The sequence below is a fragment of the Pseudophryne corroboree genome, chromosome 1 (assembly GCF_028390025.1).
Source record: "Pseudophryne corroboree isolate aPseCor3 chromosome 1, aPseCor3.hap2, whole genome shotgun sequence".
Taxonomy (NCBI): domain Eukaryota; kingdom Metazoa; phylum Chordata; class Amphibia; order Anura; family Myobatrachidae; genus Pseudophryne; species Pseudophryne corroboree.
Window position 1 is genome coordinate 309,316,099 of NC_086444.1, and position 144,179 is coordinate 309,460,277.

A 144,179-nucleotide genomic window follows, 5' to 3' on the forward strand; every position below is an offset into this window, starting at 1 on the left:
AAACCCCCTTTCACCGTGTGTCAAGCAGGGGAGAGTCCGGGGAGCTTCCTCTCAGCGGTGCTGTGGAGAGAAAATGGCGCTGGTGAGTGCTGAAGGAGAAGCCCTGCCCCCTCGGCGGCGGGCTTCTGTCCCGCTCAAACTTACTAAAAAATGGCGGGGGGTCTTTTATATACATGTACAGTGCCCACCTGTACATGTATATAGACTTTTGCCATAGGAGAGGTGTTTTATTGCTGCCCAGGGCTCCCCCCCTGCGCCCTTACAGTGACCGGAGTGTGTGAGGTGTATGGGAGCAATGACGCACAGCTGCGGTGCTGTGCGTTACCTCAGTGAAGCACCAAAGGCTTCTGCCGCCTGAGACGTCTTCTGTCTTCGTTTCTTCTGGCTCTGTGAGGAGAACGGCGGCGCGGCTCTGGGGTGAACGCCCAGGACGAACCTGTGTTCACTCCCTCTGGAGCTAATGGTGTCCAGTAGCCGAGGAAGCAGAGCCTATCATTTAAGTAGGTATGCTCCTCTCTCCTCAGTCCCTCGATGCAGGGAGCCTGTTGCCAGCAGTGCTCCCTGAAAAAGAGAAAAAAATCCTAACAAAAATGCTTTCTAAGCAGGAAACTCAGGAGAGCTCCCTGCAGTGCACCCATTCTCCTCTGGGCACAGTCTAAAACTGGGGTCTGGAGGAGGGGCATAGAGGGAGGAGCCAGTGCACACCCAGAGTCCAAGGTCTTTCTTAAAGTGCCCATGCCTCCTGCGGAGCCCGTCTATTCCCCATGGTCCTTACGGAGTCCCAGCATCCTCTAGGACGTTAGAGAAATAAATATCTGAAACTTCAGTACAAGATGTGCGATCCCTGAGGCACATAAAAAACGCTGAGGTCTCTATGGGAGTATGGGGGAGGAGGAGGGTTACACATTGAAATATTTAAATGTGCCTATCCCTGCTATTGCACCGTCCATATCCCACAGTGACCCCTAGTGGATGAAAAAGAAATTAAAGTGTTTTATCAAAAATAAAAATCATGTTAATAAGCAAAGCAGCACAGAACTCACTCTTGTTGTAAACACACTGGACCCTGTGCTCCATATGCTGAACTTTCCATGGCAACAGACAGGGTGATAACAGGGGAGAGATCCTCTATTTGCCTGTAAACTTAGATATTGGAACTCCTGCACAGCGGAAGCTTCTCCGCCATGTTGATAAATAGGCTTACCATACTATTCCTAACCGGGACACTTATGATTTACACAGGTTATGTGGCTGCTGACTTCAAGCCTGCATTTCACCTGATTTTAACCTGTGCAATCCTTAAATGTCCAGGTTTAAAAGGGTGGTATGGTAAGCCTATTGATAAGGCAAGGTTTCCTCCGGTATTTTTCTACATTTTAACATTAGTACATTTGAACAGATCGCATTTCCCATTACAAGTATGCGAAATGCGATCTTTTTACTTAAAAAAATACGAAATCCATGGCTTGGAGGAGAATGTTGTGAATTCTCCTCCAAAAGCCCCTTCATACATTTAAGTGCAATTTAAGTGCAACTAAAATAATGGGAAAAGGGCATATAAACCTGTTTTCACATTATTTTTGTTAAAAAAAAATTAATGCTAAATATGTCCCTTAGTCCTTTATTATTCCCACAAGAAAAGCTGGCCTGTGTATTATTACTTCAGTAATCCAACAAGCTTACTTTCGAGTGGCAAACATGTTCCTGAAAATGTGAGGGCAATTTCTAGCAAATCTAAATATATCTATAGAAATGTATATATATTTTTTTTTAAAAGGTACCAAACTCCTGGCCCTAAGGATATAGTTATAACAATGGTAAGTTTTAAACAAACTCATTATTTCTATGTAAACAATAAAAAGAAACACTAGAAAGAATACACGAGGATACTTTAGTTTTCTGTAAGAAAAGTGAGTATATTTATGGTTTGTTTTATAAAAGTTACTATAATACAATGGTACAGAGTATTGAATTCACAAAAATATGAACAAATATATACAGGCAAGACACACCCACAAAAAAAACACTTTCTTCAAAAACAAAAAGTACATATTCAAGGCAGTTTTTATATGCACAAAAAAAATCCCTAAATGTATAAGTCTTTTAAAAAATAATTATATAGGACCCGCAAAATCTCTTTAACAGAGATTCCAAAACAAAATCTAATGGAGCTAATGAAAAAATAAGTTCTTTTATTGCAAAACCTGTAACTTGGCTTCTGTTTGATTTTTGTTTTTTATTTTTTGTTTTATTAGACTTCTGTGAATTAAAAATATCCTTATATACAAAATAATCCCATGAAAGGTTCAGCAGTGTGCCATTAGATTTATGTTTCTAAACAACTCCTTTAAAATGTTCCTTATAGTGTTTTATTTGAACAAATACTACAATGGCAATATTTATTTGACAAATGAAACAAAAATATATATGCAAGTATTGAAAATCCTGCTATTTGCCACAACTGCTGGAAATGATTTGCAAATAGTTTGCATGTGCTCCTTGCAGTTAAGGTGTTAAACCTACCCACACTCTATAGATCTAACAATGAGGCCAATTTGGTAATTGCTTTTGCAGTGAGAAGCAATGTTTTTTGCAATGTTCCTGGCAGCAAAAGGGTTAAATATGTTCTATGGTTATTACTTCACTGATGTAATATCACCATTTCTAATAAATACTAAATGTTTGTATTGCAGGGGAGGCTCCGATTTCTTCTGTTCAATTTGTTAATGCTTTTAAATTACATCTAGCTTGACAAAAACATTTATACAGAATGTACATGTTATATAAAGCTTGACACAAGCTATTATTTGCTACTTTTTCACTCAAATATACAATGCCTTATCGCTTCAGATTTCTTTTCAATATGGTAGAAAGTGGCCTCTAAGTTCAGAAGGATGGGGGTACATCCCAATAGTACAAACTTTCCCACTAAACTTTTCAACATATTGAAAATAAATCATTATGTCTTGAGCTGTAATTTAAAAAGAAAATTCAAAATATTCACTATTTACACACTTTTCATAAACAAAAAAATCAGCAGAAATAAACCAACTTCAACTTGTTTCTACAAGAAACAAATGTTTAGATATTTTAAGTGAGACTTTGTACAGAAGATGCAGTTTCTAGGTAGACTGAAAACCTTTTCTTCATTTATAGATATATATACAGACACACATTTATATTATAGTATTCCTTTTTTTACACAAATGCACTTAAACAATCCCTGGCAGATATTCACAAACTGTTTCAGATGAGATTTTGCAAGTTGATATTTTTTTTTTTGGTCTAAAAACATTTTGCTATTTAGCAGATTAGTAAGAACTCTAAAATGTATACGTGTAAGTGTGTGTGTGTGTGTATATATATATATATATATATATACACACACACACATATATATATATATACACATACACACACACACACACACACACACAAGGAAAAAAACAAATACAAAAAAAGGTAATACAGGGAAGAGTTCTAGATGTTGGTTTTAGTGCATTTGTATAAAAAGATAGGGAGGGGCTGCTAGCTTATGTACACTTGAGACAAACAACAGTTCTTAATTTACAATTTATTATGGTACAAATTGAGCATTCACATTTACCTTTCAAAGCTGAAGGTTTAAAATAAAATGTACTGTATTAAAGTGAAGATAAGACCACCTTTGTCCTCCCCTCCTTAGCATCTGAAAGTGTATCTTTACCTTTCTTACAGCTCTAAATTACAAGGAATTTATGCCATACGAGACAAATCTATCTTGTATGAAGTCATTTTCTTGTACTCTAGAACCTGAATTGAGGGCAAATAAAGCTACTAATGTAGTCTTATATTTGGTTGAATACAGCATATTTAGATATCTCACCTAATAACAAAAATAAAGTAAAAATAAAATAAAAATGATACTATAGCTGTCCGCCCTATGCATGTGCACTGGGTGCTATTAGAGGTGTCAAACTTTTAAGGACATTTTCAATCACATTCCATTATAATACACTTCAAAACACAATGGATTAATAATCAATAGACGTCTGTATGAACTCAGATTTTTCTCGCCTGCTGTATAAGTGCAGAAGCAAAGACTTGTGGGTCTTGTTTCAGTATTCGCAGCTTAGGGGAGTGCTAGTGACAGGTTAGAATGCAAGGTGCCACAGGCCAGACAGCTACACAACAAAGTAACAAGCCACGAGCAGATCAATATTCTGGATGACTATTTTCTTCAGTATGGAAGGACACTGGGATTTTGAGTGCTTTTTGTTACCCTGAATTCCTGCATATATTTTGCTTTACAAATACTGACAAATGCTGTACTGTGGTGTTCACGCAAGCTTTACTGTGCAGCCATTGTGTAACTGCAAAGCTTTGGAAGACATGAATCCCAGCAGTACATGTGACAGATTATGTTAACGCAGATAGTGCTCAGAGCACAGTTCAGCTCTTGATGCTGTTAGTTTGCGTCTTCAGTGGAACCACAATGGTGACAATTATATAATTCAATTATAATACCAAACAGCAATACATTGACCGAAGACAGCACTCACCCTTTCTCCAGCACTGATGTTTACTTGAAATATTGATACAAGCGTGCATTTTAATGATGTCTTTTTTTCTCTCAGTGTACACTGTCTGAAATGGCTAGTATACCAGGTAGGAGATCTACTGATCTTGAAAGAATTTGAAATGAAAAAGCTAAAGCAAGGGGGAATGGGGGGAGCGACTTAAAAGAACAGGAAGCACCGTGACACGCAACAGTCATAGAATGCTCCAGTTGTTTCTCTAGAAAAACACAGGATCCTGAACTTATTAATCATCCTTTAGTGTAACATCACATTGAGTGGGGAATGCCATTTCCCTGTCACACTGCTAACCATGTGCCACAGAGCTAAACCAAAAAATAAAAAAGCATGAATGCACCTGTCACACATCTCAATAGAAGGGTCTCTGAAGGCTGATGCACAGAGTAACTGTACCATGGATACTGACAGCCAACACTTGCAGAGGCCAAAGCTCCAGATCAGAATAAAGAATGTACCATGATGCGTTGCCATAAAATATTAACGTAAAAAATATATGTTCCTCAACTAACTAAACCATTAGCGCCACTTCTGGTGGTAATCAGTAGACTGCATAATTAGTGTATAGAGAGAGACCCATTAGGAGGCATAGGCAGGCCAGTAACACTAACAATCATTCTAGATCACTCAATGAGTGACTGCTTCTTGCTCACATAATGACCAAAGCATTGGTAATAAAAGTTACAAGACCGGGAAAATGCAGTACAGAATCTATAGCTAAACTTTCTGTTTGTGATGGATATCTTTGATTCAAATAGATCTTTCCATACCCAAATATTTCCTTAGCTCATACCGAAACACAAGAAATACACAGATCATGATCAGCTGCTGATGTTACGAGATTGGGTGATTCATACTTTAAAGAACAACATGTTTTACAGACTGCAACTAACGTTTCTACAAGAGACAACAAATTACCATGATTGGAATGAAAACATTTTGACCAACAATCTGACTCCGAACGACAAGTGAGGCGCTGTCTATGCACAACCACAGCAGGAATAAACTTGTCCTCAAAGACCGTGATCATGGAAGTACTGTGCAATGTGACTGGCTTGCAGATGTAAGTAGTAAGCAATGAACTATGTTTGTTGCTCTGCTTTTCTTCACAACAGCATCATTAACACATGCAGACTGGAAGATGGTCCTCCTCAAAACGACTGAAAGTAAGAGCATCGTAGCTGATTAATAACAGAATGTATTTTCCTCTAATGAAACTTATAGCTGTATATTTACTAAAGTGAGGGTTTATAGAAGTGGAGATGTTGCCTGTAGCATCCAATCAGATTCTACTTATCATTTATTTAGCATCTTCTCAAGGAGTAGCTAGAATCTGATTGGTTGCTATGGTCAACAACTCCACTTCTATAACCCCGCACTTTGGTAAATATACCCCCTGGAGTAGACTTAAGCCTTGCAATGTTGCACATATTTCAGTTGTCCAGTGCAAAAAAGACTCGTAATGCCTCTTATAACGTTATGTACCTAAATCGCATTTTACCTTTTGGCAATAACTAATAGGATATTCAACCAAAATGATATATTTTTTTACATTTTGAACCAACTTTTAACTGTATTCAGCTGTCCACTAAAATGCCGCCTCCCAATATGGTCTACGTCAAATGCTTGTGATGTTTAGCTAAAATGATGGGTTACAGTGCACCTAACCTCTACAAGGACGACAGATTTGTGATAATGCAGCCTAAGGACAGAAGCCCTGCATTCCATATTATGAAGCTCAAAGTGATGCAGCTGCATTGTGCCATAAATTGCCATTCTGAATTGTGTGCAGATGATTGATTAGCTTGGCATACCAAATTTGTATTTTAACTGCAGTTGTTTACTTAGCAGGCTACTGTTAATTAAAGTAGTTTTAAAAAATGGTATCACTAGGACTAGGACTCAAAATGGTATCACTGGGACTTTCAATAATGTTGCAGTCAAATTCAAAACACGGCGTTAAAGGATTTCATAAGTGACATTTTTGACAGTGTATCATAATATATTCTGTTTCATCCAAATAGCATTAAACAAGGTCTGCTTTTGTACTAAATCCAAGCTGTGCCTCTGATGGCATAATGATAAATTATTACGCTGTGTCCGAGCCTTTGGTGAAAGTGTATGTTGAAGCATGAAAATACATATCTGGGCTCCACAATGGGCTTCCACTAAAATCTGATTAGGATAGCTTTCCTCAACATACGTTCTGGTCAGCACTCAAATGACTGTGTATATGTAACTAAACTCAGGCAGAGCCATTCCACAGTTATCCCAATGAGGGAATAACTACGGACTACTATGACAGCGGGTAGGTGCAGATGGGAGCTTGGGAACTTCAAAACATCACAAAGGGATCGGATGCTGGTTAGATTTAGCTGAAAACAGGAGGAATAGACCAAGCAAACACCTTTACAGCAAACAGAAGCAATTCATACCAAGCAAAAGCTCTCTACAAAGACCATCAATATATAAAATAGGGAGTCCCTTTTGAAAGCCAAGGGGTAACTACTACTTCCAATGGATACCATTACAGCATTTCCTCTTCATATCTATGATGATCATCTGATGAGGAAACTAGCAGCATTTATGGCATAAAAAGGAGAAGGTACCGGATTACCTCCAACAAGAAATAATGTTGGTGTTACACAGGAGAAAGTTGATTTTTTTTTTTCTTTTCCTTATATAAGTTTTTTGTGCCACTAAGTGGTAATCACCTTTTAAATGTTTAGGTATGGGAGAAAAAAATAAAAATATAAAATAAAAAAAACAAAAAGCACCAGGGTCCTTACAATCAGAAGCAATGTCAATGTACATGTGCTCTTGTTGCTCAGTAGCCCAAGAGAAGTGCCAAACATTATCTTTTTTTTTTTGTTTGTATTTTCCTTTTTTTTTTGGCAAAAGTGCAACTTACACCAATATCTTGCAGTCCACTATGGCTGAAAGGTGCAATGACCAAAGGGGCGTTTAATTCAGCGTCCCTCTGCAGTTCTCCGCTCCACATAGACAAGGGATCTTAACATCCTCAATAGGGAACTTGTAATCGTATGTGATCTCTTCATTCACATTGATGTATTGTTTGGAGTAGATGACAATCTTCTTTTGAGCCTCCACTGTGATGACCTTCGCGTAGCAATTAGGCTGCAAGATGTAAAGTGTGGACAAATCAGCATTTATACTTCATCATGTGGCATAGTATTTGGTTTAAGTATAAAGAATGATTCCCCCAAAATATTTTAACCTTCAGGCCCACCTCCAGTATTATTGTTACCCTCCAACTTAGTGAGATTACTTTCCAATCTGAGCACTAGCAGTCTTGTCTGAGGGGATGGGTTTCTAGAAAGCACTGATGACTGATGACATTCAATATTTCCTATCAATGACCAGCAGCATCAAGATGTGGAATCTGAAAATGTAACTACAAAAGGTGCTGTGACTTTATCAACCAACCAGACATTGGCGGGCCGCGGGTGGGAGGAAAGGAAAGCGCAGGAGGATGGGCGGGCATGAGGGAGCGCGGTGTGACGTCAGCACGTCACACTGCGGCCAGGAACACAGCACAAGGCGGCCAGGAGCGCAGCGCAGACTGGAGGGAGCGCGGTGTTACATCAGCACGTCACATCCCAAGCCTGCCGGTGCTGGACGGGGCTGTGTCTCGGCAGCGCGACCGTCCATTACCCCCAGGAATTTCATTTTTACCCCATTTGGGGTACTTTACCCCTGTTCCCTGACCACTGTCCTAGTTTCTTGTCCAATTGCTTGTTACAGCTTGTAACACTTGTTTAAAATGTATGTTACTATGTTATTACAGGTAGGTATTGTTTTAGCATAGTACGGAGTAATATGAAGACCTTAAGAAAGTTAGAGGGCTACCCATGTAGACCCTGAAGTGTACCAGGTTGCCTATCACTCTTCAAAACCATACTAGAAAAAGGCAGTGACAATGGGTCCGATTCATGGTCGCACGCAGTCTCGACTCGGTTACAAGTAACCAATGGTTTCAGGACTGCACAAGCATCAGGGCCACAGTCCACTTGTGCCCTGATGCTACTGTGACCCCAGTCGCAGTGCCCATGACGCCGCAACATGATTGACATGCTACAGGCGTTTGAGGGAGGAGACGGGAAGCTTTCCTTAAAACTGTGGCGTGGCGTGTCTGTTTTGGGTCTGTGCTGAAGCCAGTGTCTGTGTCTTCAGATATAGATTCAGTGCCTTTGGCAGACAACTTTTGATGGACAGTCTGAGAAACATTAAGGTTTCTAAGAATTTCGATGGTCTGGCTGATGTGCGCGATGGTGATCTAATGCTGCATTTTCGGATGCAGAGTGCAGATCATAGAAGCCGCCAGTTTACACAAAATATGCCTCCGACTGCATTTGTGCGCATATCCTCCTGCGTGCGGAACAATGTTACTGACTGCTACTGGTCACAGCACTTTTATTGCAGTTATCAGCTTTTAGAAACGTAGGCCAATAGGAATAACATGATTTAGTCTATATAATTATGTTATTGGAAAACATGCAAGTAACTCATTCTGTACGCAATTTATAATACCTTACTTCCTTTTCTGGCTGATTAGTCTGTCCTTCATAAACAACCCAGCTGGTATGCCATATAGAAATTAAACACCAACTTAATTAGTAGATGCAAAGCAGATAGGTATAGAGATATACATATGGGCAGTACGGATGGTGTGGGCAGTACGGATGGTGTAATGGTTAGCATTATTGCCTCACAGCGCTGAGGTCCTGTGATCGATTCCCACCATGGCCCTAACTGTGTGGAGTTTGTATATTCTCCCCGTACTTACGTGGGTTTCCTCCGGGAACTCCGGTTTCCTCCCACAATCCAAAAATATACTGGTAGGTTAATTGGCTCCCAACAAAATTAACCCTACTATGAATGTGTGCGCGTGTACATGTGGTAGGGAATATAGACTGCAAGTTCCACTGGGGCAGGGACTGATGTGAATGAGCAAATATTCTCTGGTAAGCGCTGCGGAATATGTGTGCGCTATATAAATAACTGGTAATAAATAATAAAATAATATTGTATTAGGACTCTTTAGAGGCTTAGTCTAAAAATGCCAAATGTAGTAATAGGCAGCTTCCTGTAGTTAATGACACCAATATCTATTTTAGATGTTAGTTTTGACACAGTCAACTATTGTATAAAACAGGTCACTAGGACCATAGCAAGGATTGTTGGGACCGGTATTTTGAGGGGTGTCCTAATGTAAGTGGCATGACCACGCCCCCTTTACAAAAAAAAAAAAAAAAAAACAACACAGGAAAATTTAGTTTGTGGTATTATTGTGCCAGTCAGCCAGGGAAAGATAAAGGGGGAGGTGTTATCAGTTGGATCGCTCCCCCCGCACAGCCAGAGCAGACTGCTGCTGCTTAGTGGCCACACATAGCCCAGCACATGGAAGCACAGGTAGCAGGTAAGGGGGTGGGGCGAGTGGCGGCTTGGTCCCAGGCAATTAGTACCGCCCCCCAACCTTCTCAGCACCACTGTAGGTCACAGCTGAAACTGTAATAGAGACACTGATATTATGAACTACAAGATTCTGTCCATTACTATTTGGCATTACACAGAGCACTGAGGGATACCATATTTTCTTAAGTCTTTAAAAACATCACTAATACATTACCATTTTTAAAGAGTTGTTGGTAAGGTATATCCATGTACCTGTATACTTTGCACCAACTGGGTTCTTTCTGCAGAAAATTCTAGCCTGATCGCATACAAAGGTAGAGGACCATAATTCACATGTAAAATGTTGCCCAATGTGGGATGCAGTCAATTCACCTACAATCAAAATCCCGATGGTCAAAATACCGACAACCATTGACAGACGGTCAAAATCCAGACAAGGTCAAAATACCGACATTTACAATACCGACAAGGTCATAATACTGACATTTAAAATGTCGACAGGGCAAAAAGTCGACATGAGTTTTTCATGATTTTTTTCATTGAAACCGACTTGTTCATACTTTACCATCCCAGTGAACCTGGAGGGGGAATATAATAGTGTGCCGAGCGCAGCGAGGCATCGTGCCCGAAGCATGGTGAGCCATGCGGTACACCTATACGGTGTCCATGTCGACCCCAATGAAAAACTCTTGTCGACTTTTTGACCTGTCAACAGTTTAAATGTCGGTATTTTGACCTTGTCTGTATATTAAATGTCGGTATTTTGACTTTGTCAGGATTTTGATTGTAGGTTTTTCATACGGATCCCCCCAATATACATGCCTTGATTGTGTACCGGACGGTATCATTAGGATGCATAGAGTAACTTACATTACAGCTGTGGTTGATAAACCGTGCAAAATTCCCACACTTTGTAGCATCTATAATGGTGTCATGATCCACTCTGAACATGTAACTGCTTCCAATCCCTTCATCCTCATATCGTTTCTCCCGCATGTCTGCAATAACCTGAAACATAAGATTACATTGCAAGCCTGGTAAAACGCATGTGGATTATTATTTCCCCACTAGAAGTGCGCTTTGTGCAAGCTCATCTTACCTGCCGAATGTTCTGTCCCACATATTCAATGACCATCTCATCCGCTGCAATTGGCTCCATGGCGAATAGGCCCCAGTCGTGAATATGGCTCTTGCAGAAACGTATTTTTTTCTTGCGGAACTGAAAGAAAATGTATGTAAGTAAGTAACACTTTGTGACGACTGAGTGCTTTCCTGTCATTTGTGAGATATACTGTATCATCACTTGTATGAATGTAAAATGTGCTCTCAGAATTTAGCCAAATAAAAAAAAAAAAAACAATTTACAGATAAAAATAAAATTTTACAAATGTATTTCAAAACTAAGCAAATACGTTACTAAGTTGGTTGGTGGTAATACAGGCATCATGGACCATAAGTAAAATAAGGGTGTATACAATAGGAAGGACACCTCATGCAGTGAAATCATTGGGGAAAAAAACACACTAGGATTATGCTTGAATGCTGACAAGGCGGAACCGGTACAGAGAGAAACATCATGCATCCTCGGGAGAAGAATCCAGGATGAGTTGAACAGGTGACATGACAAGAACACCCTACCTTTAGCTGATTAAATTTCAGCAGATCACTATCACAGCTTCCAGTGAAGGAAGAGAGAAGCCTGCGCTGTTCTGATCTTCTCTCCGAGCCCGCTCGGGTGGAGGTATGAGGCTGAGCTGGGATACTCTTCCCCTGGGAAAAGAAACATTTGCCATTTAAATTCTTCATTTTGTTAGATCTCTAAACATGTTCCATGAGATGGGGTGGGGAAGGATACTACATAAATTGCTTTCAAAAGTACATTCCACTAATATGTCTTTAGGCGCTAATGTTATTTTTATATTAATAAAAGGAGAATATTCCACGTTAACTTAATTAATAATCAGCTGCAAAAAGTGATAATATGCCTGTGTACGCATAAAGAAAGGACACCCCCTGTTGCTACAGGAGATAACAATAGAATTAGAGAATTCACTCTGTGCTATTCAGATAATTAACCAGTTAATTATCTGAATAGCGCAGAGTGAATTCTCTAAATAAATTGCTTTCACCCAGCAGCTTGCACTGTCACCTATCAAAAGAAGATGCTGTCTACAAGGAAAAACCGGATACATAAATGGAAGTAACAAAGAGGGCTGGCAATAGGTTCCAAAAAAAAATATTTATATATATATAAATATATATAATATATATATATATATATATATATATTTTCGCAGAGAGTCCTGCACTCGCATCAATACAAAAAATAAGAATTTACTTACCGATAATTCTATTTCTCGTAGTCCGTAGTGGATGCTGGGGACTCCGTCAGGACCATGGGGAATAGCGGGCTCCGCAGGAGACAGGGCACATCTAAAAAAGCTTTTAGGTCACATGGTGTGTACTGGCTCCTCCCCCTATGACCCTCCTCCAAGCCTCAGTTAGGTACTGTGCCCGGACGAGCGTACACAATAAGGAAGGATCTTGAATCCCGGGTAAGACTCATACCAGCCACACCAATCACACCGTACCACTTGTGATCTGAACCCAGTTAACAGTATGATAACAAAACGAAGTAGCCTCTGAAAAAGATGGCTCACAACAAGAATAACCCGATTTTTGTAACAATAACTATGTACAAGCATTGCAGACAAACCGCACTTGGGATGGGCGCCCAGCATCCACTACGGACTACGAGAAATAGAATTATCGGTAAGTAAATTCTTATTTTCTCTAACGTCCTAGTGGATGCTGGGGACTCCGTCAGGACCATGGGGATTATACCAAAGCTCCCAAACGGGCGGGAGAGTGCGGATGACTCTGCAGCACCGAATGAGAGAACTCCAGGTCCTCCTTAGCCAGAGTATCAAATTTGTAAAATTTTACAAACGTGTTCTCCCCTGACCACGTAGCTGCTCGGCAAAGTTGTAATGCCGAGACCCCTTGGGCAGCCGCCCAAGATGCGCCCACTTTCCTAGTGGAGTGGGCCTTTACAGATTTAGGCTGTGGCACGCCTGCCACAGAATGTGCAAGTTGGATTGTGCTACAGATCCAACGTGCAATCGTCTGTTTAGACGCAGGAGCACCCATCTTGTTGGGTGCCATACAATATAAACAGCAAGTCAGACTTTCTGACTCCAGCCGTCCTAAACTATATATATATATATATATATATATATATATATATATATATATATATATATATATATATATATATATATATATATATATATATATATATATATTTTTAGGGTCCTGACAACGTCTAGTAACTTGGAGTCCTCCAAGTCCCTAGAAGCCGCAGGCACCATAATAGGTTGTTTCAGGTGAAAAACCTGACACCCCCTTAGGAAGAAAACTGGAGACGAGTCCCAGTTCTGCCCTGTCCGAATGGAAAATTAAATATGGGCTTTTGCAAGACAAAGCCGCCCATTCTGACAAAGGCCTGGCCGAGGCCAGGACCAACAGCATGGTCACTGTCCATGTGAGATATTGGTCAACAGCATGTTCACTTTCCATGTGATATATTTCAAATCCACAGATTTGAGCGGTTCAAACCAATATGATTTTAAGGAATCCCAACACTATGTTGAGATCCCACGGTGCCACTAGAGGCACAAAAAGGGGTGTATATGCAATACTCCCTTGACAATCTGGACTTCAGGAACTGAAGTCAATTCTTTTCGGAAGAAATTCTACAGGGCCGAAACTTAAAACCTTAAAGAACCCCAATTTTAGGCTCAAAACACTCCTGTTTTCAGGAAGTGTAGAAATCGACCTAGTTGAATTTTCTTCGTGGGGCCTTCCTGGCCTCACCCACGCAACATATTTTCACCACATGTGGTGATGACGTTGTGCGATCACCTCCTTCCTGGCTTTGACCAGGGTAGGTATGACCTCTTATGGAATGCCTTTTTCCTTCAGGATCCGGCATTCAACCGCCATGCCGTCAAACGCAGCCGCGGTAAGTCTTGGAATAGACATGGTACCTGCTGAAGCAAGTCCCTTCTTAGCTCCCCAGGCCCTTAGTCCTCTGTGAGCATCTCTTGAAGTTCCGGGTACCAAGTCCCTCTTGGCCAATCCGGAGTCACGAGTATAGTTCATACTCCTCTATGTCTTATAATTCTCAATACCTTGGTTATGAGAAGCAGAGGAGGGAACACATACACCGACTGTTACACCCACGGTGTTACCAGGACATCCACAGCTATCGCCTGAAGGTCTCATGACCTGGCGCAATACCTGTCCCGTTTTTTGTTCGGGCGGGACGCCATCATTTTCACCTTTGGTCTTTGCCAATGGCTCACAATCATGCGGAAAAACTTCCCTATGAAGTTCCCACTCTCCCAGGTGGAGGTCATGCCTGCTGAGGAAGTCTGCTTCCCAGTCGTCCACTCCCGGAGAGAACACTGCTGACAGTGCTATCACATGATTTTCCGCCTAGCGAAAAATCCTTGCAGTGTTTTCACTGCCCTCCAGCTTCTTGTGTCGCCCTTTCTGTTTACGTGGGCGACTGCCGTGATGTTATCCCACTGGATCAATACCGGCTGACCTTGAAGCAGAGGTCTTGCTAAGTTTAGAGCCTTATAATTTCACTCTTAGCTCCATCTATGTGGAGAGAATTCTCCAGACTTGATCACACTTTCCTGGAAATTTTTTCCCTGTGTGACTGCTCCCCAGCCTCTCAGGCTGGCCTCCGTGGTTACCAGCATCCAATCCTGAATGCTGAATCTGTGGCCCTCTAGAAGATGAGCACTCTGTAATCACCACAGGAGAGACACCCTTGTCCTTGGATATAGGGTTATCCGCTGATGCATCTGAAGATGCGATCCGGACCATTTGTCCAGCAGATCCCACTGAAGAGTTCTTGCGTGAAATCTGCCGAATGGAATTGCTTCGTAATAAGCCACCATTTTTTACCAGGACTCTTGTGCAATGATGCACTGACACTTTTCCTGGTTTTAGGAGGATCCCGATTAGCTCGGATAACTCCCTGGTTTTCTCCTCTGGGAGAAACACCTTTTTCTGGACTGTGTCCAGAATCATCCCTAGGAACAGTAGACGTGTCCTCGGAAAAGCTACGATTTTGGAATATTTAGAATCCACTCGTGCTGTCGTAGAACTATTAAAGATAGTGCTACTCCGACCTCCAACTGTTCTCTGGACCTTGCCCTTATCAGGAAAGCGTCCAAGTTTCTTTTAAGAAGAATCATCATTTCGGCCATTACCTTGGTAAAGACCCGGGGCGCCGTGGACAATCCAAACGGCAGCGTCTGAACTGATAGTGACAGTTCTGTACCACGAACCTGAAGTACCCTTGGTGAGAAGGGCAAATTTGGACATGTAGGTAAATGTCCCTGATATCCAGTGACACCATCTCGTCCCCTTCTTCCTGGTTCGCTATCACTGCTCTGAGTGACCCCATCTTGATTTGAACGCTTGTATGTAAGTGTTCAAATATTCCAGATCTCACCGAGCCGTTTGGCTTCAGTACCACAATATAGTGTGGAATAATACCCCCTCCCTTGTTGTAGGAGGGGTACTTTGATTATCACCTGCTGGGAATACAGCCTGTGAATTGTTTCCAATACTGCCTCCCTGTCGGAGGTAGACGTTGGTAAAACAGACTTCCGGAACTTGTGAGGAGGAGACGTCTCGAATTTCCAATGTACACCTGGGATACTACATGTAGGATCCAGGAGTCCCCTTGCGAGTGAGCCCACTGCGTGCTGAAACTCTTGAGATGACCCCCTACCGCACCTGAGTCCACTTGTACTGCCCCAGCGTCATGCTGCGGACTTGGCAGAAGCTGTGAAGGGCTTCTGTTCCTGGGAGTGGGCTGCTTGCTGCAGTCTTCTTCCCTTTTCTCTACCCCTGGGCAGATATGACTGGCCTTTGCCCGCCTGCCCGTATGGGGACGAAAGGACTGAGACTGAAAAGACTGTGTCCTTTTCTGCTGAGATGTGACTCGGGGAACAAAAGGTGGATTTTTCAGCTGTCGCCATGGCCACCAGGTCCGATGGACCGCCCCTTTATACGGCAATACTTCCATGTGCCGTCTGGAATCTGCCTCACCTGACCACTGTCGTGTCTTCGTCTGGCAGATATGGACATCACATTTACTCTTGATGCCAGAATGCAAATATCCCTCTGCGCATCACGCATATATAGAAATGCATCCTTAAAATGCTCTATAGACAATAAAATCTTGTCCCTGTCAAGGGTATCAAAATTTTCAGTCAGGAAATCCGACCAAGCCCCCTCAGCGCTGCACATCCAGTCTGAGGCGATTGCTGGTCGTAGTATAACACCAGTATGTGTGTATATACTTCTTAGGCTATTTTTCAGCTTCCTATCAGCTGGCTCCTTGAGGGCGGCCGTATCTGGAGACGGTAACGCCACTTGTTTTTATAAGCGTGTGAGCGCCTTATCCACCCTAAGGTGTGTTTCCCAACTCGCCCTTACTTCTGGCGGGAAAGGGTATACCGCCCATAACTTTCTATCGGAGGAACCCCACGTATCATCACACACTTCATTTACTTTATCTGATTTAGGCAAAACTACAAGTAGTTTATTCACACCCTACAAAATACCCTTATTTGTGGTACTTGTAGTATCAGAAATATGTAACACCTCCTTCATGCCCTTAACATGTAACGTGTGGCCCTAAAGGAAAATACGTTTGTTTCTTCACCGTCGACACTGGAGTCAGTGTCCCTGAGGTAAATGGGCGTTTTTACAAGCCCCTGGCGGTGTCTGAGACGCCTGGACAGGTACTAATTTGTTTTCCGGTCGTCTCATGTCGTCAACCGGCTCGCAGCGTGTTGACATGATCACGTACTTCCACAAGTAAGCCATCCATTCCGGTGTCGACTCCCTAGAGAGTGACATCACCATTACAGGCAATTTGCTCCGCCTCCTCACCAACATTTTCCTCATACATGTCGACACACACGTACCGACATACAGCACACACACAGGGAATGCTCTGATAGAGGACAGGACCCACTAGCCCTTTGGGGAGACAGAGGGAGAGTTTGCCAGCACACACCAAAATGCTATAATTATACAGGGACAACCTTTATAAAAGTGTTCCTCCCTTATAGCATTTAATATATATTTATATCGCCAAATCAGTGCCCCCCCTCTCTGTTTTAACCCTGTTTCTGTAGTGCAGTGCAGGGGAGAGCATGGGAGCCTTCCCCTCAGCCTTTCTGTGAGGGAAAATGGCGCTGTGTGCTGAGGAGAATAAGCTCCGCCCCTTTTTCGGCGGGTTTTTTCTCCCGGTTTTTAAGAACTGGCCTGGGTTAAAATACATACATATAGCCTTAATGGCTATATGTGATGTATTTATTTTGCCAATAAGGTACTTATATTGCTGCCCAGGGCGCCCCCAGCAGCGCCCTGCACCCTCCGTGACTAGGTCAGTGAGCCGTGTGACAACAATGGCGCACAGCTGCAGTGCTGTGCGCTACCTTCATGAAGACTGTGAAGTCTTCTGCCGCCTGTTTCCGGACCTCCGTTCTGCCGTCTTCTTCAGCGTCTGTAAGGGGGATCGGCGGCGCGGCTCCGGGACGAACCCCAGGCTGACCTGTGTTCCGACTCCCTCTGGAGCTCAGTGTCCAGTAGCCTAAGATCCCAATCCATCCTGCACGCAGGTGAGTTGGAGATCTCTCCCCTAAGTCCCTCGTTGCAGTGATCCTGTTGCCAGCAGGAATCACTGAATGAAACCTAAAAAAACTTTTCTAAACAGCTCTTTAAGAGAGCCACCTAGATTGCACCCTTCTCGGACGGGCACAAAAACCTAACTGAGGCTTGGAGGAGGGTCATAGGGGGAGGAGCCAGTACACACCATGTGACCTAAAAGCTTTTTTAGATGTGCCCTGTCTCCTGCGGAGCCCGCTATTCCCCATGGTCCTGACGGAGTCCCCAGCATCCACTAGGACGTTAGAGAAAATAGAATAGCGGGTGCTACCAGTGACCTTTGTGGGGTCACACAAATACAACACATCTACCACTTCCGTGGAAGGTGCACTCGCGCCAAAGGATAGTCCATAAGACTTGATTGTAGTTCAACTTCTTTAATGAGAATTAAGGATAATGCCATTTAAGGTCGACGTTTCGGTCCCTCTTGGGGCCTTTCTCAAGACAGGCACACTCAAAGTTTCTACAACATAATAGACTCATGTCATAGAACATACAACAATAGTAAAAAAGTACAATATAGCATAGTACATGTGAGACATAAAACAATGTCTCACATGTACTATGCTATATTGTACCTTTTTACTATTGTTGTATGTTCTATGACATGAGTCTATTATGTTGTAGAAACTTTGAGTGTGCCGGTCTTGAGAAAGGCCCCAAGAGGGACCGAAACGTCGACCTTAAATGGCATTATCCTTAATTCTCATTAAAGAAGTTGAACTACAATCAAGTCTTATGGACTATCCTTTGGCGCGAGTGCACCTTCCACGGAAGTGGTAGATGTGTTATTTTATATATATATATATATATATATATATATATATATATAAAATAAGATTTGTCCAAAAAATGCCTTGATCTCTCTAACAAAAACCTTGTTTATCTAAAGCAATGCCCTCTCTGCATATGGCACAACTTCAAACTGCATGTCTGCCTACAGGATTTTACTTTTCATGCACTGTGCAAAAATGTCCTACCTGGGTATCATTTAAGGGTTCATCCGTCAAAGAGCGATTGTTGATGAGGTATTTCAGTTTGTCCTTCTTGTCAATTTTATAATATCCCTCGCTACGGGCACAGCCAGTGAGGTGCTCCCGTAACCCATCATCCCGCTGCTTCTTCTTCTTGGGAGAAACAACACTGGTTGGTGGGGAAAAGTTAAGGAAATACAAAGTATGCCTTCTAAATATTATACAAAAGCCCTTCCATTCCTAAAACAGTATTCAAATGGATATTATAATTTAATTACATAATACATGTATATGATCCTGCACTCCTACCTCAAGTTTTTCTACAGTAAGAAAATAAAAAAAACAACAACATACTGACATTCGGATATATGGAGATCATGATAATGGGACTTTTGTTAAATTCTTTTCTGTGAATCCGTTGTGGGGACACAAGGGGGTGGAAGTCAATTGTTTTTCGGGCAGCGGCCACTAGGTGACCCCCGACAGCAGCAATTCAATTGTTCTGCTGTTCAGGCGCGATCACCACCGATGCGGACATTTCTGTTCACAGCCTCGGGAGATGGCGAGCAGAAATGTGCTAAGATTTCCCATTTGGGCACCTAAATGGGACTTTTCCGCGTTGTGTGGACTACTTTAGACGGGATTAGCCTCTATTTGTGGTTAAACCCCATCTATTTGGGTGCTTAAAAAGTAATGAGCCCCCAATCAGAGCAACAACTAAATTGCTCTGATGGGCGCTTATTACTTTAGGCACCCAAAAAATACAATTGAATCGCCAGCAAGGGGTCACAGTCAGGAGTTTAGGCACAAGTTCTGACACTCCACCTCTACATCTCTAGCCTGCCAGGAATCAGCTATTTCCTAACCAAGTACCACAGGACCAAGAGAAGGAGGAAGAAAAATAAGTAAAGAGAAAGACTGTCTTACTGTAGCAACCATCTGGAACTAGAGACAAGGTTTTAACCCAAGTACAAAAAAAACTTGTTTTGTCAATCATTCTTCAAAAGCAGCCCTATGGGAGGGTAAGTTATGAAGTTAATGTGCACACCTTTTGTCCTAAATTAGTGTCCTTGATGAAAAAAAAAAAAAATAGGATTTTAATACCTACCGGTAAATCCTTTTTTCTTAGTCCGTAGAGGATGCTGGGGATGCTTCAAGAACCATGGGGTATAGACGGGAACCGCAGGAGACATGGGTACTTTAAGACGTAAAAAGGGGTGTGAACTGGCTCCTCCCTCTATGCCCCTCCTCCAGACTCCAGTTATAGGAACTGTGCCCAGGGAGCTGGACATTTTGAGGAAAAAAATGTATTTAATTTTTAGACTAAGGTGAGATACATACCAGCTCACACCTCAAAACACGCCGTACAACATGGCATTCAACAACAACGCATGCAACGGCATGCATAACATCAGCCACATACTGACTGAACTCAACACAACATGTGTATAACCATAACCAATAACTGCAGATACAGCTCGCACTGGGACGGGCGCCCAGCACCCTCTACGGACTAAGAGAAAAGGATTAACCGGTAGGTATTAAAATCCTATTTTCTCATACGTCCTAGAGGATGCTGGGGATGCTTCAAGAACCATGGGGTTTATACCAAAGCTCTAGAATGGGCGGAGGAGTGCGGATGACTCTGCAGCACCGATTGACCAAACAAGAGGTCCTCCTCAGCCAGGGTATCAAACTTGTAAAACTTTGCAAAGGTGTTTGATCCCAACCAAGTAGCAGCTTCACAAAGCTGTAAGGCCGAGACCCCTCGGGCAGCCGCCCAGGATGAGCCCACCTTTCTGGTAGAATGGGCCTTTACAGATTTCGGTAACGGCAATTCTGCCGTAGAATGAGCTTGCTGAATCATATTACAGATCCAGCGTGCAATAGTCTGCTTAGAAGCAGGAGCCCCAATCTTGTTGGCAGCCCACAGGACAAACAGAGCCTCTGTTTTCCTAATTTGAGCCGATCTGGCGACATAGATTTTCAAAGCTCTGACCACATCGAGAGACTTCGATTCCGCCAAGGCGTCAGTAGCCACTGGCACCACAATAGGCTGGTTTACGTGAAACGATGAAACCACTTTTGGCAGAAATTGCTGACGAGTTCTCAACTCTGCTCTATCAGCATGGAAGATTAAATAGAGGCTTTTGTGAGACAAAGCCGCCAATTCAGATACCCGCCTTGCAGATGCCAAGGCCAACAACATGACTACTTTCGAAGTAAGGCATTTTAACTCAACCTTACGCAAAGGTTCAAACCAAGGAGATTACAGGAACTGCAAGACCACATCAAGATCCCATGGTGCCACTGGGGGCACAAAGGGAGGTTGTATGTGTAGCACGCCTTTCACGAAGGTCTGAACTTCTGGAAGGGAGGCCAACTCTTTCTGAAAGAAAATTGATAAGGCCGAAATTTGTACTTTAATTGAGCCCAACTTTAGGGCCACATCCACACCTGCTTGCAAAAAATGGAGCAAACGTCCCAGCTGAAATTCCTCCGTAGGAGCCTTCTTGGATTCACACCAAGACACATATTTCCTCCAAATACGGTGGTAATGCTTTGCCGTTACTTCCTTTCTAGCCTGAAGTAGTGTGGGAATGACTTCACTGGGAATACCCTTTTAGGCTATGAAATGGCGTTCAACCGCCATGCCGTCAAACGCAGCAAGTCTTGATACACGCACGGTCCTTGCTGTAACAGGTCCTCTCGTAGAGGAAGAGGCCCTCCTTGGCCAGTCTGGAACAATGAGTATCGCCTGAACCCTTGTTCTTCTTATGATCCTTATCACCTTTGGAATGAGGGGAAGAGGAGGGAACACATAGACCGACTAAAACACCCACGGTGTCACTAGGGCGTCCACCGCTGTTGCTTGAGGGTCCTTCGACCTGGAACAATATCTCGGAAGTTTCTTGTTGATGCGAGACACCATCATGTCTATTTGAGGAATTCCCCAACGACTTGTCACTTCTGCAAAGACCTTTTGATGAAGACCCCACTCTCCTGGATGGAGATTGTGTCTGCTGAGGAAGTCTGCTTCCCAGTTGTCCACTCCTGGAATGAAGACTGCTGACAGAGCGCCTGCATGAGTTTCCGCCCAACGAAGAACTTTTGTGGCCTCCGCCATCACCGCTCTTTGTTCCGCCCTGGCGGTTTATGTACGCCACTGCTGTTATGTTGTCTGACTGAATCAAGACAGGCAGACCGCAAAGAAGATGTTCCGCTTGCCGAAGGCCGTTGTAAATGGCCCTTAATTCCAGAATGTTTATGTGCAGACAAGCTTCCTGGCTTGACCATTTTCCCTGGAAATTTTTCCCCTGTGTGACTGCTCCTCAGCCTCGGAAACTTGCATCTGTGGTCACCAGGATCCAATCCTGAATCCCGAACATGCGTCCCTCTAGGAGGTGAGAACTGTGCAGCCACCACAGGAGAGATATTCTGATCCTGGAAGATAGGATTATTCTCCGGTGCATGTGTAGGTTAGACCCGGACCACTTGTCCAACAGGTCACACTGAAACACTCTGGCATGGAACCTGCCAAACTGAATGACCTCGTAGGCCGCCACCATCTTCCCCAGCAACCGAGTGCATTGAAGGATCGACAATCTTGCCGGTTTCAGAATCTGTTTTAACATGTTCTGTATTTCCAGAGCCTTTTCCACTGGAAGAAAAACTCTCTGTAATTCTGTATCCAGAATCATACCCAAGTGTGTTGTCGGAAGCAACTGTGATTTTGGCAAGTTTAGGAGCCAACCATGTTGTTGCAGAATTGTCAGGGAGAGCGTAACGTTTATCAGTAATTGCTCCTTGGATCTCGCCTTTATCAGGAGATCGTCCAAGTACGGGATAATTGTGACTCCTTTCTTGCGCAGGAGAACCATCATTTCCGCCATCACCTTGGTGAAAATCCTCGGAGCCGTGGACAGACCAAACGACAACGTCTGAAATTGGTAATGACAATCCTGAACAGCAAACCTCAGATAAGCTTGATGTGGAGGATATATGGGGACGTGTAAGTACGCATCCTTTATGTCGACCGACACCATAAAATCCCCCTCCTCCAGACTGGAGATCACTGCTCGGAGAGATTCCATCTTGAATTTGAATTTTTTTAGATAGAGAAATTGAGGGATTTTAGGTTCAGAATCGGTCAGACCGAGCCATCCGGCTTCGGGACCACGAGCAGGCTCGAATAAAAGTCTTCCCCCTGTTGTGACGGGGGTACCGTGACAATGACCTGATTTTGACACAGCTTTAGTATTGCAGCGCATACTACCTCTCTTTCTGGAAGAGAAGCTGGCAAGGACGATTCGAAAAATCGGTGAGGGAGCACATCTTGAAACTCCAATTTGTACCCTTGGGCTACTATTTCTAATACCCAAGTATCCACGGACGAGCGAACCCAGACCTGACTAAAGAGTTGGAGACGTGCCCCCACCGGTGCGGACTCCCGCAGAGGAGCCCCAGCTTGATGCGGTGGATTTGGCAGAAGCCGGGGAGGACTTCTGCTCTTGGGAACTTGCCACAGCCTGTGACCTTTTTCCCCTTCCTCTCGTAGCAAGGAAGAAAGACCCTCGTCCTTTCTTGTATTTATTTGGCCGAAAGGACTGCATCTGATAGTGGGGCGTTAGGCTGCAGCGTCCCTGATATCACCCAGTGTCAAAAGCACACTATCCCTGTCCAGGGAATCTATATCAGATGACAAGTTATCTGCCCACTTTTCAATAGCGTTACTCACCCATGCCGATGCCACGGCAGGCCTGAGCAGCGTACCTGTAGTGACAAAAATGGATTTTAATGTATTTTCCTGCTTACGATCTGCAGGATCCTTTAGGGCTGCCGTGTCAGGAGACGGAAGCGCCACCTTGTTGGACAGATGCGATAGCACTTTGTCCACCGTGGGGTTTGACTCCCACTTTTCCCTGTCCCCAGAGGGGAACGGATATGCTACCGGAATTCTCTTGGGAACCTGTAACTTCTTATCAGGATTTTCCCAAGCTTTTTCAAAAAGAGCGTTCAGTTCATGAGAGGGAGGAAATGTTACCTCAGGTTTCTTTCCCTTAAACATGCAGACCCTAGTATCAGGAACAGTAGGGTCCTCCGTGATATGTAATACGTCTTATATCGCCACAATCATGCACTGAATGCTCTTAGCCAGTTTAGGATCAATCTGGCATCACTATAGTCGACAATGGAATCAGAGTCCGTGTCGGTATCTTTATCTGCTATTTGGGTAAATGAACGCTTCTGAGACCCCAAAGGGTTCTGAACCTGCGACAATGCATCCTCCATGGATTTTCTCCATGTCTGGTTCTGAGACTCAGATTTATTTAATCTCTTATTCAACCGAATCACATTCAAAACACTCAACATATTTACCCAATCAGCCGTTGGCGGTGCCGACACAGTCACTCCCTCAGTCTTTTTTGTCCCCACTCCAGCCTCCTCCTGGGAAGAGCACTCAGCCTCAGACATGTTGACACACGCGTACAGACACCCACAACACACTGGGGCTATAGGGGACAGACCCACAGCAAAGCCTGAGAGAGAAACACAGAGGGAGTTCTGCAGCTCACAACCCAGCGCCTATCCCGGTTCTGAAGCGTGTAATATACTGCCCAGACCGGTCAGCGCTTTTGATATCAATAAAATAGCACCAAATAAACTGTGCCCCCCCGTTTCGCACCCGGTTACTTGTACAGCAGTGTGGGAGGCCAGGCTCAGCATCTCTGCAGCTGTGAAGAAAAAATGGCGCTGGTTAGAGCTGTGAGGGCTAAGCCACGTCCCCTTAATGGCGCGCTTCAGTCCTGCTTATTTTTATATATTTATACTGGTGGGGGTCTGTATTTAGTGCCCAGGCACTGTATACTCTCATGCCAGTGCTATTGAGGTTTTTTATGGTGCCCAAGGCGCCCCTCCTGATCCTTGCACCCTGCAGTACCTCTGTGTATGTGCATGGCTGCGCGGTACCTCAAAGCAGTCACTGAAATCTTCTGCCGTCACTGAAGTCTCCTGATCTTCTTCTACTCACCCGGCTTCTGTCTTCTGGCTCTGCAAGGGGGGTGACGGCGCGGCTCCGGGAACGAGCATCTAGGCGTACCTAGCGATCAGACCCTCTGGAGCTAATGGTGTCCAGTAGCCTAAGAAGCAGAGCCTTGAAACTCACAGAAGTAGGTCTGCTTTTCTCCCCTCAGCCCCACGATGCAGGGAGCCTGTTGCCAGCAGGTCTCCCTGAAAATAATAAACCTAACAAAAAGTATTTTTTCTGAGAAACTCTGGAGAGCTCCTCAGTGTGCATCCAGTCTCATTGGGCACAGAAGCTAACTGGAGTCTGGAGGAGGGGCATAGAGGGAGGAGCCAGTTCACACCCCTTTTAAAGTCTTAAAGTGCCCATGTCTCCTGTGGATCCCGTCTATACCCCATGGTTCTTGAAGCATCCCCAGCATCCTCTAGGACGTATGAGAAAAACATTAAAATGTAAATCTTTCAAAATGTATGGACAAAAAAACAGGTGGCTGCTAAAGACAGCTGGTAAGTAGAGACCCAGAAAATAGGGATTTTGTGTTGCTTACCGTAAAATCTCTTTCTCTGAGTCCATCTGGGGGACGCTGCATCTGTACTGATGGGTTAGTGTGTGTGGGAGGGAGCTTTGGCACAGAACCTATCAAAAGAAACTCCTCCCCCCTCTAGCTCCTCCCATCTCCAGCCTGACCAGCCCAACACCTCAGTTAACATTTAGTAAACCCAGAAGATGCTGCGTCTTTACTGATGGGATTTCCCAAAGCCAGCTAAGTAGAGGAGGGAGAACCAGACGGCAGAGCCGTCCGAAAAATCTGACGCCCAACAGAGGCAGTCTCGAAACCAAAAGTATGAAAACGGTAAAACCTGGTAAAGGTATGCACGGAAGACCAAGTTGCTGCTCTGCACAGCTGCTCAACAGACACACCACCGCGAACAGCCCAAGAGGCTCCAACAGCTCTAGTCGAATGAGCCCTTACCGAACCAGGAACAGGCAAATCTGAAGAAACATAGGCTTGTCGAATAGCCGACTTAACCCATCGTGCCACCGTGTTTTTCGAGGCCGGCCAGCCACATTTGGGTGCGTCAATTAAAATCAACAAGGTATCCGTACGACGAATAGCCTCTGTGCGGGACAAATAAATGCGCAAGGCTCGAACAACATCCAACGATGCCAAATGACAATCTCGTCCAGAAGTTTCAGGGACAAACGCCGGTAGTACTATGTACTGATTCATATGGAAGGCTGATACAACCTTTGGTAAAAAGGAAGGTCTTGTACGAAGAACAACTCGATCATCGTGAAACACCAACAAAGGCGGTCTGCACGAAAGAGCGGCTAACTCAGAAACACGCCTGGCCAAAGCAATGGCCAAAAGAAAGACCACCTTCAGAGTAAGAAAACGTAAGTCGACAAGTTCTAATGGCTCAAACGGAGGCTTCTGAAGAGCCCGAAGAACCAAATTTAAATCCCAGGGTGGAACCGGAGGAACAAAAGGAGGTTGAATTCTGAGTACACACTGAAGGAACGTCTGAACCTCCGGAATAATAGCCAAACGTCTTTGAAAAAGAACCGACAATGCCGCAACTTGACCCTTAAGAGAGGATAAACGAAGTCCCTTAGTCAACCCTCCTGAAGGAAGGACAATAGACGCGGCAAACAAATAAGGTGTGGTGACAGTTCATGCTTCTCACACCAAGCTATGTAGATACACCATACCCTATGATAAATACGAGAAGTAACCAGTTTTCTAGCTTGAATCATGGTTTTTACCACTGGCCTAGAGAACCCCTTAGCTTTTAATATCTCGGATTCAAAAACCACGCTGTCAAAGCCAGACGACTTAAATCGTGGTGGTGACAAGGACTTTGTAGAAGTAGATCGGGTCTCAGAGGTAGCCAGAATGGGTCTTTGGCCACCATGCTGCGAAGAAGAGAGTACCACGGCCGACGCGGCCAGTCTGGCGCCACAAGAATGACTGGAAGACCCTCTCTTCGAATGCGTTGAAGCAGTCTCGGTATCAGAGGAAATGGTGGAAATACGTATCCCAGTTGAAACTGCCACGGAGCTGTCAATGCATCGATCAGCGCCGCCTGAGGATCCTGAGTTCGGGACCCGTACCGGGGTAGTTTTCGGTTGAGACGAGACGCCATGAGGTCTATGTCGGGTGTTCCCCAGAGAGACACGAGAATTAGAAAGACTTCTTGATGAAGCTCCCACTCTCCCGGATGTATCGTGTGACAGCTTAAGAAGTCTGCTGCCCAGTTGTCGACGCCTGGAATGTGAATGGCTGAGATAATCGGGATCCACCGTTCCGCCCACTGGAGTATATGTGCAACCTCCTTCATCGCTCTCCAGCTGCGAGTTCCTCCTTGTTTGTTTATGTAAGCCACCGCCGTGGCGTTGTTTGATTGAATTCATACCGGGTAAACCTGAACACTGGTCTGTATCTGAATCAGAGCATAGCGAATTCCTCTCAACTCCAAAATATTGATTGGTAACCGTGATTCCTGACCGCTCCAGAGACCCTGGAAATGTTGGATTTGAAACACTGCCCCCCAACCGGTGAGACTGGCGTCCGTGGTGATCATCATCCAAGACCAGACAGTGAACGGGGCCCCTTTTGTTAAATTTGGACTGTGAAGCCACCAATGAAGAGACTGTCGAGCCTGAGTAGACAGGTGACACAATTGTAAGTCCAGACGTGGGCCCGTCTGACTTCTTGTGTTGAAAAGGAGACCTAGAAAAATCATCTCCTGAGAGGGAGTCAAGGACGACTTCCGGAAATTCACAATCCATCAAAAAACATTGTAAAACAGCCAAACACAGGGCTGCAGAACATACCTCATAGAAGCCTCTTAACAGATAGGAGAGGGGGAGGGGGTCAGTGTCAGGAGTGGTGACTACCCCGTAGGCTGCATAGAGTGGGGAGAACTCACTAACTAGACCCCACACTCAGAGACCTGTCGCCTGTAAACAGGGACTTAGGATCTGTTTCAAGAAAATAAAACAAAACAAATAAAACCTAGCTAAAAACTAATAGACAGGAACTGTGCCTGCACTCTCCAGGCACAAAACTTAAACGGGGGTGTTGGGCTGGTCAGGCATGAGATGGGAGGGGTTAGAGGGGGGAGGAGTTTCTTTTGATAGGTTCTGTGCCAAAGCTCCCTCCCACACACTCTAACCCATCAGTACAGATGCAGCGTCCCCCAGATGGATGACAGAGAAAGAAGGAGCAGGCTCTCACCACAGGTACTCCTATGAGAGTAGATTACACATCATTCTATTTTTCTGAGAGTTTGGATGCTGACTGCTTAGCAGACTTCAGACAGTTCCTTCTTTTCAGCCCTGCACATGGCACAGACATTTTTTTCTCTGGAATTAGGGCCCCTAGAGTTCCCTGATACATTAAAGGACCCAAATCTGGGGTGTTTAGATTCTCCCCACCTGTGGCTTGACTACTAATTGTATCCTGTTCAGAGCTAAATAGAACATTTCCAGCAATGAGTAAAGATTCAAAAGTACTCAAGACTCTATGTCAGCTTCCCAGGTTTTATGCTACATATCGCACTGTAACGGATATCCTAGCCACAATTACTCCATAATAGCCATTAGATGGCTTTGCATTTTCTATCCGTGCCATCCCAGCACTGAGATATTTTAGCATCCTCACCATGGAGAGAATACAATGACTGAAATACGGGTGTAACCTGACTTTAAACACAATTATGGGTATAGAGAATAAGGCTTCCACATCCAATTTACCGGATGACCATTATGAAAAGAAAAAGAAAGCCCCCCCCCAGCATAAATATGTAGTAGTTACAGTACAAAATGTGTGTGATTGGAGTCCTGCTGGATAATGAAAGGAATTCGTTGTGGAAAGGACAATTCTAAAATATTAGAGAACAGGTTTCCCTTTAGACCTTTAATTGGAACCACACACCCAAAGTGTCAAAAAAACAAACTACTATACCATCAGAAAAACAAAAGGTCAATTGTTGATCTGTCAGGGAATCTTCAATTATTTGTCACAGATGTATGAGGGTCTTTACGGTCTTCATGATCTCCATCGGTGGGATGTAATGGAGTCCAAGTCTGCTGGAAGTGCGGGATGCCATCCAGCATCCCGGCAAAGTTAGACTCCATTACATCCCACCGATGGAGATCATGAGGACATTAAAGACCCCCATACATCTGTGAAAACATAGTCGAAGATTCACTGACAGATCAACAATCATCAATGGCTGCCGATCGGTGGATTCGGTTGCATCTGGGAAATAGGCAGGTGTATAGGACCTTAGCTGATTTTATTGATCTTCAAAGGATACATTTACACTATTAGCTAGAGGTATAGCATCCACAGCGGTGACTAGAAAAAGCCCATGGATGCATACATGGACAGCAGATCAGTCAACAAAACACCAACTAACTACACTGCCTGAATGTAGATTTCACTGTGGTTGTAAAGATCCTGAAAATAAATTGCACTTCTTAACGGCCAAAGATCCAGTACAGAACTTATCATCTTAGCAGACAGCATATCAGACAGTATGCAAATAATTCATCCAGTCGTCCTTTTTATAGAAAAGAATGCAGACAACCAAAAAATGCACAATGACTATGGAATAACATACAATGATCCTAGTGGGCATTGTGTGATTTTGAGTTGTGGAGGCTTGGATACTTACTGCACAGAATCTTTGAAAACAGAATATTGTAAAAAAATGGTTACAGTAGAATTCCAGGTGGTACCAAACGCAGGAGAATTTCAGAGTGGCATATCTCTGAAGTCTGAATCCTGTTGTAAAGACAGGGCATTTTCGCATGGATTATCAAAGTTCTTTTCTCAAGGCTAGAGAAGACAACTTTTTGACATCAATAGATTTTCAGTATGCCCACATTCACATCATTGCTTCCCCAAGTTTTTCAGTCTGGGATACCATTTCCTATTTACATGCCTACCATTTGGCCTTTTATAATTTTTCAGGACCTTTACAAAGGTAGTGATTAGGCCTGATGATAGTTCTCCGACCACAGAATTGCAGTTTGGCCTAATCTGTGTAACATTCTAGTAACAGGAAACGCTGGAAAATCCTGAAACTCCCAGCGTTTTGCCATTTAAAGCATTGTCCGTTTAAATTTCGGGCTTAATCACGCAGGGAAGCAGCAGCTGCTTTAGTAAATAAACCCCAACTCATCAGTGTCACAATAGAGAATCCAAAAGATTCAATGTCTTATCATATCCAGTCTCTGCAGAAATCTTCTGTTAGGAAATATCTCAAGCTCTCCCATGGGCAAGTTTACATATGAGGAATTTGCAACTAGAGGTGCTCAATTAATGAGCCAGAATGGACTGTGTTAACAGTGTTAAGCTACAAGTGCTGGGGAGCTCACCTAAATGAAAAAATGCAGTGTATGGAGCCACAAGTAAAAGACTACACGCCAACATTTGGAAGCAAGAGCAGTGTGATGTGCAGAACAATAGTTTGAAAAGATATTTTGTTTCAGCTGACTTACAGACATCCAACTGGAGGCAGCAGTCAAAAACTGAGGCACCAAAAGGAATCACATGATGATAGAAACATCAACAGTCATATTTCAGGCAGAGAACAATCTAAAATCCCTAACATCACTTTGTGTGGCAGGAAAGGACAATAAGGCCAATCACCTCAAACCATAAGGGTGTTGCACAAGGTAGTGTTTCAATAAATAATTCAAAGATTTTGGATCCTCCAGAAAGCTCTGATGATGACGAGTCTAAACACCAAAATGGTAGAGTCCTACACCCATTGCAGAGACTGAAAAGCAGAGGGAATAGATGCCAAACCTTAGAGTAAAAGCAGGGAACAAACACGTCGAAGGTTCAATCTCCAGTTGCATTTACACATAAAAAAAATAAGAATTTACTTACCGATAATTCTATTTCTCGGAGTCCGTAGTGGATGCTGGGGTTCCTGAAAGGACCATGGGGAATAGCGGCTCCGCAGGAGACAGGGCACAAAAAAGTAAAGCTTTACTAGGTCAGGTGGTGTGCACTGGCTCCTCCCCCTATGACCCTCCTCCAGACTCCAGTTAGGTACTGTGCCCGGACGAGCATACACAATAAGGGAGGCATTTTGAATCCCGGGTAAGACTCATACCAGCCACACCAATCACACCGTACAACTTGTGATCTAAACCCAGTTAACAGTATGACAACAGAAAGGGCCTCTTAAAGATGGCTCCTTAACAATAACCCGAATTAGTTAACAATAACTATGTACAAGTATTGCAGATAATCCGCACTTGGGATGGGCGCCCAGCATCCACTACGGACTCCGAGAAATAGAATTATCGGTAAGTAAATTCTTATTTTCTCTATCGTCCTAAGTGGATGCTGGGGTTCCTGAAAGGACCATGGGGATTATACCAAAGCTCCCAAACGGGCGGGAGAGTGCGGATGACTCTGCAGCACCGAATGAGAGAACTCCAGGTCCTCCTTTGCCAGGGTATCAAATTTGTAAAATTTTACAAACGTGTTCTCCCCCGACCACGTAGCTGCTCGGCAGAGTTGTAATGCCGAGACCCCTCGGGCAGCCGCCCAAGATGAGCCCACCTTCCTTGTGGAGTGGGCTTTTACAGTTTTAGGCTGTGGCAGGCCTGCCACAGAATGTGCAAGTTGAATTGTGTTACAAATCCAACGAGCAATCGACTACTTAGAAGCAGGTGCGCCCAACTTGTTGGGTGCATACAATATAAACAGCGAGTCAGATTTTCTGACCCCAGCCGTCCTTGCAATGTATATTTTTAAGGCTCTGACAACGTCCAACAACTTGGAGTCCTCCAAGTCGCTAGTGGCCGCAGGCACCACAATAGGTTGGTTCAGATGAAATGCTGATACCACTTTAGGGAGAAAATGCGGACGAGTCCGCAGTTCTGCCCTATCCGAATGGAAGATTAGATAAGGACTTTTATAAGATAAAGCCGCCAATTCAGATACTCTCCTGGCAGAGGCCAGGGCTAGTAACATAGTCACTTTCAATGTGAGATATTTCAAATCCACCTTTTTCAATGGTTCAAACCAATGGGATTTGAGGAAATCTAAAACTACATTTAGATCCCACGGTGCCACCGGAGGCACCACAGGAGGCTGTATATGCAGTACTCCCTTGACAAAAGTCTGGACCTCAGGGACAGAGGCCAATTCTTTTTGGAAGAATATTGACAGGGCCGAAATTTGAACCTTAATGGATCCCAATTTGAGACCCATAGATAATCCTGATTGTAGGAAATGTAGGAAACGACCCAGTTGGAATTCCTCCGTCGGAACCCTCCGATCCTCGCACCACGCTACATATTTTCGCCAAATGCGGTGATAATGTTTCACGGTGACTTCCTTCCGTGCCTTAATCAAGGTAGGAATGACTTCTTCTGGAATGCCTTTCCCTTTTAGGATCTGGCGTTCAACCGCCATGCCGTCAAACGCAGCCGCGGTAAGTCTTGAAAAAGACAGGGACCCTGCTGTAGCAGGTCCCTTCTCAGAGGTAGAGGCCACGGTTCGTCCGTGAGCATCTCTTGAAGTTCCGGATACCAAGTCCTTCTCGGCCAATCCGGAACCACTAGTATTGTTCTTACTCTTCTTTGCCGTATGATCTTCAATACCTTTGGTATGAGCGGCAGAGGAGGAAACACATACACTGACTGGTACACCCAAGGAGTTACCAGTGCGTCCACAGCTATTGCCTGTGGATCTCTTGACCTGGCGCAATATTTGTCCAGTTTCTTGTTGAGGCGAGACGCCATCATGTCTACAATTGGTCTTTCCCAACGGTCTATTAACATGTTGAAGACTTCTGGATGTAGACCCCACTCTCCCGGATGAAGATCGTGTCTGCTGAGGAAGTCTGCTTCCCAGTTGTCCACGCCCGGGATGAACACTGCTGACAGTGCTATCACGTGATTCTCCGCCCAGCGAAGAATCTTGGCAGCTTCTGCCATTGCACTCCTGCTTCTTGTGCCGCCCTGCCTGTTTACATGGGCGACCGCCGTGATGTTGTCCGACTGAATCAACACCGGCTTTCCTTGCAGGAGAAGTTCCGCCTGGCTTAGAGCATTGTAGATTGCTCTTAGTTCCAGAATGTTTATGTGAAGAGACTTTTCCAGACTCGTCCATACTCCCTGGAAGTTTCTTCCTTGTGTGACTGCTCCCCAGCCTCTCAGGCTGGCGTCCGTGGTCACCAGGATCCAATCCTGAATGCCGAATCTGCGGCCTTCTAATAGGTGAGCCTTCTGCAACCACCACAGAAGTGACACCCTTGTCTTTGGTGACAGGGTTATTCGCAGGTGCATCTGCAGATGCGACCCTGACCATTTGTCCAACAGATCCCTTTGGAATATTCTTGCATGGAATCTGCCGAATGGAATTGCTTCGTAAGAAGCCACCATTTTTCCCAGGACTCTTGTGCATTGATGTACTGACACTTTTCCTGGTTTTAGGAGGTTCCTGACCAGATCGGATAACTCCTTGGCTTTTTCCTCTGGAAGGAAAACCTTTTTCTGAACCGTGTCCAGAATCATTCCTAGGAACAGCAGACGAGTTGTCGGGATTAAATGGGATTTTGGAATATTCAGAATCCACCCGTGTTGTCTTAGCACCTCTTGAGATAGTGCTAAAGCTGTCTCCAGCTGTTCTCTGGACCTTGCCCTTATTAGGAGATCGTCCAAGTATGGGATAACTAATACGCCTTTTCTTCGAAGAAGAATCATCATCTCGGCCATTACCTTGGTAAAGACCCGAGGCGCCGTGGACAATCCGAACGGCAGCGTCTGAAACTGATAGTGACAGTTTTGAACAATGAACCTGAGGTACCCCTGGTGTGCGGGGTAAATCGGAACGTGTAGATACGCATCCTTGATGTCCAAGGATACCATAAAGTCCCCTTCTTCCAGGTTCGCTATCACTGCTCTGAGTGACTCCATCTTGAACTTGAACTTTTTTATGTAGAGGTTCAAGGACTTCAGATTTAGAATAGGCCTTACCGAGCCATCCGGCTTCGGTACCACAAATAGAGTGGAATAATACCCCTTTCCTTGTTGTAATAGGGGTACTTTGACTATCACCTGCTGAGCGTACAGCTTGTGAATGGCTTCCAACACCCTCTCCCTTTCGGAAGAGACGGTTGGTAAGGCAGACTTCAGGAAACGATGAGGAGGATCCGTCTCTAATTCCAACCTGTACCCCTGAGATATTATCTGCAGGATCCAGGGGTCTACCTGCGAGTGAGCCCACTGCGCGCTGTAATTTTTGAGACGGCCCCCCACTGTCCCCGAGTCCGCTTGAGAGGCCCCAGCGTCATGCTGAGGTTTTTGCAGGAGCCGGGGAGGGCTTCTGTTCCTGGGAAGGAGCTGCCTGTTGGTGTCTCTTCCCTCTTCCTCTGCCTCGTGGCAGGTACGACAAGCCCTTTGCTCTCTTATTTTTGTAGGAGCGAAAAGGCTGCGGTTGAAAGGTCGGTGCCTTTCTCTGTTGGGGAGTGACTTGAGGTAAAAAAGTGGATTTCCCGGCAGTAGCCGTGGCCACCAAGTCTGATAGACCAACTCCAAATAACTCCTCCCCTTTATACGGCAAAACCTCCATGTGACGTTTTGAATCCGCATCGCCTGTCCACTGTCGTGTCCATAAGGCTCTTCTGGCTGAAATGGACATAGCACTCATCCGAGATGCCAGTGTGCAAATATCCCTCTGTGCATCACGCATATAGATAAATGCATCCTTTATTTGTTCTAACGACAGTAAAACATTGTCCCTATCTAGGGTATCAATATTTTCAATCAGGGATTCTGACCAAACTACTCCAGCACTGCACATCCAGGCAGTTGCTATAGCTGGTCGTAGTATAACACCTGCATGTGTGTATATATTCTTTTGAATAACTTCCATCTTTCTATCTGATGGATCCTTAAGTGCGGCCGTCTCAGGAGAGGGTAACGCCACTTGTTTGGATAAGCGTGTGAGCGCCTTGTCCACCTTAGGGGGTGTTTCCCAGCGCGCCCTAACCTCTGGCGGGAAAGGGTATAATGCCAATAACTTTTTTGAAATTATCAACTTTTTATCAGGAGCAACCCACGCTTCATCACACACGTCATTTAATTCTTCTGAATCAGGAAAAACTGTTTGTAGTTTTTTCACACCATACATAATACCCTGTTTTACGGTATCTGTAGTATCAGCTAAATGTAACGTCTCCTTCATTGCCAAAATCATATAACGTGTGGCCCTACTGGAAAATACGTTTGAATTTCTACCGTCGTCACTGGAATCAGTGCCCGTGTCTGGGTCTGTGTCGACCGACTGAGGCAAAGGGCGTTTTACAGCCCCTGACGGTGTTTGAGGCGCCTGGACAGGCATTAATTGATTGTCCGGCCGCCTCATGTCCTCAACTGACTGTTTAAGGGAAGATAAACCATCACGTAATTCCACAAATAAAGGCATCCATTCTGGTGTCGACCCCCTGGGGGGTGACATCTGCATATTTGGCAATTGCTCCGCCTCCACACCAATATCGTCCTCATACATGTCGACACCACGTACCGACACACACCGCAAACTCACAGGGAATGCTCTAATGAAGACAGGACCCACTAGCCCTTTTGGGGAGACAGAGGGAGAGTCTGCCAGCACACACCACAAAGCGCTATATATACAAGGGATATCCTTATATTAAGTGCTCCCTTATAGCTGCTTTAATATATATATATATATAGCCATTAATGTGCCCCCCCTCTCTGTTTTACCCTGTTTCTGTAGTGCAGTGCAGGGGAGAGACCTGGGAGCCGTTCTGACCAGCGGAGCTGTGACAGAAAATGGCGCCGTGTGCTGAGGAGATAGGCCCCGCCCCTTTTTCGGCGGGTTCTTCTCCCGCTATTTTTCCAGTCAGGCAGGGGTTAAATATCTCCATATAGCCCCTATGGGCTATATGTGAGGTATTTTTAGCCTTGTATAAGGTTTATATTTGCCTCTCAGAGCGCCCCCCCCCAGCGCTCTGCACCCTCAGTGACTGCCCAGTGAAGTGTGCTGAGAGGAAAATGGCGCACAGCTGCAGTGCTGTGCGCTACCTTATGAAGACTGAGGAGTCTTCAGCCGCCGGTTTCCGGACCTCTTCACGCTTCAGCATCTGCAAGGGGGTCGGCGGCGCGGCTCCGGGACCGGACTCCACGGCTGGGCCTGTGTTCGATCCCTCTGGAGCTAATGGTGTCCAGTAGCCAAGCAGCAAATCCACTCTGCATGCAGGTGAGTTTACTACTTTCCCCCTAAGTCCCACGTTGCAGTGATCCTGTTGCCAGCAGGACTCACTGTAAAGAAAAAAACCTAAACTAAACTTTCTCTAAGCAGCTCTTTAGGAGAGCCACCTAGATTGCACCCTTCTCGTTCGGGCACAAAATCTAACTGGAGTCTGGAGGAGGGTCATAGGGGGAGGAGCCAGTGCACACCACCTGACCTAGTAAAGCTTTACTTTTTTGTGCCCTGTCTCCTGCGGAGCCGCTATTCCCCATGGTCCTTTCAGGAACCCCAGCATCCACTTAGGACGATAGAGAAATAATAATAATAGAGAAGTAGAAGCAAACTGCAGCACTTCTGTTTTGGCCTGTCAGAACATATAAGAGGACAGGAAATGAGGTTGTATCAAAGATACAGATGGCACATTCTACAAGAGCAGTGGTGACCTCTGGGACTCACAGGCTTCAGCAGACATTGCAAAGCAGCAGGCTGTCATCATTCAATACATTTTGCAAACATTATAATCTGGATATAATTACTTTGGAAGATGCTTAGTTAGGAAAGGAAATTCTTCAAGCAGTCATTCAATAAAAATATTTTTTGGGAATGAATTGATGAGGAATGATTGCTTTTAGATCAACTCCATGAATAATTTGGTACATCCCATATGTAAGGTCTGCCAGGGAGTCTGAGAAAGAAATACAAAATTCATATTTACCTGATAATTACATTTCTATCAGGAACTACATGGCAGCTCTAGTCTAGTATTTCCCTCCCATGCTTCTGCTAGTAGATTTCTCAGAGGCAGCTTAGGAAGTCACGTACAAACACACCATAGACCTTCCGTGGATGCCAACTTTTTCTCACCTGAAAATAGGATTAACCCTTATGTAAGGGCAGCCATGGGTTCTTCAAATGAAAAAAACTGAATTTGCTTATATTTGCTTAACTGCCATTATACAGGGAAGTCAGGCAACTTTTTGATTCCTCAAACCCTTATTCATTTCTCAAAATTAGGGACAATAAGGACTGGTGGTGGGAAAACAAAAATTTGGGGTGCAACTTTTTGAGGGGGCTAGGTCAACATTTATTCTGCAGAAAACTCAAGCACCTTGTTATGAATGAACACACTGATAGAAAATGCGTTCAAGTCACTCAAATTGGAGGGGGGGGGGGCAGTCTTACATTTCAGCAAAGACTTATCTACATACAGTATGCACACTCTTTTTCTGATGGTGGGTTCATACCTAGAGCAAGAGTCTATTCAGTTGTAGAATTAGAAAAATGCATGTTGTATTGCAGTTGTTATTATCGTTCATTTACGGCGCCACAAGGGTTCCGCAGCACCTAATGGTTAATTGCCAGATCTTAAAGGCAAGCTTTTTTTTTTTTTTTTTAAACATGTCACTGTTATTGCAACAGGCATTAAGTATTTAGTGACAAAATGTCATAGTTAAGAGGAGAGTTCAACCTCATGAATTATATAAGAGAACTGTATAATAACTGGTTTGACCAGATAACACTGCACCATATGGCACATACTGGTAGTCTCACGTTAAGAATAACAAAACCTGGATCAGACCCCATTAACACTGCTCCTTGGACCTGGGTTATTCCTGGGTCAGTCCCATTTACACTGAACCCGTGTTTGTCCTGCATGTCACTCACAGACGCCCCCTGGAGGTGGATCTCTGCAAATACAGCCAATCAGCAACTTTTAAGTTTGACCAGAGTCCGATAAGGTCATGCTGTTTACATTGCACAGTTACCCAGGTCCTTCCAGGGTTCGACCCTGGTCGGTATTTTTCAAGGTCCCTTTTACATCAAGCTGTGACCGTGGTAGACCTAGCAATAACCCGGTGGAAAAGGGGTATAATAAATATCCCTGTAACACCCTTTGTCATTACTTTAACTGTGGAACCCCATCTTTCCCTATTTTTCTTTCTGGACTTCTTCTCAAAAACAAAATAATAAGGAATTCTATCAAGAATTGGTATAAGAAACTCTGTTACAATTATAAGCAGCATTTTACCTGAATTTAAAGCGAATATATGCAGATTCTTTTTATTTATTTTCTCGATAATCTTCTACTTGGAGTAACTTAATGTTTTCAGACATAAGAGCATGAAATCCCCATTATAAATGCACTGGTGTGAAACAGCCCTGAAGGTGTTGGGGAGTGAGTTATACCCCTTTTGGGTCTATTACGATAGACCGTCGGACGGGATCCCGGTGCCAGGATCCCGACCGCCGGAATGCCGGCGAGTGCAAAAGAGACCCTTGCGGGCTCGCTGCGCTCACCACGCTGCAGGCACGATGGCGCGCTACGCTATTTATTTCCCTCCAGGGGTGTCCTGGACAGCCCAAGAGGGAGAATAGTTGTCGGTATACCGGCAGTCGGGATTACAATGCCGGTATGCAGAGCGCCAAGATCCCAACAGCAGGGATATAAAAGCACCTCCCACCCCTTTCACACAATTCAAAAACCCGGTATTGACCCGGTATAGTGCCGGGTTGACGCGGGTTGCAGTGCAATGTGAAAGGGGTCACTGCCGAATTCCCAGGTTGTCTGACCCGGTAATTTAACCCGGAATAAAGAAGGGTTATTCCCAGTCCAGGTGCAGTGTGAACGGGTTGCCGGGTTGATGCAACCTGGGACCTGTTCATAGTATAGGCAAAGTCGACGTGGAGATGATCTCATCTCCCAGCACCGCCTCTGCTCCTGATGCCGCGGTCTCCGACTCTGATGGCAACTCGACCCGGCATACTGCCGAGTTGGGAAGATAGTGTAAGGGTCCAATGTCCAATATTTACCTTTCCTTAACAGTGTTACACTGGAACTAGATACCAGGGTTCACCATAAACCCCAGACTTCTTAAGCTTGCAATAAATTACTATTACAAGTAGTCTGTTATTGTGGCGATGCAGTTGACATCTAGATTGATCATCCCTTCTTTTCTGAATAATGTATGTATGTAAAGACATCATAATAACACGGTCAGCTTCTCCTAGTATTCCCAAAAACAGCAGATGCAGTTCTGTATTAAGAACATATTGTCCATGTCAAATGCCACGTCATATGGAACATGTGTCTGGGACTAAATTAACGGGTTAAGGTCACACTAGCTGAACCAGCAACGGTCAATGACAATCTGATCACATGAAAAGCAAAGGACATGGATGCATGCATTATTACTGTAAGAGATAAATAAATAAATACCATTTGCCTTGAACAGTTGTCTATAATCTCTGTCTTGTCTCACCAAACTCAAAAAACCTTTGGGTATGTATTGTAGTTTGAGTTAATTCTATTCCCTGCCACAAATTACAGGGCTACACTTTGACACTTCATGTAAAAGCAGCCAACTGCTGCTATTGTTTGTGACTTTACTACCTGGTCCATACAAACCACAATTTAGAGTATCTTTATAAAAGGATATGAGGATGATAGACCCACAGGGTGTCATTGAGCCAATCCATGCCGTTATCTTGTTGTAGCAGCCTATCATAAGTAATGCACATAAACTTGATATCTTCTTCATCTATTCCTCCATTCCATATGTCATACAGTATTGTCATCTCTTCAAACTCTGATCGAGGCTTGAAGACAGATCGAGGTGGGGATAAATCAGGAGATATATCAACAGATTTTTTCTTGGTCCTCCAATTCCTTGTTTTTTTTAGTTTGGTAATGTCCTCCTCTTCCTTTACCGCTTCCCTCCACTGGTTCTCCAGCTCTTTCAATGGGACTTTCTGACTTATGGCTTCAGAGCTTGTAATAGGAGGGTGCTCTTCATTCCGAAAGTCTAACGGAAGTGCCGTAGGTTCTTTAATTCCACAGATTTCAATAGCTTCATTACTGAACACACCCTTACCTAGGGCAACTTCTGTTAATGCAATGATAGGGAGGGTTTCTGTTTTTTTCTCCCCATCATCATCATCACCACCATCCATTGCTAGGGCGGAAGGAGGGGGTCTTTTGGGTCTTCCGGGTTTCCTCCTACCTGTAGGAGGAAGAGAAGGTGAAGAGTCCTCTGTGGAAGGCAAAAGTCCTTTAGGTAGCTCAGACTCACTCTCTTCACTGAATAATTTATCATCATATACTGGCGTTTCAGATGATTCCAGATCATCAACCGTTAAACTGATGTCCTTTTGGAGATCTCTTGGGGGGCTTGCAAATGGGATTGGGGAAGGAACACTATTCATAATTATGGAAGCACTGGCTGGTTCTTTAAATGATTTTTCATCTGGATCATCAACTGACGGTTTCTTGCTTGATGGATGGCAGGGGAAAGTAGCATTAGATTCAGGGAAAGTTGGAGTGAAGTTAAAGTCCCTACCAGGAGTCCTTGGAATACCGCTGTTAATTATGCCAGGTGATTGAGAAAGGTAGGAAAATGGGCTTCCAGGAATGTGGGGAGATACAAGAGTCAAGCTATTACCTGTGAGAGGAGCATCACTACCAGGCGTTGCAGGTACAGTGTCAGTGCTTTGGGACTTCCCAAGGTGCGATGCTTTCACAGAAAATTCTCTGCCAGGTGTTCGTGGAAGTTCCTCTTCAGAGAGCATTTTTGTGACTGGTAAGTGACAATAGTTCTTTTCGTGATGAACTTGTGGCTCCTCTTCCCTACTGTGACTCTGTGTTAAGGGAACAGCAGCAAGAGCTACTTTGGGGACAGCTGGAAAAGGAACCTCTGAATCAGAATGAGCAGTTGCATCTCGTCCAGGGGTCCGAGGACAGAGCACATCATCCTCTGCAATAAATGGGGCCAATTTTACATGTAGTTGTCGAGTATCAGAGGAAATTTCTTCTGGTTTAAGAAGGATGCTTGGGTCGCCAAAAGCTCCAGTAGGCGTTAAAGGTCGAATGACTACAGTCTCCTGGGGCTCTGTATTTGGACTCTCAAGGACAGGCACCAAGTGAAGTTCAACATACACTTCAGATTGGTCTGCTGCAACAAGATAACAAAATGAAATTATTATTAATACTTCTCACTGTTATTGTACATGTCTATAGATGAAAAAAAGCATACAGATGCCTCCTCATACACCTAGTCTCAATAAGCCAAGTGGCACCAGACACCTGGTGTGAGTGAGCCACCAGGTCCCGTGCATCTTTTTAAGTCTTATTCACACAAAAAATGCAACTTAGGCACAAATGGACATGACAAGCCGCTTCATGAGACTGATTCATTTGATATATGACACATAACTGTGTGCGTCTGAGTCTGTATACGAATCCCAACAGAACTTGGCGTGAGAAAACACAAATATGCAAGTGTCATATATCAAATAAATCCGTGCAGTCTCTCAAAGCGGCTTGTCTCATACGTTTGTGACTAAGACACATTTTTCGGGGAATAAAGATATAAAAGAAGCTCAGCGCAAGGTGAAGTCGCATGGGACCTGGCACGCAAAGAATGGCTGTGCGATACAACTGAGCAATAAGTGTATAACAACACATCTGTAGCTGAGGTTGTGTAGGTTTTAACTTCCAACTAATTATAAAACAAGAGATTATCAAACCAATATGCAAGCCCCAAGTAGCTCAGATTTTTCTTATTTTTATTCTGTGCATCATTCTGAAATATGCACTACGGGGTTTAAGCAAGTGATAAATATCATTAGTTAGCACAGGTGAACTTGACTTTACCACCTACAAGACACCAAAGTGATCTTTATGTTTACTCAACCATCTGTTAAATTTACAAACAGATAGCCACGCACATTCATTTATACACAACCACATATGATACCTTCATTTGATGGTGATGGAGCTTTCTCAATATCCTTTCCATCATCCATTTCCAAAGGTTTATCTGATAACTCCTCGGACACTGTTTCCTGCTCAAGTAAATCTTTGGAATAGACTGGTGCATCTAAACCTGTATTATTCAGTGTTGAAACTTCCTCCACCGTTGATGGCGTAAGGTCTTCCACTGCTTCACCTTCTATCTCTCTTAGCTCTTCATCCACTGAAACTTTGGTTGGACTGCTTTGTACAGAAGGAACTCTTGACAGGTCATCATCTCTTTCTACCTCCACATCGTCATCATCATCATCGTGTTCCACATCTACTTCCTCATATTCAGACTCTTCCTCTTCATCTTCCTCCTCATCTTCATCTTCTTCAGATTCAGAACTGGATTCATACTCTGAGGATTCGTCACTTTCATCAGATGAGTCTGCTTCAGCTTTAGAAGAAGTCACACTGGTAGCATCTTCTATATAGAGAGAGACTGATATTAGTATTTGGTAGTCACTAAAACAAAACACCAGACTTGTGCAATAATGCTTTTATATACAATTAAAATAAATTCTATAGATATCAAGAAGAAACAGAAGGCATTGTAATAACTGATTATCAAATGAAAATGATTATCCACAATGAAAACTAATAATATTTAGAACATATGCCTGTAATTGCAGGTTACTTGTAGACTTAAAGGCTAATGCTACTTAAACTTTATCAATTCTTGACTTTTACTTAAATTTACCTGCTGAAATCTCAGAAACAAACCGTTTCTGCCATTTGACAGATTGTTGTGAATATCTGACTGACTTCCCCTAACACCACCTGCAAACGTGGAAACAATCAGAGCAGTCCACCAGTAGAGTAACAGGTTACATATGTTGCAAGAAAGATCACTCATTCTTAATACACCTGTCAAATATAACAAGTTTGTTTCTCGGCTTTAGACTGGCAATATCCAGCACAAGTCTTTGCACCTTTCCCTTTGTCTCTGAATCCCAGATTGGGGCAACGGCAGCAAACTCAGTTCATGTTATGGAATCATTTATTGTCTAGGGATACAATCATCCAAGACCACTGTTCTGTCTGGCTTCACTAAAAACCATGCATCTCGCACCTCCCTCTTTTAGTAGAGACCAGTCGAGGCTGTCTGTCAATAAAATTATCTGTGGCCAGTTAAAATATACATGACAGTTGCCCAACATAATGCATTTTCCTGAGCACTCCTATGGGGTTATGAGGCAAAATGTGTAATGGTGATATGTTTTCTAGCACTGTTATGCTACCATTGTCAGCACACACATGCCGATCATGTAGCACCCAGATCACAAAGAATTGATGTGTGAGAATGCAGAGCCCACCGAAATCATGTCATGAAATACATACACAAAAGCTTAGTAGCACATATTGCTGACAAACAATTTTCACAATTAGTACCATCACCTGAATCTTCCTCTTCTTCCTTCCCACTGGTTTCTGCACCATCATCTTCCTCATCATCATCTTCAATATAATGCTGCTCCTTAAATAAAACAACAACATGAAAGCGCATCAATATAAAAGTAAATTATTACTTGTCAACAAGATAAGATACATTTATAACATTTGTAGGTGTACTAATTATTTCAGAGAAAAATGAAAGGCTCTAGGAAAATAAATTCATATGTAAGTAAAATAAAATTTGTATTGACAAAGTATTTGTGTTTATTGGAACACTACCTAAATAGGGTTCTTAGGAAAGAAACAGGAACTCTATATTCTTCCCAAGGGTTTTTCACGAGGCAACCCACTACAAGTAAGCGCCAAGCATCCTGACTGTAACAGCTGCGGTATTGCAGCCCTGCGATGTGGTTACCAAGACCATGCAGCTGATCAGTTAATGATAAAGAATGTCCCGCAAAAAGGTGCTGCAGCAGTTACACAAGCCACCTAGAAGCAGAAGTGATTTCAGGTCCCATTGAGTAAGTCTGACTATGGCAGAGACATCCTTCTACTCCTGAGTGCACAAGTTAGTTCACATGTAGGTGAGGGGCTGCTTTTGTAAGAGTACTACTACTACTACAGTGGGAGTGGTCAGTGATGGTAGGTTACACAATGTCCTAATTAAAATGGAACTTGGAGACTGAAAAATTATGTTTCTAACAGCAGACCTGGCTATGTACTGGGGACCTTGGTGTGGGCATAGCCAACAGAAGGGCAGTCTTCCATGTAAAGTACATTAACTCAACCTAAATTTTTGTTTTGAAAGGCGGATACTATAAGGATGTCAGCACCAGGTTGGATACCAGTGCTATAAGAATGTCAGCACCAGGCTGGATCCCAAGCAGCAACTGCATCACTCACTGTACTAAGGTCTGCACTTCAGGTAAGACAGACACATTTTCTCTGTTAGAAACCAAGAGACTAGAGACCTGAACATTCAAATATCTATGTTTTAAACCCTTGTCCAAACCAGAATCCCCTTAGATCTTTTAAACCCTGTGGTAATTCTTGGTCAAAACAAGCTTCCAAGCCTTGAGCATGGTCTAAACCCCACTATCAAAAAAGCCTTTATCTCTAAGGCATCAACAGCCAGCCATTAAACACATCAACTCTGGTTAAAGAAGGTGCCCTGACTTGACCTTGTGTTCCTAGAATTAGGCCCTCTGTCATGCTAAGAGCTTCTGTGTACCTGGACCTTCTTGGACAGGACGATACCATCAGAATCACTGGAAAAAGGTATCTTTTACCTTTCTGAGCTAGTGCGGAACTGTCTCTACCATAAGAAACAGGTACATCAGATTGAAGTTCAAAGGAACTCACATAGGGGTCTATTCGTAAAAAAAATAAAAAATAAAAATAAAATGAATTGATACTTAGCACTATACATCGCATCGCTCCGATGCAATATATAATCGTTATAGTAAGTAGCAATTCCTGTATACTTACCCTTCCGGCGAAGCAATGCGGTGTCCCAGGCTCCAAAGATGCTCTCTTCTCCGGCAGTCCCCCTCTGCGGTGCTTGGAGTCAGCAGGCGGTTCCTTCTGCGCATGCTCCTCCGGCAGACATCCCGGAAGGCCGCAGAGGCTGTTGGGAAGCCAAGGGGCGGAGCCAGTGCTGGGTGCGGACAGAGAGCAGGGTAGCATTGAGCTTCCCTGCAGTTACCACACCACAGTTCAGGTTATGCCCTCCTGAGATGGCGAACCTGAACTCCATGGAGAAGTGGAAAGCTGAGCTTTCCGCTCCTACATGAATCACACTCACCATACAAAAGTATGGTGATGCCATTCAGCTGTGGAGCAGGGGGGGCGCTGAAGAAGTCAGTGACTTCTCCACGTTAACTTGCTCCATGAATAACATGAAGCAGAGAAAAGACCTGTTTTCCACAAAACTTTTCTCTGCTTTATGCATAGACCCCATAGCGTGAAACTTCTGCGGATCCCTCATCCTGGATCATAAGCGCAGAAATTTGTGGTCAGCTGAGATGCCATTGTGCCATCAATTAAACAAAGGTAAAGTGAGGCCCCTACCAAAATGAACACAAACTTACTGTAAATGTGGTCTCAATCTTCCATAAAGTAGCAGTTTTCAGAATAGGAATTGTGGTAGGTTTGCATAGGAGAGCTATGGGAATATTCACTTTATCTGTTAATTCCCATTTCACCATATCCTCGCTCTAAAGAAGATAAAGGGAGGGAGGGCAACTTCTGGGAGGACCTATAATTTATGATCAGCCTTTGTAGTGACTCATTCAGCTCTCCTCCAAACCAGCAGGAGAGAGGAAAGAAGCTACATTTGTTTGTTTGTTGAACTGCAAGATGTCGGATTCTCCAACCCCTTGCTTTCCTTGATATTTAGTGTGTCTGATTGCATGCACTGAATCATCCACTCCCTGGCTTCTTATTTGTAATCCTAATTAGGACACAAGAAAACCTCAGGGCCAGAACTTTCCTCCAGTGATTAAAACTCATAGTCAGACTCCTCTAAAGCCTGGTGAACTCCCAGAAGCTGTTACTACAGAGATCTAGACATGATGGAAAATGTCAGAACCCTCTCTAAGGAAGAGGACACATGAAGCAGACTCTGCTCCAACTATGCCACCAAGGCCAAGCCAGTTTATTGGGTGCAGGTGACATGGGGCTAGAGTATCCAATCACTCCCATGGAAGGGGTAGAGGATGGAGATTTCCTGCTTGGCTCAGCTATGTCAGTGGGTGCAACTGCAGACAACACACCGTAATTGCTCATAAGCTTAACATAAATGTAAAAGCAGCAGAGAGAAAAGAGCCCAGCTCTGGCGGGCACTTAAAATTGCGGATAAGGTCCTGGGCAGACTCTGGGATTATAGAGGTGTATTTGCAGGTAACTTTAGTAAGGACAAGGTCCTGCCATTACACACTATAACCCAGTGTGTCCACTGTCCCCCATAGGATGAATGAGAACAACAGAATTAATGACACATCCATCGCTAATAATAGCCATAACTGCAAAGTATCACTTAACAAGCATTAAAATACGGGCAGCAATTTTTTGTAACACTTGAAAAAATAAGTAAAGTACACACTTTACTGGACAGGGCTTCATCGGAGTCATCATCTTGTTCCTCATCTTTCTCAGGTGTTACATCCTCTTTATCTGAGGGCTCTTCCCCCTCACTTTCCACCTCTTCTTCCCCCTCGCTGTCCAGGGGTCTTGCTGGCCTCCTGCAGACATTAACTGAATCGGTGTCCTTCTTAGACAGATCTGATATAGTGTCCAGCACATCTCTCTCTCGTTCACACTCTGAAAAGTGATGCCAGATTAAAACAATTAACGTCACCCACTAATAGCAAAGCAGTATCAGAAGATATAATGTTTAGGAATAAATGAAGCACTAATTTAATAAATGCAATTAAAAGGAAAAGTACACTCAGTGCAAAGTATAAACCTCTGGCAACTTTAAATGCAAACCTTCATCTTCCTCATCTGCAGAAGGTGAGGGACGAATTCTCTTCTGGTCTCCAACCAGTGCAGCTTCAGGTGGTGCCTTCCTCTTAACCTATGTGAGAGAACAAATAGTTACCTAAGGCCCGATTACATCCAAGGATTGGTAAGCATACATCATACTGAGTACGTTTTTGGCCTTACACAGAGTACAATATTTGTTTTCCTGTTTTTTTTTTTGTAAAATAACCCTTGAGATGCGCTGGAGCTAAGATAATGGGGTGTATTTATGTGAACGGCGGCCAGCAGTCCGACGGTCACATGACCTCCCCCAAAATCACGCCCCCTCACTATCCCGACGTGCGGCATGCCGACCAACAGGGACTATTTCCACTTGTGGGTGTCCATGACACCCATAGAGTGGGAATAGAACCCGTGATGACCGCACTCGCCCCTACCCGCCAGGATCCCAGGGTTGGTATGCTGACCGGCGGTTAGGAGACCATCGGTCAGCCATACCACACCCAAGATAACAGGTAGTATACAATGCTGTTAGTGACTATGAGGAGAGTACTAAAGGTTCTTAAAAGGTTACTTTCAAATGGTTGATTCTTGCATTTTTTTAATGTATTTTCTATTAATGATGGATACATGGTATCCAGCAAGTGTTTTTTTAGCACATTAACACCTCGCCATAGTGTTCCACATCATGTAACCCATCACTAAGCTTTTAAGAGAAATTCACCTGAAAACTGACAAGTCTTGATTGATCAAATTACACCATTTAAACCCGGCCAAGCGCATGATAATTCATTGGGAGGGTTATGCAGATGTTCTGCACAGTCACCCAACATTTTTAACTTCAATATTTTCCCTACGTTTTCACTTGCTCAGGAAGACGTGCGCCAAAAAATGCATTCTGGGAAAATGCAATACAAGCTAGGCATTGACACGCAATTTCTCTCCTGCCTGAATGGACACTGACCCCTCAGAGCCCACATGCACAGACACAGAGCTGCACTTTGTCATTCTCGTGTATCCTACACACATTAGAGTGGTACAGTAATGACTGCACAAATTGTGCTAGTCATTTGGTTAGAATAATCATAATATATTGGGTCATTTTGTGCTGACATTATTAGGTATGGTGCCATGTATCTTGCCTAAATACAACATCATATCTTTCAAATATTCTAGTGGCTGGGCACCATATGGTACCAAGTAGTGAGCAACTCAGATGTGTAAGCATACATGGAATGTTAAACCTGCTGGTTTAACATCACTTTTAAGCACTGATATTGAGCTAGCAAGGGCTGAAGTACATATGTTGTAATATAGTTCAATTGCAGAACACGGCAACGTAGCTAACTTAGCAGGGATGAGTACAAAGATGAGCCACACTGGGAGCAGGCAGAAGCTGGTAGTTCAGACAGAGTGTTACACAGCTGAGCAATACTGGGGGAAAATAGAAGAGAGAAGAAACTCTCGTTTTTTTGGGGGGGCACTCATTGAACAATGTAGTCTAATAAAATCTAACTTTTAATTCATCATTAAAATACTATACCACAAAACAAAACAATAACACTAACATACATTTAATAATCTGAATTCATACCCGTATTTCCGTGTGAAATATATTATTTTAGGTACAATTGGTTGAATATCACCTATACCTGATAATATCAGTATCACATAAATAATTAGGTACTACTTTATTAACAATGTGAGGGTGGAATAAAGTAAGTACCACAAACAACTGTTGGTCCAGATTCAGAAATACCGATGATTATGTGTGCCACAACCAAGAACTGACCAAACCACACCTTATGTTTCATATGAATTTTTAGATGATATCACATCCACAAATCTGTGTGGACTATTGGGCAGTGCAATTCTTGGCAATAAAATGGGGTTGGTTGAGTCTCAATTAATCATGTGGTCGTGACAACAATTTCTGGTACAACTCAGTACAATACTGGGAGCAAGCAGACAGAACCGGGAAGTTCAGATAAATCAGACTGGTACACAAATGAGCAGGGGCAGATAAGTTACAGACAGAAGTAAGTAGTCAAATGTGTCAGATCGGTGCACAGTATAACTTCAGTATCAGAGCGGGTTGAGCAAATGATCCAGTCGGACTAGCAATTTTATACTAACACCAGACCAGCATCTCACTATCTCAGCCAGTGGTTGACTCTGGCAAAGAAAGGCAAGCCATAAATCCTTGCCAGTCTCTCAATTGTTTCATTTCAAGAGGGATGCAGCAAATGTGCAAGGGCAAAGGGGCAACACATCCTAATAGGCTCTTAGTGCTTAAACTCTTGCTGGGTTGGGGCTGAAATGTCGGCAGTCGGGATGCCGGCAGTCAGAATACTGACCGCGGCATCCCGATTTTTAGAATCCAGACAGAGGTCAAATAAGTGTACTAACCCTCTCTCCCCTAATCCTCCCTTACCGTGCCTAACCCTTCCCCCCTACAGCTTAGCCCTAACCCTCCCCGGTGTGCCTTAACTTAACCCCCCATTTCCCGCAGCCTAAACCAAACCCTCCCGCACCCGTAGCCTAACCCTTACCCTTCCCATGGGTGCCTAAACTTAAACCCCCCTGTGGCTTACCTCTCCGGTGACCCGGCAGTCACTCGTTTGTGATCCCACCTGTCGGGATGTCGGCACCGGCTTTCCAAGCAGTATAGGGATTCCTGACAAGATCCCACTCTTGCTGGAGTTCCCAGTACACCACAGTATGATAAAACTGCAATGTTCTAGATGCTCAGAGACACAATATTTTAAAAGATTTAATGTTAAGTATTTACCTTAAATGAGGGCAGTCTGATTGCTCCGCGTAAGCCAATGCCCAGTCCTATTCCTTCAAAGCCCAGCCCTTCTCCTTTGTTCCAGCTTTCTAGCAGACTTGAGGTTATTTGGTCCCTCGGCTTTGGTTTTTCTTCATCTTTGTTATCCCCGGACTTTACTGGGGTCAGAGACTGCTAACATCAGTGACAAAGCAGGAGAGTAAAACATGTTAGGATCTATATCCATGTGCTCATGGGAAAGATTGCATTGGAAACACATGTAGCAAGTTACAGAGATTTTTCTTTAAAAAGTAAAAAAAAAAAGCAAATAAAAATACATAAAAAGCAAAACTAAAGAAAAAAAGCTTTCCATGTATACAATGGAAAATTAAAGGGATTGAAATACCCTTACGTGAATCTGTATCATTCATACACATACAGAGTTCTAATTAACTATACATCTCATTTACAATGTTTTCATATAAAACTGTACAGTGTGTTTAAATCAAAATCTCACAACATAAGTGTTATTAAGCAGTATTACTGTAATTGTATATTTATGTGCAGAAGTATACACAATGCTTAAGGAGCTTATAAAGTCACCTTTAGGAACAATAACTGGAAGTAATGTTTTTCTGTATGAATTTCTGACAACATTTGTAAAGCTCTCAAACTCTCACCATAAGGTCAGACCACATCATCTCAATGTAGTTGTGGTCTGGAGTTTGATCTAGCCATTAGAAGTCCTCAAGTCATTTCTTTTACAGACATTGGTGGCAATTCAATTATGCTAGGAATCTACACGAATGGGCGCGCCATGGAGCAATTCAATTATTTCTCTGTTTGGGTGCAAATTAGTATTTAACGCGCCTAAAAGCACCGTGTTTAACTGCACAAAGTAGAGGCTGCAAGAAAAAAATGTGTCTGCTGCAGCTAAATCGCATCTGATCAGAGCAACAACTGAATTACTCAGACAGACACCTATTTGTTTAGAAAGGGGGCGCCCGGCAAAATTGAATCTCCCCCATTGAGTTGAAGATTTGTTGGTGTAATTAGGATCATTGTCCTGTAAGCATAACTCAATTACGGCCTGGAAATGTTATTAGGAATACCAATGAATTTAGTGGCAAAGCAATAAGTGCACAGGATGTATTATTTTACACTGGTCTCTGTTGTTAATTATAACATTTAAATTCTAGGTTTTTTTTTATTTTTTTTTATAATTTATAAACCATATTCAATAAACAATTGGGGGCGATTCAAATGTTCTGGGCGCCCCCAGCTGGATGCCTATATGAATGGGCGTCTATCAGAGCAATTCAACTGTTGCTCCGATCAGATGCCGCAGCAGTCTCTTTTTTGTCGCAGCCTATGAAGTTGCTAAAAAAAAACGTATGAAAAGTCCGTAGTTTGGGCACCCAAACAAGGACTTTAGACGCCCAATCAAGCTCGGTAGACTGGTTTAGCTGCTTTGCGTGGCTAAACCCGGAGCTGTCATGCACAGTAACTACTAATGGGCATCTGATCAGAGCAACAATTGAATTGCTCGGATAGATGCCAATTCGTATAGAAGTCTATTCGCATAGAGGTCCAGAACATTTGTATCACCCCTACTATGTACAATAGACACAAAATTACAGACAAAACATGGAAAGATATTTCAATAGTAATAACACTTACCTTTGCTAAACGCTCCTTTTTATCCCACCACTCATCAAATGCCCTAAATGCAACCACCTCAATCATTTTTCTGTTCAAATCTCTTTTCATTATGGCTTTAAGTTCTTTAACGATGACCTGCAGCACTCCATCCACAGTGGCCTTGTGAGGATCCTCCTTTCTGTGCTCGTAGCCTGGGGGTGGCACAGATGGGTCAAACTTTGGAAAAGGAGGCCAAGGCTGCCCACGCGAGAGAGGTGTGGACATGGTTAAAGGCCGGTAAGTATGTTGTGTGCCAAATGACATGGAATTCCCCATGAAATGGTGGTAGGGGTAAGTATTTTGTCCCTGCATCATACGGCTGAGCATCTGAGTCTGCATTTGAAAAGACATAGGCATTCCGCCCCATTGTGTACCAAGGGCACTCATCATGTCACCCTGTATCATGGGGAACATATTTTGATGGTATGGTGGTGGAGGTGGTAAAATGTGTGGTGGAGGAACCCCAGGTGGAGCTGGTAATGGAGGAGGCGGTACTGTAACTGATGGGTGGGTTGGTGGAGGTGGTGGAGGGAGAGGAGGTGGCATGGGGAACCCAGGCTGTGGTGGAGGTGGAGGTGGTGGTAGTGGAGGAAATCCAGGTGGTAGGATAGGAATGACTGGGGTCATGACGTTGGAAGCGGTGACTGCTGAATTCATGACAATGGATTTGTCACATTCTTCACTGGTGATGGGAGAAGTGTTCATTTCATCATCTGAGATTTCCATGTCCTCTCCCGAAGAAGGATGACCCTATTTAAAGCAGATACATTTCCGTTAGAAAATCATTGCAGCTAGAAGTGATCTAGATTAACTTCAGGATACAAACAGCCATTATTTTCATTACTTTACTTGGGTAAACAGATTTACAGAATTTATTTATCTTTATTTACATTTTTTGCTAAAAACAAGTTTAGTTTACTATTGCTTCAAAAGCCATCCCTGACAGATTCACTATGCTATACCGGCAGCCAGGATGTTGGCCGTCAGTATACCGTCAGCGGCATCCCGGCCACCAAGATGCCGGCAGCGGGGCGAGCACTAGAAAGCCCCTTGCGGGCTCGATGCACCTGCCACAGGTTATATTCTCCCTCTATGGGTGTTGTAGACACCAATAGAGGGAGAATAGCCTGTATCGCCTTAAATGAAAATGTACTGTTAATGGTTGTAGACCAGTCATAGTGCTATACTAGCTACATCTTTTTACATGTTACAAAAATTATTACTTGCATTTTATTATTTTCTGCATTATCACACAAAAAAACGTGCTTTTACTTGTCAGGGAGTATTCACATTTTGTCACAAAAAGCACCAAAACTTAATTCCACAACTATCACATTAAAGTGCACCTGTAATGTTGGGAGCAGTTGCACAGCTAGAATGAGGGAACAGCAATTAATGGCATCACCTGTTATTCATTCTTTGAAATCTAACGTTTCACCAACCCTTCTGTACCAGGGAGAGCAGCTGGTTCTTTTATCCTCTGCTACGACAGTCATACAAAAGCATACAAAAGCATTGCACTACTGCTGTAACTGCACAAAGCAGTGGGGTTGAGACAACCAGTGACTATGAAGCAACTGCACAAACTATTTCACAATGTGTAAAACCTTATTGCCTTATCATGTTGAATACGCTAATCATGACAGCAAGGTATATTCATTTACATCATCACCCAGTCACACACATTTTATGTCTGAGCAACTACAGGTTGAGTATCCCATATCCAAATATTCCGAAATACGGTATTTTCTGATGGCTCAATGTACACATACTGTGTTTAATACACAAAGTTATTAAAAATATTCTATTAAATTACCTTCATGCTGTGTATATAAGAAGTATATGAAACATAAATGAATTGTGTTTATTTACTCAAACTTTGTTTAATGCACAAAGTTATTGAAAATATTTTATTAAAGGACCTTCAGGCTGTGTATATAAGGTGTATATGAAACATAAATGCATTCTGTGCTTAGACTTGGGTCCCATCACCATGATATTTCATTATGGTACGCAATTATTCCAAAATACGGAAACATTTTGGATATGGGATACTCAACCTGTATACCACCTGTGGTAAAAGGTGTCTGTGTAGTAAGAGGTCACAGAGGCCTACACACCCAAGTGTACCACTCCAAAATGGAGCTGTATCAGCTAATGCACTATGGGACTAATTCGTGTTTGTTCGCTCATGCCTACGCAGCTGCATTTTTCTAGGTTACAGACTTACTAATCATCGCAGGTGAAGCTGCCGCCCAGAAAAGAATATAGACGCCCACTGAAGCCACCACAAAGTCCTCAGCAACTTCATACACATATGCAACACTGACGCAATAACAAGGAACATCGACACCTCGAGTGAGTCCATGGTCACACAGGTCACTCCTCGAGTGAGTCCATGGTCACGCAGACAGGCTGCAGCAGTAGTGACGCTGGTGCAGTGTTTCTCTACATACATAATCGCACCTGAAGGCATATGCACACCACGAAAACAGCCATGACATGACTGCGTTTTTGCTGCCAATCCCTGTTACCTCCCCCAATCGGTCTCTTCCCGTCAATCACTCCGCGTTAAAAATGTCACTACGACCACAAAGGTACCTTTGCGTCTGCGCAGTGTGATCGCGGCACATGCACAGCTTGACGATTATTGCTCAGTTGTGTGAATATCGGACACTGCCTACAAACATGAATTAGGCCCTATGACAACAAGTTCCTGAGCTGACCAGGATAGGCTGTCCATAGTGAATTTGGGTACAGAGTAGATGTGCAGGGTAACCCTGTCACAGTAATCATGGTAACCATATTATGTAAAGCTGGTTGCTTTTTTTAATAGAGGTTACTAAAACCCCATACACAATACACATAGAAAGTGGAATTAAGTAGGGTTCTATGTAATGACACAGGGTCAATAGCACACCATGCCCATCAGTGTGCAATAGAAAAGCAGCATAAGACAAAACATTACACTAAATGAACTTCAGCAAGTAAAAAAAAATAAGAATTTACTTACCGATAATTCTATTTCTCGTAGTCCGTAGTGGATGCTGGGGACTCCGTAAGGACCATGGGGAATAGCGGCTCCGCAGGAGACTGGGCACAAAAGTAAAGCTTTAGAACTACCTGGTGTGCACTGGCTCCTCCCCCTATGACCCTCCTCCAAGCCTCAGTTAGGATACTGTGCCCGGACGAGCGTACACAATAAGGAAGGATTTTGAATCCCGGGTAAGACTCATACCAGCCACACCAATCACACCATATAACTTGTGATCTAAACCCAGTTAACAGCATGATAACAGAGGAGCCTCTAGAAAAGATGGCTCACTACAGCAATAACCCAATTTTTTGGTAACAATAACTATGTACCAGTATTGCAGACAATCCGCACTTGGGATAGGCGCCCAGCATCCACTACGGACTACGAGAAATAGAATTATCGGTAAGTAAATTCTTATTTTCTCTGACGTCCTAGTGGATGCTGGGGACTCCGTAAGGACCATGGGGATTATACCAAAGCTCCCAAACGGGCGGGAGAGTGCGGATGACTCTGCAGCACCAAATGAGAGAACTCCAGGTCCTCCTCAGCCAGGGTATCAAATTTGTAGAATTTTACAAACGTATTTACTCCTGACCAAGTAGCTGCTCGGCAAAGTTGTAAAGCCGAGACCCCTCGGGCAGCCGCCCAAGATGAGCCCACCTTCCTTGTGGAATGGGCTTTTACAGATTTTGGCTGTGGCAGGCCTGCCACAGAATGTGCAAGCTGAATTGTACTACAAATCCAACGAGCAATAGTCTGCTTAGAAGCAGGAGCACCCAGCTTGTTGGGTGCATACAGAATAAACAACAAGTCAGATTTTCTGACTCCAGCCGTCCTGGAAACCTATATTTCCAGGGCCCTGACAACGTCTAGCAACTTGGAGTCCTCCAAATCCCTAGTAGCCGCAGGCACCACAATAGGTTGATTCAGGTGAAACGCTGAAAACCACCTTAGGGAGAAACTGAGGACAAGTCCTCAATTCCGCCCTGTCCGAATGGAAAATCAGATGCGGGCTTTTACAGGATAAAGCCGCCAATTCTGACACGCACCTGGCCCAGGCCAGGGCCAACAGCATGACCACTTTCCATGTGAGATATTTTAACTCCACATATTTAAGTGGTTCAAACCAATGTGACTTTTGGAACCCAAAAACTACATTTAGATCCCAAGGTGCCACTGGAGGCACAAAAGGAGGCTGTATATACAGTACCACTTTCACAAACATCTGAACTTCAGGGACTGAAGCTAGTTCTTTTTGGAAGAAAATTGACAGGGACGAAATTTGAACCTTAATGGACCCCCATTTCAGGCCCATAGACACTCCTGTTTGCAGGAAATGTAGGAATCGACCTAGTTGAAAATTCCTCCGTCGGGGCCTTACTGGCCTCGCACCACGCAACATATTTTCGCCAAATGCGGTGATAATGTTTTGCAGTTATATCTTTCCTGGCTTTGATCAGGATAGGAATGACTTCATCCGGAATGCCTTTCTCCTTCAGGATCCGGCGTTCAACCGCCATGCCGTCAAACGCAGCCGCGGTAAGTCTTGGAACAGACAGGGTCCTTGCTGGAGCAGGTCCCTTCTTAGAGGTAGAGGCCACGGATCCTCCGTGAGCATCTCTTGAAGTTCCGGTTACCAAGTCCTTCTTGGTCAATCCGGAGCCACGAATATAGTGCTTACTCCTCTCCATCTTATAATTCTCAGTACCTTGGGTATGAGAGGCAGAGGAGGGAACACATACACTGACTGGTACACCCACTGTGTTACCAGAGCGTCTACAGCTATTGCCTGAGGGTCCCTTGACCTGGCGCAATACTTGTCGAGTTTTATAAACATGTGGAAGACTTCTGGGTGAAGTCCCCACTCTCCCGGGTGGGGGTCGTGTCTGCTGAGGAAGTCTGCTTCCCAGTTGTCCACTCCCGGAATGAATACTGCTGACAGTGCTATCACATGATTTTCCGCCCAGCGAAGAATCCTTGCAGCTTCTGCCTTGCCCTCCTGCTTCTTGTGTCACGCTGTCTGTTTACGTGGGTGACTGCCGTGATGTTGTCCGAATGGATCAACTCCGGGTGACCTTGAAGCAGAGGTCATGCTGAGCTTAGAGCATTGTAAATGGCCCTTAGCTTCAGGATATTTATGTGAAGTGATGTCTCCAGGCTTGACCATAAGCTCTGGAAATTCCTTCCCTGTGTGACTGCTCCCCAGCCTCGCAGGCTGGCATCCGTGGTCACCAGGACCCAGTCCTGAATGTCGAATCTGCGGCCCTCTAGAAGATGAGCACTCTGCAACCACCACAGGAGAGACACCCTTGTGCTTGGTGACAGGGTTATCCGCTGATGCATCTGAAGATGCGACCCGGACCATTTGTCCAGCAGGTCCCACTGGAAAGTTCTTGCGTGGAATCTGCCGAATGGGATTGCTTCGTAGGAAGCCACCATTTTTCCCAGAACCCTTTCATTGATGTACTGAGACTTGGCTCGGTTATAGGAGGTTCCCAACTAGCTCGGATAACTCCCTGACTTTCTCTTCCGGGAGAAACCCCTTTTTCTGGACTGTGTCCAGGATCATCCCTAGGAACAGAAGACGAGTCGTCGGAATCAGCTGCGATTTTGGAATATTGAGAATCCAATCGTGCTGCCGCAACACTACCTGAGATAATGCTACACCGACCTCCAACTGTTCCCTGGATCTTACCCTTATCAGGGAATCGTCCAAGTAAGGGATAACTAAAATTCCCTTCCTTCGAAAGAGTATAATCATTTCGGCCATTACCTTGGTAAAGACCCGGGGTGCCGTGGACCATCCATACGGCAGCGTCTGAAACTGATAGTGACAGTTCTGTACCACAAACCTGAGGTACCCTTGGTGAGAAGGGTAAATTGGGACATGAAGGTAAGCATCCTTGATGTCCCGAGACATCATGTAGTCCCCTTCTTCCAGGTTCGCAATCACTGCTCTGAGTGACTCAATCTTGAATTTGAACCTCCGTATGTAAGTGTTCAAGATTTTAGATTTAGAATCGGTCTCACCGAGCCGTCCGGCTTCGGTACCACAACAGTGTGGAATAATACCCCGTTCCCTGTTGCAGGAGGGGTACCTTGATTATCACCTGCTGGGAATACAGCTTGTGAATGGCTTCCAAAACTGCCTCCCTGTCAGAGGGAGACATCGGTAAAGCCGACTTTAGGAAACGGCGAGGGGGAGACGTCTCGAATTCCAATTTGTACCTCTGAGATATCACCTGAAGGATCCAGGGGTCTAATTGCGAGTGAGCCCACTGCGCGCTGAAATTCTTTGAGACGGGCCCCCACCGTGCCTGATTCTGCTTGTAAAGCCCCAGCGTCATACTGAGGGCTTGGCAGAGGCGGGAGAGGGCTTCTGTTCCTGGGAACTGGCTGATTTCTGCAGCCTTTTTCCTCTCCCTCTGTCACGGGGCAGAAATGAGGAACCTTTTGCCCGCTTGCCCACGAAAGGACTGCGCCTGATAATACGGCGTCTTCTTATGTTGAGAGGCGACCTGGGGTACAAACGTGGATTTCCCAGCTGTTGCCGTGGCCACCAGGTCTGAAAGACCGACCCCAAATAACTCCTCCCCTTAATAAGGCAATACTTCCAAATGCCGTTTGGAATCCGCATCACCTGACCACTGTCGTGTCCATAACCCTCTACTGGCAGAAATGGACAACGCACTTAGACTTGATGCCAGTCGGCAAATATTCCGCTGTGCATCACGCATATATAGAAATGCATCCTTTAAAATGCTCTATAGGCAATAATATACTGTCCCTATCTAGGGTATCAATATTTTCAGTCAGGGAATCCGACCACGCCAACCCAGCACTGCACATCCAGGCTGAGGCGATTGCTGGTCGCAGTATAACACCAGTATGTGTGTAAATACATTTTAGGATACCCTCCTGCTTTCTATCAGCAGGATCCTTAAGGGCGGCCATCTCAGGAGAGGGTAGAGCCCTTGTTCTTACAAGCGTGTGAGCGCTTTATCCACCCTAGGGGGTGTTTCCCAACGCACCCTAACCTCTGGCGGGAAAGGATATAATGCCAATAACATTTTAGAAATTATCAGTTGTTATCGGGGGAAACCCACGCATCATCACACACCTCATTTAATTTCTCAGATTCAGGAAAACTACAGGTAGTTTTTCCTCACCGAACATAATACCCCTTTTTGGTGGTACTCGTATTATCAGAAATGTGTAAAACATTTTTCATTGCCTCAATCATGTAACGTGTGGCCCTACTGGAAGTCACATTTGTCTCTTCACCGTCGACACTGGAGTCAGTATCCGTGTCGGCGTCTATATCTGCCATCTGAGGTAACGGGCGCTTTAGAGCCCCTGACGGCCTATGAGACGTCTGGACAGGCACAAGCTGAGTAGCCGGCTGTCTCATGTCAACCACTGTCTTTTATACAGAGCTGACACTGTCACGTAATTCCTTCCAACAGTTCATCCACTCAGGTGTCGACCCCGTAGGGGGTGACATCACTATTACAGGCAATCTGCTCCGTCTCCACATCATTTTTCTCCTCATACATGTCGACACAAACGTACCGACACACAGCACACACACAGGGAATGCTCTGATAGAGGACAGGACCCCACTAGCCCTTTGGGGAGACAGAGGGAGAGTTTGCCAGCACACACCAGAGCGCTATATATATATACAGGGATAACCTTATATAAGTGTTTTTCCCCTTATAGCTGCTGTATTATTAATACTGCACATAATTAGTGCCCCCCTCTCTTTTTTAACCCTTTCAGTAGTGTAGTGACTGCAGGGGAGAGCCAGGGAGCTTCCCTCCAACGGAGCTGTGAGGGAAAATGGCGCCAGTGTGCTGAGGAGATAAGGCCGCCGAGAAGGGGGCGGAGCCTATCTCCCGTTTTTCTGTGTATTCTGGCAGGGGTTAAATTCATCCATATAGCCCAGGAGCTATATGTGATGCATTTTTTGCCATCCAAGGTGTTTTTATTGCGTCTCAGGGCGCCCCCCCCCCCAGCGCCCTGCACCCTCAGTGACCGGAGTGTGAAGTGTGCTGAGAGCAATGGCGCACAGCTGCAGTGCTGTGCGCTACCTTGTTGAAGACAGGACGTCTTCTGCCGCCGATTTTCCGGACCTCTTCTGTCTTCTGGCTCTGTAAGGGGGCCGGCGGCGCGGCTCTGGGACCTATCCATGGCTGGGCCTGTGATCGGTCCCTCTGGAGCTAATGTCCAGTAGCCTAAGAAGCCCAATCCACTCTGCACGCAGGTGAGTTCGCTTCTTCTCCCCTTAGTCCCTCGATGCAGTGAGCCTGTTGCCAGCAGGTCTCACTGAACATAAAAAACCTAAAACTAAACTTTTCACTAAGCAGCTCAGGAGAGCCACCTAGTGTGCACCCTTCTCGTTCGGGCACAAAAATCTAACTGAGGCTTGGAGGAGGGTCATAGGGGGAGGAGCCAGTGCACACCAGGTAGTTCTAAAGCTTTACTTTTGTGCCCAGTCTCCTGCGGAGCCGCTATTCCCCATGGTCCTTACGGAGTCCCCAGCATCCACTAGGACGTCAGAGAAATGTATTTTGGACTAAAATGTCTACTGCAGAGGTTCCCAAATGCAGTCCTCAAGGCACCCTAACGGTCCAGGTTTTAAGTATATCCATGCTTGGTCACAGGTGAATTAATTAGCACCTCAGTCAATTTGATTTAACCATCTGTGCTAAGCCATGGATATACTTAAGACCTGGACCATTTGGATGTAATCAGCTCCTAACGGTCATCTTTCAAACTCCACCTACAGTATACAGTACAGTATATAGCCTTGTCTGCCATGATGAAGTTATTTTCTACTAATATTCTCAGGAACAGGCTTCCCCACTCAATACACATGTCAAATTACTGAAGTAATCCAACTGCTAAATAATTCATTTAGATGTGGGCTAGTCTCCCTTGTGGGCAATTCTATTAATAAAAGGTCCTCAGAGCACTGACCTCATCCAACAAAAGAAGGGAATCCCTCACTCCACTTCCAAAGACTTGTCATGTCCTAAAGTTGGAATGACTATATACAGAATGTAAAGTGGATTAAACCTAGTGATAAAATCAATTAGATGCAAGTTTGCAAACCACAAAACTCACATACATCTCAGCAATGCTAGCACCAGCGCGATTCAATTACAAATGGCGAGGTCATGCGACTGTACTACAATAACTGACCTAGAAGAATTGCATGAGAGGTGGGGAAATCATCCTGGATCACAAAAAATGTGTCATGTAAGATGACATGACCATATAGAAGGCTAGTAATGACCATAAGGAAAGTACCGGAGACAGGGCTTAAAGTGGTCTAGGAGAGGTGGTGGTACGCATTTCCCCGGCCGCCTACCCCCCTTCCATTAGGTAGCGCCAGGGCCGGTGCTAGCGTTTTTTCAGCACCCCCTGCAAACTATAAATTTGTGCCCTACCTCCTATATTTCACAAAGACAGTGTGCGCTGAAAGCATGAAAAGGAGCGTGGTCTCACCATTAAGGGACGTGGCCACACAATAGTACTCCTAATTCAAATTACGCCACACAATAGAACAAGCTTTTTAAATTACACCACACGTAGTGCCCCCGATTTCATATTACAGCACATAGTAGTACCCCTTATTGACATTAACACACACAGTAGTGCTCCTTATTCACTTTATGCTACACAGTAGTACCTCTTATACACATTACATCACACAGTAATGCCTCTTATACACAATGCCTAAAGTAGGAGTGCCCCTAATACACAATGCCACCAGTAGTAGTGACCCTTAAACACAACGCCCACAGTAGTAGTGCCCCTTACACATAATGCCCACAGTAGTGCTGCTTATACACATAATGCCCACAGTAGTGCTGCTTATACACATAATGCCCACAGTGGTGCTGCTTATACACATAATGCCCACAGTAGTGCTGCTTATACACATAATGCCCACAGTAGTGCTGCTTATAAACACAATGCCCACAGTAGTGCTGCTTATACACATAATGCCCACAGTAGTGCTGCTTATAAACACAATGCCCACAGTAGTGCTGCTTATACACATAATGCCCACAGTGGTGCTGCTTATACACATAATGCCCACAGTAGTGCTGCTTATACACATAATGCCCACAGTAGTGCTGCTTATAAACACAATGCCCACAGTAGTGCTGCTTATACACATAATGCCCACAGTAGTGCCCCTTATACACAACTCTGTCTCTATCACTCCAGCAGTTTCCCGCCTCTCTGTGTCCCTTCAGCCCCCTCTCACCTTGTCTTCAGCATGCTTAGAGCCTGCTCCTCTTTGTGGCTCTTCATCACTTCAGCAATGGTATGACATCAAATACGCTGTGCCACAAAAGGAAGCCGCTGGGACCTAAGGCGGCCCGGATGAATGCAGGCTGACAGAAAAAGGGGCTGATTCGAATGTTTTTTCTGTGGCCACCACTACAGGGTGCCCAGCAGCAGCAATTCAAGTCTTCTGCTGTTTGGGCACCCAGCAGCCGCAGAGCACACAATTTTTCTCACAGAGTCCTGTGAAAAAAATGTGTATGAACTGGGCACTTTTGGCATCCAAACAGGAGTCTGAACGCCTAAATCACGGACTTTAGATGGCCGAAACCGGTCTGTTTGGGTGTGACATGCACGATGTGTATGGGTGCCCAAACACAAATTGAATTGTGACAGTTGTTTTGGAGTCTAAAACATCCCCGTTTAGACAGAATTTTTAGATGCCCAAAACAAATGAATCGGCCCCAAAGCGCGTGAGAGTACCAAGTGGGGCAGGTTGCAAGGGGAGGAGGACCGTGGAGCCGTCAGGACCTGAGGAAGGGGGAAGCTGACACAGCTCATCAGCGACACTAGCGCCGTCCACATCATCTATTGACGTGGGTGGCAGGATGGGCTTTCCTGTTGGAATTACTGTGCAGGGCCATGGCAGAGGTGGAACTAGTTCCACCTACCATTACAGGTGATGGAACTCCGCTGCAACCCGTTCCTGACCACTTTAACCCCTTACTGGAGATTCTTAAAAGGTGTCAAATTATTGATTTTTGCATTTTCTATTAATGGTGGAAATATTATAGGCAACAAGTGTTTTTCAACAAATTAAAATCTTTATAGTAATTGGCGGTTCAGAAATATGTAAAGTGATTTTACATTTTTTTTTATAAAAGTTTAAAAAAGCTGGGTTAAAAAAAAAACACACTTTTAAATCTCAATCCAATCAGTCGCGATTTACTTGCGGGTGCAAGTAAGTGCAGCTATATGACGGAGGTACTGCTGAATTCGCAGTCTTTTGTTCGCAGCCCCATAGGGCTGCGTACAATAAACCAAGACTCTGAGGAGGGCGCATGCTGATACCACTGCTGCCGTTTACACATCGTCGCAACAGCAACTCTTAGTTAATTGGATTGAGCCCATAGAACCCATCTGCAAGCTAAACCTCCTCTCCCATCAATACAATACCTCCACGTACTTGTTCCACATCATTTAACCCATTATTGAGTTTTTTAGAGAAATTCACCTGAAAAAAGAGATGTCTTTATTGGGAAAATGACACTGTATAAACCCAACTAAGTGTATGGCCATTTATTGGGAGGGGTACACCACAGGTTTTGCACTGTCCCCTAACATTTTTACCTTAAAATACAGATTTCCCCCACCTTTTCACCTGCACTGGGTAGTGCAAACAAACACATTTAACTGGGAAAATGCAATGCAAGTTTGGAACTGAATTGCCATTCACGGTGCAAACTCACCATGAATAAAGCTTACAGGACCAAGCTGGCTCCTAACCAAATTGACCCCTTAGGCAAAAAGGAGGCCTTGGTCCTAAGAACAGCCCGGTGATATATGAAAATATTAAAGCTAGATTCCCAAGTTCTGGAAATATTTGGCCTGTACAGCCAGCCAGCCCCCCCCCCCCCCCCCCAAAAAAAAAGAGGTCTGCAGTTTCAACTCTAGGGGAGAAAATTCAATTGTTTTACCCCGTGGAAACCACTAGGTGGCGCAAAACAGAGCAAATCAATTGCAACAGCAGTGAGGATGACCTTTCTTCTCGCAGCCTCCTGAGGTGAGTGGAGAAATATGTGAAAGTTGGCACTTTGGTTGTCCAAACGGGCATTTGGATGCGCAAAGCAGGACTTTAGACAGTTTTACCAGTTTTGCGTGGCTAAACCCTGTCTGTTTGCGACATGCGTGATATGCCTGTGCGCCCAAACAACAACTGAATGGTGACAATAGTTTGGGCGTCTAAAAAGTCCAGTTTAGATGAGATTATTAGACACCCAAAACAACTGAATTCCCCCCCTATGGGTTCAAATGGGGCACCTTGTAAGGTAATTAAGACCTAAGGATCCATAGGAGGAACAAACGGAGAATGCACATGCAGTAATGCTTGCAAAACAAAGCTGTACAACAATTTCTTCTGAAATAAGAACGACAGGGCCAAGATCTGAACATTTACAACCATAAAGCTTCCAGAGAATGTTTGTACAATAACCTTCTTGGCCAGCTCAGTGTTACTGGAATCACATGAACACTTTCACTTTCTATTTTCATTGGGACCCATGGAAGCATTGCTAACAGGAAAGCTAAAAAAATATATAATCCATATGTCCAAAACAGTGTGTACTGAAAACATTTTAAGACTCCTTGTCTGAGTACTAACTTTTGGAAGAGAGAACCAATAACTGCAGTTAGGGCATGAAAGTTGAGAGAATCAGCTTACAAGTTGTTCACATCACGGTCAGCTTACAGACGCTGGGATCCCGACTGCCCAAATGCCGACAGGGTGGCGAGTGCAACGCTCGCCACGCTGCAGGCACAGTTCTATTCCCACTCTACTGGTGTGGTGGACACCCATGAATGGGAATAGATCCTGTATTTTGGGATACAGTGTGTCGCCATTTTAAGCAGTCGGGATTCCGGCGCTTGTATCCTGACCGCTGGGATCACGACTGCCGGTAACATAACCGCATCCCCTCTGATTACAATGTTTAACATTACTAATTTCTAGTATATTGATAAGGAACGGACTTTAATCTTGTGACCACAGACCTGTGTATAGCCCTGTAGAGCAAGAGCCATCCACAGCCCTGAGGACAGTCATCACAATTGTTCACTCTCAAGTGGTGAATCAATGACCTCTACTGAGGTTGTCAATCTTGAGCCACTAGAAGAGTGACTGACTCTCCATTGAAGACAACATGAATGATCTGGCAGTGAAGTGATGGTCTGACTTATTCATTTTCAGTAAAATGTGAACCTGAAAAAGCAATAACCAACTTCTAAAACTGTGACATGAAAATACACCTTCCCCCCCCAGAAAAAAAATCCCCTTCCCCCAACGTGTCCTAGCTGTTAATCTTAACCAGTGTAAAGCCCTGCAGTGCAAAAGGTACGGGCCCAAGAGGCTTTTAAATGCCACATCTGCTTCCCAGCATTAAGCCAAAGCTGCACATAGCGACCACCAAGGCTATATAATCAGTCAAATAGCACCACCACTTCAGACACTGGCTTCGTTTCTTCTTAACCTTCAACAATAGGTCTGATGCAACTGGCTCCTCATTGTCCTGAATGCTAAAGGGCTGCCGTATGGATGCCACCAAGTTGTGTGCCCCTTGCCTACTAGAGGAATCCTTGTCAAAGTATGAGAAAATCTCTAGCCCCATATCATCAGCCACTTCACCTTCCTCCTGAGGAAAAAAAACACCCTCTGATTCATCCTAGGACTGGACCACTGTAAGCCTGTGGAGTTTGTATACTACTTTTAAAGGGAATATTAGAAAAATTAATTCCAACTAAGAGGACACATTCAATTAAGATGGGTTCAATAACCGGGCAGAAAAAAGCCAATGCCTGACAATTCGGCCAGAGTATCCGAGTATGCTGCACCACGGCCCAAAACCAGTGGCAAATAGTCTCAATATGAAGAGTGTTGCATAACATTCATCAGACCAGAAATTATAGGGTTGAAAATGTATTGTGTACTGAATCCAAAAAGTCAGGCACCGATTCCTGTTGATAGTTCATGCTAAAATGTCACCTCTGCGGGTGTCTGTATTTAAATCAGAAATGATTTGCCTCTTCTTGGTCCAATAATTGTTTAGTGTGTATGCTTAAATTAGATGTTCATGGGATCTTATCTTAGCTCCAAAAATGGTCTAGTCCCTAGCATTGTTTGGAAAATCTGCCAAGTGTGTACCCTTCTGCATAATCCAGTCTCGAGGCCACTCTCCTGACCTCCTGCCTTATGCATTGGTCATCTATGCCTCGCTTACTTCCTGCCATCAGGCCGCCTTCAGCTTGCTTGCACCTCATGTTACCTGTCTGTCTCCCCCCACCCCCTAGACCAGAGGTTCTCAAACTGTGTGCCGTGGCTCCCTGGGGTGCCTCGGGACACTTGCAGGGGTGCCCTTGGTTGGTGGTCCAGAACCAATTCAAATTATTCATGGTCAATATAATAGGTAAAACCAGTGCTGGTGGCTGCCAGTCATAAAATATGTGGCCAAACAGAAGCAAATCTTGTCCCTCACCACACAACTGACCCTAAGGATGACCTATAAACGCGATCTACTTAATGTAATATTTCTTTCTAAATTTCTCAATAAGACATTTTTGGCCTAGGGGTGCCATGAAAAAATTCTGATATTCTAGGGCGCCGTGATTCAAAAAAGTTTGGAAACCACTGCCCTAGACTGTGAGCTCCTTGGGAGAGGGCCCTCTTTCCTCCTGTTCTCACAACCCTTTTCTCTCACACTTCAATTACAGCTCTCTCCTAAGTAGCAAATGTCTATACCTGCATCTCCTCTCGCTTGTTACTGTTTCTCTCTTCCAATGACTGTCTGCCCTTAGTAGTATTAGTGCTCTTTTTTAGTTTTTCAGTTACTGTAATGTTAAGTCTGTGTACCCTGTATTGTTCCAATGTCTGCCGTATGTATGGTGCTTAGAAACAAAATGTAATAATAATACCTATCTTAAACCCTGAAAAACTTTGGCCAAGCCTTAAACTCAAGCTCACTCCTTACAGGGAGGACAAGGGACAATAAATCAAACTTTCCCACTTGACCAAGGGCCAAATTCAGACCTGATCGCAAAAGCAAAATCTTTCTCTAATGGGCAAAACCATGTGCCGTGCAGACGGACAGATATAACATGTGCAGAGAGAGTTAGATTTGGGTGGGTTATATTGCTTCTGTGCAGGGTAAATATTGGCTGCTTTAATTTTACACTGCAATTTAGATTTCGGTTTGAACACACCACACCCAAATCTAACTCTTTCTGCACATGTTATATCTGCCCCCCCCCGCAATGCACATGACTTTGGCCATTAGAGAAAGATTTTGCTTTTGCGATCAGGTCTGAATTAGGCCCTTCGTCCGGTGGGGAAGTTTGATTAATTGTCCAGCCAACCAGCTCATAACTCTCATTTTCAAACACAGCCTGTTACATGGTCATTAGGAAGCCGATTGGCTGGTCATTTATCACTCTTTATTTCATCTCCACTTTATCTCTTTTAAAGGCTTTTACATTTGGGCCATCATATCAGCAGTCCTCTGCTAAACTGTTGTGGACTGGATGAAACCTGCCACTCTCTCCCTACAGGTAATTATTAATCGTATGGGTGTGGTATAATAGGTCCACAGTCATTAGGTCGACACAAGAATGTTAACAGGGCCGAACTGCTGACATGGTTTGTCAATAGTGATCATGTCAACATTTATCAGGGCCTAGTCAAATGTTTAAGAGGTGGGGAATACCAATGGGCGTCTATGAAGCTACTGAAGCTATTCAAATGTTGCTCAGGTCAGATGCCCATTAGCTGTCGCTGTCACAATTCAGCTCACAGCCATTGAAGCTGCGAGCAGAAATGTGCAAGGTTGGCTGTTTGGGGGACCCAACAGGACTTTTCCCCATTGCGGACATTAGTTTAGGCGGGTTTTGCCGCTTTACGTTGCTAAACCCTGTCTACCTGGGCACGACAGTGTGGTAATTAAATGACACCCAGAACAATTAAATAGCAACAATAGGCATTAATTATCGCAATAGAACAAACATTTGAATAAACCCTATTATGTCTACATGATGAACTGTCAACAAACCATCCATGGTGGGTCCTTACCTTTTCCCGGCAGCAGATTTGTCCGCTATGACCATGTGACTGTTATGTCTGATGCGGACCTCCTGTGAGTATTTTTCATAGTCCTATGCCTAATCCTAACACTTCCCGTATTACCTAACCCTAACCTCCCCTCCCAATACAGCCTAATGGTAAACCTCCCACCCACAGCCTAACCCTAATAGTCAGTATTCTGAAACAGTAAACATTTCAGATGTCAATCTGGTGCCTCTCAACTTTCTGATGTCGACACTGTGGTGTCAACTTCTGTCGAACATTCGACTGGATACGAATCGTACTTAGTACTTTTGCCAAAAGGAATACATCATTTTCATTCTCCCTGAGTCAGGGGTGAGCAATATGCAGCCACCCAGCTGATGTGGGACTACACAACACAGCATGCCCTGACACAGTTTTGCCATCAGGTCATACTATAACTGTTGCAGAGCGTGCTGGGATGTGCTGCTTATTGCCCACCCCTTAGGGGAATTCAATTGTTTTTCGCTCCCGATCTCCTGTCTAAAGTGACGGGAGATCGTGGGGTTCAATTCATTTGTTTGTTTTCTTTCACGCTGATTGCGCCTAGAGAGGTTGGGTTTAGATGCGTAAAAATAAGAATTTACTTACCGATAATTCTATTTCTCGTAGTCCGTAGTGGATGCTGGGGACTCAGTCAGGACCATGGGGAATAGCGGCTCCGCAGGAGACAGGGCACAAAATTAAAAGTTTGACCACTAGGTGGTGTGCACTGGCTCCTCCCCCTATGACCCTCCTCCAAGCCTCAGTTAGGATACTGTGCCCGGACGAGCGTACACAATAAGGAAGGATTTTGAATCCCGGGTAAGACTCATACCAGCCACACCAGTCACACTGTACAACTTGAGATCTGAACCCAGTTAACAGCATGATAACAGAGGAGCCTCTGAAAAGATGGCTTCCAACAATAATAACCCGATTTTTGTAACAATAACTATGTACAAGTATTGCAGACAATCCGCACTTGGGATGGGCGCCCAGCATCCACTACGGACTACGAGAAATAGAATTATCGGTAAGTAAATTCTTATTTTCTCTGACGTCCTAAGTGGATGCTGGGGACTCCGTCAGGACCATGGGGATTATACCAAAGCTCCTAAACGGGCGGGAGAGTGCGGTTGACTCTGCAGCACCGAATGAGAGAACTCCAGGTCCTCCTTAGCCAGGGTATCAAATTTGTAGAATTTTACAAACGTGTTCTCCCCTGACCACGTAACTGCTCGGCAGCGTTGTAATGCCGAGACCCCTCGGGCAGCCGCCCAAGGTGAGCCCACCTTCCTTGTGGAGTGGGCATTTACAGATTTTGGCTGTGGCAGGCCCTGCCACAGAATGCGCAAGTTGAATTGTGCTACAAATCCAACGAGCAATCGTCTGCTTAGACGCAGCAACACCCAGCTTGTTGGGTGCATACAGTATAAACAGCGAGTCAGACTTTCTGACTCCAGCCGTCCTTGAAAAAAAAAAAAAAAATATATATATATATATATATATATATATATATATATATATTTTTAAGGCTCTGACAACGTCGAACAACTTGGAGTCCTCCAAGTCGCTAGAAGCCGCAGGCACTACAATAGGTTGGTTCAGGTGAAACGCTGATACCACCTTAGGGAGAAACTGAGGACGCGTCCGCAGTTCTGCCCTGTCCCAATGGAAAATCAGATATGGCTTTTGTACGAAAAAGCCGCCAATTCTGACACTCTCCTGGCCGAAGCCAGGGCCAGTAGCATGGTCACTTTCCATGTAAGATATTTCAAATCCACCGATTTGAGTGGCTCAACCAATGGGATTTGAGGAATCCCAAAACTACATTGAGATCCCATGGTGCCACTGGAGGCACAACCGGGGCTGTATATGTAGTACTCCTTTGACAAAAGCTTGGACTTCAGGAACTGAAGCCAATTCTTTCTGGAAGAAAATCGACAGGGACGAAATTTGAACCTTAATGGACCCCAATTTGAGGCCCATAGACAATCCTGTTTGCAGGAAATGTAGGAATCGACCCAGTTGAAATTCCTCCGTCGGAGCCCTCTCCTTCAGGATCCGGCGTTCAACCGCCATGCCGTCAAACGCAGCCGCGGTAAGTCTAGAGGTAGAGTGCACGGATCCTCCGTGCGCATCTCTTGAAGTTCCGGGTACCAAGTCTTTCTTGGCAAATCCGGAACCACGAGTATCGTTCTTACTCCCCTTCGCCTTATAATTCTCAGTACCTTGGGTATGAGAGGCAGAGGGGGGAACACATACATTGACTGGTACACCCATGGTGTTACCAACGCGTCCACAGCTATTGCCTGAGGGTCTCTTGACCTGGCGCAATACCTGTCCAGTTTTTTGTTGAGGCGGGACGCCATCCTGTCCACCTTTGGTTTTTCCCAACGGTTCACAATCATGTGGAAGACTTCTGGATGAAGTCCCCACTCTCCCGGGTGGTGATTGTGTCTGCTGAGGAAGTCTGCTTCCCAGTTGTCCACTCCCGGAATGAACACTGCTGACAGTGCTATCACATGATTTTCTGCCCAGTGAAAAATCCTTGCAGCTTCTGCCATTGCCCTCCTGCTTCTTGTGTCGCCCTGTCTGTTTACGTGGGCGACTGCCGTGGTGTTGCCCTACTGGTTCAACACCGGCTGACCCTGAAGCAGAGGTCTTGCCAGGCTTAGAGCATTGTAAATTGCCCTTAGCTCCAGTATATTTATGTGAAGTGAAGTCTCCAGGCTTGACCACACTCCCTGGAAATTTCTTCCCTGTGTGACTGCTCCCCAGCCTCTCAGGCTGGCATTCGTGGTCACCAGGACCCAGTCCTGAATGCCGAATCTGCGGCCCTCCAAAAAGGTGAGCACTCTGCAACCACCACAGAAGAGACCCCCTTGTCCTTGGAGACGGGGCTATCCGCTGATGCATCTGAAGATGCGATCCGGACCATTCGTCCAGCAGATTCCACTGAAAGGTTCTTGCGTGGAATCTGCCGAATGGAATCGCTTCGTAAGAAGCCATCATTTACCCAGGACTCTTGTGCATTGATGCACTGACACTTTTCCTGGTTTTAGGAGGTTCCTGACTAGCTCGGATAACTCCCTGCATTTCTCCTCCGGGAGAAAAACCTTTTTCTGAACTGTGTCCAGAATCATCCCTAGGAACAGCAGACGTGTCGTCGGGCTCAGCTGGGATTTTGGAAAATTTAGAATCCACCCGTGCTGTTGCAGCACTACTTGGGTTAGTGCTACACCGGCCTCTAACTGTTCTCTGGATCTTGCCCTTATCAGGAGATCGTCCAAGTAAGGGATAATTAATACGCCTTTTCTTCGAAGAAGAATCATCATTTCGGCCATTACCTTGGTAAAGACCCGGGGTGCCGTGGACAATCCAAACGGCAACGTCTGAAACTGATAGTGACAGTTTTGTACCACGAACCTGAGGTACCCTTGTTTGAAGGGCAAATTGGGACATGGAGGTAAGCATCCTTGATGTCCAAGGACACCATAAAGTCCCCTTCTTCCAGATTCGCTATCACTGCTCTGAGTGATTTCATCTTGAACTTGAACCTTTGTATGTAAGTGTTCAAAAGATTTCAGACTTAGAATAGGTCTCACCGAGCCGTCCGGCTTCGGTACCACAAACAGCGTGGAATAATACCCCTTTCCTTGTTGTATTAGGGGTACCTTGACTATTACTTGCTGGGAATACAGCTTGTGAATAGCTTCCAACACCGTCTCCCTGTCGGAGGGAGATGTTGGTAAAGCAGACTTCAGGAATCTGCGAGGAAGAGACGTCTCGAATTCCAATCTGTACCCCTGTGATACTACCTGCAGGATCCAGGGGTCGACTTGCGAGTGAGCCCACTGCGCGATGAAATTCTTGAGACGACCCCCCCACCGGACCTGAGTCCGCTTGTAAGACCCCAGCGACATGCTTAGGACTTTTCAGAAGCGGGGGAGTGCTTCTGCTCCTGGGAAGGAGCTGCTTGCTGCAGTCTCTTACCCTTTCCTCTGCCTCGGGCAGATATGAATGGCCTTTTGCCCGCTTGTTCTTATGAGAACGAAAGGACTGAGGCTGAAAAGACGGTGTCTTTTTCTGTTGGGAGGTGACCTGAGGTAAAAAAGGTGGATTTTCCGGCTGTTGCCGTGGCCACCAAGTCCGATAGACCGACCCCAAATAATTCCTCCCCTTTATACGGCAAACTTCCATATGCCGCTTGGAATCCGCATCACCTGACCACTGTCGCGTCCATAAAACTTCTTCTGGCAGAAATGGACAGCGCACTTACCCTTGATGCCAGAGTGCAAATATCCCTCTGTGCATCTCGCATATAAAGAAAATGCATCCTTTAAATGCTCTATAGTCAATAAAATATTGTCGCTATTCAGGGTATCAATATTTCCAGTCAGAGATTCCGACCAAACCCCCCCAGCACTGCACATCCATGCTGGGGCGATTGCTGGTCGCAGTATAACATCAGTATGTGTGTATATACTTTTTAGAGTATTTTCCAGCCTCCTATCAGCTGGATTTTGAGGGCGGCCGTATCAGGAGACGGTAACGCCACTTGTTTTGATAAGCGTGTGAGCGCCTTATCTACTCTAGAGGGTGTTTCCCAGCGCGCCCTAACCTCTGGCGGGAAAGGGTATAATGCCAATAACTTCTCTGAAATTAGCAACTTCCTATCGGGGGTAACCCACGCTTCATCACACACTTCAATCAATTCATCTGATTTCAGGAAAAACTACAGGTAGTTTTTTCACACCCCACATAATACCCATTTTTGTGGTACTTGTAGTATCAGAAATATGTAACGCCTCCTTCATTGCCGTGATTATGTAACGTGTGGCCCTACTGGAAAATACGTTTGTTTCTTCACCGTCGACACTGGAGTCAGTGTCCGTGTCTGTGTCTGTCGACCGACTGAGGTAATGGGCGTTTTAAAGCCCCCGACGGTGTTTGAGACGCCTGGACAGGTACTAATTGGTTTGCCGGCCGTCTCATATCGTCAACCGACCTTGTAGCGTGTTGACACTATCACGTAATTCCATAAATAAAGCCATCCATTCCGGTGTCGACTCCCTAGGGGGTGACATCCCATTACAGGCAATTGCTCCGCCTCCACACCAACATCGTCCTCATACCTGTCGACACACACGTACCGACACACAGCACACACACAGGGAATGCTCTGATAGAGGACAGGACCCCACTAGCCCTTTGGGGAGACAGAGGGAGAGTTTGCCAGCACACACCAAAGCGCTATAATTATACAGGGACCACCTTATAGTAAGTGTTTTCCCTTATAGCAGCTTAATATATAATAATATCGCCAAAAAATGCCCCCCCTCTCTGTTTTAACCCTGTTTCTGTAGTGCAGTGCAGGGGAGAGCCTGGGAGCCTTCCCACCAGCGGATCTGTGTGGGAAAAATGGCGCGGTGTGCTGAGGAGATAGGCCCCGCCCCCTTCACGGCGGGCTCTTCTCCCGGTTTTTTCTGTAATCCTGGCAGGGGTTAAATACATCCATATAGCCCAGGGGCTATATGTGATGTATTTTTAGCCAGTAAAGGTAATTACATTGCTGCCCAGGGCGCCCCCCCCCCAGCGCCCTGCACCCTCAGTGACCGCGGTGTGAAGTGTGCTGAGAGCAATGGCGCACAGCTGCAGTGCTGTGCGCTACCTTAAGAAGACTGGGAAGTCTTCAGCCGCCGATTTCTGGACCTCTTCTCTCTTCAGCATCTGTAAGGGGGCCGGCGGCGCGGCTCCGGTGACCCATCCAGGCTGTACCTGTGATCGTCCCTCTGGAGCTAGTGTCCAGTAGCCTAAGAAGCCAATCCATCCTGCACGCAGGTGAGTTCGCTTCTTCTCCCCTTAGTCCCGCGTTGCAGTGAGCCTGTTGCCAGCAGGACTCACTGAAAATAAAAAACCTAACAAACTTTTATTCTAAGCAGCTCTTTAGGAGAGCCACCTAGATTGCACCCTTCTCGGCCGGGCACAAAAACCTAACTGAGGCTTGGAGGAGGGTCATAGGGGGAGGAGCCAGTGCACACCACCTAGTGGTCAAACTTTTAATTTTGTGCCCTGTCTCCTGCGGAGCCGCTATTCCCCATGGTCCTGACGGAGTCCCCAGCATCCACTTAGGACGTTAGAGAAATGGCTAAACCCAACCAAACCAATGGGTAAAACACCATTTGAGCGTCAGACAGGGCACTTTTCACGCATTTCAGCTCACCAGTACGAGCTCAAATGCTGATGCCGGCAGCCAATCGCGCCCGAATGGAGCTACAATTTATTAGCTCAGTTAGGCGCCATCTGCTGGCGGAAATATCAATTGAATTCCCGTCTTTATCCAAGTGCTTCCTGAAAGTCTGGGAACCATGGGTCATGCATTTTCACATGCAGACCCCATTTTCTATGTAAAACATTGGTCAAACTAACGCTCTTTCTTGCACAGTAATTGTTTGATTTTCCACTACACTGTTTTGTTGTGATATTTTCTTATACTGCTTTACACTCATTTAGTTGTTGTCTGTGATCTGCCTATCATCTCATAAATAAAACTTTAAAAAAAACAAATGTAAAGGTGTATACACACTTAGCAATATAGTAAATGATATATACGTTATGGTAAGAACTTACCATTAATAACGGTATTTCTCCTAAGTCCACAGGATAACAATGGGATATGATGAAGCGACAGCAGATTTGCACCAATCGGTCAAAGCTTTCTGGCCTCCCAGCATGCAACGGGCCCGTCCATATATCCCTGCCTCCTGGCTCAGGCAAATCAGTTGTATTCCAAAGCTCAAGGCAGGAGCATCATAGATAGCTCTAATCAGACGATAAGAACACACATGAACACCCTTCCGTACAAGAAGGAAGAGGTTTGTGAGTAAAAGGATCCTCAAATCAGGTGCGTCAGGGTGGGATCCTGTGGATTTAGGAGAAATACCGTTGTCGACGGTAAGTTCTTACCATAACGTATATTTCTCCGGCAGGGTCCACAGGTTATCCACAGGATAACAATGGGATTTCCCAAAGCAATTTAGTGGTGGGGACGCTCCTGATTGGACAGGAGAATAATTTGCAGAATTCAGCGTCATGAGAGGCAAAGGTATGCACGGCTTTATGTCTAATGAATAGGTTAATGGAAGACCACGTGGCTGCCTTACATATCTGCTCTGCTGAAGCACCACGTTGTGCTGCCCATGATGGACCTGCCTTACGAGTAGAGTGAGCAGAGACATTAGCCGGAACAGGGAGATCAGCTTGAGAATATGCTTCTGAAATCCATATGGCTACCATCTTGCCAGTGTCTGCTTATCAGCAGGCCATCCTCTCTTGTGAAATCCGTAGAGAATGAAGAGGGAATCTGTCTTTCTGATGGCACTGGTACGATCCACATAGATCCTTAATGCACGCACCACATCCAGCGTTACATCTCCCGCAGAAAGGCCCGGTACCTGGAAAGCCAGGAATACAATTTCTTCATTAAGGTAGAATTTAGGCACCACCTTAGGAGATACCCAGATCTAGTTCTTAGAACTGCTTCATTTGGATAAAAAAAATCAGAAATGGGGCACGACATGATAAAGCCCCTAAATCTGATACTCTTCTAGCTGACGCCAGCAGAAAGAGAACTTTAGCTGTCAACCATTTAAGATCTACTTTATTAAGTGGTTCAAATGGGGCAATTTGAAGGGCTTTCAGGACTAGACTTTAATCCCAAGGCACTGTAGGAGGAACAAAAGGAGTCTGAATGCGCAGCATTCCCTGGAAAAAAGTATGCACATCCTGTAAGTTGGCAATTTTCTTTTGGAACCATACAGTCAATGCGGACACTTGCACTCTCAAGAAAGCCACCTTCAGACCTTTATCCATTCCTGCCTGAAGGAATGATAAGACCCTGGAAACTCTGAAAGACTTAGGGTCCATTTTCCGTTCACTGCACGAATGAAAATAGGTTTGCTATATTCGGTGATAAATGCGAGCTGAAGAAGGTTTCCTTGCTCTGAGCATAGTTTGAATTACCTGTTGTGAGAATCCTCTTGACTTCAGGATAGAGGTTTCAAGAGCCACGCCGTCAAAGACAGTCGATCCAGATGTCTGTGATAACAAGGACCCTGCATCAGTAGCTCTGGAAGTTGGGGGAGCAGAAGTGGAGCATCCATCGACATTCTCTGCAGATCTGTGTACCAATGCCTTCTGGGCCAGGCTGGAGCTATTAGTATCACGGCACCTTTTCCTTGCTTTATCTTTCTCACCACCCGTGGTAATAGGGTGATTGGAGGAAACACATAAGCCAGATGAAAGTCACATCTCACCGATTGGGCATCCATAAAGATCGCTCTGGGATCCTTTGTTCTTGACCCATATGCGAGCACTTTGTTGTTCAGACGGGATGCCATAAGATCTATCTCTGGCAACCCCCACTTGTCTACAAGAGTCTGGAAGACCTCTGGGTGTAGAGCCCATTCGCTTGCCCGAATGGCGTGTCAACTGAGAAAGTCCGCTTCCCAGTTTAGGACTCCCGGAACGAATACTGCAGACAAGGCTGGAAGATGAAGTTCTGCCCGCTTTAGTATGTGACTTACCTCCTTCATCGCTTTTCGGCTGCGAGTTCCTCCCTGATGGTTGAGGTACGCTACTGCCGTCGCATTGTCCGAGTGGATCTGGACCGGATTTCCCCGAAGAACGTCCTCTGCCTGAATCAGTGCCATGTATATGCCCCGAAGTTCCAATATATTTATTGGCAGGAAACCTTCTTCCTTGGTCCATTGGCCCTGGAAACACAACCTTCCTGACACTGCTCCCCAGCCCTGAAGATTGAATACAGTTGTCAGAATTTCCCAATCTGATATCCACAAGTGTCTCCCCTTGTCCAGATGGGATGTCTGTAGCCACCAGGCTAATGACCTTCTTAGTTCTATCGTAAGCACCATAGTCTGTGTTTTTATCGTCTGATGCAGCCCATTCCATTTGGCAAGAATCAGACACTGCAGAGGCCTCGAGTGGAATTGTGCATACTCCACCATGTCGAATGTTGACACCATCAAACCCATCACAGGCATTGCTGCGTGAATGCATACCTGTGTAGTAAGTACTGAATCCTTGACTGAACCTTGGATATCTTGTTCAGAGATAACATTACTCTCTGGAGACTTGAATCCAGTACAGCCCCCAAGTGAGTCATCCGCTGTGATGGAACCAGAGACGATTTTGCCCAATTTATGAGCCACCTGTGTTTCTGCATACCCATTGTCATCTGTTGCATTTGACATAGGAGCAATTCCTGCGACTGTGCCAGGATTAAAAAATGGATTTTAATACCTACCGGTAAATCCTTTTCTCCTAGTCCGTAGAGGATGCTGGGGACTCCAAAAGGACCATGGGGTATAGACGGGATCCGCAGGAGACATGGGCACACTCTAAAGACTTTGACTGGGTGTGAACTGGCTCCTCCCTCTATGCCCCTCCTCCAGACCTCAGTTATAGGAACTGTGCCCAGGGGAGACGGACATTTCGAGGAAAGGATTTTTGTTAAATTAAAGGGCGAGAGACATACCAGCTCACACCACAAACACACCGTACAACTGGATCAGCAGGAAAACCAGATAACAGTATGAACTAACAACAGCAACAAGCTGAATATAACGGATACACAAACCTTGTGTAACCGAAAATAACCAGTATCAATACAACTGCAAGGAACAGTCCGCACTGGGATGGGCACCCAGCATCCTCTACGGACTAGGAGAAAAGGATTTACCGGTAGGTATTAAAATCCTATTTTCTCTTACGTCCTAGAGGATGCTGGGGACTCCAAAAGGACCATGGGGTCTATACCAAAGCTCCAGACCGGGCGGGAGAGTGCGGACGACTCTGCAGCACCGATTGAGCAAACATGAGGTCCTCCTCAGCCAGGGTATCAAACTTATAGAACTTAGCAAGAGCGTTTGAACCCGACCACGTAGCTGCTCGGCAAAGTTGAAGTGCCGAGACCCCTCGGGCAGCCGACCAAGAAGAGCCCACCTTCCTGGTAGAATGGGCCTTTACTGACTTTGGCAACGACAGCCCAGCCGAAGAATGAGTGTGGTGAATCGTATTACAAATCCAGCGTGCAATAGTCTGCTTGGAAGCAGGATTTCCAATCTTGTTGGAAGCATACAGGACAAACAGAGCCTCTGTTTTCCTAGCAAGAGCCGTTCTGGTGTCATAAATTTTCAAAGCTCTTACGACATTAAGAGATTTTGGGACTGCCACAGCATCCGTAGCCACAGGTACCACAATAGGTTGATTTATGTGAAACGAAGAAACCACCTTCGGCAGAAATTGTTGACGAGTCCTCAATTCCGCTCTATCCACATGAAAAATCAAATATGGGCTCTTGTGAGACAAAGCCGCCAACTCGGACACTCGTCTGGCAGACGCCAAAGACAAAAGCATGACCACTTTCCAAGTGAGAAACTTTAACTCAACCTTACGCAAAGGTTCAAACCAGTGAGACGTAAGAAACTGCAACACCACTTCAAGATCCCACGGTGCCACAAATGGAGGATGGATATGCAGCACTCCCTTCACGAAAGTCTGAACCTCAGGAAGGACGGCCAATTGTTTTTGAAAGAAAATAGATAAAGCCGAAATCTGCACTTTGATGGAACCCAATTTCAGGCCTGCATCCACGCCTGCCTGCAAAAAGTGGAGGAAACGACCCAAGTGAAACTCCTCCGCAGGAGCTGCTTTGGTTTCACACCACGACACATACTTTCTCCAAATACGGTGATAATGTTTTGCCGTGACCTCCTTCCTAGCCTTAAGGAGAGTGGGAATGACCTCCCAGGGAATACCCTTCCGAGCTAGGATTTGGCGTTCAACTTCCACGCCGTCAAACGCAGCCGCGGTAATTCCGGAAACACGCAGGGCCCCTGCAGTAACAGGTCCTCTCTTAGAGGAAGCGGCCAAGGATCTTCTACTAGTAATTCCTGAAGATCCGGATACCAGGCCCTCCGTGGCCAATCTGGAACGACGAGTATTACCTGAACCCTTGTTCGTCGTATGATCCTCAGCACCTTTGGAATGAGAGGAAGTGGAGGGAACACATATACCGACTGAAACACCCACAGAGTTACCAGGGCGTCCACTGCACAGGCTTGGGGGTCCCTCGACCTGGAACAATACATCGGAAGCTTCTTGTTGAGGCGAGACGCCATCATGTCTATCTGAGGAATTCCCCAACACCTTGTCACTTCTGCAAATACCTCTTGATGAAGAGCCCACTCTCCTGGATGGAGATCGTGTCTGGTGAGGAAGTCTGCTTCCCAGTTGTCCACGCCTGGGAGAAAGACTGCTGACAGAGCGCTCACGTGCTGTTCCACCCAGCGGAGAATTCTTGTGGCCTCCGCCATTGCCGCCCTGCTCCTTGTTCCGCCTTGGCGGTTTACGTACGCCATCACTGTTATGTTGTCCATGTTGGATCAGGACAGGGAGACCCTGAGGAAGGTTCTTCGCTTGCAGGAGGCCTTTGTAAATGGCTCTTAACTCGAGAACATTTATGTGGAGACAAGATTCCTCGCTTGACCAATTTCCCTGGAAACTTCTTCCTTGCGTGACTGCGCCCCAGCCTCGGAGACTTGCATCTGTGGTCAGCAAGACCCAGTCCTGGATTCCAAATCGGCGCCCCTCTAGAAGGTGAGAACCTTGCAGCCACCACAGGAGATAAACTTATTTTCCAGTGCATGTGCAGGTGAGACCCGGACCATTTGTTCAGCAGATCCCACTGAAACACCCGGGCATGAAACCTGCCAAACGGAATGGCTTTGTAAGCCACAACCATCTTCCCTAGCACTCGAGTGCATTGATGAATCGACACTCTTGTCGGCCTCAGAAGCTCCTTGACTATGGTCTGTATTTCCAGAGCTTTGTCCGCCGGAAGAAACACTCTCTGAAGCTCCGTGTCTAGGATCATGCCCAGGAAGGGCAGCCGAGTTGTCGGGATCAACTGAGACTTTGGCAAATTTAGAATATAACCGTGATGTCGCAGAACCGACAGGGTGAGTTCCACATTTCTTAACAACTGTTCCTTTGATCTCGCCTTTATCAGGAGATCGTCCAAGTATGGGATAATTGTGACCCCTTGCTTGCGAAGGAGTACCATCATTTCCGCCATTACCTTGGTGAAGACCCTCGGGCCGTGGAAAGCCCAAACGGCAACGTCTGAAATTGGTAATGACAATCCTGCACCGCAAATCTCAGGAAGGCCTGATGAGGAGGATATATCGGGACATGTAAGTAGGCATCCTTTATGTCGACTGACGCCATAAAATCCCCCCCTTCTAGGCTGGAAATCACAGCTCGAAGAGATTCCATCTTGAACTTGAAAGTTTTCAAGTATGGATTGAGGGATTTTAGGTTCAGAATCGGTCTGACCGAGCCGTCCGGCTTCGGCACGACAAAGAGGCTCGAATAGAACCCTTCCCCCAGTAGGGACGGGGGAACCGGCACAATGACCCTCTGTTGACACAGCTTTTGTATCGCAGCATTTACTACTACTCTTTCTGGAAGAGAAACTGGAAGGGCTGATTTGAAAAAGCGGCGGGGGGGGTAACTCCTGAAACTCCAGTTTGTACCCTTGGGACACTATGTCTAAGACCCAAAGATCCAGGGCCGATTGAAACCAGACCTGACTGAAGAATCGGAGACGGCCCCCCACTGGCACGGACTCCCGCAGGGGAGCCCTAGCGTCATGCGGTGGACTTGGTAGAGGCGGGGGAGGAATTTTGGTCCTGGGTGCCTGACACGGCAGGTGACCTCTTTCCCCTTGCTCTACCCTTTGAAGCGAGGAAGGACGAGCCCTTTCCTTTTTTGTATTTATTAGGCCGAAAAGACTGCATCTGATGATGGGGCGCCTTTTTCTGTTGTGTGGGAACATAAGGAAGAAAAGATGACTTACCCGCAGTAGCGGTAGACACCAGGTCAGCAAGGCAGTCACCAAACAAGACACTACCTTTAATAGGGAGAGCTTCCATATTTCTCTTGGAGTCGGCATCAGCATTCCATTGATGAATCCACAGCGCCCTCCTGGCCGAGACCGCCATGGCATTGGCTCTCGATCCCAAGAGTCCAACATCCCTCGCCGCATCCTTTAGGTAATCTGCAGCGTCCTTGATATAACCAAGAGTCAAAAGAATGTTATCCTTATCAAGGGTATCCATATCAGAAGCCAAATTATCAGCCCACTTAGCAATAGCACTACTCACCCACAGCAGGTCTGAGCAATGCACCAGTATTAACGAAAATGGACTTCAATGTCGTCTCCAGCTTGCGATCCGCCGGATCCTTGAGAGCAGCCGTGTCAGGAGACAGAAGCGCCACCTTCTTGGACAATCGGACAGAGCCTTGTCCACATTGGGAGACGACTCCCATTTCTCCCTGTCGTCAGAGGGGAAAGGATAGGCCATTAAAATTCTCTTGGCAACCTGCCACCTTTTGTCAGGCGACTCCCAAGCCTTTTCACAAAGAGCGTTCAGTTCATGAGAGGGGGGAAACTTCACCTCAGGCTTTTTCCCTTTAAATAAGCAAACCCTCGAGTCTGGAACAGCAGGTTCCTCAGAGATATGTAAAACATCTTTAATAGCCACAATCATGTACTGAATACTCCTAACTACCCTTGGATGTAAAGTGGCCTCATTGAAATCGACATCGGAATCAGAGTCTGTGTCGGTATCTTTATCTGCCATCTGGGTAAATGAACGTTTTTGTGACCCTGAGGGGGTCTGTACCCGAGACAAAACGTCCTCCATGGATTTCCATCATGTTTGTGTCTGAGAATCAGATTTATCTAGCCTCTTAGACAATAAAGCCACATTTGCATTCAGTGTACTCAACATATTCACCCAATCAGCAGTCGGCTGTGCTGACAGAGTCATTCCCAAATCCTTTTCTGCCCCCCCAGTAACTTCCTCCGGGGAGGAACACTACGACTCAGACATGTTGACACGTAGTACCGACACACCCACACTCACACCGGCCAAATCAAGGGGACAGACCCACAGGGAAGCCTGTAGAGAGAAACACAGAGGGAGTATGCCAGCTCACACCCCAGCGCCCATATACTACAAATAAATAATATATGTGGTTTGCGCTGTAATATAAACATAAAAAGCACCAAATTGCATGTGCCCCCCCCCCCTCTCCCCCCGTTTTGCTCCCTTGTTACTTGTAAGGAGCTTGGAGGTCCGGGCCAGCGTCTCTGCAGCGGCTGTGTAGAGAGAAAATGGCGCTGGTGAGCTGTGCGGCTAAGCCCCGCCCCTTCCCGGCGCGCTGTAGTCCCGCTCAAATTTTAATTTTTTATACTGGCGGGGGGTAATGTATACGGTGCCCGGGCACCGAATCTGCCTTTGCCAGTGCACACAAAGCCTTCAGTAACTTCTGCCCATGGCGCTCTCCCCACAGCCCCCCCCCCCCCCGCTCTCCCCACAGCCCCCCCCCCCCCCAGCGCCCTGCATCCTGTATCGTTGGTGTGTGTGTGGGAGCATGGAGCGCAGCCGGCTTCTTTCTTCTGGCTTCTGTGAGGGGGGTGACGGCGCGGCTCCGGGAACAAGCAGCTAGGCGCACCAAGTGATCGAACCCTCTGGAGCTAATGGTGTCCAGTAGCCTAAGAAGCAGAGCCCTTGAACTAAGAAGACGTAGGTCTGACTTCTCTCCCCTCAGTCCCACGATGCAGGGAGCCTTGTAGCCAGCAGGTCTCCCTGAAAATAAAAAACCTAACAAAAGTCTTTCTAGAGAAACTCTGTAGAGCTCCCCTAGTGTGTGTCCAGTCACTCCTGGGCACAGAATCTAACGGAGGTCTGGAGGAGGGGCATAGAGGGAGGAGCCAGTTCACACCCAGTCAAAGTCTTTTTAGTGTGCCCATGTCTCCTGCGGATCCCGTCTATACCCCATGGTCCTTTTGGAGTCCCCAGCATCCTCTAGGACGTAAGAGAAATTCTTATTCCCTGCTGTAGGAGATAAACTGCCATTACCACCATAATCTTGGTAAATACTCTGGGGGCTGTGGCTAACCCAAAAGGTAGGGCCTGGAACTGAAAATGCTGTTGGAGGATAGCGAACCTGAGATAGCACTGATGGGACAGTGCTATAGGAACATGTAGGTAAGCATCCTGTATATCCAGGGATACCATATAATCCTCTGGCTCCATGGCCAAAATGACGGAATGTAAGGTCTCCGTGTGAAACTGAAGTACCCAAATGTATTTGTTCAGCAGTCTGAAATTGAGAATGGGCCGAAATGACCCATTTGGCTTCTGAACTAAAGACAGGTTGGAGTAAAAACCCTGTCCTCATTGTGCAGGAGGAATTGGAATGACTACTCCTGACTGAAGCAATTTCTGAACTGCCTCTTGCAAAGCCCTGGCCTTCGTCTCTACACGAGACGGGCTAGTACAAAAAAACCTTTGAGATGGGTACTTCTTGAAGGCAAAAGCATAACTTAGAGATAATGTTTCCTGCACCCAGGCATCTGCGGTCATATCTGTGCAAACTGAAGAAGTCGGCCCCCCACCCTGGGAACCCCCAGGTGGAGGCCCGCACCATCAGGCTGATGGCTTATCATCTGTTTTACCAACCGGTCCTCTGGTAGCCCAATGCTTTTTAGTCTTACCAGACTTGTTGTATTGGGACTGCCTGCTATCACTTTTGCATTTAGCTTTTCCTTGAGACCAAAAGGCCAAAACTTTAGGTTTGAAATTGTATGTGGAAGGAAACGACCTTCTTGGAGTCTGCTTCTGACTCCAAAATATCCGTCAATTCTTTACCAAAAAGAGTATCTCCAGAAAAAGGCAAACATTCCAAAACCTTCTTAGATTCTGAATCAGCTTTCCACGTACGTAGCCAAACTGCTCTGCGAGCAGCTATTGTTGAAGCTGGTGCCCTGGAGGCAATAGTACCCATATCCAATGCTGCTTCTTCCAAGAACATTGCAGCCTGTTTTATATGTTCTATATGGGATTTTTGCTCTCTAGATGCTATTGAAAAATCCCCCTCCAATGCATCAGCCCAGGCAGCCGCTGCCTTTGCCATCCAAGCTGAAGCCATGGCTGGCCTTATGACTGCCCCAGACAGGGGAAAAATGTTTTTTAGAAAACCATCCACTCTCCTATCCATGACATCATTTAATTATGTTGAAGACAAAGGTAATGTAGATTTTCACACTAATTGAATCACAGGGGAAGCTGCATGTAAGGGTTAATCGTGTTACCTATCCCCGGTACAGGAGTTGGAGGAATTATCCGTTCAGCTATATGGATAAAGTCTGTGCAAACATAGCCCAAGGTGGATCCACCTGCACCTGAAACTGCCTTGTATTTTTCAAGAACCCCTGGTGAAAGCTAAAACAATTTGCACACAAACCATCCTGAACCAGATCCTGAGAGGATAACACAGCTTTGCAAGACAAAAATGATAGGAGTGTTGGTGTTGCTGTGAGTGTATCTTCTTCACCTTTGCCGCTCTTACACATGATAAATAATCAACACTTCCACAGTGTACTACACAATTTGTGACTGTAATCACTTTAAACTTCTCAAAGTGACATACAATCTGACCCTACGCATGCACCAGCATTGAGGATCGGAAATAAAACAAAACTGACAGAATATAGTAAAGTCAGCAATCACACTAGCAGTCAGTCACATGTTTTACATTAGTATAATAAACAATATGAGCACATCAACTACAACTACATTTCAAGTATGTAGGAGAACATATTACGGAATCATGTTTAAACAGATCTACCGTATTCAGACGCATTGCAAAAGAAACAGTATTATACAGACTCATGTGCAATAGGCACTTATCTAACTATTCATACTCATAAGGTAGATAGAGAATTAGTGCTGTATTACCCGTACTCAGAGTGGGATACAGGGAGACTCACCTCGCTTCCAGGACCGATCAATACGTTAGCGAACGCTGAGTGGATCCAGACGCTACTAGTGTACACTGTCGCTCCATGAACCTATAGTGAACACAGACGCACCAGTCACACAGCCGCCTATGCTGCGACTGGGTCCCCTCGTGTACAGCGTCTGAGCCGGAAGCGGGAAAACAGTTCATGACGGGAGACTCGGAGGAAACTGGTCATGAACCGGGGGGAGTGGCGACCAGGAGAGCGCCTGACTCCCCACTGCTGACATCAACCCTAGGGATCATGGCCTCATACTATTCCTGAAACCTATGATCCCTAAGGCCTAGCGTTGGTGCACCCGAGGTGGCAGCCGCATCAGCGACTGTTTGGTAGTCTCCTCCCAAAACAGTGCGGCTATGTCCGTATTCCCCTTCTAAACTGAACCGATGCCTTACCTTCTCCCCGTGCTCCGGCCACAGCCTGGTAAAGTCTGCTGGACCTGCTACTATATACGACACAGACGCCCGCCGAAATAGCACTGTACTCGTGGGTAAGCGTTGTCGCGACCCGGCGGAGAGTTGTTGGAGTGACTCTTTCTAAGGTACGTATAAGACGCTGTTTAGAAAGATTGCTCAGAAAAGATAGTAAGGCTATAAAAATAAAATAAGAAAGCTTAGGGATGCTAATACCAGCAGCCCTCTGACCATGGTCCGGGTCCTGCCGCACCAAAAAAAAAAAAAAATGATTTGCCTGAGCCTGGAGGTGGGGATATATGGATGGGCCCGTTGCATGCTGGGAGGCCAGAAAGCTTTGACCGATTGGTGCAAATCCGCTGTCGCTTCATCATATCTCATTGTTATCCTGTGGCTAACCTGTGCACCCTGCCAGAGAAATAGCTTATTTTCCCCTTCCTGAGCGATATTGTTTACGATATTGCCCAGTGTGTATGAAGCGGATGACAGCCAATGCATAGCCCCGTGGGTTGTTAACGAACCATGTGTCGGCCGTACATGCAGCTCGATTTGGATTAATCATCCAAAGCTACAAGTACAATCCTGCCGCGGTATGACGTAACTGTGCAATATTGCACAGTGTGTATGCCCGCAGTCGGCCGGACCAGGTGGGGACACAGTAAGTGAACCCACCTTTCGGCTACCAAAGCATCGTGTACCATGGCTGAGCATCCATAACTCATGGGTCTTGTTTCCCACAAAGTGAGAAATTACGTTTAATAAGGAACAGCACTCACAGCACCTTGATTCATGCAACAATAAACCAATCTTTCAATTTATACACACAAAATACTGTGTGATATATATATAGATATATATATATATATATATATATATATATATATATATATATATATATATATATATATATATATATATATATATATATATATATATATATATATATATATATACATACACACATATATACATACACACAAGCAATGCCAAACAGACAAAGAGGCTAAACCACGTAAATTCTACCTATTTCAATCCAAGTACATTTGTTTTTCTTTAGTTTTTCCAACATTAAACAGATTTATTTTGACCACAAGGAAAAATATCAAATAAATAGGAGCAACAATGTTCATGTCAAGGCAGTCATTGCTAAAACCTAATGGCACAATACAGTACCATGTCTCCTGTACAATTCCTTGAGCAATGATTTGGTTTAAAAATACACAAAATGCACAATCACCACCAACTTCCAAACAATGGTTACAATTACATTTGAGTATTTGAAATTAGCTTTAAAGTGTTACATACTGACCACATTTGAATTATAAGAGAAAAGTAAAGATAATGTGTTTGGTAAAGTGTAGTCTTAACCATGCATCACATAGTACTAAAGTAGACTCTCGTTGCCGAGGTTTAAAGGCTACACCAACTCTAGTACATAGCATAATGCTGTCACCTTGAGAGTTGCATGCTCAAAGCTCAACATATACAGGAAAGGTATGGTTTTATCTCAAGTTCTTGTGGAGACTGTAGTCTTAACACTTTTTATGCCAATTATATTGGAAACGATAATGATCCAACTTTCTATATTTGGTTTGTGTACATAGTTGTGACATATTAGTTATTAGATCAAGGATCTAGCTAGCCATTTGGTTGTCAACTATACAGCAGAATATTTCTGGAACATCAATTAAAGCATCACGGCAGCATGAAGCAGAGCACAGATTCCATAGAGATACATCTTAAAAACATTAACAAATCTCCAGCTAAAACAAATTATATTAAACTGAACAATAATTAGATTGTTTCAGGAAATCATTTTCACTAAAGAGATTATCCATAGTAGGTAGTTATCAGGCGAGATTAATCACCACTGTACAGATAAAAGTGGCGCACTAAAATTCAGTTTGTTTCAAGTTAAGTACATATCTGAGAATTCATATATAAACAGCTCAGCCACCTTATTGAATCTTTCTCATTACATACATAGTATATATATATATATATATATATATATATCAATTATTTTTATTTTTTTACTTGCCTCATCCATTTTCTCAGATGTTGGAGTTTCGTCACCTGCCATCTGTTCAGTCACCTCAGAGCACTCCACTGTCCTGCAAGGCTGACTCAATTGGATAGTGGGAGTTCCCGACCTTGAGTTCTGGCAAAAAGATGAAGTGCCAGGAATTGGCTCATCATCATCATCAGAGTCTGGCAATGGAGTTGGGCTGATGTCTTCTAACCCTGTGCTAGAAGGTCGAGAAGAAGGGGTAACATCCTGATACTGAGAGCTCAAGCTAAACGGAGGGATAGGCGATAGCTGGGATGAAGAGGAAGATATAGGACTTCCTTCCATCCTCAACTCCTTGTCCACACTAGGTTCATGTAGGAAAGGTATTTTGGTTCTTTCCTCTTTTAAAAGCATTTCAATTCTTGAATCTAAACTATTGTGCTGCATTTCTGACTCCAATGTAGGTGTCCCTGGTGTGCCCCGTCCCTCTGGCGTGCGAGCACGAGAGGCAGATTTCAGCTCCTTGACACAGTCTGGCTCTGGAGGAGGGGGTTCATCAGGTTTCTCTTTAACTGGTATAAAGTCAATATTTATAGAACTACACCCACCATCAGACAAAAGCTCTGATAGTGGCGGTACTGTTCTCCGGTAATCTAGTTCTCTTGATGTCTGTGGGAATGGATTCTCATCGAGAAGTGGGTAAACTGAAGATGCTTGATAAGGAGAAAAGGCTGACTTCATACCAGAATGGCTTAAAGGTGGTGTATGCGATAGCTGCGGAGTCTCTGGTTGCGATCGGGCTGCATTAAAAGTGTGGTCAGAGCCACGGTAAGCGCCAGAGCTGTGGACATAGTGATGCCCCGGCCTCCGGTTGTAAGCGTCTGAATACTTTGATTCATGTCTCCTTGGTTTGTAGTCCTGCCCATAATGAAAAGCTGGTGTTGTTTGCCGACTGGAATAGTTGGAGTCTTGAGAGTAAGGTGTTCCTAGACGTGGGGTGTGAGGAGTCCCTTGTGATTGTGGAGTATACTGGCTGTAAGAGTTAGGGGTATCCTGCCGACAGCTAGAATAGGCTGTATCGTGGGAAAATGGAGTACTGCTGTTTGGGGTAACTGATGCACCCACACCAGTTTCTTTCGTACGTTTCAAGGTTTCATTTACCTGTGACCAAATGAAAGAAAACCCAAAAGACATGGTTACATAAGCAAACCTTATTAAAATAAAGCGTAAATATTAATTTTCATTAAAGCTTTCATATTCAACTGTGTTCTAAATTGCATAAGTTAATAAATTCAGAATTTGGTTATATTGAAAGTTTTAAATTATCTAATAAATTCAAGAAATTTTAAGGGCTGTGCAAGAACAGCATATATAATGCCAAACCTTTTCACTGGCAATTAAAAGTAAATAAAATCCAGGGGGAATGGGATCAGGAAACAAGTGTGCTACTATGCACAATCACTCCAAATGACGCCTGCAGTGTTTGGGGCTAGTACAGGGAAAAACAAACAAATACTGTACCTTAATTAATATAGACTCCTCCTCTGTCATTGTTAGAAAATGGGATTTTGTACTTACATGAAATCATTTTCGAGTCCAGTGAGGGACACTGGATACATTGGGTTATAAACTAGAGTCTAAAGACCCATATAGACGGGCCGATGCGGGGAGAGATGTGTGCTGAGTGAACCGCTCAGCACACATCTCTCTTGCCGCTCAGCACAGCGCGATCTGTGCTGAGCGTGCGGGGGGAGACGGGGGAGGGGCGCTCACTTCACCCAGCGGGTGAAGTGAGCGACCCGCTAGATTGGCCTGCACGGCAGGCCAATCTAGCAGCAGCGATAGAGATGCGCGGGGCTGCGCATCGCTATCGCTGTAAGGGCTACACACGGAGAGATCAGGTTTATATTCTAAGCAATCTAGTCAGATTGCTTAGAATATCGCTCCGTGAGTACCCCCCTTTAGAGCCTTGGCGCTTTCAAATTTACCTCCATAAAGCCCAGTACCCACGGGCCGATGCAGGAGAAATGTGTGCTGAGCGAACCGCTCAGCACACATCTCTCTTGCCGCTCAGCACAGCGCGATCTGTGCTGAGCGTGAGGGGGGAGACGGGGGGGCCGCTCACTTCACCCAGCGGGTGAAGTGAGCGACCCGCTAGATTGGCCTGCATGCAGGCCAATCTAGCAGTAGCGATAGCGATGTGCGGGGCCGCGCATCGCTATCGCTGAGGGGGCTACACACGGAGCGATCATGCTGATATTCTAAGCAGTCTAGTCAGATTGCTTAGAATATTGCTCCGTGAGTACCCCCCTTAAGCTCAAGCTATATACTGTTGAAGGCAATCGAGAGATTTAGTATCTTTGAAATAAAGCCCCAAGGACAGAACAAGGAAAACAATACACGAGAGAGAGAGGACTGAACAGTATTCTCACTGTGTGCCCACTGGACTCAGAGAAAAGGATTTATAAAAAATAGAAAAATTTAATTTTCTTTTTGATCCATACGATACACGTTACACTAGGTCCTTAAGGGAGGTTTTGAGCAGAAGTAGTGTTGCTAAACACACTATGGCCCAAATGTCCAACCTCTGGATGCAAATTGTTGACTACATAGAATCCTGTGAGCAGACAACGAGGCGATTGCCCAGCACACTAACTGAAGTCTCATGATTACTACCCCTTTCACACAGCCGCTTCCACCTGGGTTACTGCCGGGTTAACCCAGGTCGCAGCTCGTTGGGAATGGATCCCCGAAAAATATCCCAGGTACAGTGAACTGGGAATACAACCCCGGTTACGGGGCTGTGTGAATGGGTAACCCAGGTGATCCCGTTCGAACCCCATGGAGTGCCAGCTCACCGATGCTTGGAGATGATGCCATCTTGTGGTTGTATGACCCATGCATTGTGTAGACTGCCTCTCTGAGGGCCTTAGTCCAAACGACTATGAGCTTTGAGTAGTATATATTAATTATTTACTCCTGTGGCCAGTTAATCACCTATCTAGTGTTTGTCCTAAATAAGACACTAACAAAAAAGGCATGAAATCTTCTACAACACTGTCTGCATTCCAGAACTTAAGCAGACATACATGAGCTGGGACCACCAAGGCTGAATCTTAGTCCCCACAAACTTAGTATCGCATTCCCCATGGTACTTTGGGGGTAATTCAAACCTGATCGCTAGGGTGCGTTTTTTGCTTCCCTGTGATCAGGTAGTCACCGTCTACAGGGGGAGGGGGAATTCGCTGTGCAGGTGTGCGATCGCGTGTGCAGGAGAGCTGCACAAACAGAATTTTGTGCAGTCTGTGCACAGCCCAGGACTTACTCAGCCGCTGCGATGATCGGGGCCGGAGCGGACGTCACGAAAACGCCGGGTCCCTCCTGTGTTTTTCCGGGCACTCTCTGAAAACAGTCAGTTGCCACCCACAAACGCAGTTATTTTTAAAGTGGCAATTAATTACAAAGCAAGATCAAGCTGATTTTGCAGTGTAAATGATTGCCACTTTAAAAAAAATTGAAAAACCTTACCAAATCTCTCACTCTATTACATTTGGCCCTAAAAGCAGAGAGGCAGCAGCAGAAAGTTCTAACCATGGCCCTCAGCTGCTGCTGTTCGCTCCGTAGCGATAATTTAGAAAAACGGGTAAACTGCGCTTGCATATGCATTGTGGTTTTGCACAGGTTCTAGCGACGCTTTCAGTCGCACTGGCGGTCATAAGGAGACCAACTGTAAGTGGGAGTTTCTGGGTGGCAACTGACCGTTTTCTCGGAGCGTTTGGGTAAACGCAGGCGTGGCTGGGCGTTTGCTGGTCGGGTATCTGACGTCATTACCGTGTCATTCGTCGCAGCAATCATCGCACAGAATAAGTAACTACAGGGCTGGTCTTGTTCTGCACAAAATGTGTTTGCAGCCGCTCTGCTGCACAGGTGTTTGCACTCCTGCAAAAGCGAAAATACACTCCCCCGTGGGCGGCGACTATGCGTTTGCATGGCTGCTAAAAACAGCTAGCTAGCGATCAACTCGGAATGAGGGCCCATTTCCCTTCTCAGCTTCCCAGCAGCCCCTGCGGCTTTATGACAGTTGTTCAGAAGATCGGCAGCCATTAACAGTGCCCAGCTCCATGCACTTACAAAAATGTAACTTTTTAATGAACCTTTAGGGGTATAGAGAGGGAAAAGCTGGAGCTTTAGGAGATAAATTTGAAAGTAACCAATTGTCTAACTTTGCACTCTATAGGGGGCAATATACTAGGGAGTGAGAATAAGGGAGAGATTGTGAGAGCGATCTCCTGAAGCGGCAATCGTTTACATGGAAAAAATCTACCTGGTTTTGCCATGTACTGTAAATAATTGCCACTTAAAAAAACAACAACAGGAGAATGGTCACAAAATCTCTCACTTCCTGATTCTCACACCCTATTACATTCCCTCCTATACCTCAATGTATCTGGTGTCCAATAAATAGCTTTTATTTGCTATAACAGAGTGTATTTCAGAAGAAAAGGGAAAGTGAGGTGGTGGTGGTGGTGGGGGACGGGGGAACGGACAAAAATATAGTCCACCCCTTGCTTAATACACTGTAGGACTGACTTTAGGGTTTGTGTTCGACGGGCATTTTAAATGCTTCTGCTTTTCCAATAAGAAAATGCCAACATTCATAAGCCCACAACTCTCCCAGTCCTAAACAATGGAATTACACCCAGGGCTCCATTCAGTAGGTACCCTGTCTATCAATAAATTAAATACAATATTATTCCAGCTAAACTACATAGCAGATTAATCTATACATGCAGATAAAATGGTGAATTCCCAATTTGCTATTTACCTGTGGCGTTTCATTCACAGTGGGTGAAGCATCCAAGTCACATCCAACTGGAAGAGTCTGGGGTGTGTAGAGACCATTAACTAACAGTTCATAGAACCGCATTCGTGTCTCACCTGTACAGAAGTGAATGGTTACTAACAGCAATGAAAAGCAAGCACAATGTATCATGGACATTTTCCTATCTATATAGCTAAATCTATATTTTGAACGTGATCATTTTTAATAATTAATAATTTTGCATAAACTAACAGAAAAATAGAGAGGACAAAAAACTGACAGAGGGGGAGATGACAACACATATCGATGACCATACACTATAGCATATAGTTATATCAGTTAGCATGATATGAACAAATATGATTTGTATGGCATGAAAAAATAAGATTTTAAACCTACCGGTAAATCTTTTTCTCGTAGGCCGTAGAGGATGCTGGGGACTCCGTAAGGACCATGGGGATAGACGGGTTCCGCAGGAGACATGGGCACTTTAAGAAAGACTTTAGATCTGGGTGTGCACTGGCTCCTCCCTCTATGCCCCTCCTCCAGACCTCAGTTAGAGAAACTGTGCCCAGAGGAGACTGACAGTATGAGGAAAGGATTTTTGTTAATCCAAGGGCAAGATTCATACCAGCCACACCAATCACACCGTATAACTTGTGATAAACTACCCAGTTAACAGTATGAAACAACATAGCATCAGTTCAAAACCGATGCAACTAAAACATAACCCTTATTTAAGCAATAACTATATAGAAGTATTGCAGAAGAAGTCCGCACTTGGGACGGGCGCCCAGCATCCTCTACGGACTACAAGAAAAAGATTTACCGGTAGGTTTAAAATCTTATTTTCTCTTACGTCCTAGAGGATGCTGGGGACTCCGTAAGGACCATGGGGACTATACCAAAGCTCCCAAACGGGCGGGAGAGTGCGGATGACTCTGCAGCACCGACTTAGCAAATAGGAGGTCCTCCTCAGCCAGGGTATCAAACTTATAGAACTTTGCAAAGGAGTTTGACCCCGACCAAGTAGCAGCTCGGCACAGCTGTAGTGCCGAGACCCTTCGGGCAGCCGCCCAAGAAGAGCCCACTTTCCTAGTGGAATGGGCCTTAACCGATTTTGGTAACGGCAATCCAGCCGTAGAATGCGCTTGCTGAATCGTGTTACAGATCCAGCGAGCAATAATCTGCTTTGAAGCAGGTGCACCAATCTTGTTGGTCGCATACAGGATAAACAGTGCTTCTGTTTCTCTGACTCGCTCTGGCCACGTAAATTTTCAAAGCCCTGACCACATCAAGGGACTTGGAATCCTCCAAGTCACGCGTAGCCACAAGCACCACAATAGGTTGGTTCATATGAAAGGATGAAACCACTTTTGGCAGGAATTGAGGACGGGTCTGCAATTCCACTCTATCCATATGGAAAACCAGATAGGGGCTTTTATGTGACAAAGCCGCCAATTGCGACACTCGCCTAATCGAAGCCAAGGCTAATAACAGGACCACCTTCCAAGTGAGATATTTTAACTCTACCGTTTTAAGTGGTTCAAACCAGTGTAACTTAAGGAAACCTAACACCACGTTAAGGTCCCAAGGCTCCACCGGAGGTACAAAAAGGAGGCTGAAAATGCAGCACTCCCTTCACAAAAGTCTGAACTTCTGGGAGAGAAGCCAATTCTTTTTGAAAGAAAATGGATAGGGCCGAAATCTGAACCTTAATGGAGCCTAAGTTTAGGGCCAAATTCACTCCAGTTTGTAGGAAGTGAAGGAAACGGCCCAGATGGAATTCTTCCGTAGGAGCACTCCTGGCCTCACACCAAGAAACATATTTTCGCCATATACGGTGATAATGTTTAGATGTCACATTCTTCCTAGCCTTTATCAGCGTAGGAATGACCTCATCCGAAAGCCTTTTTCCGCTAGGATCCGGCGTTCAACTGCCATGCCGTCAAACACAGCCACGGTAAGTCTTGGAACAGACATGGCCCCTGTTGCAACAGGTCCTGTCTTAGAGGAAGAGGCCACGGATCTTCTGTAAGCATTTCCTGCAGATCCGGATACCAGGTCCTTCGTGGCCAATCTGGAACAATGAGAATTGTTCTCACTCCTCTTTTTCTTATTATTCTCAACACCTTGGGTATGAGAGGAAGAGGAGGAAATACATAGACTGACTGGAACACCCACGGTGTCACTAGGGCATCTACCGCTACTGCCTGAGGGTCTCTTGACCTGGCGCAATACCTCTGTAGCTTTTTGTTGAGGCGGGACGCCATCATCTCTATCTGTGGCAATCCCCACCGACTTGCAATCTGTGCGAAAACTTCCTGATGAAGTCCCCACTCTCCAGGATGTAGGTCGTGTCTGCTGAGGAAGTCTGCTTCCCAGTTGTCCACTCCCGGAATGAACACTGCTGACTGCGCTTACATGATTCTCCGCCCAGCGAAGAATTCTGGTGGCTTCCGCCATCGCCACTCTGCTCCTTGTGCCGCCTTGGCGGTTTACATGAGCTACTGCGGTGACGTTGTCTGATTGGATCAGAACCGGTTGGTCACGAAGTAAGGTCTCCGCTTGACGTAGGGCGTTGTATATGGCCCTTAGTTCCAAGATGTTGATGTGAAGACAAGTCTCTTGACTTGACCAAAGAGCTTGGCAATTTCTTCCCTGTGTGACTGCTCCCCAACCTCGGAGGCTCGCGTCCGTGGTCACCAGGATCCAGTCCTGAATGCCGAACCTGCGGCCCTCTAGAAGGTGAGCACTCTGCAGCCACTACAGGAGATATACCCTGGCCCTGGGGGATAGGGTGATCAACTGATGAATCTGTAGATGTGACCCGGACCACTTGTCCAGTAGGTCCCATTGTAAAGTCCTTGCATGGAACCTGCCGAAGGGAATGGCCTCGTATGATGCCACCATCTTTCCCAGGACTCGAGTGCAGTGATGCACTGACACCTGTCTTGGTTTCAACAGGTTCCTGACCAGAGTCATGAGTACCTGGGCCTTCTCTATCTGAAGGTAAACCCATTTCTGGTCCGTATCCAGAATCATACCCAAGAAGGGCAGACGAGTCATAGGAACCAACTGTGACTTCAGGATATTGAGAATCCAGCCGTGTTGCTGTGACACCTTCAGCGAAAGTGACACGCTGTTCAACAACTGCTCTTTTGATCTCGCCCTTATTAGGAGATCGTCCAAGTATGGGATAATTGTGACTCCTTGCTTGCGTAGGAGCACCATCATTACCGCCAATTACCCTGAAATTGGTAATGACAATACTGTACCGCAATTCTCAGGTACTCCTGATGGGGTGGGTAAATGGGAACATGAAGGTATGCAGCCTTTATGTCTAGATACAGCATAAAATCTCCCCCTTCCAGGCTGGCGATGATCGCTCTGAGCGATTCCATTTTTAATTTGAACCTTTTCAAGTATAGGTTCAGAGATTTTAATTTTAAAATAGGTCTGACCGAACCGTCCGGTTTCGGGACTACAGCCAAGGTTGAGTAATATCCCCTTCCTTGTTGCAGGAGGGAAACCTTGAGCACCACCTGTTGGAGATACAATGTGTGAATTGTATTTAATATTATCTCCCTTTCTGGGGGAGCAGCCGGTAGGTCCGATAAGGAAAACCGGCGAGGAGGCACCTCTTCGAATTCCAGCTCGTAACCCTGAGATTATCGCCCAGGGATCCACCTGTGAGTGAATTCAGATGTGGCTGAAGAGTCGAAGACGTGCTCCCACTGGGGCGGACTCCCTTAGCGGAGCCCCAGCGTCATGCGGTGGATTTAGTAGAGGCCGGGGAGGACTTCTGTTCCTGGAAACTAGCTGTGCCCTTACCTCTGGTAAGAAAGGACGCTCCTCGTACTTTCTTGTTTTTCTGCGACCGAAAGGACTGCATTTGATAATGTCGTGCTTTCATTGGCTGTCAGGGAATATAAGGCAAAAGATCAGAATTACCAGTTATTGCTGTGGAGACCAGGTCCGAGAGCCCTTCTCCACACAATTCCTCAGCCTTGTAAGGTAAAACCTCCATATGCCTCTTTTAGTCGGCATCACCTGTCCATTGCATGTTCCACAGGACACGTCTAGAAATCGACATAGCGTTGACTCTAGAACCCAGTAGACCAATGTCTCTTTGGGCATGTCTTATATATAAGACAGCATCTTTATATATTATATATCCTAGGGTCAATAACATGGTATCCTTATCTAGGGTGTCAATCTCCGCTGATAAGGTATCTGTCCACGCTGCTACAGCTCTATAAACCCATGCCGACACAATCGCCGGTCTGAGTAGTGTACCAGAATGTGTGTAAATGGACTTCAAAGTACTTTTACTGCATGCTATCTGCAGGATCCCTGAGGATAGCTGTTAAGTCAGCGCTACCTTTTGGGTAAACGTGTCAATGCCTTGTCCACCCTAGGGGAAGATTCCCATCGTATCCTGGCCCTAGCAGGGAAAGGATACGCCATGAGAATTCTTTTTGGGAAGCTGCAGCTTCTTGTCTGGAGATTCCCGCTCTTTTTCTTCATGAGAGGGGGGAAATGTTACCTCAGCTTTCTTCCCCTTAAACATGTGTACCCTCGTGTCAGGGACAGATGAGTCATCAGTGATATGCAAAACATATTTTATTACAATAATCACATATTTAATACTTTTCTGCCAGTTTTGGCTGTAACTTTGCATTATCGTAGTCGACACTGGAGGCAGACTCCGTGTCGGTATCAGTGTCTATTATTTTGGATAGTGGGCGTTTTGAGACTCTGAAGGTCCCTGCGACATAGGGATAGACATGGGTAGATTCCCTGTCTGTTCTCTAATCTTTTGTGCAATAAATTTACCTTAGCACTTAATTCCACATATCCAGTCAGTTGTCGGCGTTGTCGACGGAGACACCACACACACACACACACACACACACACACACACACACACACACACATTTGCTCCATCTCCTTCTTAGGAGAGCCTTTTACCTCAGACATGTCAACACACTTATCTGAAGACAGTTCCCCCACAAGGCCCTTTGGAGAGACACAGAGAGAGTATGCCAGCACACACCCCAGCGCTATATGACCCAGGAAAAAAACACAGTAATTTAATGTTTTACCCAGTAGCGCTGTTATATATTATCTGCGCCGAATTATGTGCCCCCCCCCCTTCTTTAAAACCCTCTTTTCTACCGTGGTATAAGCAGGGGAGAGTCCGGGGAGCTTCCTCTCAGCGGTGCTGTGGAGAAAAAATGGCGCTGGTGAGTGCTGAGGGAGAAGCCCCGCCCCCTCGACGGTGGGCTTCTGTCCCGCTCAAATATACTGTACACTGGCGGGGGCTCTTTATATATACAGTGGTTAGCTGTATATAGCCTATTTTGCCAGAAAAGAGGTTTACATGCTGCCCAGGGCGCGCCCCCCCCCCCTCCTGCGCCCTGCACCCTTACAGTGACTGCCGTGTGTGAGGTGTATGGGAGCAATGAGGCACAGCTGCAGTGCTGTGCGTTACCTCAGTGAAGATCATGAAGTCTTCTGCCGCCTCTGAAGTCTTCTTTTCTTCTCATACTCACCTGGCTTCTATCTTCCGGCTCTGCGAGGAGGACGGCGGCACGGCTCCGGGACGAACTCCAGGGTGAGACCTGTGTTCTGACTCCCTCTGGAGCTAATGGTGTCCAGTAGCCTAAGAAGCAGAGCCTTGAAACTCACAGTAGTAGGTCTGCTTCTCTCCCCTCAGTCCCTCGATGCAGGGAGTCTGTTGCCAGCAGTGCTCCCTGAACATAAAAAACCTAACAAATATACTTTCTGACAGGAAACTCAGGAGAGCTCCTGAAAAGCACCCAGTCTCCTCTGGGCACAGTAGTAAACTGAGGTCTGGAGGAGGGGCATAGAGGGAGGAGCCAGTGCACACCCAGATCTAAAGTCTTTCTTAAAGTGCCCATGTCTCCTGCGGAGCCCATCTATCCCCATGGTCCTTACGGAGTCCCCAGCATCCTCTAGGACGTAAGAGAAAAAGCGCATACAAGCAAGAAACCACACAAAGGCAGTGTGCAGTGTTTCCGCGAGCTGCTGTAGGTTAGGACCAGGCACAGCGTTTCCACTAGATAAAGACTTAGGAGGGACAAGGGCTTACGATAAGGTTAACCATTTGGCCCATATGCGCATCTCTGGCTAAGTTAAGTACTTCTCATGAGCAACAGCAGTAGAAACTAGGGAGAGCCAAATGCCATAGTCCAGCCCCCTGGAATCCATCCTCCGTGCTAGCGACAGTGGCTTTATCACATGCAGAGATCCGTCGTACTTCATCTATGACTTTGTACCTGTGTCTAGTACACTGCGAGTATCTTCTCGCTGCATCTGTGATGCGACTAAGGGGGATATGTAATAAGCAGTGAAAAGAGTGGAGAGAGAAGTGAGCCAGTGGAGAAGTTGCCCATGGCAACCAATCAGCTGCTCTGTATAATTTTAGAATATGCTAATTTTAAATGTTACTTAAATGCTGATTGGTTGCCATGGGCAATTTCTCTACTATCTTCACTGCTTAGTACATCTCCACCTAAGACACAAAATTTAAAAAAAAGATATGGTAGGTTACTCCCGAGCGTCTTGGTAGCACCAGATGTAAGCAAGAACACATCTGTAGTATAGAGTATGTGCACGTTTCCACTGTAGTACCCCTCCTACAGGAGCTCTCCCAGAGATGTCACAGGAAGCAAATGGACATGCTATACTTTATTATTTGGATTTTTGTCTTTTCCCGATAACACTTTAGGTTTAACAAATTACCAGTTGAAAACTGGATCACTTAAGTGTTTGGATGGATGGGAATTCTTTGCAATGCAAGGAGTTTATGTTTCAGAAAATTTAGTCCACAACTAATAAAAGCAAAAAATTGGCTTCCCATAATCTGCACAAATCTCCAAGCCACGAGATATTGTGTCATGACAGCAAGCCGAGTAATCAGGGACCTGGGATCACATACATATGTGAAGCCAGCCAGCTAGAAAAATAGGCGTGTGTGGCGATGTGTGCTACTGATACACCACACATCCTTCTCCTGATGAGTTATAAAAATAAAATAGTAAAAAATTAAAGTAACGTATGCCTGATAATTTTTTATTGTGGTGAAACGAGGGCGTGTGGTATGGAAGGTAGATTGTAACTAGGTCGACAGTGTCTAGATCGACCACTATTGGTCGAAAGTAACTAGGTCGACAGGTCAAAAGGTCGACATGTGTTTTTTATGGGGGGTTTTGTGTCGTTTTCTTCATACAGTGACCGAGAACCCCAATTGGTGCACCGTCTTCGCTCGCCATGCTTCGGGCAAGGTGCCTTGCTCCGCTACCACTTCGCTCGGCACAGATTACAGTTCCATTCGTAGCCCACGTGGATCGTTAAGTATGAAAAGGTTAAAAAAAATAAAAAAACTCATGAAAAACTCATGTCGACCTTTTGACCTGTCGACCTAGAGACCCTGTCGACCAATAGTGGTCGACTTAGATAGTGTCGACCTAGTTACTGTCGACCTAGAGACTGGATCCTGAAACGAGGCATGGCCCCAGAGCAGAGCTGGACAGTAGAAGACGAAACAGTAGGGACTCCCACAAATTCACTGCAAATGCACTGTTCCGTTTCATTCTGGCTTTCATACCCCCTAAATGACAGAAAAGCACAATGGAGTATGTCCATATCTGTACATCACAAACACCCACAGCCCTCGAACAATGACTACAAAGGTTGCCAAAAAAAAGGGCAAAAGTTCAGCTACCAAAACATAGTATGATAGTTTTTCTTGCTGTGTCACCACTTTCCTACAACACTGTGTGAGCATCCACAGAATATAAAAAAGGAGGTCTGTGATTTAATCTAGCACAGGTGTTCCCAACCACTAGTCCAGTGGCTTCCAAAACTTTTTTGAATCATGGCGCCCTAGAATAATCAGAATTTTTTTCACGGCACCCCTAGGCCAAAAATTTCTTTTTGAGAAATTTAGAAAGAAATATTACATTAAGTAGATCGCGTTTATAGGTCATCCTTAGGGTCAGTTGTGTGGTGAGGGACAAGATTTGCTTCTGTTTGGCCACATATTTTATGAATGGCAGCCACCAGCACTGGTTTTGCCTATTATATTGACCATGAATAATTTGAATTGGTCCTGGACCACCAATCCAGGTCACCCCTGCAAGTGTCCAGAGGCACCCCAGGGAGCCACGGCACACAGTTTGGGAACCTCTGCACTAGTCTCAAGTACTGTACCACTAATGGCTCATGTTTTGTGGCTGTCTGTTGAAAAAGGAGGGATAATTAATGACTTAAATAGACTAAATAGAAGAAAGAAATCCTCAGAACATGACATGTTGGTGGTACTTGAGGACTAGGGTTGAAGACCCTTGCTCTGGTCTAGCCTAAAACAAGCATCATTCGGACTTCTTAGAGCTATTTCACACACTATGGTTTTGACTGGATGCAAAAAGCCATCCGTGTTTTACCCGTGTGTGTTTATTAATTAAGTACTGTTGCTATTAGGGGCTTTCAGACAGCACTGTCACGGCACGGCTGCCGGTAAGCAGCCGGATCTATCCCGGTGGCCGGGCCGTGCTGTCTCTGAAGACAGTGTAGTATATGTGTGAGCCGGGGCTATCACACACAATGGCTTTTTTCTTCCGCTGCTGCACATGCGCACAGCAGTAAGCACGACTGAAAGCCATTATGTGTGAAAGGCTCTGCCAGCCGGTAAAAAAACAGACAACTTTTGTCCATCTTTTTGCCGTTCGGACAAAACCTGAATGTGTGAAATAGCCCTTATACTGCTATAAATGACACCTAAAGAACTAAAGTCATCCTACACTTAAACACGCTTGTGAAGAATGATTTCCTTCACTGACCACCACCATATAAAGTGGTATTGAGAAAACACAAATATCCAAATAATAAAGTATAGCATGTCAGTTTGCTTCCTGTGACATCACTTGGAAAAGCTCCTGTGCGAGAATGCACAAATCTGTAGTCTGTAGAGGAAATGCACTTGCAAGACAGTGTTTTCTGTATCACAGAGCAATACCAGACTTTCCCCACTTGGGGTATTCTCTAGGCTTTATAGCAGTGATGGGGAACCTTTGGCACTCCAGCTGTTGTTGAACTACACATCCCAGCATGCCCTGCTACAGTTTTAGCATGGCCAAATAGCAAAACTGTAGCAGGGCATGCTGGGATGTGTAGTTCAACAACAGCTGGAGTGCCAAAGGTTCCCTGTCACTGCTTTAGAGAGTAGTTCTTTTTGCTAAGGAGAGAGGGTAAAAAGGATCAACTATAGGTATACAGATATTTATGCTTACAATACAAAAATAAGCTGCAAATTTGTGTCCATCCCACTCTGGCTTCTACAGTCTACAACAGGCATGTCAAACTCATGGTCATCCAGCTGTTGTAGTTTCACAAGTCCCAGCATGCTTTAACAGCTAATCAGTGAAAGGTATGCTGGGACTTGTAGTTTCACAACAGCTGGAGGGAAACGAGTTTGACATGCCTGGTCTACAATAATGCCTAAAGCTGGTCTCACTTCAGTGCTGACCACCAGGGCCAATTTATGACAGATTTATTTGACTTCTGGAAGCAAAAACACACACAGAAAATAGTGGTCGTCTCCTGATTTTCCAACATGACTTTTAATGCTCCAGTACAAATTTTATGGGTGCTTTTTGTGGCAACTGTCATGTTGGGTCAACTGCCCTGTATTACTGATGTTACATGTGCCCATCTGTTGCTAGCATGGCCTGAAGATCCGGCCACACTCATTAAACATGCATATTCATAACCCATCAGGATCTATTTTAAAAGTTGTAATACATCCCCCAGACTAATGTCATAGAGCAGTGTTCCCCAAATTCAGTACTAAGGGACCCCTAAAACTTGGTACACACTTGTCGAAATATTATTCAAACAGTCAATAAATGATAAATCGACAGGACCATCAGTGTGTACATCCAATATATATGTGTACCACGTCATTCAGATATATCCTGGCGGCCATGCAGCACTGCAGATGAAGATACAGGGGTAGGAACACTGGAGGAGGGTGCCTCCGGGGGGTTGGGTTCATGTGACCGGCGGTGGGGAGACTGCTGGTCACCATAAAGACGCCAGGATCCTGGCTTTTAGACGGCCGGTGGGGGACATACACGAGTGGAAATAGTCCACGTTAGTCGGCATGCCGATTGTCGGAATTGTGAGGGGGTGGGATCCCAGCGTTGGTATTGTAACAGACGGTCACATAACTACATCTCCCTCCGGGCGCTAGCCTTGATTTCCTCCACTGCTCCATGTTTTGCTTTATGGCTCCAAAGCAGGAATAAACAGGGAGCCCCAGGGGCATATGCCGAGGTCGTCCGTCTCCCATAGCCACACCCCAGAGTCCGCATTAATGTACATAGAAGGGGCAGGACACAGGCTCCTACCTCCTCCGTTGGCTCTTCCCCCTCACACACTCAGAACCTGCTGCCCCTGCGGTGGAACACCCTGAACAGCAATGGGTTGTGTCTGCGTGCTCTGGTGTAAGTAGTTAATTGGGGGGTGAGTATGTGTCTGGGTGCATCTGGAGCCTTGGAAGTGAACGCCGGAGGGGAGCGTGCGTGTCTGGGTGCTACTGGAGTGTTGGCAGTCAAATTTGGGGGGATGAGTGCCTATGTGTGTGTTGCAGTTAGTACTGTGGTGTCTCAGTGCTGCTGGGTGGTGTCAGTGAATGTGGAAGAGAGTGTGTGTCTGGGTGCTCCTGGGGTGTTGGAGTGAATGCAGGGAGAGAAGCAGTGGCAGTACTCTCGCACCCAATGCAGAGACAGAAGGGTGCTGGCTGGATAGACAAAGTTGCTGGCTAGAGAGAGACAGAAGGATGCTGAAGCTGCAGAAACATGGGGAAATGTCACTGAAGAGACACAAGGGAAGAATGAGGCTAAAGAGATCTGGGGGAGGAAGGGGGTAGTGGCTGGAGATTATCCACAACTGCCAGGATTATTGGCACATTACTTCCGCCTTTGCCCCCCTCAGCTGTGCTATTGCGCATGCGCCAATGTGAAGGCACCACAGTCTATTTCACTTTGAGAAAGTCACGGGTCACGTGACGAAACTAGTTAGGCCACGCCTCCTGTCTGCACACCTGCCGAGGTATCCGATTTGAAAGCATTAGCGGTTTGTTCTCCCCGCAAGCCGTCCTTCATCTCCACAGAGATCCCAGAATAGCCGCGGATCTGAATTCTCGAGCCGCCCGTATCAACATACGGCTCCCCGTCAGCCGGATAAACCAGCACACGGCATACACTTTACAGTGAATCCACGGCTCCCTCTCCCCTGCGGCATTCGCACAGTGGGCATTGCAGGACACATCGCCGAGGACGCTCGGCTTTGGACCAGCCCACCTAAGGAGAGGTAATTGAACAATAAATAACACTGGATCACTCCCCCAATTTATTATTATGGGATGTCTACTGCACTGATCATTCACTTCCAGTATTAACATTACGGCTATTACCATCTATTGCTTTCCAACAAACAGCTGGACTTTATTTCCTTTTGTGGACTTCCATATAGAGAACCGACACTATTTGGTGTCTGTTTAAACGGATAAACTTAGTCAAGGTGTGCCTTTTTATATCCAACAATTTTATGTCATCTTTTACTGCTATTTTATGCTTTTTCATTAATAAATCAATTTATATACATACATCGGTTCTCCTAAAATTGTACTGTCCTTTCCCTGATACTTTGCGCAGCTGATTTTGTCTGTTTCTATATTCTCCAACCAAACACCCACATAGTGTTTTTCAGCCGCACATGTATCAGGGTAATTTGATTATTAGCCTCCTGCAATTGAGGCGCTGTAGAAGCAGTCTTCTGTTTTTTCTCTTTTTTTCTCTTTTAGCCTCCAAGATGCTGCTGCCGCTCAGCCCGGAACAGAGCTGTGGTCCCATAACCCCTGAGCAGGGAGATGCTACATCTTTCTGCTGCTGCCGGACTTACATCATACCATACCATACCATACCATGCACCATTTGTTGTGCAGAATGTTCAATAAAGTAACTTTTTACTATTTAAATGGTGCCTGTCAGAATAGGGTGCAGACCAGAGGTTGAACTACCAGCGGTGCAGCTGGTGCATTGCACCAGACCCCGTGGCAATATAGGGGTTATAAAGAAGGAGGACGCGGTGGCAATGAGTTTTATAAGGAGGAGAGTTGCGAGTGTGCTTCTGCCCATGTCAGCCATAGCTGTGACATGTGAGTGGGAAGGGGGTGTGGGTACCGTTGCTATGACCATCAAGGTAGGGTGGGGGTGTATCAGACTGGGGGTTGCCAGCCACTGGGGGGGGGGGGGCTGCTGCTGGTGCTGTAAGCATAGGGGTGGAATGCGGGTGCTGTTGCTGTGTGATCATTGGTGGGGGCCGGGTTCTGTCACCATCGGGAGCTCCAGCTAGTGGGAAACCTAGACATTAGGAGACCCTACCAGCTGAAGCCAACATCTGCGGGAGCCCGATCAGCGAGAGCTGATCGGGTGCCTTGGCCAGCGTGTGCCCTGAGGGGTTGTGTGCAGCAAGTCAATTCTGCACGCTAGTTATATATTGTCACCTCAGGAACATGAAGGACTGAGGTATAGAGAGAGAGAGAGAGAGAGAGAGAGAGAGAGAGAGAGAGAGAGAGAGAGAGAGAGAGAGAGAGAGAGAGAGAGTGTGTGTGAGACTGAGGGGTAAATTTACTAAGGTGGAAAGTTTTTTTATAACTGGTGATGTTGCTCATAGCAACCAATCAGATTTTACTTAACATTTATCTAGCTGCTTATAGAAGACAATAGATAGAATCTGATTGGTTTCTATGGGCCCCATCACCAGTTCTAAAAACCTCCCACCTTAGTAAATTTACCCGAGGGAGCGAAAGCGAGGGGTGGGACACAGAGGCAGAAAGGCAGAGGGAGTGAGGCGGTGGGAGGCAGAAAGATCTGCAGATGGCAGTGGGGATTGGTCAGTGTGTACCATCTGCAGATCGATTAATCTAACAGATATAGCTTTAGATGTGTACCCACCTTTAGACTGACAGAATGGCAGAAGTATTACTACACACTATTAACATTTAAGACCGCATAACCAGGTATTTTCAATATGTATGAGAGCCGTACTGACAAAATGTTCAATTTCTATACTTGAAGAAATAATGTTTGATCATAATTTAGATACAGATTATGCTATATCAGTAAGTGGTGCTGAGAAGGTGATGGGTGGGGGTACAAAGTATCCGGGCCTCCCACAGCGCTCAAGGAGTGCACACATGGTGCGATTTTTCTTACAATTTTGACTATATTGTCAAAATCATAAGAAGATACACTGCATATTGCACCGTGTGTATAGTCCTTGCGATGCCGATGCGCGTTCCCGCGGGATCGGCATCGCAAGGAAAAATAGACTGTGCAGGCAGCCCAACATTGCCTATATCGGTGGGGACGGGCTCCGGCCACGCTGAATAGTCAATGTCTGTACAGTGCATCGCACCGTGTGTACACACCATTAGGCTGAATGCGCATCTGTTTTACCTGTGCAGTTTGTGAGTGAAACCAAAAAGCAGCACCAGGGCCCAAGATCACCTCCTGATTTTGCCACTTTCTATTGGACACTTACTAAGCCATGACAGACAGCTGTTTAGTATTTATTAGTGGAACAGATGAAAAAAGAACCTTGCTGATTGACATATTTATAAAAAGTAAATAATAAAACCCTTGCGCCACTGTCTTATCAAATTTTAATTATGGAATGTTCTTACATCCAGCCACAGTAACCATCTATATCACTAACAAATAATATATGGACGATTAATTGCAGTCATAGTAATTAAACAAAATGAAATAATTTATTTAATTAAATCTGAAACCTATTTTACAAGTAGAACATGTATTATAGGTGTAGGTAGACCACTACTTTGCTTATTTATTCAGTATGTAACAAGTTACCGTATATACTCGAGTATAAGCCGACTTTTTCAGCACTTTTTTTTGTGCTGAAAAAGCCACCTCGGCTTATACTCGAGTCAGCGTTATATGCCCCACAGTGCCATGTGTGCCAGATATGCCCCACAGTGCTAGATACTTACCCTCCGTCGCTCTCGCGCTGTCGTCTGAAGGAGGGACACGGAGAGCGCAGCTCTCCTGTGTCCCTCCTGCATCTCCGGCGGCAGCGGCGTCTGTGTGGTAAAGGAAGTGCACGAACCGGCACTTCCTTTAACACACGCCGCTGCCGCCGGAGACGCAGGAGGGACACAGGAGAGCCGCGCGCTGCGCTCTCCGTGTCCCTCCTTCAGACGACAGTGCGGGAGCGACGGAGGGTAAGTATCTAGCACTGTGGGGCATATCTGGCACTGCGGGGCAAATCTGGCACACATGGCACTGTGGGGCATATCGGGCACACCTGGCACTGTGGGGCACACCTGGCACTGTGGGGCACACCTGGCACTGTGGGGCACACCTGGCACATCTGGCACTGTGGGGCACACCTGGCACATCTGGCACTGTGGGGCACACCTGGCACATCTGGCACTGTGCGGCATATCTGGCACTGTGCGGCATATCTGGCACTATGAGGTCTGTGTACGGGTAGAGCTGCATTTCCCACCCTAGGCTTATACTCGAGTCAATAAGTTTTCCCAGTTTTTTGCCGGAGACGCAAGAGGGACACAGGAGAGCCGCGCGCTGCGCTCTCCGTGTCCCTCCTTCAGACGACAGCGCGGGAGCGACGGAGGGTAAGTATCTAGCACTGTGGGGCATATCTGGCACAGTGGGGCATATCTGGCACACATGGCACAGTGGGGCATATCTGGCACACATGGCACTGTGGGGCATATCTGGCACACCTGGCACTGTGGGGCACATCTGGGGCATATCTGGCACATCTGGCACTGTGGGGCATATCTGGCACTGTGGGGCATATCTGGCACTGTGGGGCATATCTGGCACTGTGGGGCATATCTGGCACTATGAGGTCTGTGTACGGGTAGAGCTGCATTTCCCACCCTAGGCTTATACTCGAGTCAATACGTTTTCCCAGGTTTTTGTGGTAAAATTAGGTGCCTCGGCTTATATTCGGGTCGACTTATACTCGAGTATATACGGTATTTATTTTTTTTAAATGTGTCCCTGTACTGGGTTCACGTCAGGGGCGTAGGGCACCCCCACCAAACCAGCCCCTGACAGTGCTGTCAGCAGCTCTCTCCTTATACCTCTTCATGCAAAAACGGTCACTAACTTTTATGCTTACACAAGTTCACTTGAAAAGGATTTAAATAAAATATCATTAAAATACTCTTATACTACTGTTTTCACTGTAAACAATATTTTGCCATGTATTATGCCAAATATAGATGCACATCTGAGCAATATAATACGGACATAAATAAAGAAAACAGAAAAAAAAAAAAGTATTTGTATAAGAAACAAAATGATATTGAAACAAAGAAGCCATAAAGGGTGCTGGATATTGTATCAATATGTCACTAAATACAACCTGCACCTTACTAATCTAATATGCACTACATGACAGATGAGTGTATGCCTTCAGACATTAAAAACACACACACTAGAATTACCATACACCAGGCAACTGACAGGAGCTGTCAGGTGTAACAATATCCAACCAATATTTGCATTCTCTAGCCTGTCACTGTCTGGAAGCATGCATGCAAATAAATACTTGGAAATCATCTAATAATCAGTGTGAACATGTTCGACTTCCAAAGAGAGGATCGATAACATGAAAAGGATGGTCCTAGGAAATCTAAGAGTGAGAAACTGACAGCAGCAGTAAGTTGTAGCAATAGACAGGCCAGATCTGCAGTCTCCTAGCAACAGACAACACTTTCCACACGTGACATGCAGGGGACACGGGGAATGAACACACAACTGTCAGTGGCTTATTACTCAAACCGGCTGCAGAGTTCTGCAACGACCACATATGCAACCCACGGGGGAGCGATCCCTGGCCCCCCACACCGGCCCCCCCAGCTCACCCACCTTTCGTATCCAGCTCCACGTGGATGATGTTGCCCATGACTGACGTGTTGTGCAGGTGTTTCACTGCATCCTTGGCGCCCTTCACAGTGGCAAACATGACTTTGGCAATGCCCAGGTGCTTCTTGTTCTTGGGGTTGTACAGTATCTCCACCTCCTCCACCTCCCCGTACTTCTTGCACATGTCACTCAGGAAGTTCTCCCGTATGTTGTCGTTGAGTTTTGCAAACGTGACTTGCTTGGGGGGAACCGGCCCGACATAGAACTCGTCAATCTGCGTGCAAAATAGGAAATAAATGATTGCGAGTCGCCCAGTAAGGCATCACCCCCACCCCCTGCACAGGGCAATGCCAGCTGACAACGACGATCCACGGTCACAGCGCGAGACGCACGTTGCCGGAGATCAGCTGTAAACAACACAGTCATTACACACAAGCAACACGTATCTGATACATGGTTACTGATCGGAGCGCTGCTACTAGTGATTGTGTAACGGGGAAGGATTGCTAGCAAGCGGCTGCCACCAATACCTTCAGCTTCGGCACAGTTAAATCGATCTCCTTATTTTTGGTCCATATCCTTCCGATCCGGGGATCTCTGACGGAATCCACTGGGGGGACACCCGAGTTCTGCAAATCAACAAAGGAGATATTGGTGATGACAGCGGGGAAAGGAAATGGATGCACACCGGGTACACTTGTCAGGATGCACGCAGGGCACACTTGCCAGTATACACACATACTAGGGCACACTTGCAAGGATGCACACATACTAGGGCACACTTGCAAGGATGCACACAGGGTAACACTCGCAAGGATGCACACAGGGTAACACTCGCAAGAATACACACAGTAGGGGACACTTGTCAGGATGCACGCTCCATCTATAAGTAGCTGATCAGAGGGACCAGCAACTTTCTATGCCCCTGACAGCTTGGAGCCATGCAGCAGCGCCAGCTGCCCCCAGCCCCCAGGGAGGCACATACAGGCATGCTGAAGTAGAGCCCATCGTAGCGGTAGAGTTTGTGCTGCCCCTTCTTCAGAGCAGGGTCGATGATCAACTTGTAACTCTTCCAATGGTGACTTCTCTTGTCGCCAGAAGTGCCGGCTTGGTTAGCCGCCTCCATGCCGTTCATCCAGCCTGCAAGCCATAAACAAGAAGACATAAGCAGGGGGTCTGTGGTGTGTGCGGGGGACGGACGGACAGGGAATACATGCAGAGCCCCCAGCTGCCATCTAGCCCCCCACCCGCGCTGGCCACTAGGGAGGAGGACATAGGGGGAGTCCGGGCTCACTTGCAGGCTGCTTCTTGCCATGGTCTTCTGGATTCTTGCTCCTCTCCCCAGGCTTGGCCTCCTTGAAAGACATGCCTGCCCGCCTTTCCCACACCCCCCCAGCCCCTGCTCCCCTGCGTACAGGGTCGTCTCCTTGCCCGGCAGGAAAGGCCACGCCGCTTCACAGGCCCCGTCCCCGGTTACATGGCATGCCGTGGAGGGCACCCTGCCTGCTCCTTTTTGGCGAGCCAACACATATTGTGTGTGTGAGCAGTGCTCAGCTCGCTCTGGGGCAGCCCACAATGCACCGCGGCTCGCCTATCCTCCGCCTCCCTCCTCTGTACCCAGCCAGCCAGCGGCCCCTGCTGGAAGCAGCCTTCCGCTTCTGCCCCGCACATTCGCCAGCTCTGCTCTGCAAACATGGGAAACCAGTATCTCGCATGTTATTACCAATCATTACTTTGCTATAACATAGATGATTATTTTTATAATTATTATTATTATTGTGGAGAAAAAATAAAGTCGCTCTCATACCAGCTCAGAGCAGATATCATACGATGTACGTTTTACACTAATTAATAACCATTATAAGTGTGCCGCGAATATACTGCAAACCACAGGCTGGCTATCAGTGTGACAGTGACCTCTCTCCTCCTCCTCCTCACATGCGTGTATTTATTCGGATGTGTCAGGGATTCCCTCGGCATGAAAGGGGAGCGATGTGTGGAATCTGCTGCTAGGCACATTTACATGGCGCCTTCTAACAGTCGCCAGACAACAAGATGGACCTGGCCTGGGCGCTCTCCTGCACTGCTGCTGCCCCTGGGGTGGGGGGAGAGGAGTCACTCGGGACCGTCCTTAGGTGGTGTCTAATGATGGAAATGGGGGGTAAAAGGGCAGCTGCCCCCTCCATTATATCCCCACAGCCAGCTCTTCCCGAGCTGGAGCCGCCAATCACAGGTCGGCTTCCATTTTGTGTTACCCCTGGGAGTATTGGGGGGGGGGGGGGATATACCCGTACGGGCAGCTCGCAGACACGACCACCACAGAGTACCGGTATTAGGCGAGCGGCTGGCTGCGTGTTATACAGCCGGTACTACAGGGTGTGCTGCCGGCCTGTGGGGAGCGTCTGCCATTGCACCGCACACACCGTGACACCCGGACGCCTGCAAGAGCTGTTCTATGCACACTGCACAGATCTACGCTGAGGCTGAGCAGGGAGGGGGTAGACGAGGCTGCCCTGGGTGGGGGGCGGGGGGTGTCCCCGGCCGTGGTCCGGGCCACAGTGACGTAATGGGCTGGCAGAGAGACTCTCCCTAGGCTGCGGCCAATCAGCGCGCAGCTTGCATCCGCCTCTGAGTTATTACCGTACTCTGCAGACAATCCTTCAGCAGACAGCAGCAGCCAAGGAGAGCACGCAGGCTGCAGCTATTACCCAGCCCTGGGATGCAATGGCCAACTGTGTGCACACTGACTCTGGCTGTTCCTCCTTTGTTGCAAACAAGGGATCCTTGTAATTGAACCAACCAGTACCTCTCAGGACTCAGCTCTGTGTGTGTGTTCTCTTATGTTTGCCATCTTAAAGGATGTTATATTTCTTTTTATTTTTGAAGAAGGAAGATAGAAATATAAATAGCACAGCAAGTCTGGATTGTCTCCCTATGACTTGGAATCCATCTTGGTTACATCTAGGTCATGGCACACCCTAGTCTGAAATAAGTAAAGCCTTTCCTTTTTGTTGTATTTTTGGAAGGTTGGAGCTTTGCAGTGTCCCTGTTGGTTGCTGATGAACAATAAATCAGAAATGAATCAGTTTTTTTTTTTTTTTCTCATTTCTGATCATTTTGTGAACATTGTATGTATAGTCCCTTTTTAGGGAATTGTAAGTGCAATCTGAGAAGGTAATGTGCGTTCCTGCTTGCTATATTGGGAAGTGTATAGAGTTTATATTTGTACCCTTATTTCCAATAGTTTGGGCTTTGACATTCTTTTTAGGATCTCGGCTAAACTGGATAGAAGTCAATTTGCTAGATTTGGTACATCAGTAATTATAATAAAGTGAAGTATGTCCACCAGATCAAATTACCAGTACAGCCAATGCCGACGTCAGAGTCTAACTTTCTAAGGCAGTGCCCTATAATTTGCAAGGTTTTTTTTTTTATACATATTTTTTTTTGTGTAGTTACTTTTTGAAAAGAGGAGTTCTTGTGTAACACGCCTAATGCAAGATCATATACGTAAGGAACTTGTATACCGACCTAACTCCAGCAATCTGCAGGTAAGTAAATGCATTTGTCCTTCAGTAAGGCAGAAGGGAACGGCCTATGAAGCAGATGGAATGTAACCACCACCCTCACTGCCAACATTTATATAGTCAGACACACAAAGCTCAACTGGAAGGCCATATATTAAATAGCACGTATAACTGATGGCAGAATATAATATACCATGATATGGTGGTATACTGTTATACAGACACTGATCCTACCTTGTGTCTTATTACACGATGGTATGTATGTATGTGTGTGTATATATATATATATATATATATATATATATATATATATATATATAATATATATATATATGTATATATGTGTGTCCTACTTTTTCCCTGAAAAACGAATTTTATGCCTTTGTTTAGTCTCTTAATGAAGGATTGCCATGTTGTCCTTGGTAGAAAGGCTTTCTGTTACCAGTCCCCACCCAACACTTAGCTGCTGGAAAATGGCTGCAGGCAGGCTGCAGTGTGATAGCAGGCAGGGGCAGGACACCGTCTACAATGTGACAAAGCAGGTTCTCAGCTGCATACTCTCATACTGGATTACTAGACTGATACTTTGTGGCTGGGTGCTACACTGTTTCTGCTGGATCGAGTTCATTTGCTACATATTCATGGTTTATGGAAGCTGAGTCATAGCTAGGCCTTACTGATCACAAAGGGGAGCAAGCACGGTGCTGCCTATACGAGGAGTATCTGATAACTAGGAACATGGGTAACCCTTTCCTACCTTAGCTGTACCTCCACAGCCTATATTTACTTATAAGCACAAGGTTTTGTTTTGTTTTTTTGTCTTTTTCCATATATTAGGTTTGAAACAACACAAATGGAATGTATGTTACTGAAACTACAAAGCAGAAACATAAACAAAGGTTCAAAAGGAAAGTGGCCTAAATTCCATAGCAAGTGATACTGAAAACAAAGTTGTACCCTTTAGGAGCGAGCCTATAAAGACAACCTATATGTCCTGAAACATGTTTTTGTCTGGTCTTTTTCAGTACAGCATGTTGTTTTGAGTCCTTTGTAGCTTGTTTCAGAGTCAGTGTACAGAGATAGAAGAGGGGATAAAACCAGAATTACTGGGTGTGTTCCTGCATTATCAGGATAGTGACATATCAAATATGTGAGTCAGGCTGTAGTGCTAGATATCCACTACTCTGGTTATAGACAAATACAAACCGGTATAACCAGAAAGATTTTGTGTTAAGTCGTTTTTCCTTCTATTATTTGGTTATTTCAGGCCAACACCATTGAATGAAAAAAGAGACCCATAGAAATGTAAATAGCTTGCTGAGTAATGTGTGCATACTGCCATGCTGGTATGTCTTTAATGTTTGCCTTTTGGCCAAATAAAAGAAACACATATTTTTGCTAGTGCTTGTTACATAACTGGCAAATGTAAACATATTTATAGTTTGAAATGTACTTAATTTTATAGTTGCTATTCTGCATTATTGAACTTTCTAATGCAATGCAGAACATTTTGCCAGTGCCTTAAACATCACTTCTGGTAACCATGTCTACCTTGTCCAAGTAGGAGTAAATTTACTAAGAATAGATTTTCTAAACTCACAATTTTTGCCAATTCTGCTATATTTAAAAGAGCAAGAATAGTAAGTGCACAATCAGGCTTGTTTTGCATTCAATATTATTGTCCTTTTAAATCTGGTAGGCAAAATCGTCAAATCCTAGATTTTGATCCATTGCTTTGTAAATATACTCATTATTTTTCTACACCGAGTGAGAGAGAACTTTACAGTATATTTCAATTGTCCACTGTTGTGAAAATGGTTTTCATGAGTTGAATTTAGTTTGCCCATAGAATCTTATCTGTACAACTATCTAACCAGCATTTGTTGGAGTTTAAATTTGAGTGTATTTGCATCTGCAAAATCCTATTGAAATACAGCATTTGACTGAGGTACAAAAACATCCACTTAATCTGGCCTATTCTTGTAGGCCGAACCAAGCAATGGAATGCTTGTTGAAATATTCATTTCCACAGGGAGCATCAGTTTCCTTCCACACTCCAAAGATAATACAGCGGGTCAATTGTTTTCTGACAAAATTAACCTGTGTGTGTGTTATGGGGGATGGACTGATGTGAGTGATTACATAGTCTCCAGGAAGTGCTACATAATACTTTGCAACTATATAAATCACCTAATTAAAGACTATTTATATTAACATTTACTTGTATATTACCAACCTTGTTGTGCTTTACAATTGGAGTTTTGCTGCTTATATGATAAAATGTGCATAAACAGCATTTAAATAATGTGTACATTCTTTACTCATCAGTTATCGATGCTCATTTAAGGTAGTGTTAATGGGCATTTGGCATAAATATGCACTATTGCACTGGATTCTCAACAACACCAAAAAGGCCAGTTACCTATGCTCCATTTGGGAAGCATAAGAGGGCCATGATAGGAGGGTCAATGAGCAGAATTAAGTAATTGTTCCGAAAACTGCTATTTTTATAGGCGATGGATGGCTCTGAGAGGCTAACAGGTGTATATCATCCAGTGCACTTTATAGTTAATCTCGCCAGTGTATGGGGATTGTATATAGCACCGCCTCCATGTCGGCAGAATATATGAGCTGTAAGACTTCACAAGAGTAATTGTAACTAGGGATTATCCATAAGTGTCTGTTATTGTACATATTAAACTGTAGCTGCAGTACTTATACTTGACTGAGGGAGCAAAATGTGCACGCCGTAGTGCAGAAGACTGAAAGAAGGATTTTTTTTTTCTTGCTGACTGATCTGGGGAAGGAAGGGTGTATGAAATAGGAGCCTCTTGCAGCTCAACTAAACATAACCTTCAACAAACACAGGCACAGCTTAATATTTTCTCTGCAAGTGAAACTAAAATGAAGGAACATCTCTCTCCCTTTTTACGCTTCTGGATTTGGCAAGTAGCCTTACTATTACCTTATGCGTACAACAGCTGCTTCCTTTCTGTGATTGGACAGTAATTATACATGTATATATTAAATTGAAAATCGCTAAAATAAAGTTGGCACTCTGTAGGGTACTGACAATTCTTTCTGTTCAATATCTTAATCCAATAGTACATATATGTTCATGTAATATTCCAGTTTGTACTGAATCCAAGAGACAAATGCTACTGGTGTAAATTCTGTAATAAGTAGATAGTGTGGCTTTAGAATCTGTAGGTTGTTCTTTAATTGTTCTAAGTCCAAACCATGTCCTGTGTATCATTACATCCATGAGTCCATCCAAACTGAGCCTTGTGCTGTGTATTCATAGGGCTTCCTTTGGTAGGCTTTGGTTGAACAGCAATAGCTCTAACATTGTTTTGTCTTCATTTATATGGAGAGTATGACTAGTTTCTATAACTATGTATAGCGTGGCTAACTGCTATTACTATTGGTTTTTGATTGAGCTGAATGTTGTCCCTTACTGAATACATTACACTTGATGACAAATAGAGGGACTTGCTCCCTGTGGAGAATGATATATTGAGAGGGAATTGGCCACAGAAAATTGCCTACTCTAACAATGTATTATTTGAAATGAGCAGTACATTGTACCACATGCCATGGGTACATAACCGAAGATCTTTGGCTATTGCAGAATTGGCCCAGACCCTGTTAATGCAGTATCCTCTGAAGGTGAAGACCCAACACTGTAGGTCTGGGATCCTCTTTTACTGCTGCATGTCTCATTAAAAACAGCGTTACTGTCTGTTGCGAAGGGGCAGTTCAGTGGGGAGATTCACCACTAACACTAGTGTAAATTAAGCAAGCAGTTTCAAGATCGAACACCAGAGCATTGAACCAATTATTAATGTTATGAAAATAATTAAGCAGCAATTGTTTGCCAGGCATATTAAGATTTCCAGATGATTGGTGACATTGAGAGGCTGATGAGGCTGATCGCATAGCAAAGCTCAGCAGTACTTGGGGAACTGTATATAGAATACGGATATACTTGTAAGTGTAATATCCTGACTTGCTGTATAAATTTTTGTCCCCAGTTGTAAAGCTTCACAGAGTATGCTAGTGCTACATGAATAAATGATAAGAAATATTGTATAAGTAGCCGTGCCATTACTCTCTGCTTGTATATTATACCCCTTTCACACTGCACAAATAACCCGGTATATTGCCAGGTCGATGTGTGGTGACAACTACGGGTCACACCTGGTAATTGTACACTGGTCCTTTCCGGGTGCGACCCACCATGAGACCCCTTTCAGACTGGCAATGTGACCCTGCAATATACATTGTACACTGGTCCGTTCTGGGTGCATCCCACCATGAGACCCCTTTCAGACTGTCAATGCGACCCTGCAATATACAGGGTCGGGTTCCCAGGAGAGGGGAGGGGGCAAAGGCTGCGCCGGCATCATCAAGGGCGGGTGCGGAGATGGTGCTTAGAGATCATCTCCACGCCACCTCCTCAATACTGTGAACGGGTCCCGGATCGCATCGACCCGTTTTACCCAATCACACCGCACCTTACCCAGTAATAACCAGGGAATAACCCTGCTTTATCTCCGGGTTGAAATACTGGATCAGGTGACCTGGAAATTCAGGAGTTACTTTTTTCACACATGCGTCAACCTGGCAATTTACCGGGTTGATTGTGCAGTGTGAAAGGGGTTTGTGTCATTCCCGGGTCACCTGACTCAGTATTTCGACCTGGGAATAAAGCAGTGTTATTACCGGGTCAGGTGCAGTGTGGACGGGTTGCCGGGTCGTTGCGACCTTGGACCCTTTCACAGTAGGGGGGAGAGGCAGCGTTAGAGGGACAGGTGGAGTTTGAAGATCTGATCTCCAGTCACCGCTGATGTTACCAACCCAGCAATTTGCCGTTTTGGTGCTGCCAGTCTGAAAGGGGTCGCACCCGGGAATGACTCTTGTACAAGTCCCAGGTGCAACCCAGTTTTGCGATGTGAAAGTGTATATTTTGATGCTTATAGAACAGAGGGTGTAGCAAATCATTGTAAGTTAACTTATCTGTGTAAATTCCACCAGTCACTAAATTCTAGTTTCATGTGGAGTTAACCTTTAACTCTGTAAAAATCTGCTGCCAAAGGCTGGACAAATAAGTTGTTTATTCACTCTGTCACAGCTAAGGGCTGACCCACTGATCAAGTATTCCTGCCGAACTTTCTGAGCTCTTAAATGTTAACCATTTCGGCCTAACCTTCCTGTCTGGATGTTTTTGTAGCAGTGTTCCACATGCTTCTCTCTAGAGGCAGTCTTGTAATGAAGTAGGAGCCAGCTCTGCATAAGGACCTGGGAGACTATATGTTAATTATCACGGCACTGCTGCTATTAACAGTCTATCCCAACTGACATTCTCATTTTAAATGAAAATATACTTGCTATGTACTATACTCACAGGGGCCGAGGTATTGATAACCATTGTCCCTGCAAGTTACTTCCTTGGCACATTGGAGGAGTCTTTCACATTTGTGAAAGACCATGCTGGGTAACCTGGTGCTGAGCATGTGAATAGTCAAATGCTGCAGACGGCTGAAGCCTGTACAAGCAAGCTTCCATAGGCAAAAAGTGGTCCTAACCATCTGAGGAGTGAGTAAAAATACATGGCCATGTGGGGATCAGGCCGCAGTCTCCATTGATAAGGAGCACTGTGGTCTTTGGGATTCAGTATAATATCCTGGCAGTCAGGAGACCGACGCCGGGATTCCGACAGTTGGCATACCAGCGGTGAACTTTGGTCGCCACAGGGTTATATTACGCCTTGGATAGTGGTGTGGACCACCACCCGAGAGGGAATTCCGACAGCCAGTCGTCAGGATTCCGAAAGCCAGCTAAATAAATTCCTCCCGTTCTGTGGAGCTTATTAGCTGCTGCAGTAGATAGCAGAAGTTACTGTTTCTGCATCATTTTATGACACATGGGCTTGATAGTCCTACCTGGTGAGGTATCTCTGCTAATATGCTCTATACATGCATTGTGGTTAAACTATGACGTCTGCAGGCACACTGCTTTGGAAATACAGGTGACTTCAGTATCCTTAATTCAATATCACAGCATCTGAAAGAGCTACACGTTGGTAATGCTGCATGAGATGATGCAACATTCCCTGTGAATTGCATTTTAAAGTAAACCTGTTGCTTAGCTAATGTATACATTAAACAATGGTATATTTATAGTTTATTAGACATTTCACATTTAAATGTCTGCATGGAGTAAAATATGGGCTAGCTTGTTGTAAGTGTTCATGAATTTTAGGAGTAGATTTATCAAATAGTTTTGCGAGAAATCCCCAGTACTTTAGGGGGGTGAAGTACGGTATGCCGGCGCTCTGGCTCCCGGCGACCAGCATACCGGAGCCGGGAGCCCGACCGCTGGCATACCGACAGCGTGACGAGTGCAAAGGAGCCCCTTGCGGGCTCGCTGCGCTCGCCACGCTGCGGGCACGGTGGCACGCTATGCGCGCCACACTATTTTATTCTCCCTCCAGGGGGGTCGTGGACCCCCACGAGGGAGAATAGCTGTCGGTATGCCGGATGTCGGGATTCCGGCGCCGGTATACTGTGCGCCGGTATCCCGTCATTCTGCATACTGAAGACCACCACTTTAGGGCAGGGCCATAACTAGGGTAAAGTGGAGTGGGCCACCGCACATAGCACTGCAGGGTAGGGGGCGCTGTTGGAGGCATTTGTCAATTCTCTGTTATAATTACTTTCACTTGTATTTTCTCTCCCTTTATGAAGCTCAGCATCTCCTGACCGTCCCTGTCTCCTTACCCCACCCCCTCCGTCGCTAATACCAGTACAGCAGTCACAAACAAGATGATAATATACCCAGGAATCTAACCCATTGCCTGTGGCTTTGTAATCAGACACTCTATTCATTGAACTATCTACCCTTGTGTAGAAAGCTAGAGAATTCTAACTATTTGGAGCTGACCTTGTACTTTGTGAACAAATGATCAGCATTGCAGCTTAGCAGATCTATGTAGTGTGTGGCTGCACACCACAGATCTGTTCAATTGCAATGCTGATTTTTTTTTTTAACAAAGTACAAGTAGCTTTATACTTAGAAATAAAATTAGTTTTTATGCAGGATCAACTAGCTCAATGTGTAGGGTGTTTGACTGGAATGCAACAGGTTACAGGTTTGAATATTGGGTATGGCAGTATATTGAAATTTGTTATTCGGTAAACTGATCGTGCTGCACTATATAAGAAACTTAAGAATAATAATATAATGTGGGTAGGGAGACCATAGCATGAGCTATCCCCGGGATTAGTTTTGTCATGCACCTTATATCCCTATTGGGAAAAATGGGGGGTGGGGGGTATTCTTTCTGTCACAGGGCACCAAAGGTCTAGTTACGGCTCTGCTTTCTGCTACCCACATGCATAGTTAGCAGGTTGTGCCTGAGCATCCAGGATCTGAACCTGGAAGTAAAGTAAGCTTTTTACATGTCACAGGGACAGGCTACTATTGTAGACTCTTCGTCACTACAATACAGAGCTAAAGGGGAAGTGATAAATATTTTGATAAAGTGATAACCGCCTTTTCTGCAGCAAGTTACATTGGTTTCCACAGGGAAACATCGGGGTGTAGAGTGGGTCTTGATCCAGAGGCACCAACAGGCTAAAGCTTTAGGCTGTCCCAGGATGCATTGGGCCCTCCTCTATAACCCCACCTCCAGGCACTGTGAGCTCAGTTTCGAGTTGGTGCTTGCAGCAGCAGGTCACTTAACAGGGGGGCTGCATTGGGCAGCCCTGAAAAGCTTTCTAAGAAGACTTCAAGGGCCGCAGCGGTGTTATGTCAGTGTGACATTCAGTGCTGCGGCTCCATCACCTCCCAAGCGGCTTTGTATACTCCCGCGGACTGTTCCCGGGTACTTGCAGCGGAGGCGCTCCAGATTTAGGTACACGGTTGCAGACGCTCTCCTGGTTCGTGTGGCTGCTACAGGGAGGAGGTAAGAGCATACCCCAGGCGGGAACTGCCTTTAAACCGTGTTCCGTCTGCGACCTAGGGAGATGGGTCGCGGCACTGGCATGGACACTCTCACAGAGCAGGGATCCCACTAGACCACCGGTGTGTATAGAGTGCAGGTTGGGTGTACTAACACCCCATTTAATAAGGCTCACAGTACCAGGAGTGGAAGTTCAGGATAGGGGAGTCGGCGTTTGACCTGTAGCCTCTCCCCCAGCCCATGGCAACATCTACTGCAGATTTTCCCGCCCTGGAGCTACCTCACACTCTCCCACACTCCCTGACTGAGACGCTGGGCGCCGTCTTCTAAGTATAGCTGCGGCTGGTCTCCAGGACTGCATGGTAAGGTCTCCCTTGTAAAGCCGCCAGTATACAGCACTGTGACTTTACAAACACTTGAGTATTCTACATGTCTTTATACCAACAGCGTTAGTTAAGAAAGAGTGTACCTATTACAGGATCTATTGTACGAGTATTCTGATATGTACCTCCGGTCTAGGACCGTGCTTATCTATCTCTATATTCTGTAACGTAAGAAACTAGATGCGTCAGGGATATATATATATATATATATATATATATATCCATCAGTGATGTGCGGTGGGGTGAGGCAGAGCCCTTCCTGTCATACTAACATTTGTGACAGAGTTTTGACGGCGTAAAGTATATGAAAAATACAAAGATTATGTTTGAAATATCTTCTTTGCATTATTCTAATAATTTTTATAGCCAAAACTGTGGAGTAAAAAGTCTACGGCAGGTGAGGCAGCGCCTCACCTGGCTAACTTTTCCGCAGATCTCCCCAAATTTCCAGGAGTTTATACTGCTGCACCTGTGTATAAAGCCCAGATGTATGTTTTGGCTCATATATTGCATGTAAATCTGTTTTTGATGCTACCTAGTGCCTCCTGAGCTATTTAGCTCACTGCACGTCCCATATTATATATGTATATATGTGTGTGTGTGTGTGTGTGTGTGTGTGTGTGTTTGAAAGGGGCATATCATACAGGTGGCTCAGTTTCAAATGTCCTCAAAAGTTATATAAACAAACACCATGGCAATCACTGTGCCTGCATATCCAGCTTGAAACATATTGGTGACAAGATGAAAAATATCAGTGAGCCACCTGTATGATATGCCTTGGAGTGCCCTGTCTGGGTGAGAATAAAAATGTGATGGTTATTATCTTTTGGATATAAGATGATTGAGTGCCCTTTTTAAACATTTCGATAGATATATATATATATATCTATCTATCTATTTCTCTAACGTCCTAGTGGATGCTGGGGACTCCGAAAGGACCATGGGGAATAGCGGCTCCGCAGGAGACTGGGCACAAAGTAAAAGCTTTAGGACTAGCTGGTGTGCACTGGCTCCTCCCCCTATGACCCTCCTCCAAGCCTCAGTTAAGATTTTGTGCCCGAACGAGAAGGGTGCAATCTAGGTGGCTCTCCTGAGCTGCTTAGAGTAAAAGTTTAAATAGGTTTTTTTATTTTCAGTGAGACCTGCTGGCAACAGGCTCACTGCATCGAGGGACTAAGGGGAGAAGAAGCGAACTCACCTGCGTGCAGAGTGGATTGGGCTTCTTAGGCTACTGGACATTAGCTCCAGAGGGACGATCACAGGCCCAGCCATGGATGGGTCCCGGAGCCGCGCCGCCAGCCCCCTTACAGAGCCAGAAGAGTGAAGAGGTCCGGAAAATCGGCGGCAGAAGACGTCCTGTCTTCAATAAGGTAGCGCACAGCACCGCAGCTGTGCGCCATTGCTCTCAGCACACTTCACACTCCGGTCACTGAGGGTGCAGGGCGCTGGGGGGGGGCGCCCTGGGACGCAATGAAAATACCTTAAATGGCTAAAAATACATCACATATAGCTCCTGGGCTATATGGATGTATTTAACCCCTGCCAGTTTTCCACAAAAAAAGCGGGAGAAAGGCCGCCGAAAAAGGGGCGGAGCCTATCTCCTCAGCACACAAGCGCCATTTTTTCCTCACAGCTCCGTTGGAGGAAGGCTCCCTGACTCTCCCCTGCAGTCCTGCACTACAGAAACAGGGTAAAACAAGAGAGGGGGGGCACTAAATTGGCATATTAATATATACAGCAGCTATATTATGGAAAAACACTTATATAAGGTTATCCCTATATATATATATATATATATATATATATATATATATATATATAGCGCTCTGGTGTGTGCTGGCAAACTCTCCCTCCCCAAAGGGCTAGTGGGGTCCTGTCCTCTGTCAGAGCATTCCCTGTGTGTGTGCTGTGTGTCGGTACGCTGTGTCGACATGTATGAGGAGGAAAATGGTGTGGAGGCGGAGCAATTGCCTGTGTTAGTGATGTCACCCCCTAGGGAGTCGACACCTGACTGGATGGTCTTATGGAAAGAATTACGCGATAGTGTCGGCACTTTACAAAAGACTGTTGACGACATGAGACAGCCGGCAAATCAGTTTATACCTGTACAGGCGTCTCAAACACCGTCAGGGGCTATAAAACGCCCGTTACCTCAGGTCGATACAGACACTGACACGGACACTGACTCCAGTGTCGACGGTGAGGAAACAAACGTATTTTCCAGTAGGGCCACACGTTACATGATCACGGCAATGAAGGAGGTTTTGAACATTTCTGATACTACAAGTACCACAAAAAAGGGTATTATGTGGGGTGTGAAAAAACTACCCGTAGTTTTTCCTGAATCAGATGAATTAAATGAGGTGTGTGATGAAGCGTGGGTTTCCCCCGATAAAAAACTGCTAATTTCTAAAAAATTATTGGCATTATACCCTTTCCCGCCAGAGGTTAGGGCGCGTTGGGAAACACCCCCTAGCGTAGATAAGGCGCTCACACGCTTATCAAAACAAGTGGCGTTACCGTCTCCTGATACGGCCGCCCTCAAGGAACCAGCTGATAGGAAGCTGGAAAATATCCTTAAAAGTATATACACACATACTGGTATTATACTGCGACCAGCAATCGCCTCAGCCTGGATGTGCAGTGCTGGGGTGGCTTGGTCGGATTCCCTGACTGAAAATATTAATACCCTGGACAGGGACAATATATTATTGACTATAGAGCATTTAAAGGATGCATTTCTATATATGCGAGATGCACAGAGGGATATTTGCACTCTGGCATCAAGAGTAAGTGCGATGTCCATTTCTGCCAGAAGAGGATTATGGACGCGACAGTGGTCAGGGGATGCGGATTCCAAACGGCATATGGAAGTATTGCCGTATAAAGGGGAGGAGTTATTTGGGGTCGGTCTATCGGACCTGGTGGCCACGGCAACGGCTGGAAAATCCACCTTTTTACCCCAAGTCAACTCGCAGCAGAAAAAGATACCGTCTTTTCAGGCTCAGTCCTTTCGTCCCCATAAGGGCAAGCGGGCAAAAGGCCACTCATATCTGCCCCGGGGCAGAGGAAGGGGAAAAAGACTGCAGCAAACAGCCTCTTCCCACGAACAGAAGCCCTCCCCCGCTTCTGCCAAGTCCTCAGCATGACGCTGGGGCCTTACAAGCGGACTCAGGCACGGTGGGGGCCCGTCTCAAGAATTTCAGCGCGCAGTGGGCTCACTCGCAAGGGGACCCCTGGATCCTGCAGGTAGTATCTCAGGGGTACAAATTGGAATTCGAGACATCTCCCCCTCGCCGGTTCCTGAAGTCTGCTTTACCAACGTCTCCCCCCGACAGGGAGGCGGTATTGGAAGCCATTCACAAGCTGTATTCCCAGCAGGTGATAATCAAGGTACCCCTCCTACAACAGGGAAAGGGGTATTATTCCACGCTGTTTGTGGTACCGAAGCCGGATGGCTCGGTGAGACCCATTTTAAATCTGAAATCCTTGAACACTTACATAAAAAGGTTCAAGTTCAAGATGGAGTCACTCAGAGCAGTGATAGCGAACCTGGAAGAAGGGGACTATATGGTGTCTCTGGACATCAAGGATGCTTACCTCCATGTCCCAATTTGCCCTTCTCACCAAGGGTACCTCAGGTTTGTGGTACAGAACTGTCACTATCAGTTTCAGACGCTGCCGTTTGGATTGTCCACGGCACCCCGGGTCTTTACCAAGGTAATGGCCGAAATGATGATTCTTCTTCGAAGAAAAGGCGTCTTAATTATCCCTTACTTGGACGATCTCCTGATAAGGGCAAGGTCCAGAGAACAGTTAGAGGTCGGAGTAGCACTATCTCAAGTAGTACTACGACAGCACGGATGGATTCTAAATATTCCAAAATCGCAGCTGATTCCGACGACACGTCTGCTGTTCCTGGGGATGATTCTGGACACAGTACAGAAAAAGGTGTTTCTCCCGGAGGAGAAAGCCAAGGAGTTATCCGACCTAGTCAGGAACCTCCTAAGACCAGGCCAAGTGTCGGTACATCAATGCACAAGGGTCCTGGGAAAGATGGTGGCTTCTTACGAAGCGATTCCATTCAGCAGATTCCACGCAAGAACTTTTCAGTGGGATCTGCTGGACAAATGGTCCGGATCGCATCTTCAAATGCATCAGCGGATAACCCTGTCTCCAAGGACAAGGGTGTCTCTCCTGTGGTGGTTACAGAGTGCTCATCTCCTAGAGGGCCGCAGATTCGGCATTCAGGATTGGGTCCTGGTGACCACGGATGCCAGCCTGAGAGGCTGGGGAGCAGTCACACAGGGAAGAAATTTCCAGGGCTTGTGGTCAAGCATGGAAACGTCACTTCACATAAATATCCTGGAACTAAGGGCCATTTACAATGCCCTAAGTCAGGCAAGACCTCTGCTTCAGGGTCAGCCGGTGTTGATCCAGTCGGACAACATCACGGCAGTCGCCCACGTAAACAGATAGGGCGGCACAAGAAGCAGGAGGGCAATGATGGAAGTGGCAAGGATTCTTCGCTGGGCGGAGAATCATGTGATAGCACTGTCAGCAGTGTTCATTCCGGGAGTGGACAACTGGGAAGCAGACTTCCTCAGCAGACACGATCTTCACCCGGGGGAGTGGGGACTTCACCCAGAAGTCTTCCACATGATTGTGAACCGTTGGGAAAAACCAAAGGTGGACATGATGGCGTCCCGCCTCAACAAAAAACTGGACAGATATTGCGCCAGGTCAAGGGACCCTCAGGCAATAGCTGTGGACGCTCTGGTAACACCGTGGGTGTACCAGTCAGTGTATGTGTTCCCTCCTCTTCCTCTCATACCAAAAGTACTGAGAATCATAAGAAGGAGAGGAGTAAAGACTATACTCGTGGCTCCGGATTGGCCAAGAAGGACTTGGTACCCGGAAATTCAAGAGATGCTCGCGGAAGACCCGTGGCCTCTACCTCTAAGAAAGGACCTGCTCCAGCAGGGACCATGTCTGTTCCAAGACTTACCGAGGCTGCGTTTGACGGCATGGCGGTTGAACGCCGGATCCTGAAGAAAAAAGGCATTCCGGATGAAGTCATCCCTACCCTGATCAAAGCCAGGAAGGATGTAACCATACAACATTATCACCGTATTTGGCGAAAATATGTTGCGTGGTGCGAGGCCAGGAAGGCCCCTACAGAGGAATTTCAACTGGGTCGTTTCCTGCATTTCCTGCAAACAGGACTGTCTATAGGCCTCAAATTAGGGTCCATTAAGGTTCAAATTTCGGCCCTGTCAATATTCTTCCAAAAAGAACTGGCTTCTGTTCCTGAAGTTCAGACGTTTGTCAAGGGAGTACTGCATATACAGCCTCCTTTTGTGCCTCCAGTGGCACCTTGGGATCTCAATGTAGTTTTGGGATTCCTAAAATCACATTGGTTTGAACCACTCACCACTGTGGACTTAAAATATCTCACATGGAAAGTGGTAATGCTGTTAGCCCTGGCTTCAGCCAGGCGTGTCTCAGAATTGGCGGCTTTATCCTATAAAAGCCCTTACCTAATTTTTCATACGGACAGGGCAGAATTGAGGACTCGTCCTCAATTTCTCCCTACGGTGGTTTCAGCATTTCACTTAAACCAGCCTATTGTGGTGCCTGCGGCTACTAGGGACTTGGAGGATTCCAAGTTGCTGGACGTAGTCAGGGCCCTGAAAATATATGTTTCCAGGACGGCTGGAGTCAGGAAATCTGATTCGCTGTTTATCCTGTATGCACCCAACAAGCTGGGTGCTCCTGCTTCTAAGCAGACGATTGCTCGTTGGATTTGTAGTACAATTCAGCTTGCACATTCTGTGGCAGGCCTGCCACAGCCAAAATCTGTAAAAGCCCATTCCACACGGAAAGTGGGCTCATCTTGGGCGGCTGCCCGAGGGGTCTCGGCTTTACAACTTTGCCGAGCAGCTACTTGGTCAGGGGCAAACACGTTTGCTAAATTCTACAAATTTGATACCCTGGCTGAGGAGGACCTGGAGTTCTCTCATTCGGTGCCGCAGAGTCATCCGCACTCTCCCGCCCGTTTGGGAGCTTTGGTATAATCCCCATGGTCCTTTCGGAGTCCCCAGCATCCACTAGGACGTCAGAGAAAATAAGAATTTACTTACCGATAATTCTATTTCTCATAGTCCGTAGTGGATGCTGGGCGCCCATCCCAAGTGCGGATTGTCTGCATTACTTGTACATAGTTATTGTTACAAAAATCGGGTTATTGTTGTTGTGAGCCATCTTTTCAGAGGCTCCTTCTGTTATCATGCTGTTAACTGGGTTCAGATCACAAGTTGTACGGTGTGATTGGTGTGGCTGGTATGAGTCTTACCCGGGATTCAAAATCCTTCCTTATTGTGTACGCTCGTCTGGGCACAGTATCCTAACTGAGGCTTGGAGGAGGGTCATAGGGGGAGGAGCCAGTGCACACCAGCTAGTCCTAAAGCTTTTACTTTGTGCCCAGTCTCCTGCGGAGCCGCTATTCCCCATGGTCCTTTCGGAGTCCCCAGCATCCACTACAGACTATGAGAAATAGAATTATCGGTAAGTAAATTCTTATTATATATATATATATATATATATATATATATATATAGATATATATATATATAGATAGATAGATAGATAATCTAATCATCTATCTATCTATCTATCTATCTATCTATCTATCTATCTATCTATCTATCTAATTCATACAAATCCCCTTATCCAACATGGGTTTCAATCCTTTAAGAAATGCAGCAGATGAGTGAGCCACTATGTTACCAGTGGACCTGGGAGCAGATCTAACTTAAAAGATAGCCACCATAGTGATATAGGGGGCTAGTTATCATTAAGCAGAGAACTAAATCACATTTCATGGAATTTTATCGTTCAGACCACAGGGTTTCATGGTGTTTAACAAAAACATCCACCGTGTCTCCATTTGGAGCAATTTGCCCGCTCAGTCGCCACCCCTAAGTGAGTTGGGAACATGATCTATTATTTCGAACCGTAGATCATTTAAAGAATGTCCTTTCTCTGCGTAATGTCTTGCCACTGGCTGATCAGAAGATTTGCCCATTAGTGCATACTTGACTGCAGATCTGTGCAAGGCGAGGCATTCCCTGGCATTGCGAATTGTCTTGCCAACATATTGAAGTTGACAAGGGCTGTGTTGGATAAGGGGCTTTGTATGAATATATCACCTTGATGGTTCCCAATAGGCAGTACACACCTAAAGCCCACATCCAAAATTAAGTCTGTTGCGGCCCATCATTTTATTGATTGATACCATCACTTAATGTTCTGTATTTGTTACAAGTGGGTGATTTCACTCTTAGCTTTACTGTGTTTATTTATTTTCCTATTTACTCATATAGTTGTGGTCGTTATAATGGATCAGCAACTAATGTATGAACTGTATGCATACTGTTTTGTTGCACATTATGTTTGTCTTTATGCCAGATCATACGTGGCAGATTCGGAACTTGGTGTCCCGTCTCCTCGGTCGTCATGACGACGGGGCACGCCAGGGGGGGCGGCATATGCCTGTCCGCTGACTGCCGGAGAACTTCGGGCGGCATGGTGTGTGTGTGTATATGTATGTGTGTGTGGGTGTAGTACTGGTGACCGGCGGTCACCTTACCGACGCCGGGATCCCGGCAGCATACCGACGCCGGGATCCCGGCGGGGAGGGGTGAGTGCAGCAAGCCCCTTGCGGGCTCGCGCTCACCACGCTGCGGGCTCGGTGGCGACCTGCGGTCGCCACGGGTTCTATTCCCACTCTATGGGTGTCGTGGACACCCACGAGTGGAAATAGTCCCTGTTGGTCGGCATGCCGACCATCGGGATAGTGAGCCGTCGGGCTCACGGAGGAGGTCATGTGACTGTCGGTCAGCTGACCGGCGGTCACATGAATACCACCCGTGTGTGTGTGTGTGTGTGTGTGTGTGTGTGTGTATGTATATATATATATATATATTTTTTTTTTTTCACATAATACCGGATTTATGGGACTCGGTCACATACTAACGGATTTATTCACAGGTATTGTACTCTGTCTGGCTTCATCTTACTAATTCACTCTGTTGTTGCATTTGTGTACAATGTCTAACAAGATGGGCAGTAAGTCTGTGGACGTTCCTGCATCATGCAGAGCATGCGCCAAAGATTTACCTGAGGGGGGAAGTTTTGTATGATGATCTGTGTACTATGTGGGTCATTCCTAGTTGATTGCTCGCTGCCAATTTTTCGCAGCGCAGTGATCAGATAAAGAAACAGCAAAACTGTGTATGCACCGCAATGCGCAGGTGCGTTGTACGGGTACAAAGCGGTTAGTTGCTGAGCGATATTTTAACAAAGAATCCATTCGCACAGCTGATCGCAAGCAGATTGACAGGAAGAAAATGTTTATTGGTGTCAACTGACCGTTTTCTGGCAGTTGTTGGAAAAATGCAGGCATGTCCAAGCGTTTGCAGGGCAGGTGTGTGTGACGTCAATTCCGGATACGAACAAGCTGAAGTGATCGCACGGGCTGAGTAAATCCATGCCTACTCTGAAACTGCACAAAATGATTTTGCAGAGCTCGGCTGCAAAGGCGTTCGCACACTTGCAAAGCGAAAATACACTCCCCCGTGGGCGGCGACTATGCATTTGCACAGCTGCTAAAAGTAGCTAGCGAGCGATCAACTCAGAATGAGGGCCTATGTGTCATACATCTCCCAGTCAGTCCGCATTTCCTGTAACCAATCAGGAGCCACCCTGGGCTGCATTCACAAACCTACTGGGTTCTCTGGTGGAATACCTTACGCCCCTTATGGGACCACCTGTGCCTTTACAGCCACAAATTGTCCCTATGGTTAATCTGCCTTGGGTGGAAAGTTTGTCTAACCAGTTGCAGCAATTAAATCAATCCTTGGTCAGACAAAAATCTATTCCAGGTCACTCCCGTGTCTCTGGGTCATCTAAGCAGGCTGCTTCCTCCTCACAATCCACGACTCTCTCAGATGTTTCATCTGAAGAGGAGGGGGAGCATACTGTCCTGTCACACTGAATCAGGTATTTCTGACGAGGATTCCCTCATTGCAATTGATGTCCCTGCTCTAGTGATTGCTATTAAGCAGATCCTACAAATCACTGATTATGTCCACTACTGTGGCTAAGAAAACTGATATGTTTAAAAGGCAGAAGGTGGTTAAAAATCTATTACCCCATTCGGACCATTTGGTGGACATCAGGCAGGAACCCTGGTCTAATCCATGGAAGAAATTCCCTCTGTCTAAACGGGCCTTGGCTCGCCATCCTCTCCCTGCAGATTTATGTAACAAGTGGGAGAATTCACCGCCAGTGGATTCTCATGTCACCCGCCTAGTGGTGTCCTCTACTCTGCCTGTCACTACTGCCACTTCACCGAAGGAACCAACAGATAAGTGTGTGGAGGGATGCCTGAAATCTATTTACTCCCTTACAGGTGCTGTACTTAGAACCACTCTTGCAGGCTCTTGGGCTGCAGAAGGTATTGAAGCATGGGTTCAGGCTTTAGAGGAAGAGCTGCCCGAGGATACATCTGACAATACCACTGCCGCCTATTACATTCAGGAGGCGTCCTCTGAGGCGGGTGTGTTGGCAGCCAAGGCTGTCCTGGCTCGCTGTATTCTGTGGTTGAGGTCATGGAAGGTGGACCTAGACTCCAAAGACCTTGGAGGTGCTCCCCTATAAGGGGGACGTTTTGTTTGGGGAACACCTAAATAAAATTGTGTCTGAATTGGCGTCTGCTAAGACTGCCTTTCTCCCAAATGCTAATCCTTCTGCACAGAAGGTTACAGGTACCACTTTTCGTTCCTTTCGGCCTCAAGGGAAAGCAAAAAGTCAGGTATACCCGAGACAATCTCATGCTCTCCTGGGTGGGAGGCCGACTTCTGCAGTGCACCTAGGTCTGGTTAAAGACCACTTTAGACGCATGGGTACGGGAAGTTGTCTCTCATGGGTACGCAGTCTCCTTCAGTAGACGTCCCCCTCGCCAGTTTTGTACCTCGGTTATCCCTTTGGATCCATTAAAGACGCAAGCTCTGCAAAAGTTTCTAGTTCCGAAGCCCTATGGGTCTTTCCGGCCTATCCTCAACCTCAAATCACTGAATAAGTTTGAGAGTGTCTAAGTTCCATATGGAAACACTGCGCTCAATTGTACTGGCTATGGCTACATGTTCTCTCCAGTGTCACTCTTGCCCAGGGTGTTGCGGAAGTTCAAACAAGAAGGAGGATTACTACTTCTAGTCGCTCCAGCATGGCCCAGACGGCATTGGTTCTCAGACCTGCAGGGTCTATCAACAGAGCATCCCCTTCTACTTCCTCAGCGCCTAGACCTCCTCGTTCAGGGCCCTTGTCTTTATCCGGACCTGGCCAGACTGGCTTTGACGGCGTGGCTCTTGAAGCATCACTCCTGAGGGCCAAAGGATTCTCTGAGGTGGTCATCCAAACTATGTTGAAAGCCCACAAACCGCCATCTGCCCGGATTTATTACAGGGTCTGGAATTCTTACTTCACCTGGTGTGCTGATAAGAATTATGATGCATACAGATTGAGAACTTCCAGAATTCTGGCTTTTCTGCAACTCTGCTTGTATTTAGGCCTTTGTCTGGCTTCCCTCAGGTTTCATATATCTCCCTTGTCGGTATGGTTTCAGAGAAAAATTGCATCTATACCTGACGTTCATACATTCACTCAGGGTGTTTTACGGATTCAGCCTACCTACGTCCCTCCAGTGGCTCCATGGGATCTGTCTGTTGTCCTGAATGCCCTGCAAGAGTCTCCATTTGAACCTCCTTGAGTCGGTGGCCCTTAAATGTCTCACAGCCAAGGTCTTGTTTTTTACTGGCTATTGCCTCTGCAGGATGGGTGTCGGACTTAGGCCGACACCCGTGACCGAGCAGTTCTCTGAACTCGCCCAGGTTATTTACCGAAGGTGGTGTCATTTTTTCACCTTAACCAAGAGATTGGGGTTCTGGCCTTTATCTCTTCTGATTTGTCCTCCAAGGAGCGGTCTTTGGATGTGGTAAGGGCTCTCCGTATATATGTGGAGAGGACTGCCTCTATCAGGTGGTCAGATTCCCTTTTTGTCTTGTTTGGTTTTCACAAATGTGGCTGGCCTGTGAATAAGCAGACCTTGGCCAGATGGATTAGAATGGTGATTGCACAAGCTTATGCGCAGGCTGGACTCCCAGCTCCTGCTGCTATTAAAGCCCATTCTACTCGGTCTGTTGGAACTTTTTGGGCGGCCCGCTGTGGCGCGTCCGCAGAACAATTGTGCAAGGGCGGCTACATGGAACTGTGAACACGTTTATTAGGTTCTATGCCTTTGATACTTCCACCTCCCAGGATGCTTCCTTTGGACGCCGGGTTCTCATACCCGCTAAGGCGCGTCCCATCCCTTGAGGAACTGCTTTAGGACATCCCCGATGTTTCCCTGTGAAACCAATATAACCTGCTGCAGAAAAGGAGAGTTATGGTAGACTTATCATTGTTAACTCTCTTTCTGCGAGATACATTGGATTCTACAGGGCACCCACCCTGACGCACCTAGCTCTGTGGGTTTGTATGGCATTAGCCGCTGGTCCCTTCTCCTGTCGTGAGAATGTGGTTCTATGTGACTAACATCTGTATCTCTCTCTTACCTGCTGCTACATTGGACTGGTTAACGAAACTGAGCTCACAGTGCCTGGAGGCGGGGTTATAGAGGAGGACCCAATGCATCCTGGGACAGCCTAAAGCTTTAGCCTGTTCGCGCCTCTGGATCAAGATCCACTCTACACCCTGATTTTTCCCTGTGAAACCAATGTACCTCGCAGAAAGAGAGTTAACAAATGTAAGTCTACCATAACTCTCCTATTATGTTCTAATTGCCTGTTTATACCTTCCTCTATAGATGTGCAAGCTGAAATCTATAAACCGTTTGGTACACACTGGGGCAGATGTATTAACCTGGAGATTGGCTTGCTCTTATCACTGCTTTATCCAATCATTACGTATTTGAAAAATGACAGTTAGGATCTGACTGGCTGGTGTGTTTATCACCTTGCACTTATCACTGCTTTCACTTCTTTATCCCTTCTCCAGGCTTAATACATCTGCCCCACCTGATAGCTATATCTGCAGATATATCTATCTATCGGCGGATCGAGCAGTGTGTTGTGCATACACACTGCCCAATCCATCGTGACTGATGTCACGAACTGCGTGGGCTTTTACATGCACACGCCCAGTTGAGCCGTCAGTCACTGTTGGCTGGTGCAGGAAGTGTACAGACAGATGGCACATTTCTTCTCCCTTCTCATGCTGCGAGAAGAAATGTCCTCCGAGGCTACCGGCTGTCTAAACTAAGCAACAATTGAATTGCTCTGTTTTGCGCCCCCCCCTAGTGGTAGCTGCAGGGTAGAACAATCGCAAGTACCACAGTGAGATTTATATCTGGAGACTGTGTTGATTTGAAGCCAAGGAATATAGGGGGTAATTCAGAGGGGGTGATCGCAGCAGCAACTTTGTTAGCAGTTGGGCAAAACCATGTGCACTGCAGGTGCGGCAGATATAACATGTGCAGAGAGAGTTAGATTTGGGTGGGTTATTTTGTTTCTGTGCAGGGTAAATACTGTCTGCTTTATTTTTACACTGCAATTTAGATTTCAGTTTGAACACACCCCACCCAAATATATATCTCTCTACACATGTTATATCTGCCCCACCTGCAGTGCACATGGTTTTGCCCAACTGCTAACAAAGTTGCTGCTGCGATCACCCCCTCTGACAAAGTTGATGCTACGATCAAGTCTGAATTACCCCCATAGTTACTAAAGTGTGGGTTTATAGAAGTGGAGATGTTGCCCATAATAGCTAGAATCTGCTTGGTTGCTATGGGCAACATCTTCACTATAAACCTCTACTTTAGTAAATCGATCCACTACAGTCTTATTCTTTTCCTCAAAGGTAGTTCTGATGTAGGCTGGAGATATGTTATGGGTCATTATTAACGATGGTAGGATGAACTCTTGACCAACATGGGAGTAGATTCCATTAGCAGCAGGATTCCCATGCAGCTAATTGCTGTAGTCTGAGCAATTCCATCAGAAGTCACATTTCCATGCATTAAGCCCCAGGGGGTGCATTAGCCTCAGGAGCTACGAGAAAAATCTGCTGTACATTCACTCTCTGGGACTTAAATGTGCGGAGAAACGCATAGATTCTTGCACTTAATGCAAAATCTGTGGGTTACCGCACAGGGAGAATGCAGAAAAATGTAATAGCTCAAAGCGTAAAACCATACTGCCCATCTGGCCCTGGTGCTTCGGCATAAAAGCCTTGCCGAGTATCTCTGCTTGGCCCCATGGCAAAAGATAGACGGGCTGGCTGAGTAACTCCAGCTATCGGCGCCCTGCACGGCCGTCCGCCATACAGAGAGATGGGGTTTCTGGCATGGCCAGGCTGTCATGTCTCGCGCCCCCCCTTCCAGAGTCCCTGTCTGTCCCTACCACGGGTAATTGAATCTGCCCATAGGTGTGGACAGAGGGTAATATATATTGCTACAAAATGCCCTTTTGGTTGGTATTAACAACCTCTGCACTGGTCCACTCCTCCTCTCTTTTGAAGAATTCCTACATCTCCTCTTATCTTTTTAATGGAGAGAAATGCCATAAATATAGATAGTGATTCAGAAGTGGACACAAGTAAAGCCTCATTGTTTTACCTCTGCGCATGCATCCCGATGTTTACCGCCAGGAGACGCATATCGGAATTGCATGGAGATCCATGCAATTTCAATGGGTTGTAAGAGAGGTGTGGCTAACAGGCAGGAGCGTGTCACAAGTGTTCACTAACACTGGCTGCCATGGTTACTTGGAAAATTCTGCACCTGCCATAGATAGGTGCAGTGTCTTTGTATGCACATCGGCAGATTTGTGCCACAGATGGTGGGTGTCTCAATAGGATGCCCATTGGATGTGGTATTAGCTTAAAGACACCATAGAGCTGGATAAAGATTTTGATAGTGAACTAAGCATTCACTTCAGTACAGTGAGCAGCCTGCACATTAAGCTGTATAATAATACCTACCTCCCACACCTGTGCAAGGTTGGAACACACACAATGGATTTGCCTGGTCAAAACAGCAGCATGCACTCCTCTGTGAAGGGTACTCAGGGCTACCACACCATGCCATGGGTGGGGTGTGGTACATGGTTGCAGTGGCAATTCATTTGAGTGCTCATCTCCCTGTAGTTCATCTGCATGAAAATCAACAATGTTAAAAGGGGCAAATCTAGCCTAATTAAATTGTAGTGTAAGTGAAATTCCACAGCCCTGCAGCAAATTTAACCCTTCAGTAACATGTTTATTGCTGATAGATTCCCTGTGTGAAGCATGCTAGTAGCCAGGTCATCAGTGCTGCTAAATTGTGAACTTGTGTGAGCCAGAACCATAACATTATGTGAAGTATTTGCAGTGCTGAAGCTTTCTATAATACATCATTGGGTGCCTGGGCACTGCCCGATCCGCCTATAGGGGGTAATTCTGAGTTGATAGCAGCAGGAATTTTGTTAGCAGTTGGGCAAAACCATGTGCACTGCAGGGGGGCAGATATAACATGTGCAGAGAGAGTTAGATTTGGGTGTGGTGTGTTCAATCTGCAATCTAAATTGCAGTGTAAAAATAAAGCAGCCAGTATTTACCCTGCACAGAAACAAAATAACCCACCAAAATCTAACTCTCTCTGCACATGTTATATCTGCCTCCCCTGCAGTGCACATAGTTTTGCCCAACTGCTAACAAAATTCCTGCTGCGATCAAGCTCAGAATTACCCCCATAGATAGATAGATATATCTGCAGCTCAATGGATCAGCAGATATATCTATCAGTGTGTTCCCACCTTAACTGTTGTATTATTGATTTCAGCTTGTGACTGGTGTGCAGGAAACACTGTTGGGCAGACATGTTAAATCAATGAGAGTGTTTTCATGCAGATTACAGATTGGTATCTTTCCTGTGTATACACGTTGCACCCCTCACCCTAGAGCAGTGGTTCTCAAACGGTGTGCCTAGGCACCCTGGGGTACACTTGCAGGGGTGCCCTTGGTTGATGGTCCAGGACCAATTCAAATTATTTATGGTCAATGTAATAGGCTAAGCCAGTGCTGGTGGCTGCCAATCATAAAATATGTGGACAAACAGAAGCAAATCCTGTCCCTCGCCTAACAATTGAACTTAAGGATGACAAATAAACACAATTTACTTTACTTTATTTAATATTTGTTTCTACATTTCTCAATAAGAAACTTTTGGCCTAGGGGTACTGTAAAAAAAACATTCTGACACTTTAAGGCACTGTGATTCAAAAAAGTTTGGGCTAGAGGCTTCAATGGGACACTGACATTATCATATCTAAACTTTACCTGAAATTTCGATTGGTACGAATTTCTTGGTGGTTATTGCATGTATTAGAAAATATTAAATGAATGAAATACAAATAACTTACTGAGATAAATAAAATACTTATATTATACAATCATTTGCATGCATATATACATTCTCTCTCTCTCTCTCTCTCTCGAGAGAGAGAGAGAGATTGTGAGAGAGAGAGAGAGAGAGAGAGAGAGAAAGAGAGAGAGGCTTCTCTAGATGTCCCAAGCATTATTTTTATGTATTTTTGCGTTGAAGAAATATCTTAGTAAAAAAAAAAATTATACATTTTGAAGTGGTTATAATATGTGTATGTGTGTGTGTGTTTGTATGTATGTATGTATGTATATATATATATATATATATATATATATATATATATTAAGTAATCAATATTTTCAAGGTTATATATTATAATATCAATATTATTGTTGCTTCTTGTCAATTATTGTTATGCACATTTCAGTAATATGTGTACTTAATTTTTTTTTTTTTTGTGATTTTATTTTTCAGTGAAAAGACCTTGTGTTTGTAGTTAGATATGGGTTTTATGTATAAGGGAAGACACTTCTTTTAGATTTCTCAGATCCTGGAAACCACATCTTTATGGCCATGAGGATTTCCAAGGATGGGACAATGAAATCTCAGCATCTAGTTTGGAGAGTAAAAGCATCAGACTTTCTTGGTGGAACAACATGGTAATATGCTGGAGTATTGCCCACCTGGTAATGATGCAGCTCTGCAATCCAGATTCCAATATACCATAGTTCTGTTATATATGACCTAACACATTTGTTTGCAAATGTTTAATTTATAAAATAAATATTGTTAGAAGAGGTGCAATCCACACACATTTATGTGGTACACTATCAGTACATGCAGATATACGTATGTACAGTGTACATACTGTACTGTAGGGTTCTGTTTCTGCTAGTCACATTTCATAGTCCTGTTCTGTATTCTCTCTCTCTCTCTCTCTCTCTCTCTCTCTTAACATCTTGCAGAATGTTCTGTAAACAAGGTGAGTAAGTGCTTAAGTGTTCATTGGCAATTAATGAAATATATTTGTAAGTGTCCCTTGTGTCCATAGTCCCTATTGTAACATTATCCTACCACCTCAAGCAGCAATATATCTCCAGTGATATTACAACCCTTCCCCTACTGATAATATATCCCATGAAATGTACCCCTAGTCATATTAAAACCTTGCTGATCTTGGATGGGAAGAAGGATTTCCTCTTTAAATGATGGGGGACTAATGTCAGACATATATTATGCAATTATCGTGCCAATCCACTAATCCAAGATGATAGGACAGTCGGGCAGGAGAAATGTTTCAACATGCCCAGTTGTTCCTATCACTGGTCAACTGCATCTGACAGTGTAAGCCCACCCACAGCCAACCATCTGACATTTCCCATGTTCCCTCATGGGAGGAATGGGTAAATGTTTCCTCCCCAGGGATGGAACCCAGATATCATATGGCCATACACTATGAAATATCTCACAGTGTATGGCCACAGTATCAGTATTCCCTGCATAAGGAGGATGACCTAGTCACAGGAGATGTGAATGGAAGTGTAAGACCTGCTGGCTGCAGTACCATGCCAGTTAAGTGGTTAATATAGCGCTATGTTTTTGTAGTGTAGGAGAAATCTGAAACACTCAGAGTAAACATGAGGAGAAAATGAAAACTCTACACTGATAGGACTCTGTCCAGAATTGAAGTCATCACCCTAGCACTATGAAGCAGCAATGTTACCCACTGTGCAGCCATTGTGTTAAGTCATGCTTGTGTGCTTGTATTGTGTAGTGCTGTTGTGCTATTTGAACATAATGTAAAAAAAAAGAGTAGTTGGATCAAGCCAATAAAAAAAACAATTTCATCCTATATTTTTGTGTGCGTTTTTCAAGCTTTAATGACTGAAAAGTGTATTAGCAGTGGTGATGTGTGATCAAGCCTGAAATGTTCTGCAAGCTCCCTTTTCCATGCAAATAAAGCTCCTGGTATCTGTAACTGGTAATGGAGGCTCTGGGAAAAAGATGCAAAGCGAAGTCCTTATTTTGTATAGAAATTCACAGCATGTGCTCAGTCTCATGTTCACCCCAGCAGCTGACCCGAAAACATTGTCCCACCTGTCAAACTGGACAAGCACACTGTACTGCAACTTTCTGGTTACTGAAGAACATTTTCCTGATGTGGTGGTTAATGATCTTCTCTTGTTTGAAGTGCTAGCAAAATTTACTGATGTTTTATTACTGTAATTACATTTTTTTTCTTTGCACATATACGTAACAAACACTGCTACTACGGAACATTGCTTATTGATTTGCCATTAAGAAGTCTGTTGCTGGCAGTAGAAACAGATAAGTAGTGGCAATGTAGCAGTACATACTACATACATCCAACAAGCTTGACTTATGAAAACAGAAGGGATGGTGCGATATAGGGGTCTATTCAATTACTGTTGCATTGTTAAAAAAGTTGGAAAAACGTCACTTTCCGACTTTTTAGGTTGAATTTGGATTCAATTATAGTGCCGTTTCTCCGACTTTTTAAAAAAATCCAACTTGTTGGATAACACGTGGATGGGCGGATTAGCCACAGATCCTCATGTTTTGTCGGATTTGCAGGTGATTCCGACCGTTTTTTGGCCCATTTCCGACAATGTCAATCCGACTTTAAAAAAAGTCGGATTGAACCCACAAATTGAATACTGAACTCTCGGATCCTCTCCGTCGGAGAGGATCCGACAGGCATTGAATAGACCCCATAGTAGTAAAATCATAACTGGATACAGACAATAGCTTGATGACTTATTATATCTCCTCTACGGGAGATCCTGGAGGAAAGGTCTAAGGGGTACATTTATCAAACTCTTTAGGAGGACAGGTGGAGAAATTGCCCATAGCAACCTATCAGGTTCTAGCTATTATTTTACAGAATGTCCTTGATAAATGATCATTAGAATCTTTACCACTTTTACCTCTTTAGAAGTTTGATCCCCTCCTAAGTGACAAATATTGGGATGTGACAATGCAATTTGTATAATCACAGACCGCCCATTTCTATGTAGTGTTGCATCATCGTGCAACGGGAGATGTGGCCATGTTTTGTCTCTTCAAGGTCATGCCCACTTTTCAAGAATAGAAAGAGAAGATCCGAGAAGGTGGCTGTGGGTGCAGAGAGGGTAGGGCAGAGCCGGCCCTAACCAATATGATGCCCTAGGCAAGATTTTGGCTGGTGCCCCCTAGCATCACCGCTAGTTTCGCCTCTGACCCTGCATCCCTTTCCCAGCACCATCACCCCCCATCCATAGCAGTCCTTTCTTTTGTTTTCCTACCTCCTGTAATTTAAATAAGAACAGTGTGCACATTCAGCGCACAGCCCAAAAAGGTATGTGTTTTTGCTGGCAAGGGGCATGGCCACACAGTAGTACCCCCAATTCAACTTATGCCTCACAGTAGTGCAACTTTATTCACAATTTATAATGCGATAGTGTCCCTTATTCACATTACATCACACAGTTGTACCACTTTACCTTATATACGTTACTCCTTACTGTAGTGCCCCTCATTCACATAACATCATACTGAATTGCTCCTTATTCACATTACACCATACCATATTGCCCTTTATTCTCATTACACCACACCATATTGCTCTTTATTCACATTAGACCACACGGTAGTGCCCTTTGCATACGTTACGCCACACAGTAGAGCACCTTATACACATAATGCCACATATTGGTATTGCATTTATACACATAATACCACACAGTAATGCCCCTTACACATATGACACATATTATTAATGTCCTTATAAACATAATTTCCCTTACACATTATGCCACCCATTGTTAATGCCCTTATACACAAAATGACACACATAATGTCCCTTACACATATGTTACACATTATTAATGCCCTGATACACATAATGACACATATAGTTCCTGGCGTGAATTAACTGGCAGCTCTGCTAACGTTGGGTGCCTATTTTTTATTAAAATGCATCTTATTTGCATTGCTATGTGGCTAGGATGCACAAGCAGCTTCTGCAGATTAAAATTATATGCGGCATGCCTATATTCTGTGTGCGACTGTGGCTGTATCTGCATACGAAATGCTACACACAGAATATAGGCATGCCGCATATCATTTTAATCAGCAGAAGCTGCTTGTACCCCTAGGAATACCAGATGCCTAGGCAATTGCCTAGTTTGCCTATGCCTAGGGCCGGCTCTGGGGTAGGGGGTGCTGTTCTGAGGGCTCAGGTGTGCAGGAGCAACAGACATTTTCAACTGTCCGTCACAAGTGGCTACGCCACCTTTATTACTGGGTCCCAACCATCTTGTTTGCAACCATGATGGTGGTCTGCTCTCTCTGGATGCTGTGTGTGTGTGTGTGTGTGTGTGTGTGTGTGTGTGTGTGTGTGTGTGTGTGTGTGTGTGTGTGTGTATATATATATATATATATATATATATATATATATAAATAACGGTAAATAAACACAAAAGCACAAATGCCTGCTAGTGGATTATCTTGCAAAGTATTTGGAAAATCAGAGGTGTCAAATATATGCATAACTCATGGTGTATTATATGAAGGACACAAAGTTATTGGCACACAACTCAAACTACGGACAATATGAAAATAAAGAGAAAACCAAGACATCGGTAATTCAAATTACTTTCAAATTACCTGCCCATTGCCAGGGGTTTCATGCTCTGGGATCAATGTTTGTTGCCACACGTTTCATGCTCTGGGACGGGTGTCATGGTCATTGCCAGGGGTAATGCTGGTTGCCAGGGGTGTGTAATGCTCATTGCCAGGGTTCAGGGGTAATGCTAGTTGCCAGGGGTGTGAAAATCTCGTTGGCAGGGCTAATGCTAGTTGCCAGGGGTGTGTAATGGTTGTTGTCAGGGCTGTGTACAGGCTTACAGCCCGCCAGGCTGTCAGTTGCTCCCCTGCCTCCCTGTCATACTTCTACGCTTGGGGGGGGTGGAGTTTTGCAAACTGACGCATTGCGTTGTGATGTCAAGACGCAAACGCGTCATTCCGGGAAACTCCACCCCCCGAGCGGAGTACAAATGACAGGGAGGAGGGGGAGCAGTGGCAAGACATTGAAAAGATTGCACGTCTCGCCCGCCGCTAGAAACAGCACTGCTCCTGCACACTAACCCTAAAGCGCATCCTAACCCCAACCCTCCCCCTAGTGCCTAATCCTGTACCAAACCCTCATACTCACCTCGGGGATCCATCTGCATTGTCAGCGTCGGGATTCTAGTGCCAGAATTTTGAATATGGTGTTCCCGACTGCTGGGATCCTGACCGCATCCCCTTGAATTAACCTTCCATTTGTCTTTTTACAGTGTCTAAATACTAATAACAAATGAATTTCCCTACTTACCATACTTGCCATACTTTCCCCTTTGCTTATCCAGAACAGTGTTCTCTTTCCAATATTAAAATGTCATTAAGCTCAATTGCTAGAACATGCTTACTAGGAAGCATACCTCCCAACTGTCCCGATTTTCGCTGGACAGTCCCGTTTTATGGGGACTGTCCCGCTGTCCCACCCGCAGGCCGGTGGGGGGGGGGGGCAGTTGGGAGGCTCCTGCACACGCTGCCCTGCTTAGCAGAGCAGCAGTGAATAGATGCTGTGCGCATCACTGGAGTCAGAGGGAGAGGGGGCATGCCAGCGGCTCACAGAGCGCTGGGCATGCCCCCTCAGTGATGAAAACAGGGGCGTGGCTTGTGATCGCGGGTCCTCCTGCAAAGCCATGCCCCTTTTCTTAGGCCACACCCCTTTTGGGAGCATGCGCTGCTTCGCCGTGCGTGTGTCCCTCTTTATGAAAATGCAAAGTTGGGAGGTATGAGGAAGAACAGTTTTTTAAAGATGGAAAGGAGGTTATGAGTACTTCTGCCTTTTTTAATGAAGACTGGGCATAAGTGCTGACTCATACAATTCTATTTTGCACAAATATTCTATACAACTCTGAACATGCATGACTTTGGCTCGCACAACGCTCCTACATGTCTGCCTTTGGCTATGAAGCATGCGCAGTGTGATACCACACAAGATCAATATGGAAAACTAACTTGCAATCAACACAAATGTTATGCACACGTGTAATTTTCTCTTTCGTCCTAGTGGATACTGGGGTCTTGTACTTTAGTACCATTGGGGTATAGATCTGGTCCACTGGAGCCTGGCACTTTAAAGCTTTTAGTGTGTTTATGTGTGTGCTGGCTCCTCCCCTCTATGCCCCTCCTACTAGACTCAGTTTAGAAAAATGTGCCCAAGGAGCCAGGTGCACTACTCTGGAGCTCCAGAGATTTTTCTTTTAAATTTAGTTTAGTTTATTACTTTCAGGTAACTCTGCTTGGTAAACAGACTACCTGCTTCGTGGGACTTAGAGGGGGGACTGAACCAACCTCCTGAGTGTTAATGGTTCGTAATCCCAGCTGACAGGACACTGAGCCCCTGAGTTACTGATCACACATCGTTAGTATGTGTGTCCACACCAGCAGCTAGCCTCCACCCTCTAACAGATGCCAAAGACCAGGTGCAGTGAGTGTTACACCGGGGTTCCAGTTAGCGGGTCCCTGGAGCAGTTTGGTGGCATGTCACGCGGCGTTCACGGGCCCCAGAGCTGCGGTGCCCGCCACGGACGGAACTTGCTCAGGGCTATTGCCCAGCAGTGCTCACTGTCATCTAAGGCTTTGTGTGGATTGTAAGTGACATTTCTGAGGTATTTTACACTTGTGGCCAGCATAATCTTGTCAGGGACCGCGCACCATTGCATGACCAGCAGCGGGAAGGCACCATTTCCCTGCTGTTGCAGATCACCAAGGCTGCATGCACGCTGCTCCTCCAGGACCCACGCTGTTACAGACTGTCTGAACTGGTACCAGGGGGTCATAGACAAGGGGGAGCATGTCAGCAGTAACGCCGCTGCACTGGTTTTACATGCACTTATTTTCACACGTGCTGCTGTGTTGAGTGTGCTATGTCCGCTCCTCAGTGTCACTCCAAAGGGCTCTCTAGCGTCTGTGTGGGGTGCTGGGCAACGGGCTGCGCTGTTGTTTCCTGCATAATGTCTGAAGACTTGGTTATGTGTGCTGCTTGTAATTCTACCCCGTCTTCAGCGGGTCTCTCATGTGTGAGCAATGGCCCTCATTCCGAGTTGTTCGCTCGCAAGGCGATTTTAGCAGAGTTACACACGCTAAGCCGCCGCCTACTGGGAGTGTATCTTAGCTTCTTAAAATTGCGAACGATGTATTCGCAATATTGCGATTACAAACTACTTAGCAGTTTCAGAGTAGCTTCAGACTTACTCGGCATCTGCGATCAGTTCAGTGCTTGTCGTTCCTGGTTTGACGTCACAAACACACCCAGCGTTCGCCCAGACACTCCTCCGTTTCTCCAGCCACTCCTGCGTTTTTTCCGGAAACGGTAGCGTTTTCATCCACACGCCCATAAAACGCCGTGTTTCCGCCCAGTAACACCCATTTCCTGTCAATCACATTACGTTCGCCGGAGCGAAGAAAAAGCCATGAGTAAAAAAACTATCTTCATAGCAAAATTACTTGGCGCAGTCGCAGTGCGAACATTGCGCATGCGTACTAAGCAGAAAAACGCTGCGATGCGAAGAAAATTACCGAGCGAACGACTCGGAATGAGGGCCAATGTTCCTTGTCTCCTCAAGGGCCCAGCTCACAGGCACCTGACTGGTTGGAAAGCCTTAAGAGCATGATTCACAATGTCAATTCTGAACTAGCTGTAACTAAAAGGGAGAGACAGGTGTTAAAACACTCAACTGATTGTGTAGCTAAGGCAGCAGATTCCAGGAAGGCTTCGCAGCCCCCTCTAGTGGCTTCACACAAACGCTCACTGACACAGGTTTTACAGTCCGATTCTGATCCTGATCAGCCAGATGTGGATGATGATGACATGGACGAGGACAGCTCTCTGTCCCCTGGGGTGGAGGACCTCATTTTTGCTAAAAGAGAGGTCCTTCACATACCGGACCCGGAGGCGGAGCCAGATGAGGACTTTAATGTAAGACCCAAGCGTTCAGCTACCTTTCCGGTGTCTAAGGAGTTAAACTCCCTGGCCAAGGAGACTTGGTTAAACCCTGATAGAAAATGTAAAATTCCTCAGCGGTTTTTATCTACCTTTCCCCTTCCAGTTGAGGATAGGAAGGTCTGGGAAAACCCCGTTGGTAGATACATCTGTATCCAGACTGTCAAAATATTGGTACTGCCTGTCCCTGGACTGTATCCCTGAAGGAGCCTGCTGACCGTAAAATTGAGACAACACTCAAGGCCATTTATACGGCAGCAGGCGTAGCACAGTGCCCCACAATAGTTTGCTGGTGGGTTTCCAGGGCTGTGGTAAAGTGGTCTGATAATGTTATTGATGGTTTAGACGCTCTGCACCAGTATGAGGTTGTCACCCTGCTGCAACATATACAGGATGCTGCAAATGTTATGAGCGAGGCTATAAAGTAGTTGTGTAAGATTAATGGCCGCACTACTGCTATGGCGGTCTCAGCGTGTAAAGCTCTGTGGTTATGTCAATGGGATTCCAAAAAGGGTGTAGAAAATCTTCCCTTTACAGGTGATGTCTTGTTTGGAGACGAATTGAATAAGTGTATCTCCCAAACAACGACAGGTAAGCCTACCTATCTGCCTTCGGCTGCTCCACCTGCTAGACGTTCTTACACTGGTCCCTCCTTGCAGTCCTTTCATGTGGCAAGGTTCAGAGGCAGGGGCCGAGGGGTCTCCACCACCTCCAGAGGATCTCGTGGTAAGTCCCGTAAACCTGCACCTGCTGTCTCCCTGGACCAGACCACCGGATCCCCTGCCGCTAAACCCTCCGCGTGATGGTTGTCCCCAGTGACAAGTAGAGATGAGCGCCTGAAATTTTTCGGGTTTTGTGTTTTGGTTTTGGGTTCGGTTCCGCGGCCGTGTTTTGGGTTCGAACGCGTTTTGGCAAAACCTCACCGAAATATTTTTGTCGGATTCGGGTGTGTTTTGGATTCGGGTGTTTTTTTCCAAAAACACTAAAAAACAGCTTAAATCATAGAATTTGGGGGTCATTTTGATCCCAAAGTATTATTAACCTCAAAAACCATAATTTACACTCATTTTCAGTCTATTCTGAATACCTCACACCTCACAATATTATTTTTAGTCCTAAAATTTGCACCGAGGTCGCTGTGTGAGTAAGATAAGCGACCCTAGTGGCCGACACAAACACCGGGCCCA

At 45.4% G+C, this 144,179-nt stretch overlaps 1 protein-coding gene and 1 long non-coding RNA gene across 4 annotated transcripts; one reads left to right on the forward strand and one right to left on the reverse strand.

The window, feature by feature from the left end:
• Positions 1-1,938: 1,938 nt before the first annotated feature.
• SETD1B (SET domain containing 1B, histone lysine methyltransferase) lies at positions 1,939-109,330 on the reverse strand. 3 transcript variants are annotated; one of them, XM_063964479.1, is made up of 18 exons: positions 108,871-109,330; positions 108,562-108,716; positions 108,107-108,205; positions 107,580-107,850; positions 91,564-91,676; positions 86,769-87,899; positions 51,150-51,920; positions 49,491-49,661; positions 46,706-46,793; positions 46,320-46,537; positions 43,220-43,298; positions 41,781-42,248; positions 39,465-40,976; positions 18,755-18,924; positions 11,649-11,780; positions 11,110-11,229; positions 10,881-11,018; positions 1,939-7,712 (listed from the first exon to the last, which is right to left on the reverse strand). In XM_063964479.1, the coding sequence occupies exons 1-18, from the start codon at positions 108,941-108,943 to the stop codon at positions 7,539-7,541; spliced, it is 5,883 nt and encodes a 1,960-aa protein (XP_063820549.1). In that variant the 5' UTR covers positions 108,944-109,330; the 3' UTR covers positions 1,939-7,538. The 3 variants fall into 3 exon arrangements, with proteins under 3 accessions (XP_063820549.1, XP_063820548.1, XP_063820547.1); XM_063964478.1 differs by having other exon boundaries at positions 41,781-42,245; positions 49,491-49,664; XM_063964477.1 differs by having other exon boundaries at positions 49,491-49,664; positions 108,871-109,329.
• A 211-nt stretch (positions 109,331-109,541) lies between these two features.
• On the forward strand, positions 109,542-115,402 carry LOC135067029 (uncharacterized). Its single transcript, XR_010253264.1, has 3 exons — positions 109,542-110,402; positions 111,032-111,127; positions 111,941-115,402. It is a non-coding gene; the product is annotated as an uncharacterized LOC135067029 (long non-coding RNA).
• The last annotated feature ends 28,777 nt before the right edge of the window (positions 115,403-144,179 follow it).

Coding starts and splice junctions, on each gene's coding strand:
- SETD1B (XM_063964477.1), bottom strand. CDS start 108,943: ATGTCTTTCAAGGAGGCCAAGCCTGGGGAGAGGAGCAAGAATCCAGAA. Junction 18,925..39,464: donor CCTGTGGGTCTATCATCCTC/ATATCCTTTTAT, acceptor ACTTTTCCCCAC/CAACCAGTGTTGTTTCTCCC. Junction 11,019..11,109: donor TGGGACAGAACATTCGGCAG/GTAAGATGAGCT, acceptor CTTATGTTTCAG/GTTATTGCAGACATGCGGGA.